Source organism: Physcomitrium patens, chromosome 6 (genome assembly GCF_059467195.1).
Source record: "Physcomitrium patens ecotype Gransden chromosome 6, ASM5946719v1, whole genome shotgun sequence".
NCBI classification, from domain to species: domain Eukaryota; kingdom Viridiplantae; phylum Streptophyta; class Bryopsida; order Funariales; family Funariaceae; genus Physcomitrium; species Physcomitrium patens.
The window spans coordinates 4,197,276-4,340,786 of NC_143415.1; the positions used below are offsets into that span (position 1 = coordinate 4,197,276).

The following is a 143,511-nucleotide window of genomic DNA, read 5'->3' on the forward strand; positions in this document are numbered from 1 at the left end:
TTGATTCATGTATAGAGAACATGATGCAATTTATGTTGTAACTAATAAGATCCGTATTTTATGACAAGGCAATTGATCAGTAACGTTGTATGCTTTACAATTTTGACAACTTGCAACTGATATCAAGTGGGATGATATTGCATTTATTAGCCAATTTCTCTACGGATTACAATATGAGATAAAAAAATTAATACTCAACTTACCTCATCCTCAAACATTGAGTCAAGCAATTGACTTTGCTGTGAAGTACGATAATTATCTTTTTGAATTCTGATCTGAGAACCGTACAAGTGGACCTCAACATAACTATAATTCAATAGCAACACCAACATCTCTTCAACACATACATTCAGAAGTAGAGGATATGCAAATTGATGCAGTATGTTTCAAATCTCTCACTGAGCAAGAAAAGACTCGTTGTCATCAAGAAGGATTGTGCTTATATTGTAGAGAACCTAAGTACATTACTCAATATTGTCCAAAGAAGTGATGCAACCATAAATTGAGGAGGATAGTGATCAAAGAAGATAGCATGTCAGAAAACGAATTTGTCCAGTTATAATAAGGACTATGCGGTTGGAATCTTGTACAACGCTTAGTGAAGGTCCTATCCTCTCCTCAGAATCCTCTCCATATTTTATGATAAATATTATTCTAGGACCTAAACATCTCAAAGCCTCTGCCTTGTTAGATTCAGGAGCCTCAGCATATTTTTTAGATAAAAAAATTTACTAAAAGACATAGCATATTTTTAGTAAAGAAAACTAAACCTGTTCATGTAGAAGTCATAGATGGTCGTCTGTTGTCTTCAAGAGATATTACTCATGAAACCCTTCCTATAGAAATATCAACTAATGGTCATAGTAGCTTTATAATATTTAATATCATTAGATCTCCTTCTAATACAGTCATTTTAGGTTTATCATGGCTAGGAAAATATAACCCTAAAATAGATTGGACTTCTCGTAGTCTTGACTTTTCTAAAAGTATAACTAAGAGTGTAGTTAATCAAGTAGAAAGTCATAAGTCTAGTATAATTAAACCTATATTTGTAGGTGCAAGTGCTTTCTTGCATGCTGCAAAAGAAAGATCATCTTGTGTCATTTATGCCACACCTGTTTCTACTGGTGGAAAGACTTTAAGTGGCATTTCAAACCAATATGAAGATTTTTAAGATATATTTGAGAAAAAGAATGCGAATATTCTTTCGAAACATCGTTCCTATGACTGCTCAATTCACCTTAAAGAAAGAGCACAACTGCCATTTGGACCAATCTACAATTTATCTCAAAATGAATTAGCTAAACTCAAGGAGTATATTGAAGAGAATTTGGCCAAAAACTTCATACACCATTTCAAATCTCCAATAGGAGCTCCTATTTTATTTGTGAAGAAAAAAGATTGATTATTGTAGATGTGTGTTTATCATCGAGGACTCAACAAAATCACTATAAAAATAGGTACCCGCTACCTTTGATATCTAGACTTCTTGATCAATTGAATCAAGCTAAGATCTATACAAAAATAGATCTACATGGAGCATACAATTTGGTACGCATCAAAAAAAGAGATGAATGGAAGATTGCGTTTCGAACAAGGTATGGACATTTCGAATACAACGTCATACCTTTTCGACTTACAAATGCATCAGTAGCATTCCAATATCTAATGAATGATGTCTTTTGAGAGTTTTTAGATGATTTTTTTATTTGTTATCTAGACGACATCTTAATCTATTCTAAGAACTCAAAAGAACATAAACTTCATGTTCGCCAAGTATTACAAAAACTAAGAGATGCACGACTCTATGCCAAGAAAAAAAAGTGTGTATTTCATACTCTCAAGTCGACTTCTTAAGATACATCATTTCAAATGATAGACTTATGATGGATCCAAAGAAAGTTCAAACTATTATGGATTGAAAGATCTCAAAAACGATAAGAGATGTCCAATGCTTTTTGGAATTTTTCAACTACTATCTGATCTTCATCAAAGACTTCTCTTAAGTTATAGCTCTACTTACATATTTGACTTGCAAAGACAAACTACAATGGAATCAAGAAGCAGAAGTAGCATTTGAAGCTTTAAAGGCATCCTTTGTTTCTGTACCAATCTTATATCGTGTCAATTTTTCTAAGCTATTTTTTATAGAAACAGACGCATTAGACTTTGCTTTGGATGTTGTATTATCACAGATGAAAACAGATGATAAACTTCATCCAATAGCTTTTCATTCCAGAAAATTTTCAATAGCCAAGATCAACTATGAGATCCACGACAAAGAACTTCTTGCAATCGTGGATTCATTTCAAGAATAGCACCATTATCTAGAAGGTGCTTTTAGCCCAGTCACAGTGTATACGGATCACAAGAACCTTGAATATTTTATGTCAACACATGTTTTGAATCATCGTCAAGCCCATTGGAGTATATCTTTGTTAAGATTTGAATTTAAGATCACTTATCGACCACGAAAACAACAAGGTTTGTCAGATGCACTCTCTAGATGATCTTATCTTACACCAAAGGAAGGAGACACTACTTTTGATCAACAACAAATAATTCTCTTCAAACCACAGCATCTTCATCTTCGAGCTAGGAAATCAACACTAACTGTTGATTCAACTTCCATTAAGAAAATTCAGTCAAATATGTCTTTTGATCCTCTTATTCATGATATGAAGAGAAATCCTTCAAAGTCTTATGATACTTACAAGTTTGAATTCAAGAAGAATCTACTACATTTTGAAGGATGCCTATATGTTCCAAAAAGTGAAGCTCGATTATGTGTTCTTCAAGCTCGTCATGACTTTCCAGCAGCATGACGTTTTGGGTACAATAAAACTTTGGAAGAAATATGTGGGGACTTTTGGTGGCGACAAATGTGAAAAGCAGTCAAAGATTTTGTACAATCTTGTGATGTTTGTTCGAGATCAAAAACTCCTTGTCATCGACCTTACGGACTTCTTTAGCCATTATCCATTCCAAAACAACCATGGTCTTCTATTTCTATGGATTTCATCACGGATCTTCCAATCTCAGGTTCTTATGACTCTGTATTCGTGATAGTAGATCATTTTACGAAGATGGCACGTTTTGTACTATGTACAAAATCTATCATAGGTGAAGAAATAGCTAAGCTCTTTCTTATCAATATCTATCGCCATCATGGATTACCTAAAGATATTATATCAGATAAGAGAACTCAATTTGTATCAAGATTTTGGCGAGTTCTTTTCAAGATTCTAAAAGTGAATATAAAACTATCTTCGGCATTCCATCCTCAAACTGATGGACAAACAGAGCGTGTTAATCAAGTTTTGGAGCAATATTTAAGATGTACCATTAACTACTAACAAGATGATTGGACAATTCTTTTGACATAGGCAGAGTTTACTTACAAGAACACATTACATTCTTCTACAAAATAAACACCTTTCTTTGCTAATTATGGTTATCATCCACAACTTGATACTTTTGACTTTTTAAAAGTTGATAATCCTGCTACAAAAGGTTTGGCAATTCATTTGTCAGAGCTACATGCAACAATGAAGGCATAGTTAAAAGAAGCTCAAGAATACCAAAAGATCAATGTGGATGTCTATCGAAAAGAACAACCACCATTCCACATGGGTGATAAGGTATGGTTACTTTGTTGCAATATCAAGACCACTCGTCCTTGTGACAAGTTGGACTATCGAAGGCTTGGACCATTTTCTATTTCTGCACAAATCAATCCAATTGCATATCATTTATATCTACCAGAGTTAATAAAAATCTATCTAGTATTTCACATGTCTCTTCTTGAACCATACAAGACAATGGACATACCAAGAAGAAGACAAGCTCCACCTCCTCCTATAGAAGTGGATAATAATGAAGAGTTTGAAGTGAAAGAAGTCTTAGATTCAAGGCGACATCAAAATAAATTGGAATATCTTGTCCATTGGTGCGGATATGATATAAGTGAATGTACATGGGAGCCAATAAAGAATCTTATAAATGTAGCAAAGATAGTAGAGGCTTTTCATTGACGACATCTATCAAAATCAAGATAAAAATCTTCTTTATAAAAGAAACAAGATCTAGGCAAGATAACATTCTACTTTCAATCCTTCTTTGTAGCTTCTTTGTAGTTGTGACGCTCAAGAGATGGAGAACCAACAACCAATGAATTCGACTCAAGAGCCTTCATTTGCTGACCTGTCAAATGAGACATTACGATTGTCACAACCTTCAAGATGACACAATCGATATGAAGATCTTCAAGAATGACATATTTTTCTTCGAATAGATGGCAAAATACAACGCATTTGGTATCATGACCTTAGAAAGGACTCCCAATGTTTGGTGATTTTACTAGAGGTAGGAACAACTCCTGATGGTGTTCCAAATGTTTTATTCGAAGGAAGTTATGAAGGCCTCAACAATGATGAAATAACTGGATGGTCTTCCCGCCCTGGTATGAGATACTACCGATGGTTGAGAGGCTCTATCAATCATCTTCGAAGAGAACAAAGATCAGAGTATGTGGCAAATATAATTTGTCACATCATAGATTTTTTCAACATATGATTATCGCTCGTCGTGGAATTCGTCCCTAGAAGGAGAGATAATGTCATGGACATACATATGTAAGCCAATAATTACATGTATAAATAGGTAGAAGTAAATAAAAGTAGATAAAAATAAGTTAATTCTATAGTATTTGATATAGAAGCTTCTTATAAGCTTTATAGACTTGCTTTGACTTTATTGGTGTCTTTAATTGACTTTTTGGATTAAAAACGTGGTCAATAAGTTGGCCATGTGCCACATATGTTGTTAGCTTGAAGACCAAGCTAACTATGTGGCCCACACGTAGAAAAACTTATCTTATAAGTCAAGGCATGTGTCTTACAAAGTCAACACATATTGGAGGTCCTATAGAATGTTGCCACATAGCCCCTAGTTAGATAGTATATATAGAGACAAGAGTGAAGCCTTCTTTACTCTTGTCAACTCCTTTCTTGCTTCGACTCTAGTTTCAAGGGTCTCTAGTTTTCTTGGCTTTTGGCAATAGCCATTCTAGTTTCTTTTTTAATATATATATCAAATTATTTCTATTTTGTCATCTTTCTTTGAGAGAAGTTTCACTTATTTATTTGTCTTTATCATGTTCTAATCCTTGACATAAGATTGTACAAAATCTTTGATAGCCTTCCACATTTGGGGCCACAAAAAATCCTTGGATATTGTTCTAAAGTTTTATTGTATCCAAAATGTATTGTTGTTAGAAAATCACGATGAGCTTAAAGAACACATAATTGAGCTTCACCTTTTGGAACATATAGGAGTCCCTCAAAATATAATAGATTGTTTTTGAATTCAAACTTAAAAGTATCATGAGACTTTGAAGGATTTTCCTTAATATCACGAATAAGAGGATCAAAAGACATACTTGAGTGAATTTGCTTAATGAAAGTTGAATCAACAATTAGTGTTGATTTCATTGCTCAAAATGAAGATGCTTTGGCTTCAAGAGAATTGTCCATTGCTGATGAAAAATAACATCTTTTTCCTTTGGTATAAGGTAAGATTGTCTAGAGAGTGCATCTCACAAACCTTGGTTTTTTTTTAGCCGATAAAACATCTTGAATTCGAATCTTGACAAAGACATACTTTAATGGGCTTGGCGACGATTCAAAATACATAGTAACATAAAATATTTAAAGTTCTTGTCATCTGTATATAAGGTCATTGGAATAGAAATACCTTCTAGATAATGGGGCTATTCTTGAAACAAATCTATAATTACAAGAAGTGCTTTGTCATGGATCTTGTAGCTGATCTTGGCTGTTGAAAATTTTTTGGAATGAAAAGCTACTTGGTGAAGTTTATCATTTATTTCCATTTGTGACAATACAGCACCCAAAGAAAAGTCTCATGCATTTGTTTCAATAAAAAATAGCTTAGAAAAATCAATGCAATACAAAATTGGTACAAAAATAAAGGCTCTCTTCAAAACTTCAAATGCTATTTCCGCTTCTTGATTCCATTGAAGTTTGTCTTTACAAGTCAAACATGTAAGTAGAACTGCAACTTAAGAGAAGTCTTTGATGAAGATCTGATAATAGTTGAAAAATCCCAAAAAACATTGGACATCTCTTATCATTTTTGAGATCTTCTAATCTACAATAGCTTAAAATTTTTTAGGATCCATCATAAGTCCATCATTTAAAATGAAGTATCCTAAGAAATTGACTTGAGTAGTGTAAAATACATACTTTTCTATCTTTATAAAGAGTCTAGCATCTCTTAGTTTTTATAATACACAACGAACAGGAAGTTCATGTTCTTCTGTGTTCTTAGAATAGATTAAGATGTCGTCTAGATAACAGACAATAAAATCATCTAAAAACTCCCAAAAGACATCATTCATTAGATATTGGAATGCTGCTGGTGCATTTATAAGTTGAAAAGGCATGATGTTGTATTCAAAATGTCCATACCTTGTTCGAAACGTAGTCTTCCATTCATCTCCTTCTTTGATACGTACCAAATTGTATGATCCCCGTAGATCTATTTTTGTATAGATCTTAGCTTGATTCAACTGATCAAGAAGTCCAGATATCAAAGGTAGCGGATACCTGTTCTTCATGGTGATTTTATTGAGTCCTCAATAATCGACATACATCTCCAATGATCCATCTTTTTTCTTCACAAATAAAATTGGAGCTCTTGTTGAAGATTTGAAATGGCATATGAAGTTCTTAGCCAAATTTTCTTCAATATACTACTTGAATTCAACCAACTCATTTTGAAATAAATTGTAGATTGATCCAAATGGCGGTTGTGCTCCTTCTTAAAGGTCAATTGAACAGACATAGGAAAGATATTTTGGAAGAGTATCTGCATTCTTTTTTTTAAATAAATCTTTAAAATCTTGATATTGGCTTAAAATGCTACTTGAAGTCTTTCTACCAGTAGAAATAGGTATGACATAAATGACACAAGGTAAACCTTTTTTTGCAGTATGCAAGAAAGCTCTTGCATCTACAAATATAGGTTTAATTCTACTAGACTTATGATTTTTTACTTGATTAACTATGCTCTTAGTTATACTTTTAGAAAAGTCAAGACTATGAGAAGTGCAATCTATTTTAGGATTATATTATTTTAGCCATGATAAATCTAAAATAACTAGATTAAAGAAAGATCTAATTATATTAAATAATACAAAGCTACTATGACCATTAGTTGCTACTTCTATAAGAAGGATTTCTTAAGTAACATCTCTTCAAGCCAATAGATGACTATCTATGACTTCTACATCAACAAGTTTAGTTTTCTTCACTAATAGTATGCTATGTCTTTTAGAAAATTCTTCATCTAAAAAATAAACTGAGGCTCATGAATCTAACAAGGCACAGGCTTGATGATGTTTAGGTCCTAAAATAATATTTATTGTAAAATAAAGAGAGGATTCTAAGGAAAGAATAGGACCTTCACTACGTGTTGTACAAGATTTTGGCTGCACAATTCCTATCGTAACAGGAAATACTCGTTGTCTAACATACTATCTTCTTTGATAGCCATTCTCCTCATTTTATAGTTGCGTCGCCTCTTTGAGCAATGTTGAGGAATGTGCTTAGGTTCTCCATGATATAAGCATAATCCTTCCTAACAACGACGAGTCTTTTCTTATTCAATAAGAGGTTTCAAACATACCGCATCAATTTGCATATCCTCTACTTCCGAATGTATGTGTTGAAGAGATGTTGGAGTTGCCATTGAATTATAGTAACGTTGAGGTCCACTTGTACGATTCTCAAATCAAAATTCAAAAAGATGATTGTCGCATTTCACAACAAAGTCAATTGCTTGACTTAATGTTTGAGGATCAAGTAAGTTGAGTATTAATTTTTTTACATCATATTGTAATCTGTAGAGAAATTGGCTAACAAGTGCAGCATTATCTCACTTGATATCAGTTGCAAGTTGCAAGTTGTGAAGCATACAACGTTACTGATCAATTGTCTTATTGCAAAATATGGATTTTGTTGGTTGCAACAAAAATTGCATCATGTTTTCCATACATGGATCAAAACTCTGCCAAAAAAGCCTCTAGATTATTTAATATTAGATCTTGTCATTCAAGAAAAGATGAAAACCATGCTAATGATGAACTTGAAAGAAGCGTATCAATGAATCTAACTTACGATCCTAGAGTTGGATAACTTTGGGGTTGAAGTTCAATCACAAGTTGTACTTGATTGATAAATCCTCTAAACTTTGATCTAGTGCCATCAAACTTCTCGGATAGGGCAATTCTTAGTTCTCTAACACTGGAAGGGTATTCCACCATAAGAAAAGGGACATGATTTGGTGCAAATGTTGAAGCAGCTCCAATCATTTTTATATCTTCACTTCCTGATAATCTTGTTGCTCCTTGTGGTTGTAAAGTGAGTTGATGCATCGCAAGCATTAATTTCCTCAATTGCTCTTGCATTTGTGCCATTGTACTCTTCATTTCAACAAGTTTTGCCATGATAATACTTAGAAAAGAGAAGATGTTTAATATTGCTTAAGACAAATAGAAGAGAGGACTTGAGAACAAAGAAAATACTAAAAACAATATCAATTTAGAAGAGGGTAATCCGCAACTTCTAATAAGCTTATGTCTTATCAAGAAAAAGGGGTAATCCACTCTTAATCAAGATTAGACAAAGCTTTGATATTGTAAGTGCACTCTTGTCAATCTATCAAGGACAAGAACATAATAAAAATTAATAAACAAGTGAGACTTTTTTCAAAGAAAAATGACAAAATAGAAATAACTAAATATGTATATTAAGAAAGAAAATGGAATGGCTATTGCTAAAAGATAAGAAAACTAGAGACCCTTGAAATTACACTAGAAGCAAAAAAAGAATTGATAAGAGTGAAGAAGGCTTCACTCTTGCCTCTATATATACTATCTACCTAAGAGCTATGTGGCGACGTTCTATAGGACCTCCAAAAATGTGTTGACTTTATACAATACGTATCTAAACTTGCAAGGCAAGTTTTCTATGTGGGCGCCACATAGTTAGCTTGTTCCGCAACCTATCAACATGTATGGCTCGTGGTTAACTTATTAACCAAGTTTCTAACCTACCAATTAAGTATAAATACATATAAAGTCAAAGCAACATCTATGAAGCTTCTAAGAAGCTTCTTTAGAAGATATTATGAAATTACTCTACTTTTATCTATTCATATTACCTAAGTAACAATTACAGTAAATATATGTCTGTGACACATATGCAAATAAACTAAAGAAGATATTTTTATCATATGTAATGAAGTATTAATGCATCATTGCTATTGTTCAAAGGCAATTGATAGAACTTTTTAAGGCATAAGTGACACTAATAAAACATTTGGCAAAAATTACTATAGTCTTTAGTGAAGATTTTTGATAGATTCTTCATGTTGTCATAAAAAGTTTAAGAAAAGAGATTGTTGGTGCTTCTTTGTAAAAATCAAAGATTTTGTCTCATATTAAAGTATATAAGTTGATCAAAAATATACATTTGGAAGTTAAAGTTGATAGAAATCAATTATTTGTTATAATACTTTTAAAGGTGTGTACTGTATATGCTTATTACTTTTGAGAGTTTTTTATGATACAATGTTTATGATTGATATATCTAAGTATGGTTTCTATTTAAAGATTAAAAATAAATCAGTAATTACAAATCTACTAAAAAATATGGTGCTTCTTTTAAAATATACAAAATTAGGTCTAACATCAAATAATTTGATTCAAATTGTTTATTTGGAATTAGATGAAGATGGGACATTTGAAGATAAATATTTTACCAACATGTTAATTTTATCTATACAAAATTATAATATTGATGACCTAAAAAAGCATACCATAGATAGATTTTTAAAATTTTTATGTGATTATTTTAGCACAAATATGGTAGTGATAGAAGATGGTGCCAATAATAATAATTGTTATCCAACTAAGTCTCTGAATAGCTTAAGTATACTTAGATTGCCACTATTTAACTTAGAGCTAAAGATCAAATGTTCAATTATGTTATTGCAAAACATTGCTCAGTATTAAGGATTTTTTTATGCATCATGCTTAGATATTACATAGCTGATTGATTGAGCTATAGGAACAAGATTGTTTTTTGAAGACTACAAGGAACAATTGACTTTTCTTTTGAAGATTATATTATGTCCATCATTTATAGAGATTATGTTCAAGTTGTAACAAAGATAATTTTTAATAGAAATGTCATTTATCATGACCATTAACAAATTCCAATGACAATTAATGAAGAAAGTAGGAATAGATCTTAAAACTCTTATATTTAGACATGGATAATTGTATGTTGCCTTTTCACAATGCACTTTTCCAAATGTGATTAAGATCCTTTATTGCAAAGATAATCAAAGTAAAAATACTATTGTAAACTATTGCCATTGCCACTATAATTTGCTATCTACTTGATACATTATTTTTAGTTATTTTTTATTCTATTAAAAATTATTATTAATATTTCTATTAATATTTTTTATAGATTATATTAAAAAAATAATCATTTTAATAAAAAATAGTTTAAAATTACTAAAAAAAGTTATTATAGTAGTAAAAACTATGGTGGCATATGGTGGATTGTAGATCATAGTGGCATTAGCAAAAAAATATGGTACTATTGGCAATATTCCATCAAAAAGAAATTATTTACTTTAAAATAATCATTCAAAAAATGGATTGCCATTATTACTATAAAAATATTATAAAAAATTAAAACTAAAAATTTATACTATACAAAAAAATGTTACACGAATTTGTATTGATATCTATCTATTTGCTTTTGGTAATTCTATAATTTAAAATAAATATTGAATATTACTAAGAATTTTTTATTTAAAAGACAAATTAAATATTAAATAATTTTTATATTATGATTACTTTAAAATTATAAAAAAAATACAAAAGACAATAATAAATCATTTTAAAGTTTTTATAAAGTATAAAACCACAAACAATCCCATAATATTAGATAGAGTAACTTAATTAAAAAATCAAAATAAAACCATAGAAGAAAATGGTAACAAGAAAATACACCAAAATTTTATGACTATCTATTAAGTTATTATAAATAATCTTTTTTATTTTTGAAAAAAATTAAATTCATTGTTTAAATTCTAATAAATAGAACATTGTAAAAGTTTACAATCTTTGTAATTGTTTCATTCTGAAGTTATATCATTCATGAGTTTGTACAATTTTTTATAAAGGTTAATTGTTTAAATTGGATACTAATAATAGTAATAAAGCTGATATTGCATAAATATTAAAAAAAAGATAGCATATCTACTATCTATGAAAGCAAGAACTCTGATAATTTTTTTTGTTTTGTTTACATTAAAATAAAATATTTCTTTGTAAATATCATTTTTAAATAATAAATTTGTAGTAAAAATAAAAAAAATAAAAATATCAGAGTTTCAACTTTAAATTTTCTTATGGCCTGAAAGTTATTAGTTAAAACATAAACCAGAACAATATAGAAAAAATTATCAATGTAAAATATTTAAAACCGACACAAGAATAATATAGTATTTAATGCATTAGATGGGAAAAAAGACTTCAGAGAAGTAAAATAATAAAACATTTGTTCTTGGTGTACCAATTGTAGAAGAGTTGTTAAGAAATATTTAAATTATTTTACAAAAAGACACTTTAATGCCCTTTATGTTGTGTTTATTATATTAAGAAAATATTATAAGTTTGAAATAAAACATATAAAAATGTTAAAACATTAAAATGAAAATGAAAATTATTAGTGAATTTTTTATTAAAATATTTTTTGTATAAGTCATAAGGTTTTTTAGTTATTCTTTTGGAAACTTATAGTCAAGAGAATAAAACAAACAAATATATATATATATATATATATATATATATATGTATGTATGCATGCATGCATGAATAGTTAAACATACTTAACTAGACCTTCTAAATAAATACATGAATTTCTAAAAAGTTCAGATACCCACCTAATTAAGTAAAAATGGATGGATATTCTAATTAGAGAAACAAATCTTTGAAAACTTTAGTATTGTGAGACAAATACACTTAATTGGACGTCTCAAATATTGTTTAAAAATATTTTTAAAATCTTAATATTTGCTTAGAATTTTACTTAAAGTCTTTCCATTATTAGAGATATGTATAGCATAAATAACACAAGATGATCTTTTTTTTGCATCATGTAAGAAATCTCTTAGACCTACAATTATGAGTTTGATTGTACTAGATTTATGACTTTCTACTTAGTTAACAATACTCTTAATTATATTCTCCAAAAAATCAAGATTACAAGAAATCTAATATATTTTAAAGTTATACATTTTTAATCATCATAAATCTGAAATAATTGGTTTAGAAGGATATTTAATAATATTAAATATTACAAAGCTACTATAACCATTAATTGTTATTACTATAGGATAGATTTCATGAGTAACATCTCTAAAAGACAATAGACAACCTTCTATAATTTCTACATGAAAAATTTTAATTTTTTTTTAATAAAGATATGCTATGTTTTTTTACTAAATTCTTAATCTAAGAAACAAGCTAAGGCTTATGAATCTAACAAGGCAAAGGCTTTGTAATATTTAGATTCTAAATTAAAATTTATTATAAAACAAGGAAAGAATTCTAAGTAAAAAATAAGACCTTCACTAGGTGTTGTATAAGTTTTTAGCCGCAAAATTCCTATTGTAGTTAGACAAACTCATTTTTTGACATATTGTCTTCTTTAATAGCCAAACTCTTTATTTTATTGTTGCGTTGTTTCTTCGGACAATGTTGAGTAGTGTGCCTAGGTTCTCTATAATATAAGTACAATCTTTCTTAATAACGAAAAGTCTTTTTTTACTTAGCAAGAAATTTTAAATATATTTCTTTAATTTGCATATCCTGTACTTTTAAATATACATATTGAGAAGATATTGGTATTTCCATTGAATTATAATATTATTGAGATCTACTTCTATGACTCTTGAATTGAAATTTAAGAAATTTGTTGTTACATTTTATAAAAAATGTCAATTCTTTGACTTAATGTTTCAGAATTAGGCAAATTAAGCATCAATATTTTTATCCTATATTGTAATCTATAAAAAATTGGCTAATGAATGCAATATCATTCTACTTAAAATAAGTTCTAAGTTTTTTTTATATTTGGATCAAAATTCTACCAAAAAAGCCTCCAAATTATCCAATATTAGATCTTGTTGTTTAAAAAAAAGATAAAAATTATGATAATGCACAATCTGAAAAAATGTATTAATAAACTTAATTTGCGATCTTGAAATTGGATAGTTTTAAGATTGAAGTTCAATTGTCAATTATACTTTATTGATGAATCTTTAAAATTTTAATCTTAGACAAGGTAATTTTTGGTTCTCTAATGCTTTAATGATGTTCTATAATAGAAAGAGTAGTATGATTTGGTGTAGATGTTGCAGTAGCATCAATCGTCTCTATATCTTCACTACCTATTAATCTTGCTGCTCCTTATAGTATTAAATTGTGTTGATGCATAGCAAGCATTAACTCTCTCAATTGCTCTTACATTTATACTATTATATTCTTCATTTCACCAAAATGCACGATGATTACACAATAGAAAAGTAGATGTCTAATATCTCTCAAGATAAATATAAAAGATTATTAGAGAATAATAGAAATTCTAAAAAAAATATTAATTTAGAAGTAGATAATCTACAACTTCTAATATACTTATGTCTTATCAAAAAAAAGAAATAATCCACTCTTAATCAAGAAGAAACAAAGCTTTGATATTATAAGTGTATTCTTGTCAATTTATGAAGGACAAGAACTTGATGAAGACAAATAAAGAAGTGAAACTTTTTGCATAAGAAAGATGACAAAATAAAAATAAGAAAGTATGAATTTTCAAAAAGAAATTAAAATGGCTATTGCCAAAAGATAAAAAAAAAACTAGAGATTTTTGAAACTAGACTAGATGCAAAAAAATGAGTTGGCAAGAATGAAGAAGAATTCACTCTTGCCTCTATATATACTATCTACGTAAGAGCTATGTGGCGATGCTCTATAGGATTTCCAACACATGTTCAATTTGCAAGATACATGTTTTAACTTATAAGGCAAGTTTCCTACATGGATACTATATTGTTAGCTTATACCACAAGCTATTAATATGTTCGACATGTGGCTAATTTGTTGGCCAAATTTCTAACCTACCAATCACCTATAGATATGTATAAAGGTGAAACGACATCTATAAAGTTTTTAAGAAGCGATTCTAAAAGTTGTTATAAAATTAATTTATTTTTATTTATTTCTACCTATTCATATTACTTAAGTAATTATTAAAGTAAATATGTATGTCCATAACAATTGATCATTAATATAATCACAAGTATTTTAGAAAAAAAAATATCATTTATATATATATATATATATATATATATGTATATTTCTCAAATATGCTGAAATATCAAGAATATCATTATATTCTTGATAAGAGTAAATATATGCTTTAGATTTGTGGTAATAGCAAATATATCCTCAATAGTAATAAGTTATCACCAATATTTCTTCTTTAGTCATCATCTAAGGCTCAAATTGTGGAGTATAAATATTTCATTGTGTTCTTTTTTGGCTTTTTGAAAATTGCGAAAAATTAACCTCAGTTTTTTTTTTTTTTTTTTTTTTTTTTTTTCATCGTAGACTATGCCTCACATTGCAAATTTATTGACACCAAGAAGACTTGATTAATAAAAAAGTTGATATCGATATAATCAAGCACCAATAATTGATTAACCATATTATGGCAATTGCAACTCTTGTCAATATAATATATTTTGATCAATATTTTTATTGAATATAAGAAAGACATGTCTGCAATTTTCTACAATGATGCAACAAATCATTCCACATGAATGGTAGGATAAGATCCCTTCAAAACTCTAAGTACACCTAATTTACATTCCTACAATGGAAAGAATTATATATTCATTTGAATTTATGGTTCAAGATCATGTGTATGGAAAATGATAACATTATCTTTCAACCACAAAATGATAATTATTTGAAGAACAAATTTTTACAATCAAAATACCTCCCTATTCATAATCACAAATATTTTGAAGAAGAATGTTTATTTGTGAAGAATCCATTTTTATTCTAAGCTCTCAAGTTTTGATTGAATAAAGTAGAAGTATGTTTCTATGCTTGCAATCATTGGTAGGGGAGCATCTCATTATTAATTAACATTGGGATTCCATATTAGAAGCCAAAATATTAAGAGGACTCTTTTGTCTTGTGACTAGGAATTTGGAATTGGCAATCCACTCTTCATGTTATTCTTGTGATTCTCCCTTATAATTCACAATAATTATGCCATATGCACTAGACATGGGCCATCTTAGTAGTAGTAATAACAACTATCAAATCCAAAATCCAATTTTGTATTGCAAAAAGCACCAAATCTTGTATGATTCTTTTACTTGAATTTTCTTTCTCAATAGTGTGGCATTACAAAAATCCAACTTCTATTAATTTGATCTCAAAAAAGGTAGCTCTAATGAAAACTTTAAAATAATAAAGGATGCAATGCATAAATCTCAAGCTGAGAGAAGATATGAATCTTATTTTCTTTATATATCACTTAGACATATAGAAGAAGACTGAGAATGAATAATCATGTACTAATCAACAAATATAAAGCAATTGCAATACAAGGCATGGTTTGAAAATTGGCGAAAAAAAAAAAAAAAAAAAAAAAAAAAAGAGACAAAAAAATTTTGATTCTTGAAAAGCCAGAAAAGAAAAGTAGCAAAATCTGCATAGCCAATTATCTAGACCCCAAATGCCAACTAAACAAAGATTGTTGGTGATAACTTATCACCAACAAAGGTATATAAGCTATTATCACAAATCTAAGGGATATGTTTACTATTATAAAGAATACAAGGATATTCTTAATGCTTCAACATATTTGAAGGATATACATGACATTTTCCCTATTTAAAATCCCAAGTGGACATTAGCAATACACTTAGTGCTGTAATAAAATACTTGTTGCACAAATATGCAAGTAAAAGAAGGCATGTTGGCAAGTTCATGCTCACCAGCAACCTTGTGTTGGATCGGATAGAGATCTTATGTCACGAAATCAATCGACATCTCCATCTGGAGAACATTTCTTTGTATGACCACTTTTCTACTGCACTAGCCTCATGACCATTTACGTATAATTGCAGTCCCTTCATAGCTATGAGGCAAGTTACTTAGATTTCTTAGCAAGGCTATTACACGGTTTTATTTTGATCATAGGTTATACAATGGGTAATTCTAGCTCTGACCAACATCTCCAATCATGAAACCATAAAAGATGTAAAACTGAAAGTATTTTTGTTATCTGTAAGAAAGTAGTGATTCTTCAAGACAACCCATTGCAAGTCACCGTGACATTTACAGATACCATTTATCATTTACGCAAAATAGGATTGCCATACTAGCCTATAATGAAATTAGCTGTCCAAATTCTACAATAGGGTCAGTATTACAATCATCAATGCATAAAAATTTATGAAACTCAATAGAAATCAAAGTTTGTAAGTGGAAAAGACAGAAGAATTGCATCATGAAAATGATATATGGGCAGATAGAAAGAAGAATGAAATCACATCATAATCTAATAAAAGGGAATCAAATTGTAATAAGATTGACAAGAGCAACCAAAAGTTACTATCAGTAAGAACCTCACGCAACAAATTACTAGTTGGAAGACCTCAAACTGACAGGTCGACGAAGGCCAGGAATCTGAAAAGACACAACAAGAAATTTACAAAATCAGCAGTTGGCATCAGTATCTGCCGTGACAATACAAGAAAAATAAAAGTAAAAATGCGAATATGGTAATGCAGTCAGCAGACACAAGCTAGGGAAGCTTGGATGTCACATTCAATGTATCACAGATCAGCTCACCACAAAATCTACAGACTGATAAGTTCTGTTAACTGGTTCTGGACATGAAACATACCTCAATACCATATGTACCAATCCGGTTTCTTGCAATAAAATTAAGCACCACTCCTGCGAACTCATCAGGCTCATCCTCCTGCAGCAAGAGTAACCTTCAATATCAAAACGCACATCATAGACCTAAAACTCATCCTAAATCAGCAAACCGCATTAATAATTGCAACTCGTTACGATTAGAGGAAGTTGTACCTGAATTGCATGTCCAGTGTGACGAACAACTATCATCTGAAACTTTCCTTGCATTTGTCCAATGGTCAATGATCTGTAGAAGTTGCACAGTTTAGGCAGAACGCCAACCTGATATACTAAACTGCAATACCATATGCAAACTGCAAAACTGCAAAACGTTGTGGTAACACTAATGAAATCTCAAAAACAGTGGTTGCTTAAACTGAACCACCTATTAAGCCAGAAGAGAGATAGAATATACATATATGTATACCTGTCTAATCTATCAGTGCCTGCCAGTAGGAGAAGCTTTGGCACTGGGCAAGACAGAAACACCTCTGATAAACCTTCATACCTTGAGAGGACAGAATCAAGAGATGCATAAATCAGATTGCGACGTTACATACCGAATAATATTCTTTACATACTTATGTAATAACCTAGAAGAATATAACCTGACAAGAGTCTATGATAAGAAAATAAATAAAGTAATGTTCATGACACGAGATAAAGCTATAACAGCAGGAAAAAGCCTCCCAAGTTCCGTTTTTCTAAAATTAATAGGGCCTGTAACATTTACCAGCCTCGCCAATGAGCTTCAGATTCCTCGAGAGCTGTGAGCCACACGTAACTGTAACACAAGCAAAGAATATTTGAGTAAGACACTGACCAAATGCAGATTTTTGCACAGGTGATAGAAACTTCAAGTTTGAATGGCAATGAGCTGCTAAGAATGTATGGTACAGTGGTATGCAGAAGGAGATAACCATTTTCTATCAGCATCAAATTTCAAGGTTGATGGGACCGAAATACGTGCAGACTCGGGATTTTGAAGCGAACCACCGCCTCTTACACTCCACTCAATCTGCAATCCACCAACTAAACTGAATGAGATTAATGGTATAACAAGCGGAAAACCAACATTCGTTCAGAAAATGTAAACTACACTGCAAAGGACGAACTGAAAGTGAAGATTAGACGCAAGTTCAAAAACAAACATCCCACTATGTTTTATGTCAACACTAAACGAACTATGGACACGAGCAACCTACAGCTTTTTCAACGGAAGGAAAATGGAGCTGTCTATTCGCAAGAATTCTCTGCATATGGACAAGTGAAGCCATTGCTGTCCCCTGCAAGAACATATAAAGTTAAATAAAGTGGGAAGATTTTGAAAAGCGGATATGTGATAATTGCGGTGACAGCAAGAATGATGATCTGCAGGTGCATTATTATGTGAGAAAGAAAACACAAATGTGAAGCATAAATGCATTTAAATAAGAAAATCCAGGGTGTGTCTAACTTTGGGTATTTTCTACACATGTAGCAAAGGTGACTACAACTTACACAAACCTCTAGCCTTACCTCAACTACGTCAATAACAACAAGGCCTGCTAAAGTTGGCAAAGCACGTTTGGCGGCGACTCTCACAGCTATTGCACCTCCCATGCTGTCCATCAAGTACAACAGTTCAGTGATCCGTCAAGCAACCATTCAAGAATCACGCTTTTCTGATTCACATGATTTTAGTTCCAGCACATGCTATCAAAGTACAGCAAGCGCTAATAAAATCCCGCTCGTTTTCATAAAAATAAGGAGAACTTGGAGGTACATCGAAAAGGCAAAAATGCTGCAAGAGCTATCAACCTGTGTCCGATCAGAATAATCGCTGGAGGTTCCCTTCCGTACATAGCAGACACAACATTTAAAACATCTTGACATTGGGTCTACAAGTTCAAAACACAGGTTCAAAATTAACATCGTCAGTCCTAAATGCAACTGGGTCTGATCTGGTACTCAAGAAAGTAGTGAACAATTGCATATAAGAGCAAGTCCGAGGCTTCTTATAAATAAAACCAAAAGAGGTCATTGCAAGCAGCTGCCTAGCAATGTTTAGTAAGCGTCAAGATGTTGGGGAGTAATTGAAACAAGGCAAATGGCACTGAAGATTTATACCATGAGCAAGCATTAATCGAAGAAGAAACGTACTAAACGGAAACCAGAAATTGTCAGTGCAGTTATAAAAGTGAACAGAGTCAGAGCGCGCGCTCGAGAGAGAGCTAATGAAAGTGATTGAAAGGTGTGTAGGACCATACCTCAGCTGACAAGTCAGTGTCATCACTTGTTTTAGATTGACCATGTCCCCGCATGTCCATTGCCACCACACGCACCTTCTCTTTCATCTTTCCTGCAATTAATGCAAAGGAGAGCCTGCACAAATACCGCAGAAAATACCACGTTTTTTCATACAAGTAGATTTCACGTACTCAGAAACAGTGGAAAGTTTGACTGCAATTTACAAACTCAATCAAAATATAAGAGTTCAACTGCACTTAAATACCTTCACAACACAATTAGCTAAGTGAACTTTGAGAAATATAGTAAAAAGGCAGTTTGTCTTACTCATGTTATATCTCTTTCTCGTAATCAAGATCCTAAAATGAGATTTATTTATTTATTATTTTTGAAACGACTTACCCGGTGTATCCACCACCATGCAGGCAGAAAACAACTGGCCCCTCAGTTCCAGCCAAGTACACGTGGAAAATCTGTCACCACGAGAAATTCAGTTACTCCAGTATAAAAATCAAGGGCTGACGCCTACCAAAGAAGTTCAGCATAAGGATAAAAGTTAGACAAGCATTGACCTCGTTCATTTTAATTGGTACCAAAGTCAGTAAGCGTAAATATTTACACATGTTAATCTAGGGCCAGTAGAGGTTCGATAACGAAGAATCTCAAAACAACATAAACCAGTAAGCGTAAGGTATGAGAGGTTGAATGAAGGCATTTCTTACATCGTCAGAATCTGGTATGGCAACCATCTTATCTTCATCAAAATGGCCCTGCCACGGCAACGGAGAATACCTGCTGCTGGATGACCTGCATCCACAAAAGCACACATGATATACCAGGCTGCAATAAAACTTTAAATTTTTCATACCGTATTCTAAGTGAGACAAATGGAAATTCTACAGAAAATTGCAAAAAACAAATTCACGATATTAGTAACGAAGCCAAATCGATATGAAGCTCCTCGACACTTGACGTAATGAAACCAGTATCATGCGATGACAGTGGATTTGATGTGATTGCAACGTTTCATAAACTACACCTCCTTTCTACAACGAAGGCACATGAATTCCCCTGCAAATGAGCACCATGAAGAGTGTAACGAGATTGGATACAGTTCTTGCACGTTTTAAAGATTATCATGAACTACGTTTAGGAAAGAGAGTGCTCTTCGATGAGAAGAAATTTCCCTCTTTGCAAAGCTCGAATTCAACGCAATAACCCTAATCGAGACCGACATCCCGGACCCTCAAATCTCACAACAGAATTAAATAGGATTTAAGAGAGAAAACGAGCCCTCACTCTCGCGATGGCCGAGGCGGCACTCGATCGAACGCAGAGGCCACAGTCTCCACCTCCTGCACATCAGCGATGTCCTCATCCTCTTCGTCCTCCGTCAAGGGCTGATCTTCTGGCAACGGCTGCAGACTAGGCGCCAGCGGGGGCAACGGCGCTATGGGCTCATCGAACGGAGCCTCCACGACGGGCGTCAGCACAATTGTGGGCGACGAAGATCCCTCGTCTCGCAGGGGCGACAGCTGCTTCCGCAGCGATGGCGAGCGAGGGGCACAAGCAGCAGGAGGAGGAGCTCCTTGGCCTGCGACGTTGCTGCCCCCTGCGGCATTGATCCCCAGCTCCTCCATCTCATCAAAAGCTCCGAGCAAGAGGCACCAAATCTGTCACCGAAACAACTTCACACGTAGCTGCCAATTCCCCCTTCTCTCAGATTTGCGAAGGCCCTTGCGTCGCCAACAACGACGTCGAGCTGTCGAAATTCTTCTGCAGGCTTCAAAAAGATAGCCTCTCGGCATCCCGGTTGGTGCAGTGAGCGGAAAACTGACGGCCCCCTTTGGATGAACGTGGCCAAGTGTGGATGATTCTTCTTGGATGGAATCATCCGTTCGACATCATTGCATTTAAAAAATCCATGTTTAATTTTGAACATGGTTATAATGCATTTTTTTTTTGACATGTATCAAATTATAATTTATTTATAGATTTACCATAACATAAATCTTAGCTTCACTCAAGTGATTAAAAAGTCATATTTGAATTTAAAACTTTATCTCTCACTCTAAATTACAAGATAGTCTCAATTAAAAGATTTTTGTAATTGGCAATATAAAATTAAAGAAAAAATATAGAAATATAAAACAAAGAAAAAATCACAAAAAAAGTGAAATAATTGCAATGAAGCAATTAAACACTATAAAACTAATCATAGTTTGTCCACTAAAGTTTAATCTAATAAAAATTAAAATAAAAAAGATAAAATTATATTTTTAGATATTAGATATTTTATCTTTCTAATGACTTTAGAAAAATATAAATCAAATTTATTATAAGTAAGTTATAAAGGTTTAAAGGTAGGAAGTAAATAATAAAAATAATTAAATAATTGAATTTTATCTTAAAGATGATGTACTTAAAAGATTAAGAGTTTGAGCCTCATTAAGGCTCACAGTTATTATAAAAGGGCGTTTTAGAGAGGCTATGAGGCTTTAGTCTTATCTTCTTGCCTACATCCAAGGTGCTAAAATCCATATGAGACTTATACACCTCCCTTCTTACAAAGATTATACTAGTTGTTGGTCCTCCTATTAATAAAGTTAATATTTTTTGCATTTACAACTTCATCATAATGTTAAAAAAAACCACCCAATTAGTCTTGAAATCTTATAGAAGGCTTTAAATCTTGCATCATTTCTTCATAATGGCCCCCCAAAGTAGTAAAATTTATTTTTATTAAAATTTTAAATATTTCTTTTAAGATTTCTATAAATTTCTAAAATAAAAATTAAAAATATGTATAGTATTTTTATAATGATTTATTCAAAATAAAGTAATTTTTTTTCTATTATTTTGATTTTTTTATAATAATAAAATTATTTTTTATAAATTACAAATCTTATTTTTTATATAAATAATTTTTTATATAGCTTATTTTTCATGCTTCTTTTAATTACCAAATAAAATTTATAGGTTTTTTTTATAAATAAAATATAAGAATAGAAGACCAATATAAAAAATAATTTTTATGACTAAATATTAATATTTAATAATAATCAAAAGTATTAAATTAATTTTAAAAAATTTCTCTAAAACTTACTAAGATTCTATTTTGAAAAAAAAAATCTCTAATAAAATCCTTGTGGCTTATAAACACTTCTAATATCTAATAAATATTGAAATAATCAAATATGATTTTTAATCTTAATATTTTATATCTAAATAATTTAAAATCATATTTTTAACAATCCATCAATTAAAATCTATTGATAGGACTTGCATTTCAATAGTAAAGGTAAAGAATAACAATTCTTGACGACCAATTATTTGAGTTAACAACAATCTATACAAATTTGCATGGATTTGTCTTTTTTTTTTATATAGGAGACTTATGCACTTGTAAGAAATTTTGAATATCAAATAAATCCTTTGCAAGAATTTTGTAAATATATTCTTTTAAAGCAACAAGTTTATTTTGTAATAAATTATAAATTATTTAAAATAGAAGGTTGAGCTTTTTTTATGAAGGTCATTTATGCAATTATAAGGTCAATGCATTGGAAATATGCTATTATTATTTTTTTCAAATATATATATCGATATTTTTTATATTGCTATAAAATTCTATAATAACCTCTACCTAAACAAGTATGTATTTATTTATTTATTTATGAAATAAAAAATACTTTATATATATATATATATATATATATATATATATATATATATATATATATATATATTTATAGCTTGTATTAATGTCCAAGCTCTTATATAAGACATACTATTTCTTTTATATATATAGTAAAGAAAAAATATAAGACTATAATTTTGATAATCTACTTAAAGATTATATATTTTTTTAACTATAATAATTTTAAAAATAATAAGAATGGTTGAAAAAAATTGATATTAAACACTACTAGATTTTATGACCTTTCATTTTTATTGCTACTAGTAAAATTTTATGGATTACATCTTCTAAAGATAAATATTATTTAAATGTGACTACTACATTTACAATATTGACTTTTGTTTTAAAAATATCTTATAATATAACAAAATTATCTTTAAAAAAAGAAAAATAAAGGTCTTAGAGATTATTTATACAAAGATAGAACAAATAAGGTTTTTAAATCTTAAATACAGTTTAGCTTAAAATCAAGTAGAGGATTCAAAAGATAATATAAGACCCTCATCACATGATGTGGTAGAAGAATTCAACAATACAATCTCTAATGTTGTTGGACAATTTTAATTTTGGCATAATATTTTTTAGAATTATATTTTTTTTTTCGTGGTTTTGTTATTTTTTAGGACAAGAGTGAGTAGCATTTTTTAATTTTTTACAATACAAACATTATTTTTCTTATTAATATCAAGTTTTTTCTTGAGTTATAAGATATTTATAACAAAGAGTATCAATTTTCATGTCTTCCATGTCTAATTGTATATCTTCATTGGTAGAAGTACTTGTTGCAAAAGAATAGAAGCATTGAGGTAATAATATGCAAATTCTTCATCAAATCTTAAAAGATTAATATTGTATATGATAAAAAATTCAATAGTTTAATTTAAAGTTTGAGTATTATGCAAGTTGAGCAATAATGTTTTGAATCACATTGAAAATTTAAAAGAAAATAATAAAAAAATTCAAAAATATTCTACTTGATATCAATTATTAATTGTTAAAATTTTGATACATGAGTTAATGAAAATTATTATCTTTACTGTAAAATTTATATTTTATTGGTTATTATACAAGTTACATCATGTATTCTATGCATGGACAAAAAATGAATTCAAGTTTTCATATATAAGATCTTATTATTTAAAAAAATAAGAAAAAAATAATAAATAAATTTTCAATAAATTTGACTTAAGATGCTTAGATTGAATAATTATGATATTAAATTTGAATAATGTTTTTACTTAATTGATAAATTTTCAAAATATAGATCTAATACCACCAAACTTCTCAAAAAGGAAAAATTATGGTTTTTTAGCTAGCATATTTGCATGAATTACTAAAGGTAGTACAATTTTTGAAGGACTTCTTTTTAATGCTATTTATTTATCATTAATCACTTAATATGTTGGTTGAGATGGTAGACAAAATTGATGTATAGTAAGCATCAAATCTCTTATTTTTTTTAATGTTTGTACTATGTCATTATTTATTTCTTCTAAATCTACCAAAATTTATAAGTATTATAAAATTTATATACAAAAAATAGAAAGAAAAAATAGAAAGAAAAAATAATAGTATTTATTTAAGAACATTAATTTAGAAGAGAGCAATCTACAACCTCTAAAATATTGTAATTTTCTCAAAAAAAAGAAGAAATTTATTATTTCTCAAGCTTTAATATTATGAGTGATATATTTTTTAAATTATTAAAGATGTAAATTTAGAAAAAAATCTATAAATATATAATTATATATTATTAAAAAATAAAGAAAGTAAAGAAAAAATATATAGATATAATATTAAAAAGAACTAAAATAATTTTTGTCAAATACAAAAAAGCTAAAGAATCTTAAACCAAGACTAGAATATAAGAAAAATGTTTGCAAGATTGAAGATGGCCTCACTCTTGTCTCTACTTGTAGTATCCACAAAGAAGGTCTTTTAGAAGCTTTTTAAGAACTACCAGATTTTGGTCCAAGCGTCAAGTTATAGATTACTATTAATACGGCTTCTTAAAAATAAAATACTTATGGTTCAAGTTTTACTAGCCATGTGGCATATTTATTAGAATCTATAGATCTAATCTATATTAACAAAAATTCTTTGAAGTTTTGTGAAGAAGATATTATCTATCTCAGATATTTTACTTATATCTATTTGTTTTTATTTTCATATCTATCATAGACATTTATTATGTTAAGATGCATTAATAAAACTCATATAAAGTTATAAAAAACATATAAATAATTTACTAATAAATTTTCTATCATAATCTTTAAAAATATAGCTAAAGATATAAAATTTTAGGTTTATAAATTATGATTAAAAAAAACCTCAAATAATGATTTTACTATAGAAGGAGTAGAATAATATTATATAATATAATATACATCTTAGTTGGTAGAAATTTAATATATCTAATGGATATTCTTTAGGAGGTTTATTATCTTTAGGAGGTTCTTTAGGGGGTTTATTATAGATACAACTAAAATTTTGTATTTTTTTAATTGTGTCTTAATTAAACAATTTTCTTGTGTATGTAATTTTTTATTTGTATTTTTTTATATATAGTCACTTAATAATAATTATTAAAATATTACTGAAGTGACATAATGGCATAAAAAATATACTAATGTAACAAAAAATTTATTTATTGTATAATAAAAAGTCTATTTATAAGATTATTAGAAAATAAAAATAAATAAATTTAAAAGAAATACATATGGTTCAATTAAATCTTGTAGAAGAAATGCTATATTATATTATAAAAAAGATTTTAATATCAAATAGAAAAAATTAAGAATATAAATTAATTATAAATTAATTATATTTAAAGAAAAATTTATATGTATTATGTACAAAAAAGAGTCTTAAGTTGTTGGGTTATTTAAACATCTTCAATAAGATCTTTTATAAGTATTGATGTTAAATTAAAAAATAAAAATAAAACTCAGTTGTTATTGAATTTTTTAATTTCATAATTTTAGAATTTGGTTATCAGTTTCTTGAATAAAAAAGATAAATATAAGTTATAGATATCACTAATTTTTTATGTTATTTTAGAAGATAAGAAAAAAACATTAAGACTTTGTGTATAAAGGCAATATTTGAAAGAAGCAAAATAACAAACAAAAGACACTATGAGACAATAAAAAATAAAAACTTAAATTAAATTCTAAACCTTGATTTCATATATTAAATATCAAATATTAGAAATGTAAAAAGTAAAAAGATTCTATAAAAAAAATTAAATATAAATATATATATATATATATATATATATATGATTATTTTATTTATATACGTTTTTTCCAATTAAATAAAAAGATGGAAATTTATTTATTTTAACTATTAAAAGTAATAAATTATAAAATGTATAGATCTATTTATAATAAAATATATATAATAATAATAATATATGTAAAAATTATAGTAAGAATAATTAGATTATTTTTTATTTTTAAGCTATATTTTATACAAAAAATATTTAAAAATATCTAAATTACCGCAATTGTTAGCAAGCAATAGCAAAATCAGTTGTAACCACTTCTAGTATTGTAAATTAGAAACCATGTCCTATTATTGGAGAATATATGAATATACATCATTGTATGGATGACAATTGTGAAGTTAATTCTACTGATGGTAATCATTGAAGCTTGTTGCTATTGGGACTTGTAGTAGATTTTTATGTGCCAAGTGTGTGTATTTTAAAATTTCTGCATTTTTTTTTTTTTTTTTTTTTTTTTTTGTATTCATCTATCTTATGAAAAAAGTCTTTGATTGAAGCATTAATACTATAACTAAAGAATGTCATAAAAATTGTAAAGATTGGTAAAAATTGCATCAATTATTTAAATGAAGTTGTAAGAAAATTAATCAAATTTTCATTTTCTCTTGAAATACAAAAAAATGAAAATTTAAAAATATATCAAAATTAATTGATATGAAATAGAAAAAAAAAAAAAAAAAAAAAAAAAGTTCTAAAAGTTTCTAATAGAACTTTTATAACAATAAAAAGAAAAAAGAAATAAGAAATAAGACTTATATATGAATTTATAAGAGATATTATTAAAGTATAGAAATTGATGATCTTAAATCTCTATGTATTTTTAAAAATATTCTAAATCTCAAAATACTCAATATCATTAAAATTAATAATCTTAAAAAAAAATCTAATTTATTTGGCCATCAATACCATAATATTTTATAATTATAAAATATGATTAATCTTATAGATTTTAAGAAGACATACAAGAAAAAATAAATACTAATCAAACTTAGCAATAGATGAATATATAGATCTTCTTTACAAAAATAAAAAAATATGATAATGTATACTTATCTAAAATAAATTACAGATTAGTAGTGAACGTACTAAAAAAATGAAAAAGTATCAAAAGCAAGAACAATATGATATATGACTAAATTGGTAGCAAAACTATATGTTCAATTAAAAAGCATTGATTTCAACAAAATCTTTTGTTGTATAGTAAATATTATTTTTATTTGTAAGATATTCACAACTTATATATAATGTACAATAGTATTCCACATGCAATTACAATAGGTATTTGCATGCATCTAATAGAGTACAGTAAAAAAGATGTCTTGTATGTTGTAAGTATAATCAATACATATATAAAAAATACAAAGGAAAAATCTTCAAAAAAGAAAAAGTAATAATTTAGATAATCAAAAGATACTTCAAATGAGATTTATTTATGTTAGTTTTGATATAAATTTAGAGAAGATAAGATCTACTATATAATATGTCTTTGTAGTCTATAGTAGAATTTTAAGCTATAAGTCTATTTAAGAATATATATATATATATATATATATATATATATATATATATTATAAAAGGAACTAAAAAAGATATATTACTTTATAACATATTTTTATATATCTTTTTTTTAAAAATTATGTAGTAATTCTTATATATATATATATGTATTTATATATAAAGATGTTATAAATAGTCTTGTGTAAGTACTATAATATTTATTGAATTCTTTGATTTTTTCAAGTACTTATTATTACTATAATGTAAAAATATATTTTTAGTAAATAAATAATATATATATATATATATATACATATATTAAATAGATTATTCTTTATATATGTATAGATATATACATTCTTTGATTTTCTTACATATACATTGTTCATATTGCAGAAGTATTAAAAAAATTTAAAATCTCAATTTTTATATAATTAGTTAGTATTAAAAATTAAAAAATAAAAATAAATAAAATATTGTATATTGCAAAAATTCATAATTTTTATTTAATGCATTAAGTCTATAAATGACTCTATTGATTGAAATTAAAGACGTATAACATCAAATTTTTCTAAGTCAAATTTAATAATTCTTATATTTAATTCTGAATTATCCTATAGTTAATTTATATAAATATAAAATTTATAGTAAATGATACACACACATATATATATATATATATATCAAAGTACATCAATTACTATTAAATATATGATCCAATTATTGTAAATAGACTAATCTTCTTATATTTATGACATAAATGTTTTATATAAAAATTATGTTAAAATTGTGTAAAAATGAGCTATATAGGTCTATTAATAAATCTCCAAAATAATTATTGTAATCTTTGTCTAATACCAATCATTAATTTGTATATATATATACATATATATATTTATGGTGTTTTTGAATAAAAATTATTGTAAGCACTTTGAAATAAATTTTTAAAAAATATTAAGTTTTTTTAATAGATACTAAAATATTGGAGATGGTGTAAGTTCTAAAAATCCATCTTAATTAGTGGAATTATTAAAAAAATATGGTTTTAAATTATTTAGATATAAAATTATTTAGATTAGAGAGTCAATTTGATTATTTAAACAATTATGATGATTTAAATGAGTTTACAAGTTATAAAAGTCTAATTAGAGAAAATTTTATAAAAATAGAGTTTAGAATGTAAAAGTTAAAAAATTAAAAATAAATAATTTATACTAGTGAAACAATATAATGACTAGAAGCTAATATAGAAGTTGTAAGAAGAGATGTTCATATGCATGACATAGATCGTAGTACCTTTGATGTAGGTGGGAGGATAAAACTAAGGCTTTGTGGCATCTCTTGGACACCCATATATATTTTCTGTGAGCCTTAATAAAGCTCAAATCCTTAATCACTTAAATAAGTTATCTTTGAAGTAGAACATACTCATTTTATTTATTTTTATTTTTTTATCTTCTATCTTTAAAATTATCATCGCTTATTTATATTGAATTTAATTTTTAAAACTTAATTATTATTATTAAATTTATCAAAAATATATATTTTTTGATTTTGATTTTTTTTATTTTACTTGGTAAAAATTAAGAAAATAGATTATAATTCATTTAGAAGTATAATTATTTAAGTTCATTTTTTTATTTATTTTAAACATGTTCCTTTTTTCCCTTTATAATTGTATATTTTACTTTCCACCTTAAGATTAAAAAAACTCTTGATTCAAGCTATTTTATTCATTTGTTTAAAAGGTATATTTTACCTTCATGTATGATTTAATTTTTTATAAATATAATAAAAAAAAAGTAGCTAATGTTTTATTATATCACATCTTTTTTGAAGATTATAAAAGCATCCAAAAATTATAGAAGTTTTTCCAAAATATACTTATATATATATATATATATATATATATATATATATATATATATATATAGGAGATCAAGAATTATTTTTATAAAATTTAAAAATATTAATTAAAAAATTTTAGACATCTTTGAATATTACAATAAATTAAAAATTTATTTGAGTACATTATAATAAAATATCTTTATTTATTAGTCATATAAGTATATTAATTAATAATCAAAAATGGCATCAACAAATAAATTATATTTCTTTTAGTAACCAAATATTTTAATATTTTAATATATTTTTTATAAAATCAAACTTGATTGAAATATAATTTAATAATAAATCAAAATAAGAATCAATATTTTTTAATAAAAAAAGTATATTATAATTTTTTAAATTCTTAAATTTAAAAGTCTTTGTTAATATTGATATCAATAAATAATATATTTTATGATATATACTAAAAAAATATGAATTATGTAAAATATTAAAAATGATAATTTTAAAAAAATCGTTATAATCAAGAAAATAAAATTTGATAATTTTTACATTAAAATTTAAAAAATCATCATTTTTTTATAAGCATTAGGTTAATATGATTATTATAATATTAAAAAATAATTATATATCTTATCTATGTAAAAAAAATTAATCGTAAAATATTTCAAAATATAATAAATAATTATTTTTAAAAAAATTTACAAGAATCTAATTTATTTTTTAAAAATAAAAATAAAAACCCTATATATAATATTAAAAAAATAATAATAATAAGAAACAAGTAAGTAGAACTCAGAATAATTGCACATAAGAGAAGTTTGGAATGAGATGTCTCTCTCTTCCAACACCTTTTACTTATAAGAGGATTTTATATCTATTATAGTTGAACTTCATCTATAACCATCTTCATCCATTCAACTTGACCTTAGATTCTTCTTAAACTAGCCACCACATCAAATCATAGCAGCCACATTAATAAGTTACCTTCATTCTTTTACTACCTTTTGACTATTAGTAATTTATTAAAAATAATTGTATCTTATTTTTATTTTAACATTTCTACTTTGCTATTTATCAAAGGCTTTTAAATCTAGTGCCTTTTTCAACTTTTGATGCCTATCCTTTACTAATGATTTTATTAGCAAATCAACAAGTATGTCTTCATTTACACAATACTTCATGTCAATCACTTCTATTTCAATCTTCTTTCTTATAAAGTCATGTTGAATGTCAATATCCTTGATTCTTGAGAGATGCTTTAGATTCTTTACAAAAGCAAGTCATCTCTGATTATCATACGTCATTGGAGTTGCTTCCAATTGCACAAGTCCAATGTCTTCTAAAATACATCTTTGTCAAATAGCTTCTATTGCACCTTGACTTGCTACCATATATTTTGCCTCCATTGTCGACCTTGTAATTTTTGGTTGTTTCTTACAATTCTATGAAATTGCTCCTACTCCAATAAAGAATATATATATTTTATTGTTGATCTTCTATCATTTACATCTCTAGTCCAATCCAAATCACAATAACCATATAATGCAATATTATTTCTTCTAAGATACAATTTGAAGTTTAAAGTGGCTTTCAAGTACCTCATAATCTTTTTGATGGTTGTCCAATAGATTGATCTAGTCTCTGATATGTGTTGACTTACAACACTCATCATATATGCAAGATCTATTTTTATGCCAACCATTATATATATATAAGTGAACTTATTGTTGTTTTGTATGAAACATCTTTTATTTCATCTTCAACTTCAGCAAACTCTTCATCCATGAGCTTCATTAACTTCAAATTGGTCTCTATATGTGTTTCAATGGACTTACACTCCTCTATGTTGAATTTTTTTAATATCTCTTCAATATACTTGCTTTAGCTCATTATAATGGTCTTCTTACTACAATCTCTTAGAAACTCTATTCCTAAATAATAATGGAGCTCTTCCAAATCATTCATCTTATACTCCTTTTCTAACTTTGCCTTCAACTAATCCATCTTCTTCATGGTGGTACTCAATATAATTAAATCATCAATATAGAAGATAAAAATCAATATAAATTCATTTGATTGTATTACATGTAAGAAATGATCAGCCTCATTTCTTATTAATCTTTCATTCACAAAGAACATATTAATGTGTTAGTACCATATCCTTAGTGATTGTTTTAATCTATACAATGATTTCTTCTACTTACAAACAAGGTTTTATTTCTCTTTTTCAACAAATCCTTGAGGTTGATCCATATAGATGTCTTCTTCCAACTTTCTATTCAAAAAAACTATCTTTACATCTATTTGATGTATTTCAAAGTCGATTATTGCTCCAATTGCCATAATAATTGTAATGGTAGTGAATTTAGCAATAGGAGCAAATGTTTCATTGAAATTAATACCAACTTGTGAGTAGCTTTTGGCAACTAATTTTGTTTTATATCTTACAACTTTATCTATTGCATGGTTTTTAGTTTTAAACACCTACTTGCAACCAATTGAAGATCAATTTGGTGGAAGTTGAGTTAATTTTTATATTCCATTATCCATGAGTGATTTGTATTCTTTTTTCCTGGCCTTTTTCTACTTCATAGCATCTATGGATTTCATTGCATCACACAAATTCAATGGATCAGCAAAAAGTACTATATTGGCATGTTTTTTGCTTACTTGATGAAAAATGTGGTTCTTCTATTATTCATCACATGGTCTTCTTTCTCTCAAAAGATATCTCTTTCTATTTAAAAATGATTCATCTTATTAAATTCTATGCACTCTTCTAAGTTTTTTCTAATTTAAAGTTTGTCTTTTCTCATTGAAAGGTTGGCATTCTTCATCATCATTATAATCTTTAATATCTTCATTGCTGATTCTAGAAATTGTAGAGGATTTTTCGTTCATCTTCATTGCATTTTCACCTTCATTTATACCTCCATCATCTTCATTGTCATCATCTTTTTCTTCTTTTTTTATTGAATTTAAAGATGTATCTACAAATATACTATTACTTACACTTAGACATATCTCCAAGTGCTCACAAATATGCTTATATTCTAAAAACTCTACAACATGACTTTTAATGATCTTCTTGGTATCCAAACACATTAATCTATATGCCTTGATGCCTTTACAATATCCAAAAAATAAATATTTTGTACCTTTTGTATCAAATTCGAATTTCATACAATATGGTATCTTGGCATAAGCAATGCATTAAAAAATCATCATGTATGAAATACAAGGTTTCTTCCTATTCCATACTTCTTCTAGAATTATTGATGTGAGTATACTTATAGAGCATCTATTCCTTGTATATACTACATTCACCACAATTTTTATTCAAAACTTCTATCTAAGATATTAAGCATGTAGCATATTCCTTGTTATCTCCACAATAGTTTGATTTGCTCTTTTAACAACTCAATTTGTTGTAGAGTGTAAAAAATAGAGATTTATCTTGCAATATGTTAAATCTTCAAGAATTCATCAAAAGACTTTGATAAGTATTTACTTCTATTGTCTGTGTATAACACCTTAATCTTGCACTCACATTATTTTTTTATAAGTGCCTTAAAGTCCTGAAACCTAAAAAAACACTCACTTTTGGATTTGAGGATGAAAAGCCACATTTTCCTTGAAAAATCATCAAGGAGTGTGACTAAGTACCTTGTTCCTCTAATTGATAGTATCTTCATTAATCTACAAACATCCGAATGCACAATCTCTAACAATTTGCTTGTACATGTTGTAACTCCACTTGGAAATGAGGCCCTTTGTTGTTTGCATTGGATACTACCTTCACAAGCAAGTACTATGGCATTATAGTTGAACTGACTAAGATCCAAGCTACTTACCATGGATTGGAGTTCCTTCATGCCCTTGACATTCAAATGACTAAGGCATCAATACCAAATGTCAAATTTATCTTGATTATATGAATACTTAGCAAATGCAGCCACTTCAATTCCATTCACTTTCTTACACTTGATGAAGTAAAGGTTGCCATGTTTAAAGCCTTTGGCAACATCATCTCAATCCAATTTCTTTACAAAGCACCCAATCTTATCAAATTGTACCTTACAACCATATGAAATTAGTTTAATCATTGAAAGGAGATTTTTCTTGATCTTGGATACATGCAAGACGTCCTTCAATTTGATCTTCTTAATTTTTCCTCTCACAACAATCTCTACTAAAATAGAGCTCATTCCAATGACTTATACCATGCTATTATTTCCTATAAAAATATCTATTGCTGAAATTTCTTTATAAGTGTCAAATAAATATTTGTATAGAGTCATGTATTTGGTGGCATCCGAATCATTCACCTGTTTGACGATCTAAACAATGGACTTATACTTTGATTTAATAAATAAATCTTCAATTTAAGATAAGTTTAGATTATTTAACTTCTGAGTTTTATTTTTTTATTTTTTGCTTTATATTTAATAAAAAAATCAGTAAAATAAAATAAAAATTTATGTATTAAAGGAATTTTTTTCTATTACATACATTAATTCTTTCATGTTTTCAAATATTTATTTATGTCATGAGTTTAATAATAAAATATCATTATTTATTACTATTATTTATTGGAAGCACCTTAAAAGGATTGTTATAAGATTCATACGATGATTTGAATAATGTTAAACATTTGAATAACTTCTCATTTCTTTTAATGTCTTTAATAGCTACTTCTTTCTTCACATTGTTATTCAATTAGAGATTGTTGATTTTCCTATTGTTTCAAGTCATCAGAAATTAATCTTTAAAACTGGTGTGCAAATTAAAAAGTTTGTATTTTGGTAATATTCATCATAGATGTCCAAAATCTGTATATTGTTGGATAACAAACTTCACAGATCACAATTTGTTACTTGGGGGCATTCCTCTCTTACTTTTAAGACACCAATTGTTGGTTAGAGGAAAATCAAACAAAGCTACAAAATTCTTAACTACAAAGTTCAAAAACTACAAATACAAGTATAAGTCCATTGTTTAGATCGTCAAACAGGTGAATGTTGGTGTCGGTGTCAGTGTGAAGGTAACCAGAGTTTCGAATGGACTCCGAAAGAGCATATTCTAGTTCTGGCAAATGAGATGTTTCTGAAGAGGCCAGAGTTTCGTCTTATCTTCTTCTCACCGTTACCACATACACTGAAGTATTTGACGAGGTTGTAGGTAGCATTAGAAATGACATGATCATGGCCAGATATCCTGACTGTGCTTTTGATCGATGCTGTAGGAAAGAATCAGCACCTGTGTGATCCAAAACGGCTTCAGAACTCTCACCTTTTGCCATGTTTCAGAACTATGAACAACTCTTGGCAACTGTAGGTGTGCTATCAAACTACCTCGTGATGTAAACAAATGGACTCGAAGTTGTCAAGCATACTTTCGTGGAGCAGAGAAAGGTAAAGAGTACTAGAGGTGCTTTAAATCGACAATAAAGATTGTACGAATAACAGCCATTCAGACTGGTGAGAAGCATTTCGCCTGTGTAGCCAGCCTTACAATGAAATGGATCTCATTAGCGATGAACTTGACAGGAACTGATGCGCGGAGCATTCACAAATACTTGACAGTGAGTTATGCACGTGGTCGTTGCATGGCGTGTTGGATAATGTATTAAAGACAGCAGAATCGATGCTGTTGCGAACCAACAAGTCGTTATGGCCGTCAATCTGCAAATTGACCTCCCATTGACAAATGTGAGACGTTCTGAAGGTCATAACAATAAGAAAAAGATAAAAAGCAGAGAGGTCAAATGAGCGAAGATGTTACAGTACAGCGAAATTAACACGCTGCTTATAAGAAAAATTCTTTACAAATTACTCACTGATACTTTGATGGGGTATTCAATACCCGTCTTTTCTCGGCGTTTTGACCAGTCTTTGTTTAACCACCACAGCACAACCTCTGCGTATCACTGTTTACCCTTTCGTTGCATTCCTGTGAAGGGCTCAGAGGTCTACTGTTGGTATCAGTTGCCTAATGATCATCGTCATATGATTGATGTGGGGTTGAATAGACCAGCATAGCATTTTCAACTTCAATCACAGCTATCCCTCTAACTTAAACTATTCTATGCAGCGCACATACATGCTGCTAGAGGTCATTCAAAAGATGTTGTAATATGCGGAAGGCATAGCAAATCATACCCTGCATGGAATCTTCTGTCAACTAAGATATGTATCACTTGAATTGGGTACAAAACCTTGTTTTACAAGACTTTGTGAGGTTCGATCAGAAACCGGAAGCAATCTAGAAAATATAAGCTTTGGACTGGAATGACTCAAAGCTGAAGGGACAGCGAATGCCCAGCATTAAATCAGGCTTGAGAATGTTGCCAATATTCTGCCAGTTAAATTGCAGTTACTGATCGATTTTGCAGAAGTTGAGCTTACGATACATGTACAACTTGGCGTTTACAATTGAGCAGTCAAATTCGATGTTTGTTAGGAAAAAATACAGTCTGCCTAGACAAGTGAGACCAGGCAATCAACGCTGCGGTGGTAATAAAGCATCTGGGTTCAAATTCTTCTGCAAATGGAATGTGAGGTTTTAACTTGGTTCTATCAAAAGGAAGAGGTGATTCATTTACAATGTCGCTCTCCCCATGAAGTATCTATTTTTGGAAGAAGAAATAGACTCATTTTTATGAGCGGCTAGATCAACAACCAGCTTCAACTTAGTCAAACATCCATTGGTAGTCTAAGATCTTCAGACAAAGAAGCACTTGTATGTGTAGATAGATATAGGTGTACTAGTATTAGGTGCCTTTGGTTTGGAAGTGAAATATTAAATTTTAAAGTAATTGATGTATAATAATGTATAAAATGATAGTAAATCACAATCCAAAAAATGTTGCCAAGAATCACACAAACACATTCCATCAACAATAATAATATGTAAGGAAAAGAGAAATAATAGGTATATATATATATATATATATATATATATATGTAAAATCAAAAAAATAAAAATCATAGACTACAACAATACGAATATTCTGTCTTTATTTTCTTGTATATTCTAAAAATTTATATATAATTTTTTTCTTTTACCAAGAATACTTAAAATTTAGATATATTTCTTTTTTCTCTCCAGTTTTAGCATCACAATTTTTTTTGAGATGTAACAAAATTATTAATTATTAATTAGTAAATAAAATAAAAATATAATATAAAATAAAATAAAAATTAAATAAAACAAAAAATTATAATATATATATATATATATATATAATATTATACACACATACATTTATTATGGAAATACATTGTTGGTGATGTATTTTGGGAATTGATTTTAAAGATATACCACATATTTCATTTATTTAAAAATCAATAAACTGAAAAAATTTAATAAATTTTAAGTTATGGAAAATTAAGTATGATTAAAAATTCCAGTTTTACATTTTGAATAATTTTATTAATGTTGAAAAATAACAGACTTTATAAAAGAAAATGATGTCTTAAAAACGAATTTGTATATGACTATTTAACTTCAAAACATGAACTTAATTTCTTAATAAATATTACAGGCATAAGAAATTAATTAATTAATCTTCGAAATGGATTTCAACTTTAGTTATATGTTTAAAATATTCAAATAGATGAAAAAATATATGTTTGTAGATTTTTATAAATTTTTATAAAAACAAAGATATAAAGTGTATTTTAATGATAAAAAATTATAATAAATAATTTAAAATTAAATAATTAATTTAATAATTAATTCAAAAATCTGATTTTAATTGAGCTCATGCATCCATCAAAAATCAAGTTACACTTTAGAAAACTATCTATATGAAAGCCAATAATACAATTTTTTTCAATTACATGGTTGTTATAAATAATTTATTGAATTTCAATTAATTTTTTTTATAAAATCAAAATTTATACTATTTTAACAAAATAATTAATTATAATCAGTTTATATATATACATATATTTGAAGTGCAATTTTTTAAAACTTTTAGAAAAAAATTAAGAAAATTCTATCTTTCTTATTAGAACCTTAAAAAATTAAATAATATACATCATATATTTAAATATTTATTTATTTATTTATTTGATGATCTTATATACCATTTTTATAAAGGACTTGTTATTAACACAGTTGTCTATAATTGAAAGATATTATTTAAGAAAAATAAAGGTTGGTGTAAAACAAAAACAAAAGAAATAAGAAAATAAAAGGCTTATTTAGATAAAAGTTTAATTCTTTAAATTTAAGAATTTTAAGTGAGAATTTATAATTATAATTATAATTCAAATTTATAATTTATTTTAATTAAAATCTTCTAAATTATATAAAATTATAAAATCTTCTATTATTATATTTGTTTGCATGCATCTTTATTGTCTGCATTGCATAGTGAGTTTTATATATTAACTTTTAAATTTTGGTAAGTTTTTGGATCAAGAGATATTAATTTAATTATCTAAGAGGATATTGTAACTTTAATTCTTTAATATATACATATATATATATATATATATATATAATAGAAGAATGCATTCCAATAGAAATTAACCAAGCAATGAAGAAGGATGATAATGAGGGTGGTGAAATTTTGTATTGATGCAAGTATGTATATTTCTCAATTTTTCAATCATAGAACAACAAGTTGTCTTATATCCCTTTTGAATTAGCAAACTCTTTGCATTGTGCTTCAACTTTTCTAAGAAAAATGCCACTAACATTATTAAGTAAAGATGAAAAATTTACAGTTTTGAAACAACACCATTGAAATATGCAGTAGATACTCCTAAATAAGATTTAACTAACAAATCTGTTTAGATAAAGTAGCATTTATTGGTTAAAAATTACTCAAAGTTGTGAAAGATTGCATGCATGAAAATGACACCTGAAACCCAATAAAATTATTTTGCAAGCTGTATGAATTTTATCTTTTTCAGAAAAAAAAAAACAAATAACAAAACAAAACAAACAAAAACAAAAACAATACATTACATTACATCGATACATAAGTTACAAAGCTCCAGCACGGCAAACATGTTACAATCCGAGAACACAGAGAGCTTCCTTCAAAGGGCCGCTCATGATAAAACAACTGTAACTTATTGAAACATTCTTTGAAAGTAGCTCAAGTAGCGTTGTGCATTCGTATCCGCTTCGTGTCTGAACACCGAGTGATCCGACTTGACGTTGTTCGTAAGCAGATTGTGATTGTTGGGTTCCAACACATGAACGTGTTGGTGCATGTCAAACTCCAACTTTCCACATCTAGACTGCATTCAACGTGAGAGAGAGAGGGCGTAATTCTTCGTACAATACTAGGAGATGTTAATTTAGGGCTGGAATTACATCAAATGATAGAACAGGTGGAAAAGGTGCAACCAGCTTTTATATATATATATATATATATAAATACATACATATATACTGATTTCTGATCTATCCGAAAGATCAATAACAACCGCTGTTTATTTTTACTAATCCGAACTTAAGTACCGTTGTGTTTAAGGAACCACTCCGACTTCAAAGATCATGGTGGGTTCCAACTTGCTAGCTGCACCACCTCGATTCAGGAGGTCGTTACTTGTCACCAAAAAAGTAATACTAGAAAGTAAGAAAAGCTCAAAATTTGGATACTAACCAAAAGTATAGTACTCAACAGCATTTCAGTAAAGAGAAAAAAAAAAAAAACGGAAAGCTTCCTTCACAGTCTCCGTTCACGAGGTTATTAAATCGGTCTCTGTAGTTTTAAACGGATGAATCTCCAGCGACATCCTCTCTAGCTGTTCAACACTCCTTTCCAGCTGCACCTCAAGGTCTTCTTCAAGCCATCTGACGACTGCACCTTCAGCTCAAAACTCCAGGCTGTGAAGAGTGACAACGTAGGAAAACTGTGAAGAACCAGCATCAGTGTTGTTTTGCCAATTCGGTTTGATTGTGGAGTGACAACCACTCTTGCAATTCGGTCCACTTGTGAAGAGTGCACAACGATGACTGCAGAGGTAGCATTTGTGTAGCTCTTTATGGAGATCAAAACCTGCTGCGTTACAAGATAACAAATGAGAACGGTATATTTTTTGGAGAAAAGGTTTTTGGCTGTTGTTGTTGTTGTTGCTAGCTTTCCTTCTTCTTCTGCTGCTTCTGCTTCTTCTTCTACTTCAGCAGCAGAGTACTCCATTTCAAACGCTGCCATCTCAAATGTGTCTCACGAGATTCAAGCCCACTTCCTTACAAGGGAGGAATGTGAAGGGTTGCCCAACAAACCTGATGACTCGTGGGAGGAGTCAACTTGTACCCCGCACCTCTCACAATCCCCAATCCCTCCCATTAAGATATTATCTTACCCCTCTTTCCTTGCCCTTCAAATTTACTTTTGTGTTTGTTTGTTGCTCATTTAGCAAAGCCCATGATGGTGTTGACAACTCCTCCAAGTCCTCTCTGTATGCATATATATATATATATATATATATAAATGTAATTTATGTTTGTATCGATTAGCATTAATTGATTATATAGTAATTTTGGCTTCCAATGTGTACTGTAGAAATCAGCATGTGTTGTAGGCTGCAATCACTGCTGCCCTTGCCAATCTTGCCATCTTTGTTAATGAGAAGCCTTGTGTCCTTTGAGTTGTGTAGAGCATGTACTTTGTGAAATATACCAATAGGGACTTCTTCCTCTGTTTTATTTATATCTTTATTTGCCTACTTTGTATTTTTTGTAAGGTGAAAAAAATGACATGTGGAAAACCACTTGCAAGCTGGTCATTTTTGTAAGGATGATTTTGATTTGTGCCTGCAACTCCTGTTCAATGAAAACCCATCATGCGAAAGAAATATGTAAATTTAGCAAAGTGTTTTTATTTTGATTCACCTCATTTAGAGTTTGAATAAACAGATTGGGGAAAAAGTAAAAGTAAAAGTAAAAGTTTTTTTTTTTTTTTTTTTTAAGTGCATGAAATCAGAAGTACAAGCACGAGAGATCAGACAAAACCTGTTCATCTTCACAAACCGTTGTGGCCATTTGACAATATCTGTGCTGACATGCTGCCCATGTGCTGTAAAGTGTGGTTTTTTCAAATTAGTTATTCCTGTGTTTTTGATATTCTTTAAACAATAGTATTTGTTTAAGAGGATTTTGAAACAAGGTGGATTGATGAGGATCTGGATAAATATTTCTTTGCTGTCTGGTGTTGTTTCAATCCAGATTAAATAAATTAGAACTAATTCAGTTAATGTGTAGGATAGGTTGTATGAGTGGTAGTAGCTGATGTATAGGAATGTAGACCTTACTTTGACCTATTCTTGGAAACAATTGATAGTTAGTTTATTAAGTTTATTCACTTCAGGATACAAATTTTGGGGAATCAAGAACCTTGATTTGACGAATAGAGTGTTTTTTTTTACTTCTTTTTACAACAATTTTTGTATTGTTTTTTGGTGTCTCAACAATATATATCTTCACATACCAGGAAAAGAGTGTGTGTGTTTTTGTGTGCAACTCCATTAACAAATTATCTATCTATCTATCTATCTATATCTCAATAAGTATGTACCTTCAACAAAAACAGAACCCTAAAAAACCCATTTGTCTCCTTGGCTTTCTCCCTCCAATACTAGAAAAATAAGCACAAAAACCATGCATCTCCATCACTTTTCTGCACCCCATTGCCTGCACGAAACCCTAAATATCTATTCTTCTCCATGACTTTCCCATCATTTCATGGAATGGAACCCTAAAAACCATGCAAATCCTGCCACTTTCCCTTTCTTTGATGGTGTGCAGAATGCTAAAAACCTGTGTTTGTATCCATGCATTTAAGGAGGGTGATGGTGCTTCCCCAAAGTTGGATAACAACAAAACTAACTATAGGAAACTTTGACTGCCACTGCAAGCCACAACTCCTACAAATGAAACAAGAGAGAGAGGCTGGTGGGTGGTATTATTTATTTATCTACTTACTTACTTATTAATACCACCATCTTATTATACTTTGTTTTGTTTTTTGTTCATTGCTTTATGTTGGCACGAGACATGAGAGATTTGAGGAGATTGGGTTTTCTGGCTGCTGATCTGACACTGCAACAAAATTCAAGGATTTGATCAGATACTATATTCCATTGCCTTCTCCACATGCCGAGAAGAAAAAAAGGAACCCCAAAAAGAGAAAGCCAAAAGGTGGGTTCCACTTTCCTTTTGACTTTGTTGTGTTTTGTTCCCTTGTTCCCCTTCCCCTATTTCAAAGAGCCCAGAGCATTAGACCACAATCCAAATTACAGATGGGGGAGGGAAATTAAAATAAAAAAAGGGAAAAAATAGAGGCAAATTTGGTTGACTGAAAATATGATGGTATATACTTTTGATAGAAATGGAAGCAATATTTATTTTTAATTAATCTTTCTTAATAATATTTTTAAAAAAATCATGTACAAATCTTCAAAGGGTGGTGGGGAAATTGACATCATATGGATTTGATTTTTGGTGCCCTTGTGATACACAGCCTTTCAAGGAAGGAGCAGCCATTTGAAGAACCAAGCTTCACACCCCATATTCAGAATGAGCCACAGTTCATCCATAGTAAAATTAAATAAAACATCAGCAATGTAAAAACCTACTGATAGCAGTGGTACATTTCAATAGAGTTGCACACATACATGAATGAAAGCAGAGACAGGATGAATGCCATTGTGCGAGGGTTTTCCATCAGGCAGATCACATGTATCTCTGTTTGTGTGTGTATGAGTGTGTGTTTATATTTGTATATGAATATATATATATATATATATATATGAATGTGTATACATATATGAATGAGTGAGCAATCAGATTCAACAAGTAATCCGTGTGTGTGCAAGCAGGTTTTGCTTTCTTCTCATTGGGCACAGAGCACCGGGCATGGAATTATAAGACATAGTTCCAGGGGGTTTGCCAATAATAATGGGTCCACTGCACCATTGCTTTATGGATGAATGAATGAAAAAGGAGCATTTGCCTCATCCACAAACACCAAAAAGCTCACTTTGACACCTCTTCTGTGCATGGAAACCCTAATAATGTGAGGACTGGGGTGAAGTTTTGGGGCAGGACAGCTGCGTTTTTTTATACTTTGGGCCTTGTCTTTGTGTACAGAGTGAAAAGAGGACAATGGGTTTAGTTTGAGTATATTTATCTGCAGTTATTCTTTTTGGACATATAGAAAAAGAATAGTTTGTAGTGCATACTTGAAAAATATCCCATTAAAAATGGAAATGTAACAATGCCAACATTTAATGTGATTTCATTCTTTGGAAGTGTTGGTTTTTGTAATGTTGGCCTCTGCAAAGCATCAAATTTCATTGTGAGCTACCTTCTAATGTATAGCTAAGAAGATTTTTTAAAATCATACTCAAGCAGAGGAGGACAATTTGTTACTGTTTGCTAAATGATCAAAATGGTACCCTATTCGTAATTTGGCTTATTTTATTTTATTTTAATAAACTTAGTCCACTTTCCATTCAGAAGCAAAGTCAAGGAAATTTGAATCCAATATATGTACCATTATTAATTTGTACACTTGAACAATTACTTTTGTACATTGGATTTTATAAAAGGGAACTTTTCTAACCAATAGATGAATGTTTTTTAGAATGCATGGTGTGTTTTTTGAGAGTTCCCATCCCTGAATGTTCCCAGTTGGTATGTCTGTTTCTGAACTGAAGATGGGTCTTCCTTAAGATTAAGTGGAGAATATCACATGGAATTTTATTTATTTTTGTGTGAAAGCAATACCTCATTTCCATTCATAATGGTAAAAAGTAAATGATAAATAAACAGAGATGAACTGATTTTCTAGTTTTGTTCGCTGCATTTATCCACTAGATTTTATTCATTTATTTTTAGTATGAAATTTGCTTGGTCCAAATGTAATATCTATAATGTTTATATTTTGATCATTTGCACTTTTTTCCATAAAACAGATCATGACATATAATATGCAAGAAAACTGGATATATAAAGAGGATGGGAATTTCTAGAGTTGAATCCTTGATACAGTTTTTCATCTATGTTACGTTAAAAGGATTTTCAAAGGAATAAATGAGATGAATTTTCAATAATATCACCAGACAATAAAATTTCAAAATAATAATAATAATAATAATTTTGTTGAACACAAAAAAAGGAATGGAGAAATGAACAAGGGTTCTCATTTTTAATTTCAGTATTAAAGAATACATTTAAAACATTGGATTTTCTGTTGGTACTTCCAATCAATACACAGCTTGTATACTATGCTCAAAACAATGAAAAAATCATTGAAGTTTGATTTATTTATTTGTTTGTGTGTCTGTTTTTGTTTGTTGAAGAATGGGTTTCATACTTTTGGCACTGAACCCTAATACCACCTCCCATCCACAGCAATAACTAGGACAACAGTGAAAAGACCAAGTCTCACCTGTGTTTTTCTTTGGTTCTATATGGTAGCCCAAGTTGCCAGATGCCCAATCTTTGTATCTCATGAAATCCAGCCCATTGTTTTTTTCCAAACCAACAAAATCCCAAAAGGCTAGGAAGCATGTCCCCCCCCCCCCACAATATCCTTTATTTCCTGTAACAGTTTGCATCATCCTCCATGAAAGCTCACAAACCCAGTCAATTTGCCACATTTTTCCTGTAGGGTGTGCACACCATTTCCAAGGCAAAGCCCAGCCCTCAATAAATAAACACTTAGACCCTCTTTGTTGAGCCTTGAACTCAAACCCCTCTCTAAAAAGTTTCCAAATGATTTGAATGGGGGCCACCCTTTTCTGCATAGGGCAATGCACAACTCAGTTTGACTCATTCATGTGTTGTAACCCAATGTAGGATTGTCTTTTCATAAACAAAATGTCAAACTCACACTCTCTTTTTCATTTATTTTTTTTTAACAATACTTATTCTCAGCAAAGAGAATGAAGAGATTGGCTGGGTCATGGTTGTGAAGGCCACAAGTGGGTCTATATGACACGACCCAATTTTTCCTTTACTGAACAGCATTTGTATGCTTCAGTTTCTGAACTGGATTGTGGGTACAGAAGGAGTGAGCAACTAAAGCATTTATAATTCTGCGAGGGTACTAAGTTTCCATTAATTCAATATGGAATGAAAGTCAATCTACACTGCAGAAGGTGGACTTGGTAGTGTAGAAGGCGTTGAGAATCTCATCCCTTCAGCAACTGCAGTTGACAGTCATCCAGCCACTTCAAATTGAATTAGTGTGTGTGTGTGTGCGCCTGTGAGTGTATACATGTTTTACTTATTCTTTTATACTTTTAGTTTATTTTTATGTATTTTTCACCAGCCTCTACATGCCTGAACTCATGGAACTCATAGAGGCGCTGCCGAGATTACCTGAAATCGTCACCAAGCAATAGTGAAAAACATAACGCAGAAGAATCTCGAAGACTACCACGTTTCGGCGACGTCATCAGTCATCGGGGCGGCTGATCCATACAAATAGTTCTCAGTCCCATCCCCATTTCACCATCTTACATTTGGCTGAGTCCGTTATTACATTCAACGTGAGTCTGTTGCTCTCAAATTTGCTTCACCCACCAGGGAGTGAGTGACTGAGTGAGAGAGGGAGAGAGAGAGAGAGAGAGAGAGAGAGAATTAGTGCTGAAGCCAGAGCGGCGCTGTTGCTGTTTTAAGGGCGTCTCTGTGAGATCAAGGACATTCTTAGGTCCATATACTTTGTGTCACAGTTGTGCACATTGTCATGAAATGGCTTTAGACTGTACATTCTCTGGTCCATGTGCCTGTGAATGCAGGCATCAGTTGCCGTTCTAAATTCACCATTGTTGTTGTGTGTTTGTTTGTGTTATTGTTTGTTTTTACACCGCTGTTCTCACCGTGTGAGGCACTAGAAATGTTCACGCCAACGCTGATCTTGTACTCTCTAGCAATCCCCCCCCCCTCTCGAGAAAAATGAGACTTGTGGTCATCCCAGTTGCGGCGGCAAAACCGAGCTCAATTTGAGATCAGCAGTGATCGCCTTGATCAGGCGAAGCGCTTTAAGTCGCTTTCCTTGAGTGCGAGTTTGTGGCTTGGCTTGTACACACAGTGGAGACCGAGTGGAATTGTTTTTAGTGTATTGATCAGCGTGGAGCTTCAGCATGGGTGTTTGACCTTACAACTCGGCATTGATCAATCGTGGTTGTAGAGTCATGCACCTCTGCCGACTCTCCGGCTCTGTGTACTGCTCCTTTGAAGAGTTTCGGAAGCCCCTTTGATCACAACAGGTGTGCACGTGGTTGAAGTCATACACCACTAATGTGCCTCCCGTTCAGTGAATCTTATTCCATCATTCAGGTCATGGGAAACACTGCCTCTTGTCCTCATTCTATTACCTGCACCAAGTAGGGGGTTCGGAATCAGCAAGTTCCTCAGGTAAGTCCATCCTGTGGCTCACAATCGAACCGTCGGTGTGGCATGGATTTCAGTGGGTCTATTGTCGGTGATGTCTTTTGTATCGCTCAGAATTATTTCTTGAACCGTGCTTACTGGCTTCTGCATTTTGCAGTTTGGATTCAACTTTCCGCGAAAGGAAGTACATGAATGCATGTGAACTTCTGGATGAAATGTCAGAAAAGCGCACGTGAATAGCCTATCCAATAGCTGGAAAAATTATCAGTTGGCCGTGCACACTCATTCTGGGTGCATTTTTCTCGTTTAAGAAACCCCCCCCCCCTCCCTCCTTTGAAATCTAGTTTCCATGTCAGCTTTCATCCTTATCTTCCTCATTCCACAAGGTGCGCCGGCGTTCCACACAAGACTAGAGGGTCAGCAAGGGTGTGTGACTCTATAATCCAAGCTGTGCTAGTAGATCGCTTAAGATCGAAGTGCACACCAAGCATTCGATTGTAGAGTCATACACCTCCACTGACACTTCTAGTCTATCTATCTATCTATGTATCTCGTCAAATCCGCTCCTGCCACTACTGCTGTTCATAATGCCTGCAACCTTCATCATCGAACTCACTCAGTTCCCACAGCATGGGCTATGAACATAACCCCTCTGTTAAACCCTTTGGAGAGGAGGAGTAGAGAATCCTATTGTGCTGTTTTACTCTAGTTGTATACAGGGACAAGCCTAGTCGCCGTCATGTGTAGGTTCACTCTATTCAAGGTTGGATTGTCAGCAAAGGTGTGCGACTCTATAATCCAAAGCTTGTGGGAGGAATTCACCTCGCCTGTGACCGATTGTAGAGTCATACACCTCTACTGACCTTCCAGTCTCTTTGCTCACAGCTTCCACCAGCTACCGCACACACTATTTCTCTCTTTCTCTGAGGCATCGACCCATTCAAAAGACTCATGCGAACTCTGCAACTAGAAAGGTCAGTGTCTCCCGTCCCTCATTGCATGTCGTTCTAAAAACTAGATTTGTCAGGTTTTCCTTGTTTAATTTATTGCTTTTATTGGACGAAAGGCATATTTCTGTTTAGTTAATCTGGCTCTAGCAATGACAGGTTCAACAATGGCTGCGATTGAGGTTAATTAGATACGGTCACCTGCAGGAGTACCCACAAACGCCTCGATTCTGTTGTCATCGTGGAGAAACTGCCTGAAAATTTGTGGCGGGCAATGCTACGCGAGTGCAAGATCTGTTGGACCACTCTTCAAGCGAGTCTGTTCGAAACCCCATTAAATCAGGTTGTAATTGTTTTGTGACCATGTCACCGACACACAAGTAGTGGTTTAGCATTGTTCTTAGTTCCATATTATGAAACTAGGCTTTGTGCTGGATGACTACTCTACATTCAGATTTTCGTGCTGCACCAGATCTAAGAAAGTAGCATTGAAACCTCGCGGTATAGCGGGGAGGTGAACAGATCCTACCATGAAAAAATGACGCTTTGATTTAGAAAATGAACTCAGCTGAGATGTTTTCTTGTGAGAAATGGACCATTCCTAAAAAAAACAACTGGTTGCTGATGTGCCCGGATTTTGCTAACCTCAAAGTCTCTCAGTTCGCACCTCTTCACGTGCATCGCCTCTTCTAGGCATTCTACTGAATATACTACAATACTAACTATTCAATTCAGAAGACACAAATGATACTCTATTAATGTATGCTGTCGAATTCGCGCACAGACATGAAGTCCCTTAAGCAACTGGGAACCAATTGTTTTTTTACTTACAAGGTATATAGTGCAAAATGAGGCTATTCTCCCAATATTCTTTTCCAGTACTGTTTTCTTCCATTTTGATTGTAGACCATTTTCAATACAATCTTCAAAAATTTGTTCGCATTGTTACAAATTCTTCAACCAACCGCACGTACCCCATTTGTAAGCATTCTGTGATCATCATTCAGATTATCTAAATGTCTTGCTGATCAGGCATACTTGAATTCTCGACCAGCTAAGACTTTTCCTCTAATGCGTCTTCTGGGCCCAATTACGTCTATAATCTGTTGTATGGCTACGAATTCATACGCATTCCTGAGTAATAACGAAGTTGGATAGACATCTGCACCAGTTCTGCCGTTGTCCTTGAGCTCCATTACCAGCTGTTAAACCTGATGGCATTAACAAACCAGAGTTGGGATGCACAAATGACAGACCGGAATGTGGTAAAATAATTTGAGTGATATCCCTGGTTTCACTCTAGCAACCGTTACACAGGAAATTCTCAGACCAATACACTGCAGAAAATAATCTCGCTGCACTACAACGTGATGAACAACTCACAGTGTCAGATATTGAACCCCTCGGAAGGAAACAACTTACATGTATGTACATGACTTGGATCTTATCAGACAACCAGGTAGAATACTGTCTGAGAGAGAAAAGGTTTGAGAAATGCAATTGTTTGTTGTCAGGTCCTTGGCAAAGGAACGAACATGGTTCCTTGGACAAAGCTAACAGATGTTGCAGCACAAAGCTCAGTGACTGACTGACAAAGCTTCAACACCGTCCACTTATCTGGATTGGATTGTTAGTATTATTGCTAACTAGCAAGACCATGTTCTGTTGCTTCAAAGTGCCGCTGACACAATAATCCATCAAACACATAAACCGCCAGATTTTATTAATCGAATGTTTGCTTCACACTGAAACCTAGGATCAACTGGTTTTAGTTCTGAATGCATCAAACCAGCTTACCTCTTCCTGCACAACAACCCAACGAAACGGGGCTCTCTATCAACCAATATGGACGAATTCACCGTCAATATATCAACACTCACAGGCTAAAGAAATTACTCATACCACAATTACACAACTTGCTGAGACTAATGATGGACAACCACGACGCTTCAATACTTGTTGCTTGTGTTCCAAGTCGAGCATGATTTGCAAGTATTTGTGACACGCGGAGGTGAAGGTTTCTTCCTCATACTTGTCTTTGGCATTGAGATCCATGACGATTCAACTGGTAGTTTCACCCTGCAGCGATGACAACATGCTGGCTGCAGATTCAGCATGGGGTGATGCCAACCTTGTCTTGCTCGGGAGAGAGAAGAAGCCCTTACAAGCCTGGCATCTCCCCCTACAAAACTTGACGATCGTTGTCACTGATTGAGCAGATGCTACAATAACGTCTGCGTCTTCACACATTGCTGGATTTTCTCACACCACGACAGGCTAGAAATTCATGCGTTTCGGTGACGATCCGTGCCCACACTCTTTTTGCTTCAACAGGGTCTGTATCAACAGGTGGTGTGATGCAAGATTCAAGGAGCTGAGGCTGATCTTGCATCTGTTGCAACATCAAGTTGGTGGGCACATTTTCTCCAGTTGAAGATCGCCCAAAGCACACAACACAGAAAACGTTAAGGTTACTGTTTTTTTTTTTTTTTTTTTTTTTTTTGTTGGAAAGAGCTTGTTTTTGTGAGGTGGGGGGATTTTTAGTTGAGATGAATTCTGCCATTTCTTTTGCAGTGTTACAATCGCAATCCATGTGGGTGCGCCACTTCATGCCATCATACAAAGTTATAATGCTAGTTCTAGGTCACTTCAGATTGTAAACATTCATGTTTTTGTGTTGATTTCATGTATTTTGTAAATCTTGAAGAAGGGTGTTGAGGTCATGAAAACCCTAAAGTAAGGTTTATGTCAAAGAGTTTTCTCTATTGAACAGAGGTGGTGGTGTTTTGTGAATGTAGTGAAAATTTGAAGCATGAGGGTCAGTGTTCAGTTCTATAATAGTATTTATATACAGTGAATGATTGCAGATAAAAGTTCTGAAATAGTTCTTGTTGTAAATATAACTATTTGAGTAAATTGTCTTTGAAACTGTAATGTTGAATGTTTCCTACGATTTTCATGAAACAGTACTAACATTTGGGGACTAATATTTGAAGTGGATGTTCTCCTTTAATACACTTTAGTCACTCATGACCTCTAAACGTTTTGCTGTAAAGGGAATTATTCTCTAAATTACTAAAACATCAAGCAACATTGACTTGTCACTCTAAACCTTAAAAATTCACATCTTTGAAAGAATAATTTCCAAATAACTACACAAAGAACTCCAAATTGTTGATGCATTTTTATTTTATTTAATTATGTTGTTTTTGTATGAAAAGATTTGTTTGAATTTCAAAGTTTCAAGATCTACATTGTTTCAACTAATATAGATACAATTATTCAGTGAAGTCAATTTTGGTTCCCCTAAAATCACTTTATGATTATTATTATTTTATATTCTTTACATATAATTATTTAACATTATTTTAACCAAAAAAATAGAATGTCACTAAAAGATTCAATTTATTGTATGTACTCTAAAATTTGGATAACTTTGGCAATGATATTTAAAATAAACAGCTAAAACACAAACGATTGTTTATAAATATATATATATATATATATAAAATATATAAAATAAAAAAACTTCATAGCAATAAATATTATAATAAACTTCAAAATTAATAATTGTTAAGAAAATTCAGAAAAAATACAGGTGGTTTATTTCTCATAAATATATATATATATATATATATATATATATTCTAGTACACACTTCTGGATGTACATGTGGCTTTACTTTATAAAGTAAAAACAAATAAAAAAATAAAAATTAGTGTGTATGAACATTTTTCTCAAAAGCATTATGCAACAAGAGTAAAAAGTAAACAATCCACTTCAAAATCTGATAATACAGTGCGCACATGAATTATTAAAAAAACGAAAAAACAAAAAACAAAAAACAAAACAAACAAACTTCAAGTTGATAAATAAGAAAATAAATAAGTAAATAACATTTACGGTCCACCTAAATATTAAAAGACAAAGTTCATGCTTATCAAATAAAAATTAAACCTCCAGTGTAATCCTTAAACACCAAAGTGATTAAGCTCTTATTTCCAATTGTGACGTCTACTCCCAAATTCATTTCTATTGCATGTTCTCCTAGTCAAGCATATTTATGAGTTCTATGCCCCTTGAAGAGCGTTTCCCTTGAAAATAAAATGAGACTAATCCAACGCAAACACAACTTATGGGTTACATCTAAAATTAGAATTTTGATGCAATTTTAAATCTTAATTTAGTTTTACTAGATACTTAACGCGCAAACAATAGGTCTACGCCAAATAATGAGGTCCACAGAACATGGTCAACACAATGGCCAGCTTGGTCATATTGTTGGGTCCCTCTGCCAGCTAGGATCATGTTGTGGGGTGCCACGTCGGTTCTTCATCTTAAATAGCATCCTCGTGAACTAGAATCTAGGCTTAGCCCATGAGGCTACTCCCATTTATACATGGAAACTATACAAATATAAATTCATTGCCTTGTTTCATGAAAAGCCTGGAATCAATATGTGTGTGTATGACTGTTTTGGTGTTTGTATGTGTATCTTCTATATATATATCTATCTAGGTTCTTAATTTTTAATTGCATTGTGTAAAGATAAAAACTGAATGGGTAGTTTCTAGGGCTACCTTTGGTCTGTTTTTTTAACACTAACTTCCCTAAGATATCACATACTTGGTATGGATTTAATGGTGTGTGTGTTGAAGAGGGCCAAGAGAAGGAAGGAAAATTTGTTAATTGATAGGAAGTATGAGATGTGGGACATAGAGGATATTAATGTGTAAAAGATTTGGGAAGTGATTAAGGAGGATTTGTTTGATAGACAAGTTGTTTGAATTGTCATTCGTAGGTTATCTCCTAACAAAATGACCATTCAAAACCATTGGTGCAAAAAGTTGTCTCCATGTGTGAAATCTCATTATTATTATTATTATCTTTTAAAATAAATTTTTGCCAACATTCTGGACCCAAGAGTTTTTTATTTTAATTTTTAAATATGCGTATTTTTTACATGCCAGCGAAAAAAACAAACAAACTAACAAACGAACTAACTAACAAAAAAAAGAATAAAAAAAAACAAAACAAAACAAAATCAAAAACAAAAACAAAATGAAAAAAATAAAATAAAACAACAAACAACAATAATGATGGAGTATCTTTGGGGCCATAGTAACTCTTTGACACATGGCTATCCTCATATCAAGGGCAATGAGGACTAAAGTTTGTGTGTATGAATACATGTGGATGGAATTATGATTTGAAGTTTAAATACAAAAAAGAATTCAGCTTAGAAGGTTGAATATACTTTTTTATTAAAAAAATAAAAATAAAAATAATTAGATTCCTCACTCTTTTACCCAGCTTGTATAATGCTTCTCCTGAAGTATTGTCACTACCACATTTTCTCAATGTAACTGTAACTTATTATTTTCTTGTGCTACAAGTACACACAAAAAAACTGCCCTAGAAACAGTAATATACAGGGTACAAAGGCAAACACAAAATTTTGAATATAGAATCTTAGAAACAAATCAATTCATTTGAACACCTTGTGACAATACTCTTCTCCTTCCCTTCCCCAAACATCACATCCCTCAGATCCCCAGATCCTAATCCTAATTTCCAAACCCTAATTCAACCGTGGGGTCAGAGTGGGGATGCTAACCAACCCAGATCCCTTGTGGAGTTTTTTGAAGAGGAGGACACTTCAACAACAGGATTGAGAAAAAGGCAGGAAGAAGAAGACGAAGAAGACATGTGACCACCTTAGAGAAAACTGCCACGTGGGACAGCGGAGTCCTAGTCAGCATGCCAGGTGAAGTCCAGGTCACCACGTGGTGCCATGTGGTGAGCCCAGATCCGTGATGCTCATCTACAGCAGCGGCTTGGTCGGCAGGAATAATCCACTTTGCGGCCCCACTCTCTGTGCGTCGTTCGCTGTCTCCCCACCCACTTTGAACCAAGTCTTGAGACTAGTGGAAGATTGGTGATATATATATATATATATATATATATGTTTTTTTTGAGAAGATTTCATCTGTTTGAGATTTTAATGAGGCATGGGAGAAGAAATCGTTGAATGGATTGCATTTGTTGCGGTGTAGAATTAGTTCCATATGGTTCCCTTACGTTGTTGTGTGTAGGTTTACCTGATCTTGGTGCCCACAAAGATGCCAACTCATTACTTTACCAACATTGCCATAGTGGATTTCTACTAGCAAACAATATGAGTCCATATTATTTAAAAAGAAAAAAAGACAAAAAGAAAAACCATGCTACTCATGCTCTCGACTTTTTCTTTTTCTTTTCCTTCCTTTCATATAAAATGTATTAAGAAAAAAAGAAAAGAAAACCTTGACATCTTCACAGAGCAGAGAGAGAGAGTCCAGTGACAGTGGGGCGAAGGCAAACAGTGTGCAGAACAGAAAGAATACGCTCCAGCCGAGAAAGGAAGGCAAGTGATGGAGTAGGGCCCGTGTGGAAGGAAGGGGCTCTAAGTTAATGCTATAAACTCACAGCCAGGAAGAGGTTTTCCGTTCTTAGTAAGCACATCACCCAGAAACTGGAACGACATCTTCCTCATATTCCAGAGATGGAGGGGAGGTGCCAACTGTGGTGGTGGCTCTTGCCTCTCCCTCTCATTCCGGGCAATGGAGGAGGAGGAGGAGGGCTACAGTGCCAGCAGCAGCAGGAGCATCTACTGTCAAACCACAAAGCAATCAAGCAAGGTGAAAGAAAGGTTCATGATCATAAGCCCATGCCTTGTTGCTCACACTACTCCGAATCATCCGATTTCTGGTTGTGGAGGCCAGCAGCCCCATCATTTTTCTTACACTGCCCCCCGCCCCTCTCCCACCGTTTGTTGATTCTCTCCCCCTGCTCATGTTGTGGCTTTTTCCCACCCCCATCAGCTCATCATCTCCACCATTCCGTTGCTGCTGCCTGGAGGTGTAGGAGCCATCAGTAGCAGCAACAGTGTCAATACCCAGTCTCTCTCACCCTGTTTTGTTTTGTTTTTGTTTTCTCATGCAGAGTGGAAGTTGACTCCATCTCGTGGTTTTCTTTCCAGTTCGTGGCAGTTTTTTTGAGTTTGTTGTCAGTTGGTTGCAAAGAATTGGCTGATGTGGGTGGTGTTTGAGGCTCAGAGGATTTAGGAACAGTGTGTGTGTGTGTGCGTTGTTTCGTTTGAGGATGGTGAGAATGAAGCGTGGGAATGGATGATTGAGAATTGGGTAGTAGATTGGTGGCAGGTGTGAAGGTGAAGTTGATGGTCTTGTTGTCTCGTTTCAGTTTTTTCTGGTGATTTTTCTAGAGTTGGGTTGGTAGTGGTTGGAGGGAGGAGGTTCAGGGAGTGGGAGTATGAGAGCAGATGACTGGAATGGGAGGGGTTTCGGTTTTTAGGAGGGGTTTGAGTGGGAATTCCGAGTGCAAGCTGTGATGCGGCTGCTCTTGTGTGGCTGAGGGAACTCTTTGGAAGGAGTTGAAGGGTCAGAACGGCGGTGGTGGTGCCGTGTTTGAGACTTGCATTGCGTGGAAAGTGGGAGTAGGAGAGCAGGGGGGTAGGATCTTCAGAGTAAAAGAGGGAGAGAAAGAAAGAGAAGCTGAGGTTGTGATACGCAGAGAGAAGAAGCGAGTTGGAAATGTGATTGGAGGAAACCATTCGTCCAGGTATGTTGAAGTTGGCATTCCTTCAAGAAAATGTAGAATCTTGTTAAAAATGAGTTACCGAGCTCCTGACTGATCTCATGTGATCATCGAGCAGCGCTGGGTAGTCAGCGCAACTGCGCATTATGGGAACGAAGAGTCACTTGTACCAGTCTTGAGAGGAAATTTTCTTTGAGAATAGCACTGGTTTATATCGTGATCAGCACTCCTTCCCTGCTATCACGGATCTCGTACTTCGAGCTCATGCCTCTGCTCTAGCTTTGTTAGCGTTGTGTACTTTTCAGCGGTACCCTCTCTTTACGCCTTCTCGTGAGCTTTGCGTAGTTTTGAATGTCAACTTCTCCTCACAGTCCCTCCTGAGAGACTACGTCTCAATTCAGTGATCCATTGTCATCACTGTCATTATGAATGCGTCTCATTCGTAGAACTGGTTTGTGTCTTCATACGAGGTCCCACATACATGTCTAGTTGTGGTTAGAGCAAGAAAGATGGCACATGTTACACAGCATGAAAGCATGCCTTGGGATATGCGCCGCACGGGGGCCAGCAGGTGGTTGTCAGAAAAACAAAAAAAAAAAAAAAAAAAAAAAAAACACGAGCTGAAATTTTCATAGTTTGTGACCTCAACCTACCTCTCGTGAACGCGCCGGATCCTCTCTAAACGGAAGTTAACAAGTCAGAGGTGTGACGTTGCAGGAAAGTAAGCTTCCGCAAATTTTCTCGCGTTCTTGAAAGGTTCAAGCATTTGCGCGGGCTGTTTCCAAATATATGTACGAGCAGTTAGTAGAGAGAACATGGTGAGTTTTCCCAAATCAGTAACGGTGTTTTTTCTTACAAAAAAACTCAATGATTGAAATGACTTATACCATGAATTTTAGGTGGCTGGGTTGGATTATCTTTGTTCATGTAACACTGATGATAACGAGGATAGTTTCAATATACCAAGTATCACGAAGCGTTTCTGAGTGAAGAAAAGTGTTTCAGTGCCTCTCAAAGTCATCGAATTATTTTCTCTTCAATTTTAACATTACCATTATTTAGAAGTTCTTGATCTGTTCACAAAAACCTGTTACCTTAATGTTTAATTTTCAAATACTGCTGTTACTTCTTCAATCATGACAGAGGTTTATATACATTTAAATTTTAGTTGACTAAAAGAACCTACTCCTTCCTAAACATCTTTGAGAGTCGCTTGAAGTGGCTTACACATGAAGGCTGTATAAACGTTGCTACTTGTTTCTGCATGACGATTTACTTCTCTAATTTTTGGACATAATTTCTCTTGAGATCTTTATGAGTGTGCTTAGCGAGGTAGAAAGCTACGAAGCACCTGTGACCGAGTTGCAGCCACCATCTTCGAGACCTCAGCTTTCTGAGTTTTAGGGCTTGATAAGGATTGGGATCGTGAGCACTAATTATTCTGCTTATAACGTAATATGCAGCTGCAGTCAAACATTAATGAGGCTCAGAGGCTCCTCCTGTAGTGCAGATCCGCAGAAGCTAATGTTTCAGAAGTCTACCACATCTGAGTGCCAAATTAAGCTGCCTCGTAGGCTCTCTCAACATGGGTGTGTGTTGTCCAAAGATGGCACCGGCGAAACACAAGGATGAACAACTTAATTCAAATCCATCTGCGGTTGTGCCAGCGTCATCCTCCCCAACTTATTGTGAATCAAGCCCTAGTGAAACTGCACCGAGCGAGATGACGTATGCAGACGCTGAGAGTAATCTTCCTAGAGTACAGCTTATTGGAGACGTCCTTTGTCTCTTTACACTGCGTGTGCTGATTGCGTTGCAATTCAAGGTGAACCACCTCTAGTATTGTGTCAGTCGCTTGGGTGTCACTTGGGAATGTTGCATTGGTTCTCTGCTGCGGGAACATACGTTCAAGATTCGTAGTACTTTCACTTCTGTTCAGTTTCTCAATGTTTCCATTGAAAATTAGTTTTGTCTTGACATATGTGACTGAGGTTTGAGCTTATTGATGAGTCAGACAAGCACTTCCTCACGACAACATGCACTCCTTGCAGGGTGTTGTTGTGGATGCAACTTGGCTCACACCTGCAGACTTGACCAATCCCAAGGTAGTCAACACAAGTCCTGATGGAAAATATCCTGTGTTGAAATATGGTCATCACAAAATCGTCCATTCCACAGACGTTATGCTGGAATATATCGAGGAGACTTTCCAAGATCCCACGTTGATCCCAAGCCCTATAAGAAGCGAAGTCATGAATTGGGTAGCTTTTATTCGGGATGAATTCACGCCTATTGTGGGGCAGTTGGTTTATGATGGAAGTCCCTTGGTTCAACAAGAATTGAGACCGAACTTAGAATCCGCCTTTGCCAAATTGGACAGTGGTAAATTGGTACATGGAAAGCAGGGTCGATTCTTTTTTGGGAACCATTTTACTCTTGTAGATGTCTATCTCATTCCAGCTCTACTTCTCGTTGATGTGGCTAAGTTCTTTCGGGGTATTGAAATTGGAGCTGCTCACCCTCATCTACTCTCTTATAGTTTAGGTTTACATTCTTTTCCCAACTATGCTCCAGTGCGGGTGGATCTGGAGTTACTGAAAGGAGCCATAGCCAAAGTTCTGGACGAGAGGGCTCCATCTCCTTTGATCGTGATGACTGTGCTACAACATCGGAGCATTTCATGGCACTTGGAGAAGTTACTTGCACTCGCTGATGAGCTACTAGTAAATAAACTTGAGATAGAAGTGGGGGAGTTTGGAAGACGAGGAGCAGGGAAACGAATGCAACTGCTTTGGAAGATGTATGGACGCCTGGTGGACTTGATGCAAGAACATGCACAGATAGAGGAGAGAGTCATTTTTCCTGCAATAGACTGTACAGAGGAAGGTATGTTTACGATGAGTTGTCCTTTACTCTGCGTAATAGTATTGTAGAACTTGTGTTCTGATCTCCAGCTGATCCATCCATCTGAATAGCTTAAGCCTAATCATCACGTAAAATGTACGTGGTGTAAGTGAGTAAATGTGGGTTTGCATTGGCTTCTAAATGCTTCAGGAATGAGTGAGTCAGCGCTCATGGATCATGCCCGAGACCTTCCAGTGATGAATGGAATACGCGAAGACATAAAGGGGGTGATGGCGCTGGAGCAAGGCGGTTCTGACCATCTGGAAGGTTTGCAGGCTCTTGCTGCTCGATTGCGTGTTTACCAAGTGAGCTACTGTTAACATGCTTTTTTATTCTTTTGTGTGAATGACGCTTTTGGTGTCTCAATGAAGAAAGAGATATAACCATATTTGCCAACTATTCATGTGTTGCGTGGCCCACAGATTATTCTTTTGCAAGCAATCTTTAAGCGAATGATCCTAATTCGATTGTACACGTTATCTAGCGGAACGCTGTGTATCAATCAATGGTGGTGCTTAGTTTTGAATTTTGCAGCAATGCTCATGTTTTTGTCCGCAAGGCTTGCGTAAACCATTTTTGGAGCCGGGTTAAGTCATACTTACTCGTGGACGTCGCCTGTCACAGAAAAACGTCGTGGAACATTACCATGAAGAAGAGAGGGATCTGTTACCACAGCTCAACATAGCTGATATTGGGAGAGACAAGCAAGAGGAATTAGTGATTCAGTGTTTTGGGGTTATGGAGGAGTCCCATGGGAGGCTACTACCGTTCCTTCTTCAAGGGTTAGAGCGCCATGAAGTAAACCAATATCTTGGGCTCTTCCAGAAGTCATTTGAAGGAGGGAACAGCCGACTTTTCATGAGAATGTCTTCCTGCCTAGAAAATGCAGACGAAGAGTTTAATGAAGTTTGTAAAGTGGCGCAAGAAAGGATGGGTGAAGTTATGGCTCCTGCAAAAGACAATGCCTGATGGATCGTGACAAACACTATTTTCTGGTGCTTGTGGTGTGACACGCTTCACTCCAATTCTGCCTGGTGTAGGGTTTAGGGTTGAGATTAGTGTCGTAATTGATGGTTACCAAGTTACTGATGCGTATAGAATGCAATTCCTGCACTAGGTTTTGTTCTCGTGCAGTTGCCACTGGGGTAATGGTGGGTGAGTTACCTGAGGTCTTTGTAGAACCTGTTGTCTGGTTTTGAGTGTGCGTATGCCCCGATACGCAGAACTTTCGTGGTCCACCCCTGAGTAAATGTACATTAGAGTGTAGAATAGGTCCTCTGGCGCTTTATTATCAGAGATTGTAAGGTTACAATCTTGAGCTGCAGACTTTCTTTTTTTTTGATTGGTCCTAGGATAGTACATACTAGAGGTTATTGCAAGTTACTCTGTTTGAAAGCAGGACCAGGACCATGAAAACACCACAGGTCCATTGTAGATTACTGGTAGTTCCTCTTCATCCGAGGCTGAAAATCGGGGATAACTATGTAGATTTTGGTCGCCAGTGTCTCTAACCGCTATTGTTGCATGGCACGTGGGGAGTCCTCACTGAACCCCACTTCTTCACCAATATTCAATCCTCTTCCTGAGTGTTTGAACTGCTTCGATGTATGTGTATTAAGAAAGTTGCTTTTCCTATCCTTGAAGACATCCATTTGGTGGGTTGCAATTATTGTAAAGCTCATCTTTCTACACTTCGCCCTTACTCTATTGCCTCCTCTAGATTCTTGTAACATCTTGTAGTTCCTCTTCCTGTGAATTGGCTGGCTTTGGACAGCTGTGGACATGCTCCAAGGAAGACCTTATTTCCACGGTCTAATCTCCCGAGCTACGACGCTGGGCAACCTCGTTCCAGTCCCAGCACTGTACTCTCTAATTAACTTTCCAGTTACTGCAGCTGCAGCTGATCCAGCTATTCCTCAACAGCAAGTGGCACAACAGGAAGTTGTAATGGCAGGGTCGAAGGTGGTGCGCATGATCCGCCTACTGAGGTTCTCAAGCTTCCCAGGAGATGGTCTGATATGTCAGAACTTAAGCAAGCGGCACGAGCAAGTCATAGCTCAATCACCCAGTCACAATGGGTCCTTCCTCATCGTCTTTAATGAGAGGGATAAGAGGTGGCAAACATAGCTTGCATCCAAATGCATGGAAGGATGACAAAAGTTGAAATTTTTTCAACAATCCAACCCAAGTTGTGACTTCACCATATTCAGGTCATCAGTAAGCTTCTACCACCAGTTACGCTGATCTTGTTTAAAACAACCCAACTTAGTCGGTACATCATCGATCCTAAATCATGAAAGTCTTTGCTATAGGATTGATCTTGTTGTGGCATTATTACCAACTAGTTTAAACAGCCAGCAGGGAAGAGGCGGGAATGTGAGGAAGACTCTTCTCTGTGTGTTTTGCATGGAAATCTATTCTTTTCCATCAGCCAGTCAAAGGAAATTTGGCTCCATGCCACAGCTTTTATGATCAAACTTTTGTAGAACATTGAACAGCCGTGTTTATGTACTTCTTTCTGATTATATGCAATTTATAATGCTTTCAAAAGTCTGCTGAAATTAATGTAAAGTGTCTATACTATCCCAAAAAGTAGCTATACATTGTTAAAATGATGTGTACATATACTCACATATACTTTTACATAAGAGTAAATCATTTAGCCATGTACACAAGAGAAAGATAGATCATATCACCATGGTTGATCTATTAGTAATAAAAAATCATTTTATTAGAATATATGTATGTATACCAAAATAAAATATATGTTTTTACAACATGTTTTAATAGATTTTTGTGTTTATATATATATATATATATATATATATATATATATATGTATGTATTTAATATCTAAATATTTTTGAATTTAAAACTAAAACTTACATATGTTCTATAATATAAAAATTTAATTATATAAAACATATTTGATTATGGATGTGCTTTTCTTAAAACATTATTAAAAATATAGAAAAAATTAAAGAAAAGATGTTTATATAAAGTGAAATATTTGTGTATTTGTGGAATAAATTTGAATTTATTTAGATTCAAAAATCAATTTTTTTTTTAAAAAAAAACATTTTTATTTAAAATATTATTTAAGAATAAAATAATAAAATATAATAAATAGATTTTTATTTGCATATTAAATAAAATTGAAATAGATTTTAAATTTGTATTATAAAATAACAAATGCCAAAATTAAGGAGTAATAATTTTTTTAAATCAAATTTTGATAATACTATGAAAATAAAACTTATACAAATATTATTATCAAAATTTTGATATATATATATATATAAACAAAAGTTAAAAATTTAAGTTTGATTTGACAATGCAAATTAATAAAATTGAGTTTTATATATGAATTTAAATATTTATATTTATCATGATCCTATCATGTATAGAAGAATTAATCCTAATTCTTCTATATTTAAATTTAATAGAAGAAAAATCAACATTTTTAATTGAAAAAAACAACTTCTCAAAAAATAAGACTTGGATTTTTATTGAAACGTAAACTGCTTTCTTTTGGCTTTAAATCAACATCACTATCTACTTAAAGTTGCTCATATATTAAATTTATATCTATCTATATATCTATCTTTATTATTATTATTATTATTATTCAATTGTGGTTAAAATGTAACAATAGTTTTCTTAGATGTCTAGGTTAATGGAATAATGAACAATTATATATGTATATATATATATATATATATATATATATACATAATTTAAATTATAATAAAAACATATTATATTTTTCTATGAGAAGAATGTTTTATACTAACACTTATATAAAAATGCATAATTTTAGATTTTAAACTACTAAGTAGAAGAAACCACCTTTAAATAAATTCTAATCCCAATGCCTTTAATTAAAAATAATAATATTAAAAATCACATAGTTATTCATATTTGCAAGATATTTGAATCATAAAAAATTCTTTTAATATTATATGGAACTGAACAAGACTTGATGATTTTAAAATAACTAATAGGCAATTAAATAATTATAATATTTAAATTAAAAGTACCAATCTTTACAATAATGTTTTTAGATTGTCACAATTTTTAGGTTCCAAAATTTATTTAATTATACTACAAATAAAGCATCAATTAAAAAATCTATTTATTTAAATTTTATATTAAGAAATTTATATATTTTGTTCTTATGAATTATAGATACATTTTTTTGTATACCAAATTTTTTAAAAATGTTGGATATATATATATATATATATATATATATACAAATACTGTTTTGTATCTAAGATGAGTATAAATTTTTGAATCTAAAATAATTTATATTTTCTAAAAATATTAAGATACAATCAAAAAACAATATGAAGCTATTAATTAAGTATTTGTATCATAATGCTAAAATGATGAGATTTGCATTAATAAAACAACTACACAACACTAGAGTGACCTCTCTTTATATTTTTACTTTAGAATCTTTTTCAACTTTTCAAAATACCTAACCATTCTACTATTCAAAGTGCTTCAAACACATTTCTACAGAGGTTTGTAAATAAACAAGTCTTCTGTACCAACTACTTTAAATACACTTATACTTAGGTAAACATCATTTTCTCTTTTAGATTTCAGTAATTTTTTCTTAAATATCTATATATTTTTGTATTAAACCTTTATCTTTTTCAAAATTCAAACTCTACATGACCTTGTCTCTTTTCCTTAATTACAGTAATAATAATAATAATAAATTAACAAAGAAGAATATTAATAACAATCTATAACAATCCATAAAGCAGCTCAACAAAAAAAGGAGAAAAAGATAATGCCCTACGGATGTTTTATAGAATAAATACAATCTATAAAGCATCTCAAAACAATCAATAACAATCTATAAAACATTACAAAAAACATCCCAAAACAATCAATAACAATCTATAAAACATTACAAAAAACATCCCAAAACAAACAATCTATTACAACAATCATAATAACTTTGCACACAAAACAACAACCCATATCATTTGCTCACCTATCATCAATCCCATGCCTCTTTTTCTTTCTCTCATTCTTTCCTTCCCTCCATCTATGGCTCTTCCCCATCCCCATGACCCACAACACGACAAAGCCCTAAACACAAACAAAAAACGAAAAGTAAAAAGAGGTGAAGGGGAAGAAGAAAGGAGGCAAAAACAAAGGCAACGTCCAACCACCAATTTTGCATCCCCGACAAGCCTTGCTCGCATTCCTCGGTGTCGGAGAGTGTCCGAAAATGCCGTTTTTCCTCTTTCATTTCTGCTTTTGCGAGCGTGTGTGATGTTGTTGCGTTTGTCTTCTTCTTCTACTTCATCACTTGCTTGTGCTCGTAAGTAGAAATGGATTCATGGGTTTCATGCTTTGAAACTGCGGACAAGGAGCGCGAGATTGCCTGAGAGTGGACCCGAAATCGGGTGGCGGCGACAGCGTGGAGGCCACGATTGGAGAAGAACGAAGAAGAAGACGAAGAGTAATGGGGATGCGGTGGTGAGCAATGCGCCCAGAATCGGTGTCTGCGCGTGTGCGTGTGGGTGAGGGCGTGGGATCGCAGTTGCAGCAGCAGCAGCAGGAGGGCATCCACCCTGTTTCGGCTTTGCTGTCCTCGTCTCTGCTTTGCCCCCTTTCTTCTCCTCTTCTTTGTCGTTTTGCCAATCGATTCCAGGATTGCTGCTGACCAGAAGAGCGCCATCGATTGGTGGGAGATCCCAGGTCGGAAGTCCTTCATGCTCAAGCGCCTCTCCCAATACGTTGCTTCTTCGTCTGCTTCTTCTGCTTCTTCTTCCGACCGGGAGAGCATGTAGGTGAGCATGGTCTCGCTGCTGGAGAGTTTTGCGTTGGTGGGTCCAGTGAGATGTGGTTTCTGCCCATGGCGTGGTGTGATTCTGCCGGCGCGTAGTTTCTGTGAGACTGCCCTCTTTCGTGAGCGTTTTTACGGCTCTACAGAGCAGTTTCACAGTCATTTCAAAGAGGATCCCAGTCTTGGATTTCGGATCTTGTGTGCTATGCGCACCTCCAGATTTTATAGCTTTGGAATTATTTTTGAAGATGGAATAGGTTTATTGGTTTGCTCTCTTTTATTTTGAATTCGGATGCAAGAAAGTTGAAAGAATAATCAGTGGGTACGGTCGTAGGATTTTTGAAGATGGCGGTTTGGGTCAGGTTTATGAATTTATCGTTCTTGGTATTAAAGTAGCTAGTGGAATATCGCACCAGACGTTCGTTAGTTTGTTGTTGTGTCTCTTATGTTGCCAGGCTGCCTGAGCTCAGTAGCCAAGCTAATAAGTCTGGATGACTGGCTGAGTGTAGAATCTTGACTGATTGCCTGTTACACAAGAGTGATGCAGTGTATGCTGGTCCGTGAAGTTATTGATCTTTAGCAGCATCTATTGCCACTTGAAAGTGCTCGGGATTTGTTTAGTGATGCAGGTGATCAGAGACATCAGCACTATTGTGCTAGCTTATTTTGTGTGCAATAGCATTGGCTGGATTTGAAAGGCTTAGGAGGTAGAATTCCGAGGGCGTTTTTCAGTCATGAAAAGGTACGCAGAGCTTTCAGTAATTGCTTTCAGTTCATAGAGCTTCATGGGTAGTGTTGGGTTACTTTCATTTTAAAACCTCGACAACCATTGTTTTATCAAAGATAGCTATAACTAAGTCACGAGGCATGGCACACAGAGGGCCATCTCCGCTTGCATCTGCAAATTGCTCAATTATCAATTTTTTCCTCAATATAAAACTTCTCATTGCTTTGCTGTTTTTCAGTGCAGTGGGGGCTGCGGCTTCCTCTAAACCCAGAACAATGTTGAGGTTGATAGTAGCTGCAATTGTAGGTGGACTGATTGGTGCCTTTATCAGCACGCTCATGCAGGTATGTTATGAGCAGCCTGGTTTCCTCCTCTAGTCGGAAAACTGAGACATGTGGCAATACATATAATCTATGACAGAAAGTTTTCGCTTGCCTCGTCCTTTCATGTAAGATGTTCTCTGAAGCTGCACATGCAAGTGGTCCCCGGTGCTTCTTTCATAAGTAGAGGTATTCTGGTATAGTTGACTTTGTTTGACATGTGCCGAATAAACGAATCTACTTGATTAAAATTTAAGGATAGTTGTGTTAACGCTGAGAAGCTGTGTTACAGCATGGCGTCGCACCTAATCTTGGGTATATTGCTGCGCACATCCAGCAGCCGCAGTATGCCGATTATCCACCAATTCCTCCTACGGTACAATTCATCATTCTTAATACGGCTGTCTAATTGCTTTGACATCTGTTCCAGCGTGGATTGGGTGGTGCTTGCTTGGTAGAGCACATAGTGCATAGGTATGGTGATGATCATTTCTCACGGTTGAGCTGGTCTTGTATGTTTTTTACTTCTACAATACATCGAAACAAGTTTTTAAAGCTCTAGGCTCTGCTGTGGTTAGTATGGATAATGACCTAGGTTTGTCTTAAATCACTTGGCAATGTTAAGTTGGACATAAATTCAGTGGTAAGCCTTTTAAGCTGCAGTTCATACCCATTGAGCTCGTATACTCGCTTTCTCATTTTGTTTAGTACGGGATACTTGGAAAACAGGATATGGAAGGGCCCACGTGCACTAGGGATAAACCGCTAGGAACCGAGTCTCTTCCACCTGGCATCATCCACGCTGAAACTGATCTTTTTCCTCGTAGGTTATGGGGGAAACCTGAAGAGGTATGCTGTGAAGGGATGAGGTTACTTCCAGGCAGTAGAAGCCTTACATGAAGCAAAATGATGCCGTGGGATATTTCTCCATGTACAGCTTTGGAAGTTTTTGTTGAGGCCTTATCTTCAGGTTCATGGGTAGCCGAAATATTCTTACTTGGTGGCATATGAGTTATTGTTGAGCTTCACTGCCACACCTTATCCATGTGATGCTTGTTTATGTCACTGTTATTTATGAATCACTGTCTGATACCAAAATTATTGCAGGATCTATTGGAAACGCCAAAATATCTTTTGACGTTCACTGTCGGTGTTAGTCAGAAGGCAGCTGTCAATGCCGCAGTCCAGAAAGTATGTCTCTCGTAGCCTCACACAGGATTCACAAGATGTGTTTTGCGTTGATATAGCTTGGCTGCCATTTTATCAGACGAACGTGTTTGTGGATATTCAACAAGCTTACTATACCACTGCTGCAACAATGCATCCTACAAAATATACTGTCTATAATTCACGTCCTTGATTTGGCTCTTCAGTTCTCGAAGGAGTTTCAAATATTGCTCTTCCATTATGACGGAAAAGTGACTGAATGGGACGAGTATGAATGGTCTCAAAACGCCATTCATATAAGTATTCGTAAGCAAGCCAAGTGGTATGTTCCCTTCTAATACTTAAAACCAATGGGGCTATTTAGGCTTAGAGGATGTGTTGTCAGTGTGATACTCTTCACTTTTGTGCGTTTTTGTTGAGCTTTTGGTAATGCCTGTTTGTTACTTGTGGTGGATTCTCAATCTGACTACATTTCTGGCTCTGCTCTGTTGTCGAAGTTGTAGTTAACTGATTTTAGGGGCAATTGCAGGTGGTATGTCAAGCGATTTTTGCATCCTGATGTGGTGGCACAGTATGAATATATCTTCATTTGGGATGAGGATCTTGATTTGACTCATTTCAATGCGCGGAGGTGAGTTACTTCTGTCATAATTTGTTCCGGAAGTCTCAGCCAACTTGTGAGTCCAGAATTGTGAACCGCATTTACGACTTTAGGATGTGCTTTTGCAACAATAATGTGATACGGCTTTAATATAACGAAGGCTTTCTAACGAAAATAAAATAAAAAAAACTGCAGGTACCTGGAGCTCGTCGAAAAGCATGGTCTCGAAGTTTCACAGCCGTCGCTGGATTCCTCTCGTGGTACAACTTGGGCAATGACAAGGCATCGGGGCGATATTGAGGTTCACAAGTATGTTTCTGATATGATTTGGGTGATATATTCTACATGCTGTTCTAATAATAGTACTCTAACATTATTAAATGTATAGTGGGGAGTCTTTTAATTCTGTAATCAGCGTCCTCAAATAAGAGTACAGTGTTGAACTGTACCTCTTCTGTGTTGAGAGCACCGTTTTGAACACATACTGGACCCGATTTATTCATTTCTTTTTCACTGTAACATTTCTGTTGTTTTCTGCCATTTGGTTCCCATTTTTAGTTTTGTCACTTATGATCAGACACAACTTAGAAACTTCTTCATGAGGGTATCCATATGGGAAATCTTGTAATGCTATCTTAAATGATACTATCATCCGTTTTACTGAAAAGCACTGACCTTCAAAACAAACCTATGCGCATCTTCAGGGTAACGGTGGAACATCCTGGTTGGTGCAAAGATCCGCTCAAGCCCCCCTGTGCAGGGTAACTAGCCACCAAACAAAGCATCATGTGATGGGTTCATAAGATGGCTTCCTTTTTTGAGATTCGTACTCGTTTGTTGGTCACTGACGGATTGTTCGATATCGCAGGTTTGTTGAGATCATGGCACCCGTGTTTTCACGAAAAGCATGGCGTTGCGTCTGGTACATAATACAGGTACATGATCACAACTTTGAAGAATCCATTTGATTTACCTCAGTCGAGACCATGAGGAGATGCAGTATATGTTTCCATCTAATTATTTTATATCTGTACTTGGTTATAGAATGACTTGGTACACGGTTGGGGTCTGGATTTCGCCATACGTCGCTGTGTTGAGGTAACTCTGCTTCCGAACTCAAGTTTGTTATGAGTTAATATTGTATAAACAGTCAGCTATTGCGGAATTCTGATTAGTGAATATTCTCCGCTCTTCTTAAGCGCATCATTTTGTCCATACAGCCTGCTCACGAGAAAATTGGAGTAGTTGATGAAACATGGATTATACACGTCGGTGTACCATCACTTGGAAATCAGGTGGGTCATTCTACATATTCTGTGTAACATTCCCTTGGAGTATGGATATATCTTCTAATTCCCAGCATTCTCTAGTAGTCGTTTAGCAGCATCACCATAAATGCAGGAGGAACTTTGCATCAAGAAACTCTATTCCAACTTTATTGGCTAACGCCATTCTGTCAAGTGATATAGTTGTAATGCTTTTTACAATCCCCCTTCATCAAGAGTATGAGTCCTCTTTCGAAGCTTGAAATGGGATAAATCTCTCCGCAATACATGATGCGCATAAGTACCTTCCGACTCTCTTCTGTCTAATTTTTTCAAGATTGCAAACCAACCTATGGACTCGTTCATGAACGAAAGTATTCGGAACTTGAGTATGTCAAGAATTTCCCTCAATCATCTAAAGCATTGTCTATTGTTTGCAGGGTGTAACCATCGCTGGGAGGGCACCATGGGAAGGGGTAAGCACATCTTTTTGTAATCATCTTCGTTTTCTTCCGCACCTGCTTGTATCAACTTCATTTTTCAAGCTCAACCCTGAAACTAGTATTTTGACGATCTTTTTCTGCTCCTTGCAGGTACGGTTGAGATGCAATTATGAATGGCAAATTTATTCTAAGCGATGGAAGGAAGCCGATGCAAGACAAGCTGAATTAGATGCAGCAGCTCAAGGGAAGTAGAAGAGTTTATTGCAATACCCTGGGTGCCCTTGGAATGTGCCCGAAGTGTGTGGCTTGCTCGTTTCTTACCGAGCATATCTCCTCTGCCTACTCGAGGTTACTTAGTGCAAGTTAGGCTCTTCTGTGGTGGGAAACTTACCACCTGGATCCTAAAAGCAGATTGATTCATCCCTGAAAGACACTTGGAAACCTGGTTAAAACTTCGTCACAATTTTAGACTGTCCTTGCAGGACCTTTTACTTGCACGTCGGTGCTGGAAACACGGGAGAATTTTTGAACGGCTGGTGTGACATCCATCTGGAAGTTTCCGGACTTGTAGTTTTCTGCAGTAATAGACGTCGTAACAGACTCTGGAAGCTCCTGAATTTGAATGAAGAATCAAAATACTGTGAGAATAAACACATCTTTTTTCCCGTTGAGACTGCGTCCCGACTTTGTTACAAACGTTACGTATCATCACAAACTACACGTGCTGAGGCGTTAGAACACCCTTACTGATTGCATTCCAGTACATTTGATACTCCAATGATCGGCTTGCAAGTCCATCACAATATCAAAGCCACGATTATCTCGGAAACTCTGCACTTTGTAAGGAAAACGGGCATCACTTCCTTCTACCTTTGTATGTGAAATGTCTTGACCCAGCTCAAAGGCTTCGGAGTACCGGCGATGCATATAGCTTCGAGCTTCTGTTGCCTGCTCTTCGGTAAAGAATTGAGCCCCATGGCCGGTTTTGCTGTGCGACGGGTGCGCGCGGTGCATCGGCGGCGGCGGCGGATTAGCAAGTCGTACGCATCCATTGTGGTCCAGACGGTTAGGATACTCGGCTAGGGCTCGGCTCGGGATCCGTGAAAACCGGAGCCGCACTTGGTCTCTAGATCCGGTTTTTCAGGAGTCGACGTTTTGATCGATTGTGTACTCCAAGCTGGGGTTTGTAGCTTTGTATTTGTTGAGAACGTTTAGAAAGACACAAGAGTAATAGTAAGTCATACACAGATACAAGAGTAGTAGTAAGTCATACACACAAGTGGGTTTCTAAGGAGAGAGAACTTCACACTTAAAAATCTATTGATCTGGTTGTGTCTAGTATACAAGAAGAGAAAAGGGGAGAGGATAAAGAGTACTTCTCCACTAGACTCTAAATATTGTAGCTATGGTATTTACTGTAGTCTACAGTAAATATTATGCAGAGCGTCGACTACATTTAATGATCTCAACACTCCTCCTCACTCATCATAATATTTACATAATATAAAATTTGTATGGAATTATGATCTATACTTTTCTCTGATCTTGCAAGATCAATAATTGTTGCCTCATTAAAACCTTATGTAGGAAAACCTTATTGTATGTAAGAAAAAAACCATAGATGAAAGAAAAAGAGTACAACATCATTTTTTTTAATTATTTAAAGAGCTCATTAACTTTTTTATTCAAGAAAAGTAAGTCGCCGTATACCAATGCCATAAGTAAGTCGACGATGGTTGCACAATAGGAGAGCTTTGGTGAAGAGATTAGCAAGGTTATTTGTAGATTCAATTTTCTTAATTATAAGTTCTTGATCAGTAATCAAGTCATAGGTATAATTAGAATACTTTGGATCAATATGCTTTGTCCTGTCGCCTTTAATGAAACCAACTTACATCTGTGCAATACAAGCACTGTTATCTTCATGCAAGACAGTTGGAGAATCATCATATAAAAATCCACATGTTGTTTGAATGAATTTATCAATTAATCGCAACCAAATACATTCTCGGGATGCTTCATGTAAGGTAATAATTTTTGCATGGTTGAATGAAGTTGCAATTATTATTTGTTTCATTGATTTCCATAATATTGCAACTCCATGTCTTAAAAATACATATCTTGTTTGAGATTTAGCTGTTGCAATATCAAATTTATATCATGCATCACAATATCCAACCAATTTTGGATCCGCGGATTGTGTGTAATATAATCCCAAGTCTTCAGTACATTTTAAGTAACGTAATAAATGTTTGATGCCATTCCAATGTCTCAGTGTTGGATGTGCACTATGTCTTGCAAGAACACTAATTGCAAATGCAATATCTGGTCTTGTAGATGTAGCTAAATACAAAAGTGCTCCAACTGCTGCAAGGTATGGATATTGATCTCCCAATATTTCCTCCTTCTCCTCGCATAGACGGTATGGATCATGACCATCACCACCACGTCCAACCATTGGTGTGGACAATAGATAAGCATCAATCATATTAAATCTTTGCAAGATTCGTCTAATATATGTTAGTTGGTAGAAAAAAATACTACCATCTGTTAGATGCATAATCTGAAGACTAATGCAGAAAGTAGTTTTTCCTAGCATTTTCATCTCAAATTCACGTATAAGTAGGTTAGTAACTGTAACACATGCAGATGTAGTACCCACTAGAATAAAATCATCAACATATACAGCGATGATCACAAAACCAATTTTATCTCGTTTGATAAACAAACAAGGAATTAGTGGATCACTTATAAAATTATTTGTAATTAAATAATCTCGAAGACATTGATACCACATTCGTCCAGATTGTTTTAAACCATATAAGCCCTTACATAATTTAATACCACGATATTATCCTAGAGCAGGTCGATTTAGAGTTCTTATTTCTAAGCCAGGTGGAACTTTCATATAAATATTTGCATCAAGAGAACCATATAGATATGCAGTTATTACATCCATCAGATGCATCTCAAGGGTGGCATGAATTGTCATTCCAATAATATATTGAAATGTAATTGAATCAATGACTGGAAAATATGTGGATTCATGATCAATGCCAAATTGTTGAATAAATCCTTGAGCAACAAGATGACCTTTATAGCGGATTATTTGGCCTTGAGCATCTCACTTGCATATTAATACTATTTTATATCCCACAAGGCGAGATGTAAGAGTGTCTACAATTGGACCAAAGACTTTCTTCTTACACAAAGAGGCATATTCTTCTTCAATAGCAGTTTTCTATTTTAACCAATCAGAGCGATGCATCGCCTCCTCGATAGTTTGAGGTTCAGGATCGTCTTCCTTGCAAGAAAGGGCTTCTATAATCATATATGCAAATGATTCATCTACCATAATAAATGGTCTATCCCAAATATCATCTGTGGCACAATACAAAATAGATAATTCTTTACTCAACCTGTTCTTATTCCTTCCAATTCCAAGATTGTTTTTCATAGGAATTGAAGGTATATTATGCATAGATATATCATCATGAATTGGTAGTCCCGCAAGATAAGTGGCAATTTCTTGAGAAATAATACCAAGATTAGTCAATTTTATAGCTTTCTTCTTACGTGGTTGCTTATCTGGTCCACGAGTTCTTTTAGTTGTTGTTGTTATAACTTGAGGTATTGTAGTCAATGGCACTGCAATCTAAGCAGGTGCATTCTGAGCCTCATTACTAGGAACTCTTATAATTCTAGATGCATCATTGAAGCCATCAAGTGTTTCATCTGTAATCCGTTTTAGATGCAAAATCTTAGGAATTTCAATTTCTACTAAAGATGTCTTAGGATCAGGATTCATTGTAAACATTTTTGGTGCTTCAAATATGAGTACTTTATTTCTTTGTTGATTGGATATTCTTCCTTAAAAAAATGAGAATACATTTTCTTCAAAACGGCAATTTTGCAAACGTGCATGTAATAATGTGCCAGTTGATGCATTAACAATACGAATAATGCTTGGTGAATCAAAACCAACATATATGCCTTCTTGTTGATGAACTCCAATGGTACGTTGTTGAGGTTCTGGTAGTGGAATCCAAGCATGGCAACCAAATACTCGTAAGTGAGATACATTTGGAACACGACCCAAAATGAGCTCATGTGGTGAAACAATTTCAAGAGAAGAAGGGCGGAGGCATACTAATGCTGCAACATGTAAAACTACATGACCCCACATAGATGCAGGTAAATTTGCGTGAAGGAGGAGTGGCCGAGTAATTAGTTGTATATGCTTTATAAATGAATCTGCAAGTCCATTTTGAGCATGTTCATATGGAACATAATATGTCAACTCAATTTTTATTGCAATACAATAGTATTCAAAAGACTTTGATGTGAATTCTTTTGTATTATCCATATGTAATGTTTTTATAGGATAATCAGGAAAATGTGTCCGAAAACAAATAAGCATAGATATAAGATTGGCAAATACCATGTTTCAAGTTGATAATAATGAAACATGTGATTGTTTATCTGATGCATCAATAAGGACCAAAAAATAATGAAATGGTCCTGATATTGGATTAATAGGACTACAAATATCACCATGCAATCTTTCAAGCATTGGTGGTAATTCTTGTCAAAGTGTCCAAATTGAAGGCCGAGTAATCATTTTACCTTACATGTATGCACGACATAATTCCATAGAGTCTATATTTGCAGGCTTTAAATTGTGTCCAATTATACATAGAATGATCTTTCTAAATAATGTGGATCCTGGATGTCCCAATCGTCAATGCCAGAGAAAAATACGACTCTCTGTGATAGATGATGCAAAATTAAATATAATGGGAGGCCGAATCATAATTCGGTATAAACCATTTTCTATAGCAAAAGCTTTTTCAATAACTTTATGGTTCTTTGCAAGAACCAAAACCTCTTTTGTATTTAAAGTGGCGGTCGAGAGGTGATAACCATTAATACGTACATCTTGATAGCTGATCAAACTCCGAGGTGCTGATGGTGCAAACATCACATGTTTATATTTTATAATGGAACCCCCAGGTAATTTTATGATCGTTGTGCCCTCTTAGAAACAAAATACATTTGCTCCAGCCATGGTCATCATATTTTTAGTTTGCCAAGTTGAAGATTTTTCAATAAAAAATTGTCTATCTCACAAGATAGTATGTGTTATTGCAGAATCAATGAGCGCATCATTTGATTCATCATTAGACATTTTGTCATTCATATAAGCCTCTAAGTCATCAACACCAATTGAATCCATCGACGCATCCATGGTATGAACTTCACGGGCCTCAGCTCATAGTTTCTTATTTTCTTGGAACATTTTGATAAAATATTCTGAAGTATGGTACACATGTACTAAATGTCCAATCATTCCACACTTATGGCAAGAATGCATCTCTAATTTTTGTTTTCTATTATAATTAATAGTAGAACGTTTATTCTTTCTATATGGGTAGAAATGGTCATGACTATGACTACCCTAATATTTATGAGCACGTTTTCCATGTTTATATAATTTCTTCTTAGATTTTGAAATATTAAGTGCATGACATTCTGGAACTGTAGTTCCAATAGGACGAGCTTGCACATTGTGTAAAAGTAGCTCATTTTGCTTCTCCACAAGAAGTAGATAGGACATGAGATCAAAATGACTCTGAAATTTCATGTTCATGTATTGTTGTGCAAGCACAATAGATACAAGAGGAAATGTAGAGAGAATTTTCTCAATCATTTCTTCTTCAAAAATGCTTTGTCCACATAATCGTAATTGTGAGACAATATTATACATTTCAATATTGAAAGCATTTAAATTTGGAAAATCTAAGACACGTAAATGTGTCCAATTATGATGCACACGTGGAAGAAAAATGGTCTTTTGATGATCAAACCTAGATTTAAGATTCTTCCAAAGTTCTGCAGGATCTTCCATTTCCAAATATTGATGTTGTAATGCAGGTACAAGATGACGACGAAGAAAAAGAAGTGCTTTCCAACGAATAGCAAGAGGTATAAAAATACTTATTATAGGAGATTCTTCAAACATAATGACATTTGAGAGTTGTTCTGCAAATAAATTTACTTTTGCGATTTTTTCCCATAATAGATAATTGTTTCCATCCACAGTCAATGGTAGAAATAAAAGAGCTTGAAAATGTTGGGATACACTAGTAATAGTTGGAACCATAGTAGAAGTAGTTGATGGGGATATGGAGTACACTCTGGAATAGAGTGGGCTTGTGTCCCATGCAGCCAATGTAGATCTTTCGAACACACAGTATAGAACTGCACCATTCCCAAAAGCATGAACCCACACAGAACAAACAATCCTTCCGAGCAAATAAAGGAAGAGCAATCTCTGCATCCACAAGTGGAGTAGGCAGGAACCCTCCAGCCCAGCCTAGAACAACAACACAGGTCACAACCGATACCAAATTTTTATGGCAACCCAGAATGATGCGCTCATTGATTCTGGTGGCAACAGCTTACCATGGACAACGATCATTACACTTTCATAGCACTAATCGAGTATAAAGAGGAAATATTTACGCCGCGATGGGACTGCAGTGGTATTGCATCCCGCTGATTATGCAGGAACGACTAAACCAGCCTATACAACAGAGGTCGAAAGCATGGAAAACAGACGGCGATGTGCTATGTGAATTCCTTGGCTACACACCACAGGATACACCCGACGATCCTCTACCGCACACTAACGGCAGAAAACCTTCGGCAACTAGTGAAAATCACCATGGGGAGTCCGCGATCCCTCAAACGGACAAATCGAATGATTGAACCCCTAGCTGTAGCGTCGTTCAATGTACGAGGCCTTGGCCGCCATCTAATTGGCGTACGGAAACGACTGAAGTAAGGAACTTCTTCCAGAAGTCTCATCCTCGACCCGATATACTCATGGTCCAGGAACATAAGCTCTCACTAGACAAGGGCACGAAACAACTGGAGTTTCGCAAGGGGCTCTCATTGTGGAATGAGACGCATTATAGTGCGAGTACGGACAGTTTTAAAGGAGGCACTGCAATATTCCTCTCGGACAAAATCGCAAGTATGGTGAAAGAACACGGGGTGATCGCACAAGGGAGAGCAAAATAAATTACGTTTCAGTGGATACCGCACATCAAAGTTGGAGTAATAAATATATATATGCTTACAACTTTAGGGGATCAAGAGCTCGATTATGGAACAAAATTTGCACCTTCCCGCTCCCGCAAGCGAACTGGATACTTGGTGGTGATTTCAACATGATCGAGCAACTGAGTAATAAGATGAGCGGACAAGCTACCACCGGAAGAGGACAACGCGAACTCACGGCATGGAGTGCTTTAGTGATTCAATTGGGCCTTCAAGCCTGCTTCTTAGCAGATGAATTTAGGAAAGTATCACCCAAATAGTACTCATGGGACAACCGGCTCCAGGCATGATCTGTTCACGCCTCAATCGTCTCTACCTGAACCAACGACTAATCCAGATTGGTGCACAAACTGCGATCTGGCCCACGTTAGTTCATGTTTCAGATCACGCGCCAGTATACATGCGAATACAACCCCGTAGGCAGAACATCACCCGCTCACCTGCCGTTTATCATGCTTTACTTACTGATGAGGCAGAAAGACTACTACTGATAGCTGAGTGGCACAAAACTATAGGAGCAAACACTAATCGCTCCTGGAATGCAAGGTTTGCGGGAGCCTAAAAGCTATTAAACTCTACAGTGATCAGAAATTAGCGGCCCGAAAAGCACAAAGAAAGGAAACCTATGAAGCCCAGTTTGCACCCATCTTCGAAGCTGAGCTTGCACTACAATCGGACTGGAATAACCAGTTAGCTAGAGATCAACTCAATGAGGCCCAGATTGCTCTGCATATTATCCGACAGCAGCAACTAGAGGCGAAACATGATCGTAACATGTCCGAATGGACACGGATAGCGGATAGATGCAATAGAGAATTCTTTGAGCATCACAATGGCCTTAAAAAACTCTCACCCATCCGAGAGCTAGTCGACACAGGCAGAGCACTAAAGGAGCCCGAAGAAATGCAAAATATGTATATTCATATTACAAGAGGCTCTATTCACGGGATGACTTGGTTGAAGCCAATGATCGAGCTAAACAGGACTGTTTTTCAAGTATCCCAAGATGTGTAACACCGGCACAGGGTAGAGAACTCCTGAAAACACCCATTCTCCAAGAGGTCATTGACTCTGTCAAGGACCTCCTCCCGGGCAAGGCACCAGATATGGATGGAATACCTATGGACTTCTTTCAGGCCTTCATAGATGAGACTAGCCCGGATCTACTTAGTCTCGTTAAAGAGGTCTTCTCTACTAAGACCATCTGTCGCTCTTTGAATACTAGTAAGATTTCCCTACTGCCTAAAGGAGGTGAACTTGCCTTTCTCACAAACTTCCGCCCCATTTCAATCCTAGGAGCAGTTTAAAAAATTATAGCTAAGATATTGGCTAATATATAGAATTATAAGAAAAAATCAAGCAATTTTAGCAATCATATAGTATCTATGCTCCTGCTCAACCATAATCAATCCTACATTCAAACAGACAAGATCTTTAATCCATAATTACATTTGGAATTCCAAGATGGGAATTACAACAAGGGCCAAGATTAGCTAGTCTATTCTAATATAAATTACAAACTTGGGAAGAACAAAGATATTTGATCTTGGCCTTAAGACTTAAGCACTATTTACCAAATTGATGATATGGAATTCATATGAACCATGGAATTTACTAAAATTGGAATATGAACCTTAGAAGATTTTTGCCTAATATTACCTAGATAGAATTAAACCAATAAGAGTTGAGAGATAGCTATATCATATACACTAAATCATAGTAAGGTACATTCCTCCATAGAGCTCATCCCAACTATAGAGAGATATTTTTCAACCATGGATTTCTATCAAATCAGGATTAAAATAAATCCTATCCAAAAAACCCACTAAAATACTAAAATAATTTTATTTAGTAATAGACTAATTACATAGACAAATGATTCATCTTTTGATATTGAATCCACCTCAATTTTTTCAACTTGGGCTTACAAAAAGATGTTTTAAATTAGAGATATTTTCTTTCAATCCTCTAGAACATGGCATAGAAAGATCTTCATTAAACTAATAATATGATCTTGATTTGTAAACACACAATAGACAATACTATTGAGAACAATACCATGGATATCTCTCTGATTGATTCTATTAGAAATAAAGAACTAGATCACATTAGAAATCTCAAATATAACATTTATATATCACTTTCTACAATATGGATTTGTAAGTTAATATTATTGTAAATCTACCTTTGGGAGATTTAATCCTTGAATTTAAGGAAATCCATATATTACCAAAAGAATACCACACCATGTGCATGTGATCTATACAATGGAAAAGGTGAATAATATATTAGACTTCATCTTTCATGAATCATTGAAAAGAAGTAAAATTTGGTTCTTTGGAAAGGTGCCTATTGCACAGTTAGGATGGGATCCAAAAGAATGGCAATGGATCAAGATGGAGGTACTCAAATTTTGGTAATTTTTTCTAGTATATCACCAAGCAGAGTTATAAAGTAAGCCTATTTAAAACCAACAGCTCCATAAGTAATTTATAAGAATTAGCAAATACAAGATACACCTCAAATCAATACAAAGCCCTCATTTGAAGAGTATGGCTATCTAGGACATGAATCTTAAAGAAAGAAAATCCTCAATATACTCTTGTGTCACTGAAAAGAACTAAAAAGTCACTCAAAAGGTGATGTAATATTAAACTAAAATGGCTATTGCCAAAAATAAGAAGACTAGAAAGTCTTCAAACAAGACTAAGGATTAGAAAGGCATTGATAAGAGTGAAGAAGGCTTTACTCTTGCCTCCATATATACTCTTAATTAAGAGCTACATGGCAATATCTTATAGGACCTCCAAAATATGTTGACTTTGCTAGCCACATGTCAACTTGCAAGGCAAGTTATCTATGTATGCACTACATAGTTAGCTTGTTCCACAAGCTAATACACAAAATTAACTTGTTCTACAAGCTACTATACAAAATTAACTTGTTCCACAAGCTACTAATACATAATTAACTTGTTGGCCAAGTTTTTATCCTATAAATACATCTAAAGTCAAAACCACATCTATAAAGCTTCTAAAAAGCTTTTCTAGAAAACTTTATAAAAATAATTTATATTTATCTACTTCTACCTAATCATATAAGTAACTAGTGGAGTAAATATATATATATATATCTATGACATTATTTTCTCTTATAAGGACGAGTTTTATGAAGAGCGGTCATCATCTTTCATAGATCTTTAGAATTCTTCAACTTGATTTTGATAGATGTTATCGATGAAAGGCCTCAACCATCTTTGTTGCATTTGCAAGATTCTTTATTACCTCCTATGTGCATTTACTAATATCATATCTATGCCAATGAATAAGATATTCTAACCTATTTTGGCACCCCCTTAAATCTAAGACTTCTTCTACCTCAAACTCTTCATTATTATCTACTTTTATAGAAAGAGGTAGCATTTGTCTTCTTCCCAAGATATTCACTATCTTATACAGCTCAAAAGAGGATACATGAAATACAAGGTGGATCTTCATAGACTTTGATAGATATAATCAATATGCAAGAAGATTGATTTCTTCACAAATAGAAAAAGGACTTAGTCTACAATAGTCCAACTTATCACAAGGATGAATAGTCTTGATATTGCGATAAAGTAACCATATCTTATCATCCACATTAAATTGTGGTTACTCGTTGCAATAGGCATCTATATTCATCTTTTATCATTCTTGAGCTTCTTTTAATTGTATCTTCATTGTTGTATATAGCTCTAACAAATGATTTGCTAAATCTTCTACCAAAGAATAATTAACTTTTGAAAAGTCAAAAGTATCAAATCATAGATGATAACCATGATTGGAAAAAAAAAGTGTTTGTTGAATAGAAGAATGTACAAAATTATTATATACAAACTTTGTCAATGGCAAAAGAGTTGTCCAATCATCTTAATGATAGTTGATAGTACACTTCAAATACTGCTCCAAAACTTAATTCATCCATTCCATTTACCCATGAATTTAAGAATGAAAAGCCAAAGAGAGCTTTATATCCACTTTTAGAATCTTAAATAAGATTTTTCAAAATCTTGATATAAATTGAGTCTCTCTATTTGATATAATATCTTTTGGCAATCTATGATAATGATATATATTATCAATAAAAAGCTTAGCTGTTTCTTCACTTCGAATAGATTTTGCACATGGTACAAAATGTGTCATTTTAATGAAGCGATCTACAATTACAAATATAGAGTCATATGAACTTGAACTTAGAAGATTTGTGATAAAATCCATAGAAATAAAAGACCATGATTGTTTGAGTATAGGCAATGGTTGAAAAAGTCCATAGGATTGATGACGAGGAATTTTTGATCTTGAACAAACATCACATGACTAGACAAAGTCTTTTACTACCTTTTATATTTGCGGCCACTAAAAATCTCTAGATATTAGCTCTAAAGTCTTGTTGTATCCAAAATGTCTTGCTGCTGGAAAGTCATGACATACTTGAAGAATACGTAAATGTGCTTCTCCTTTTGGAACATATAGGCATCCTTCAAAATAGAGAAGGTTGTTATTGAACTCGAACTTTGAAACATCATGAGACTTAAAAGAAAGATTCTTAATATCATGAATAAGAGAATCAGAGGACATAATTGATTGGATTTATTTAACAGAGGTCAAATCAACAATCAATGTTGATTTCATTGCTTGAAGATAAAAATGCTCTAGCTTCAAGAAAATTATTCTTTATTGATCAAAAGTTATATTTTCTTTTTTTGGTATAAGATAAGAACGTCTACAAATAGTATCTGATAAACCTTGTTATTTTTTAGGTTGATATGTGATCTTGAAATCAAATCTTGATAATAACATGCTTCAACAGACTTGGCGATGATTCAAAATATTTGTCAACATGAAATACTTGAGTTTCTTGTGTTCTATATATACTATGATTGGATTTAAAGTGCCTTCTAGATAATGACGCCATTCTTCAAATGAATCTATAATTGTAAGAAGTTCTTTCTTATAGGTCTCATAATTAATCTCGGCTATTGAAAATTTCTTGGAATGGAAAGTTTTTGAATGGAGTTTGTCATTTTTTTTCATTTGTAACAATACTACACCCAAGGCAAAGTCTAATGCATTTTTTTCCATAAAAAATACCTTAAAAAAATCAATGCAATATAAAGTTACTATAAAAGTAAATTCTTTCTTTAAAGTAATAAATGATGCTTCAGCTTCTTTATTCCACTCAAGTTTGTCTTTATAAGTCAAACGTATAAGTAGACTTGCAACTTGAAAACATTTCTTAATAAAAATTTGGTAATAATTGACAAAGCTCAAAAAATATTACACAACTTATACTGTTCTTGGAATCTTTCAATCTATGATAGTTTGGATTTCCTTCGAATCCATTATAAGGCCTTTGTTAGAAATAATGTATCCTAAAAAGTCAACTTAAGTAGTGTGGAATATATACTTTTCTAACTTGGCATATAATCTTACATTTTTAAATTTATGTAACATACAACAAATATGAAGTTCATGTTCTTCTATGTTCTTAGAGTAGATTAGAATATTGTCTAAATAGTAAATAACAAAATCATTTAGAAACTCACAAAAAAACATCATTCATAATATGTTGAAAAGTGGCTGATGTATTTGTGAATCTAAAAGGCATGATATTATATTCAAAATGTCCATACCTAGTTCGAAAAGCAGTCTTCTATTCATCTCCTTCTTTGATATGAACTAAGTTGTATGCTCCTCAAAGATTTATTTTGGTATAGATCTTTGTTTGATTGAGTTGGTCAAGAAGTCTTGAAATCAAAGGCAAAGGATACCTATTTTTGATGGTCATCTTATTGAGTCATCAATAATCTATACACATCTGCAAAGATTTGTCTTTCTTCTTTACAAATAAGATAAGAGCTCCAGTTGTAGATTTAGAATGGCGTATGAAGTTTTTTGCCAAGTTTTCATCAATGTATTCCTTTAATACAACCAATTCATTTTGTGATAAGCTATAGATTGATCCAAATGGTAGTTGAGCTCTTTCTTGTTGATTAATTGAACAATCATCAGGTCGATGCTTTAGAAGAATATTTGCATTTTTCTTTTCAAAAATGTCTTAGAATTCTTGATATTGGTTATGAATACCACTTGATATTTTTCCACCATTAGAAATGGGCATAGCATATATAGCAAAAGATGATCCTTCTTTTGCAGCATCCATGAAAGTTGTCGCACTTACTAGTAAAGATTTGAATGTCCTAGTCTTATGTACTTTTACTTCATTAACACAATCTTAGATTATACTACTAGAAAAGTTAAGGTTATAAGAAATCCAATCTATTTGAGGGTTATATTTTTCTAGCCACGATAATCCTAAAATAACTAGATTAGAGGGAGATCTTATTACATTAAATACTACTACACTATTATGATCTTTAATTGCTATATCTAAAGAAACAATCTCATGGATAATAGTTCTAGAAGACAACAAACGACCATCTATGATTTTTACATATACGGATTTAGTTTTCTTGATTAAAGGTAATTTTTTATTTTTGATAAAATCTTTGTCTATAAATCAAGTTGAGGCTCCTGAATCTAATAAGACAAAGTCTTTGTGATTTTTAGGTCCTAAATACATATCTATTATAAAATAAGGTCAGGGGTCTGAGAAGAGAATAAGACATTTATTAGGTATTGTATATGATTTCAATCACATGGTCCCTATTGTAATTAGAAAAACTCGTTTTTTGACACATTATCTTCTTTGATAATTGTACTCTTTATTTTGTAATTATGCTGTTTCTTTAGACAATGTTATTTAGTGTACTTAGTTTTTTCACAATATAAATACAAACCCTTTTGGCGACATCAAGTCTTTTCCTACTCCGTGGAAGGTTTAAAATATATTGTATCCATTTTGCATTGGTTTGAGCCTTGATGAATACATTTCAGAAAACTTGAGAATTCTTGCCATTATCTAATTTTCTCTTCTCTAACTAAGTCTTTGTTCTTGATGCCTTTCAAATAATTAATTGTTGCATGCAATGGCTTAAGTAATAAGTTGTTCTAAAGATTCTACTTTTGATATTATTAATAATAAATCTTTGATGCTATCCTTCAATCCATATCAAAATTGATTGATAAGAGCTTTGTCATTCCAGTCCACATTGCAAGCAAGGTTTTCAAATTCAACAGCATATATAGTAGTTGATCATGAACTTTGTTGTAAAGATAAAAGTTTGGTCTCTGCTATTCATTCTCAATCACTTTCTCTAAATGTGGTCGTAAATAAAGAATGAATATAAATCATAAAAAAGTCGTGAATTCTTTTCTATCAAAGATACAAACCAAGAAAGAATACTTTCAGATAGAAATGTGCCTATGAAGCCAACTTGAATAATTCCATCTACGTATTTGAAAAGATGTAACCTTAAGTAGAACTTAATTTGTTGTAAAAATCCTCAAAATTATGATCTTGTTCCATCAAACTTCTTAGATATATTAATTCTTGCCTCTCTTGAGCTTATAGAAGCAAGACCTCTGAATTTGTTTGTAAGGTTGATCAACTTGTTTCCCTAAATTCTACAACTTCTTGACATAGACTTTGGACTTCTTCCATAGGTATAGAAGTAGTGTTCCTATGATTGATGTTAGTGATGCATGAAATTTCTACCCTAGGAGTGTTGACAAGTTCGTGAAGATCCGCAATAGTTGCAGATCTATTCTCACTTCCACTAGGAGTAGCATCCATAATCTTTCCTTCTATAGATAACTCAAAGAAATCTAAAAAATTAAATTAGAGGAGGATAATCTCCAATCTCTAATAAAAAATTTCACAAAGAGGGATAATCTACTCTCTTTAAGAAAAATATTAATATTAAAAAACAAGATTTTTTGATAAAAGGTGGATAGTTCGCAACCTTCAAAAGATAACAATAGATGTAGGATAATCCACTCACTTCTAAAATAAGATAGAAATAATATGTTAGCACTCTTATGAAACTGTCAAGGACATGAATTTCGAAGAAAAAAAATCCTCAATACACTCTTTTGTCACTGAAGAAAACTAAAAAGTCACTCAAAAGATGATATAATATTAAATTAGAATGGATATTACTAAAAATAAAAAGATTAGAAAGTCTTGAAATAAGACTAAGGACTAAAAAGGCATTGACAAGAGTGAAGAAGAGTTCACTCTTGTCTCTATATATACTCTTAATTAGGAGCTATATGGCAATATCCTGTAGGACCTCCAAAACGTGTTGACTTTGTTAGCCACATGTTTTAACTTGCAAGACAAGTTATCTATGTATGCGCTACATAGTTAACTTGTACTATAAGTTATTACACAGAATTAACTTGTTCCATAAGCTACCAATGCATGGTTAACTTGTTGCCTAAGTTTCTATCCTACAAATACATCTAAAGTCAAAACTGCATCTATGAAGCTTCTAAGAAGCTTTTCTAAAAGAATTTATAAAATTAATTTATATTTACCTACTTCTACCTAATCATATAAGTAACTATTGGAGTAAATATATATGTTTATGACAATCGCTTCTCTAGCTTCCTTGAAAGCTTGCTACTATACAATAGCTATACGTAAAAGAGACCATTCTATAGGAAAATGGCAATTGGAGGTAATAAAGATTGATACATACAGACTATGCTAAAATAAAGAAATAGAAACCACAAAGTATGTATTATTCTAATACAAATATATTTCACAAGCATGGAAGCAATTTTTTGTTCTTAGAATCCACTTTGGCTTACCCAATATACACATCTCATGGTATAAAGTCAAATTTGAATTAATGACTAACCTAAGAAAAAACATGATCTCACACACCTTATTATAGGACTTAAGAGACAAAATTTAAGTCAACAGCAAAATACCTTAGCAACTCTTTAGGATGAGTATTAAATGGAATATTTGGATCTAAAATTGTAAAGCAAAAATCTTCAAAAATAGCTTCTTCTTTGATAAGATCTTATTGTATATATAAAAAATATTATTCATATAGGTTTGAAAGTGTGGCAAAATATTTTCAAATACAAACAATCAGTAGATACGCAAAACAATATGATAACACTTTTTCAAATGGTATAGACAAACCAAGGTGTATTTACAACATAAGAAAATTCACCTAATTAAAATTGGCTCCTTTTAAAATCCTTGTATTGGCTACTAGCAAAGGCAATACTACACCTCTATCTATTTTTACTTTCCATTGTAAATACTAAAGGCACGACAAAGATTAGAAAAAATCAAGACTTATCTTTGGACATTGATAGACTTTTGAAAGTAGTAGTAAAGGATCTCAAGAAATAGATACAATAACTTGTATCCAACCTTTGAACCTCTAAGAGTTCTTTGCTGCACAACTCCAATCTAATCTTTATATCAATTTTTGAGCTTAATGGATCAAAACTTAAACAAACATACTTCCAAAAAGCCAACTTATAAATCAATAAATTGAACAAGAAATTGACACAATTTTAGTAGTAGTTGAAAGAAAAAAGAAGAACACAACTACTTAATTCATAAAATATCAATTATTGTTGGCAATGGATATAATAAGAACATCAATAATAATTTGATTTTTTTCCTTACAAACTAAAGGATCTATATTGATTCATTAAGAATGTAAGAAACAACCATATTTTAGAGGTAGTCTTATAGCACTAGAGATCTTTGTTGTTATAAGACAACACTTACAAGGATCAAATTTCTACAATTGAGTAATAGATGAAAGAAGGTACTTTAACCTCGACAATTGGTACCTCCAATGACATGCATATGTATTCACAATCATAGATGTAAGTAATAGTCTAATAGCTATAGATTCAATTTGATAGGACTGATCTATCTCATTAGTTTTTAAATTAGAAACAATCATGTTACTTTTTGGCAACAATGTTGCGTATTGACAACCATAGAAGCATTATATCCTAAGTCACATGATACTAATAAATATTTACCTTTGTTAGAACTTTATACATTGGCTTTTATGGAAGGTGAGCTTTATCATGGCTACCTTCTCTTTTACTAGGCGCTTAACTAATAACCACATGCCATGCATATTATTGCATCCTAGTGGGTTTTTTTTTTTTTTTTTTTTTTTTTTTTTCAAATACGGAAGAGATTTAAAGGTTAAAAATGGAAGCTCTTGAGTGAAAAAATGGACTATACACCTTTTTTACTTTATTCTTTGCAATCTTCTTTGTGAGAACTAAAGCAAGAGAGTGAAAAAGTACCATTTAAACTCTCCAATTTCCTAGACCTTTATAACTTCATCTTATTTTTTCTTTCACCAATGCTTAAGTTATAAAGCTAATTCCTTTCTACTACTTATTAATAATAATAAAACATAAAAGAAGAGAGGGTTAAAAGTTCTTACTACTCCTCTAAATCCTAATTACAATACTAATTATTCTTAATTAAATATAAAAAATCTCTAAAGAGATGATCCTTCTAAATTCAAACTAAGTCCTAATCCACCCTCCAAACCAACTATACAATAAGTGGTGCAATAGTACAAAAACTTTCACCATGTATTTTTACAAAAGATATCAATAAAAGAAGAAATAAAATGTGTCAAAAAAATGATGTGCCAAAATTTGCACAGCTTGCAATTTGGGCCCTAGATGCACCTAAAAAATGAAGAATAGTGATATCTTATCACATTTGAAGATAGATTTGCTATTATTGAAAATACATGGATATTTTTAATATTTCAGCATCTTAGAAAGATATATGTGATATTTTTCCTATTTATTGTAATATCATAATATTAAAATCTATCATCTAATTAAAAATAATTATCTTGGATTTATTATATGTATAATAAATATTTAGTAAAATGAATTATCTTCAATATTAAAAATATTTAATATATTTTTAAGAAATTATAATAATACTTGTTTAAACTATAATAATGTATTAACCAATATTTTATCTTTTTTGAAGCAACATAAAATATATATGATAAAATAGAATAAATATATATTTTTGGTTGAAGAAATTTAATTGGACCAATATATTAAAAAAAATTATTAAAATGAACAAGTAAATACAACAATCTCTCTCTCTCTGTCTACATATATATATATATATATATATATAATCTAAGTTCAAATTTTATAAAATCAAACTTTATTTTATTACTTCTATATTTATTATAAAAAAACTAAATATTTATTTTCTAAAAATAGATGATAAAAATTTATTTAAAAATACATAATTCTTACTAATTACATATTAGATACTATTACTAAGAAAATAATTTTAACAAAAAAAAGATTAAAGAATAGTATATTTTAAAAAATATAGTTATAATAATTATAGTATTTTTTTTTAAAATATTAGAATTGATTCTATTAGTTTAAAAGGTTAAGTAAGCCAATTGGATATTATTTATTGTTTTGATAGAATTGATTGTTTGAATCATGTCATCTAATCTATTTTAGCTTGTAAAAAAATAGATTTTTATTACAATGGCTTCTATTCATAATCTAGTTTGAAGCAAATAAGTTACAAGAATTTTGACTAACTAAAATAAATTCAAACAACAAGTAACTTATAAATCAACAAAATGAAACCATCATAATATGTTTAATATGAATAATTTACTCCAATATGATTGTAGACAAGCATTGAGATGGTTTAATTTCTTAAAGATTGATATTTTTCATTCTAAAATATCTATATTAAAATAAAAAAAACTAATTAATACTTACATTATTTAGACTTTGATTGAAGTTTGATTTAAAATTTAATTAACAGAATTTTTTTAAGTATATTAAAAGATAAGATATAGTCACTATTTTCTTATCTTTACATATATTACTTATATTTTATAATACCTATAATAATGGACAAGTATGTTATTTATAAATTTTATTTTAGAATTTTTTAATACATTTGACACACTTGTGCTCTACTTCATTATGCTTCAGGTCTGCAAAGCCAACACATTCATTACTTTAAAATATTCTTATTTTAAAATTAACATTATGAAAATAATTCCATTATTTATATTTTTAAAAAATATCTTATAATATATTCATAAAATCAAATTAGACTTAAGTCGAATATTATACTTAATTTTTTTTAATTTTATTTAAATTCAACATGTATATTCACATTAATATGGTCTATTTTAATTTTTTATTTCATTTTATATTAAGATGTTCTTTTTTCTATAAAAAAAACATAATCTAAAGACTTGTTCTTGAGAAATTTAAAATTGCCATAATTTTATAAAATTATTTAAGATAACCTCAATTTCCAAAATTTATAGTTTTTTATATTTAAATAAAATATATTTAAATAAATCTTCTATTTTGAATATAAATCTACCTCTTACTATTCTTGTAGCTTGTTCTACTTTATTTGGTGGAAAAAATACAATACCTTCTATACACTAATATGCAATCTACTAAAAATCTTGACATAAATAATAGCTTTATAAGTACTTTATTAGCTTGTTTTATTTTATTTCTAAAAGACTTTCTTCTACTAATAATTTCTTATTAGAACCTTTAAACAAATTGTCTTCTACCATCAATGCTTTTTTGAATATTTATATTGTTCTTTTTATATTCACCAATACTATCTTATATGTATTTGCATTAAAAGAAATATTCTCTTGTATAACAAAAGATTTTCTTCTTTTTTTATTTTTTGCAACTTCTAATTAATAAATTATTTGATTAATTAAAATTTTATTTTACAAAGGTTTTAAAACATACCTCTTGTAATTCCTTAACTAAGTCTTTTTAGACTTTTGCTAGCTTAATTGTATTATTTTTATCCTCTATGTTATATTTTATTTTTTTAATCTATATTCTTCATAAACTAACATTAAATTTTTAAAAATCTTAAAAAATTTATTCTTAATACTTGATCTACTTTTTTTATCCCTTTTTGAATTGTTAAAAGATTTAGAAGTTTTTGTAAACTAAAAAGAAAATTCTATTGTATTCTTCTTAGAACTTAGCAATTTTTTTTACACTCTTGAGATATTATTGAATAACTATGTCTAGTACTATTGGTTTAAATTTCTACTCTAAACTAAAAAATCAGGAGCTTTTTTAATAGCATATTTCTCAAAAGTTAAGATTTTTCTTCTTCTTATAATGTTCCCAACCTCACTTACAACACTTTTATCTTATTATTAATTTTTTTATCTACTATTTTTTAAAATATATATATATATATATTAAAAAAATACTTTCATATTCTATTCTTATGTTTTTTTTAAAAGTATCATATATTCATTATTTATTCTTCTTCTTAAGATACATAGGTTCTTTAAATGCTTTTTTGTAGCTATATTCAATTCTATGTTATATATTTTTTCTAATAGTTTTAAGTGTACAACTATGACATTATTGTCCGTACTAAGTTCAAACCTCAACATCCTCTAAATTTTATTCTGAACAAAATCAAGTCTTTCAAGTTAAATCTTAGTGTCACTAATGCTATCTCAATTAAGAATGATACTAAGTTCTTTATGTTCTTGTTATTCATGTCGATCTAACTATCTTTGATAATTATCTACATTATATAATAACTTGATTAACTTGTCTATAGTGCTAAAAAAATAAATTTATTGATATTGCATAAAAATATGTTATATTGGTCTTATATGGAACCTATATTTTTACATTAGTTTAACTATTAATTTTTGGTATTATATTAAAAAAGTTACATATTCAAAAACTTGTATGATTTTAATAATTTTGATATGTATATATATATATATATATATATATATATATTTATCCAACTAAAGTTGCATAAGTTGCATAATACACACTATGAAGTAAAGAGACCAATGTATTAAGTTATATGTATAAAGGTGATTTAAAAAAAAATAAACAAATAAACAAATAAACAAACAAAGCTCTCTACTAAATCAAAATTTAATGATTTTATATTTTATTTTTAATATGTTATTTTTAAATTTTTAATAATATTAAATTTATATAAATAATAAAAAACATATATTATTAGATATTATTTTCAACATTTAAATGTTCTAATATTGATAAGTATTGATAGTTAACTTGTACATTAAAAAAATGTAAAACATTAAAAAAAAATTAATAATTTTAAAAAAGTATAATTTTTGAAATACAAATTTATGAAGAATAAAGTAAGATTTAATACTAAATATTTAATTGTATTATGTTTATACATTCATACATATTACATTACATTACAATATATAATGAAAAAAAAAGAATATATATAAAACATACTAGTATTAAATTGAAAAGAATTAACTTGCTTACCAAATATTATAAACTTTATATTTCTATATTTCTATATATATATATATATATATATATATATATTTAAGAGAGGTATAGCCAGGCGGACACCTTCCTTTTATTGTGTGCACAACACCCTCTCTCTCAGGTGCCACACAACTTTGTGCACACAGTAAAAAAAAAATAGGATGAATTTACAATAAAAGATTTGTGTGCAATGGTTTACTATTATAATTATTATACTGAATTTAACAAAATTCTATTGTACATTTGTTTTCATCCATTCATTCAGTATAAAAGGATTATTAATTTTATTTAGAGAATCTTTTAAGCACAAAAGCTTAAATTATATATATATATATATATATATATATTAGAATTTGAAAATATATAATTTTTTGTTTAAAAATATACTAATAATATTAAGATTATTAAGTTTTGAAGGAATATTTCAATGAAAAAGAATTTAATAATATCCAAAAAGACATTCAAATATAAAGATCTAAAATATCCTTCCTTTTTGGGTTTTTCGGATTCATCAAAAAGTCGTTCCTCAAGACAACGTAATCAATTCAGCATACAAGTCCTCAAACAACCACTGAAAATATCTGTAAAAAGAATCAACAACTATATATATATATATATATATATATATTCTCAACATGGAAAATGTTGAGAAGAAACCGAACAAATCCATCAAGAGAAGACACAAACACACAATCTCGCGACATTATAAAACAAAAGAATCATGCCCTTTTTCCTGCTCAAAACCTGAGCGAAGAGACTGAGTATGCAGCCACGCAGACTGCATGCAAGTTGGTTTAACACCCTCAGTCCGAATCCGTGCTCTGGAACATCGTTGCCCACGTCGACGCATTCGCCGCTGCATGCGACTTCTGTTGCGAGATCAAACGCGTCGACGAGGCGATGCATTTCTACAACCTGCCCACGGCAGATTAAAGTGGAACCAACGGAGTCCATCTGATCTAGTTACTCGAAGGATAGATTTCTGGTTGTAACAGTCTGATCGAAGGATGTGATAGTGCCCCAGTTTCGGTTACAAGCATCTAGCTCACGTCAGACAAGGAAAGATTCACCGAACAGCATAAAAGTGCTTTTATGCAGTACGTGGAACAATAGCGTTACCCACCGACGATCAGAAAAGTTGCTTGAGAGTGACGAACGGCTGACTGAAGGCTCCCGTGTTATGACTGGCGAGATTGCAGAAGATATATTAGTTTAGGTGATGAAAAGAAACAAGTTTCGCATTCATGGGCGTTGGGTAAGAACATAAGCACGGGATGTAACTGCGAGCGTGTGACTTGGCATTGTAGACAGGTTACTGTTACTAAAACGGTGTATGCAGTGCATGAGGCGGTTGCATTGCAAAGAAGATTACATGGGTGGGTGGGATCGCATGTCGTACGACATTGTTTCTGAATGAAGCTGTGGTTCTGTTCTGCTCTAGCCATGCGTGACAATTTTTTTATTGAATTGTGGCATGAATGAATCTCCACAGGGTCGTTGATATCATTCTATCTGAACCATCACTGTCAGCTGCGACTTGAAGTTAATTCTGATCTATCTTAAATGCGAGATATGCCGCTTGGCACGCCAGCTGCAAGGATGTACAGCGATAAGGACGACTGCGACCAGTGTCTCGAAAAAAATGCAAGCAATATTTAGTTCGTTGATTGGGTCCAACAGCTCCGACAACGGTGCCGCTTATACTCCAGTGGCTGGACGGTAAAGAGATGTGAATGATTCAAATTTCAAACTATATGTGAAGTTTGTCAGTAAGAAACCACTATTAATCAAATGTGATAAACAAACTACAACCACTTTCCATCGTTAGGTAGCAATATCACGCTGCCTGAGAGAATACCTGACTTAAACTAGAATTGCGGCACGAGTTATACTTGCGAAGTAAACTCGGGTTGCTTCCGTTCCAAGCATAACAAAGGGAGTTGTACATTGAGTGCTCCAGTTTGAATATTGGCCTCAACTTTGATGGAGGCCCGAAGATCACGTAATCCACCCTCCATTCTGATGAGCATTGTGGAGTTAACCTCGAAGCCTTGAACATCTTCGTGTAATGAACCTCTATTGTGGAGTCCGAAGTCGATTTGAACCATACATGACTGTTGTCTGAATTGCTTCGGTCATTACGCCTCAATTCTTTTACCTGAGTAAAGCGATCGATACCATGTGCCCCGAAGCTTCATCATAAAAGAATGAGCAATTACAAGTGGTGACTTGTTCAAAGTAGATGGATGACTCCAGCCAAAATCTTGGCCGGGAGTCATGCATCTCCTCTCACCAGTTAAGATGTCAGCGTTCAAAGCGGTCTTGCAGGCGCGTCATGTAAAGCCGAAGTAGCAGGTCTTTGAGGTCGCCGACCATATGTAATCACCATGACCACGTCTCCGACATGTGTAACAGATCCATCTGGGGCCTTCCAAGCCTTGCCTTCGGACAATAATTGGGGAGTGCTTGGATCAACAACATGAGTAATTGGGGCTTGCCAAATACCATCCCGTACTTGTTGCAGAGGAATACTCGGTACTAGAGACTGCCCTTTACAAGTGAGCTCCACCTACACATGTCCAACAGTAGAATGTTAAGTCCGCCTTACATCTTCAAATATTTCCTCCAGAGGTTTTGCAAATCCTACCAAACCCAGAGCAACAGAATGGCATGCGGATGATATTAAGAGCAATACTGTTTTGTTCGGAATCTGGCGGTTGTACCTCATCCTCACTATCTAAACCCAGTTTGTTCGCCAGATATTTCTTCACTGCTGCCACTGTCATGTTGCCATCTCTGTCCAGATTCACAAATAGTGGGAAAATTAATTTAGAGTAAGGAATCCACTGGAATAAGCAGGGAGTAATAACGATTGTTCAGAAGACAAACTCGGTAAACTGTAGATGCCATCTAGATGTTACAGTAGACAGCAGCAGCGTGATGTCACCACATGATCGAGATCGCATTAAGAGACTTACACGACTCGTATGTATCCAGTTGGTATCTGCTGCGTCGGGGAAGCTTCTGGCCTGCATTCAAGACAGTGAACACGCCCCATCAACAGACCTGACCAAAACTGCAGACGATAACTTAGTCCACGTAGTCAAAACGTCAGAAAGTATCCGAATCCTGGATTAAGCGAGAACTCTACAAGAGGAAGAAATCCACGTTTCACGGGATTCTGCAAGCTGCGCAACTGCCTGTCGGACGTCAATCTGAACAGGCCAGGGTATCAAGAGCAGCGTCGGCCACGTAGTTTACAACACATTCTCCCAGATGCATGTCAAGCTGGCTCAGGTCTCAGCATGTATGGACAAATGCATCACTTCCAGCACATATGAACAAAAACCTGGGCGCTAGACTAAAATATGCAGCCCTGTTAAAGTCAGTCAACTAAGTGTTTAGACAAGCCGAAGCCTTGGTTAACTTACTGGGAACTTGATGCTTGGAGGGTGAACCACAAGCCAGGTCGGGGAGCGTGGGGACGCAAGATTCTTCTTTGCCTCTCCAAAGAAGCTGCAGGTGCTCGTGCTCGCACCTTGCTTCCACTACTTGAAGGTGTACCGAGGAACCTTGACAAGCTTGCATCTGTGCGTGGGTCGAAAGCACGACCCGGTTGAGATCGTTGTGCTGGTGGGAACATAGTGGCTCTGTGCATGCGTTGGAGCTCGGTGAGAGGCTCTTCCTTGGCTCCCTGGTGTCACCACAATCATTTCAGTCAGCACAAGAGAGTCCTTTCATTATATATTGTGATGATCTTGAATAGAAGATGTCCTTTCGTCCGAATTTGACACGACAGTTCTGGCGGGCACCTGGTCATGAAGTTCATCTACACTACGCAGTAGAAAGCACAATTTGCATTCAAACTGAGATGCAAATCGTAACGCTACGATCCAGCACATGGACAACACCACGAGCTTGCGAGTCTTCCAGAAACTCCCCTTTGCCCTTTCGATTTTTTATATGTCTGAGGTCTTATTAATTCACATGTATTTGCAGTATTAAAAGCGTGTCCAATTGCTTAAGTAGTAAGCATTTAGCCATTCACCAATACACCTGTAGCTCTCGATGCCCTAGTACTGAATTACTAAGGTACATTGGTACCTATACACAGAAAAAACTTTGAAAACGCTACTTGTCTTGTCGACGACTCCGACCACACCACTCTAACCATTTAACCATTTTTATATTTTAAAGAAAAACTTTGGTAAATGAACCATATTCGTCACATCCGAGAGCTAAACGAATAGTGTCCAGTGGCGGTTCCAATGCAAGAAAGAACCCGATGATTCTGATTTGAAATTTTCTTGCCAGTATGCACATTCGAGACACCGATCACTAGCATTCTATGAGCCACGAAAAAGGAATCGATACTATCGATCGCGCTGCCATCACTCAGGTCCGAACGACGAGCTGTTAAAACGAAAAATCGTAACATATTAAATGTGTACATAGCTCAAGGTTTTCCAAGCTTAAGTACAGAGACAAGTTCTAGTGAAGGCCTGCCCAAGAATGGGACATCGAGATCGAGACGGGATGATATCTTGAGATGGCTCGATCACGAGCCATCGCATTCTATTCGATCGATTGGGCGATGTCATGAAGTGTCACCCTGACACCGGGACTTTCATCTACATTATTAAGCGACCTGAACAGCAAATCTAGATAGAAAGTGCACCTCTTTTTCTTGTGGGACTATATCGAGTAGGAATGATTAAGGATGGTCAAAATCATGCAGCAAGAAAATACCTGATCGGAACCCTGGAACCTTTCAACGGCACGTTTGAGAGCTTCCATGTACTCTTCACGATCCACACAAGGCATCATCAACTCCGCTGCTGGCCTCTGGCTTGAAGGAGATGCTCCAAAACCGCTGGGCATATTCAGAGTGTTGCCACCAACTCGGTGCAGCAGGTTACGCCAGGCCAGCTCGGGATCCACGCCCTGCGCATGAGGCGATTGCACGCCCAAAAGCGACGTCGAAGCCCCCCCGCTACCACCAGGTGCAGATCTCATCCTATCTCTGAACGCTAATTGATTTGCCACGTTCAGCAGTTCGGCTACATTCGGGGGTGTTTGTGGGGGATCGTGGGAGCTCGGCATCCAGGGAAGAGGCGCCGCAGGCCCCGTTTGAAATTCGTCGCGACTATGACCAGAACTAGGACCAGCACCAGTGTAACTTGCGGGATGCCCTGATGACCTCCAGGCATTGACGGAGGTAGTGTCTGTTTGCTCGGATCTGAACTGCTGCAGGACTCGAGCGGTATGAAATGGCAAGGTGGATAAGTTTGAGAACGTCGGTGGGGGGTAACCTCTCTGCAAAATTGGAATTGATGGTGACAAGAAAAGTTCAGTGTTACCGCCAGACGCAGGTGCCGGCTGCACCACACGTGGGGCTTGTACGCTAGAATCGACCCAGCTAGAATCTTTGCTGCGTGGCCGTGGTTCCAAAAATAAGGGTCTGGAAAGTCCTGATCGATGACTAGACTCGGGATTCAAGTCCGGATAACGCCTAGAGGTTTCTCCAGAGTGTGTGGATGCAGCCAGTTGAGATCCGTATGGAGAAGAGGTATTCCTCGTGGACGTGCTCCCGTGCACATCTACGGGATGTTGTCTTGACGTCTCTTCATTCTCTGAGCTACCACCAAACTTGAAAAAATCTCTGATACCGAGTTGCAGCAGGTCAGTGGAACTGGTCGGGGAATTTAGTATGGGGCTTTGCTGCTCTTCACTTGGTTCGTCTTCTGCAGACTCATCAGATTGTCGACAATTACCTAGACTCAACTTCAACCATTCGCCAGAGCCACTAGCCATGGTCTTCCTCTTGCGGGAGGGCTGTCGGATGCTCAGCTGCGGTTTAGAACTATTGACTGATTTTTTATCTTGAGATTCCTTCCAAATGCGACGTGTAGAAAGCAAAAATTGCGAAGTAGATTGTGTGTCATCACAACCCGGAGATTCAATACCTTGCGGAGAAACGTTCTGTGTTGAGCTAAAGTGCAATTCCGACTGCCGTCGCTCCGAAACCTGATCTACATTTTCCTGCTCTACCTGCTTATCATCAGAAGTACGTTGTGGCGAGGCTACTTCAGGTGTGCCTCGACTGGCGGACACATGAGCACCACTGTCAATGTCCTCCAGTGTGCTTGATTTAGGACTATCTAAATCTGCCATATGCTGCTCGGCTGTCAGGTCGGAAGCTTCACAGGCTTCCAAACTCGAAATCTCTGCTATAGGTTCAGACTCCAAGAGTGCGGAATGTGTTTCCAAACCATCTGCGAGCTTACACCCGAATCTTCTCCTCTTTAATGGTGACGACCAGATTGACAGTGTCTTCGGTTCCTGATCAGAAGCAGGTGTGCAAACATTGGCAATCGTGATCTGCATGTCATCAACCTGGATCCTTTCCTTCGTCATGCACCCAATAAATCTCCGAGTGGTTTCCACAGGAAGGGGCACCCGAACCGTTGAAACACCACTATCCTCTGGTAAAGACATGTGGGAAAGTGCTTCGTCGGCGATCGAGACTCCTTCAACTTCCGGCAATCTGTTGTGGCATTCAGGAACTTCAGGCAGATCATGGTGTACGATAGTGTTCGGAAGGAAGGTGCAATCTAGGGCAGATGGTCTCGCGTCCTCTAGTTCCCGCTGTTCGGCCTCCGACCTGTCATGACACCATTCCCAAGACCCATTCCTTGAAAATCGAGTCATCTGGTCAACTTCATCCGAATATGAAAAGTTCAATGGTAGAAGCGCTACGACTCTACGGGGCACAATCCTACTCTAAAGCGTTCCTGAAATACTAGGCAAAAATCCAACTCCACAGGAAGGCTTGAACAGACGGTTCTGTTAAGCTCCTTTCAAGAACATGTAGCTTTCTTTGAGCGCTCGACACTATCACTAAGAGGGAGAGGAAAATCCACTAGCCCTGCGATGGTTGCTCCCCCCCCCCTGCAACGGAAGGAAGATCTTGCAAACCGTGCACCCACCCCACTCATTGACGTGAGGGAGTACTGCCAATTGGATAAGGACCTTTCATTTTAAATAGTTTTAATTGAAAAACAAAGGAAATTGTACCACAGACAGACGACGATCTCTTTGTCGCCGTGGAAAGGAGGTGAATGCGGTGGTGATAAGAAGAGTGTTGGACTACATCGACTTACCTGTGCACCATTCATGACCCACGACTGATAATCATGTTCCGTGCACTTCAAGCCAGTGGTCGGCACTGGAAATCCGGTACCAACGAAAATAAGATCATAGGACTTTCGGTGATATATCACACTCTCCCTCGCGAAGGGCGGCAATGTTACGAGACTGTAAGCGGAACGAGATGTTACCAGCTGATTGAATTGCATACCTGGGACTAGCTTCGCCTGCTTCCTCTCGATTCAACGTGAAGCTGCGAGCAATAAAAGTGTCGCTTGTATCGAACGGAGCTCGAGTCCACATGCTGAAGAATCACCTGTGAGCACCCCGCGGCCATGAAATGCCCTACTTTCTCTCTACAATCAGGCTCATATCTCCCATTCGGATACAAATGTAAATCTTCAAGGCCAACTAACACAGAAACTGCACAAATGCGCAACGCTTTCCCAGCTCGAGTACAAAGCTCCAGCTTCATCATCCTCCTCCGCGACGTCTCACATAAGCGAATGTGCCAAAAGAGTATTTCCCGGAACCATTGCAGCCTCAGTTTCTTCGAGGATCAGACAGCAAGGCATTCATTCATGGTCCACCAGACTCGGCGGTCATGTGCACAGCGCACGTCCGCTGCAGTATGGACGATCTACAGCTAGCTAGTGAAGACAGCTACTCTTTGCAGCAAAGATATTGACATTTTGACTTGTGTCGGAACGTGGACATCCCACGGGTATGTGCGTAAAGCACAGTAGGTGAATTTGGAAACACCTATTTGGAGAAGAAGGGGAAGAAGAAAAACAATAAGAGGACAAAAAAAAATAACAAAAACGAAATCGAGACCGAAAATATTTTTAAAAATAAACACAGAAAAGTTCTCACTGAGACTAGAAATGAGAGTGTACAGGAAAAACGATTAGAGCCGGTAAGGGGGGTGAGAATAGGACACTGATCATTCAGACCCTTCGTTCCTGGCAGGAGTAAAATTTTCTACAAACTCATTCATGAATTCAAAATGTGCTTGTCTCGCTCCAAGCGATGAAGACCGCCACCAAAAGATCGCTACAGATAGAAAGACGCAGAAAACCTACGGGCCTATAACGTGTGGCTGCAAAGTGGCAAGAACGTTGTCGACAGAGTCAAAGTGGCTAAGCACAAGAGCCTCGTTCTAGACTAGATAATCAATGGCCAGCTTCTTCTTCTGCTGCTTCTTCTGCTTCTTCAGCAGGTCAAAGAAGCTCCATGCGAGAAAAAGGGCAGAAATCCAACCACATGGACAGTGATTCGAGTACTGAACTCAGGCCCATCTCCTTCACTCATCAAACCCTTGACCCACGATGGCGTCCATCGCAACTAAATCAGACCCAAGCCTGTCATTCAAGTTGTTGCAGCAGCAGAAGTGGGCACATGTATGGGTCCCGTAGGCGTCCAAGGCTAACGTAAGCCGGCCACTACAGCCCGCCAGCCAGCCGGAGGACGAAAAAACCAAGATCAACGCTTACTTTATATCATGAATTTCTACACTAACCCTGACACTCTCTCTCTCTCTCGCCCTCTTTCGCACTCCTCACTCCATCTACCTACTCTCTCTTCCTTCTCTCTCTCTCTCCCCTTATCGTGCATGACTATGAATCTTCGTGATGACTCAGGCAGGCCGGCTTGCAAAACCATCTCACTCTCTCTACACCCCCCAATATTTTCTGTTAAGAACGGATTAAAGAAAACCTGGACGCGCTCTCCGCTATGTGTCACCGTTTCGAATGCGTTGTATTATACATTCAGTCCAGCGGAAGGGAAAGGGGGTGGGACGGGGGGAGGGGGGGAGGGAGGACCCGGACGAAGGTAGAGGGACGCAAGATGAGGTGGGGTAGTACTAATAATCGGCAGCATAAGACTGAAGGAGGTGCGTGAAAAGCATGGTTAGTTGTCGGTGGCAGTTGTCTGTGATGGCGTATTCACCTGGTCGTTTGTAATTACGTCTCTTCCTCGAGATTAGGCGGGACGCAGATCCACTAGATCATTCCCACCAGCACTCACTCGCTCGCTCCCTGCCGCTTTTTAATCCCCATCATCGGCTCCGCCCATGACTGAATTTTACTCCAGCTCCGACTTTCTTACCCTTCCCGCATCCCCTGCATTGACGACGTTCGTCCTCACCTTCAGACAGTCATGCTCGATGATGTCACAGGGGCTAAGTTTGGCACCACTGGACCTTTATTCGTCAACTGTGCATGACGATGCCCCGAACTGGAAGCTGATCTAGTTTTACTAGCCCAGCTGCGGTGAATGATTTCTCACCCTACCCCCCGCTGCCCTCTTTCTGTTTCTGTTCCTCTCCTCCCCACAGATCCTCTTGGGCTCCATGAAGAAGCTGGAGCCTCGAATTACCTCGAGCAATCAATCCACCCCCGCCAGCAGCTCCAGCAACAGCAGTCTCCGACGTCTGCAACAACTGCGCAGCTCCTTCGCTCCACTCCACTCCATCCCACTGCACTGCACTTCACTCAACAGTCTCTCCTTTTCCCGTATTCCTCTCCTTTCTCTTTTCTGGTAATCAAGCTTTTCTATCTTTCTGCTACTGTTCCTGTTTCTTTACCCTTTCCCTCTACCTGTGTTGTTGTTACTGTTGCTAACTTTGTCGATAATGTTGGTATTGTTCGTTCGTTCGTTCGTTCATTTGTTTGTTTGTTTGTTTTTTGTGGTTCCTATAATGGAAACATCCACCCCCCACTCAGATCCTCCCCACGATCATGTCATGTGTATTTCCACGTCTGCCGATAAAAGAAAAAGAATCAAAAAACAAAAAAACAAAAACAAATTCCTTCCTCGCTCACCCCTCCTCCCCACGGGCATGGGGCATGGGGCATGGGGGTCTTATAATCAGTTGTGGGTATTCTATGTGTTGTGGAGCACTTTCTTTCCTATTAGGAAATAACACAAAGTTGGAATACTTGGTTGCCTTTGTGTTCTAACTTGCACGTGCTCCATAAACTTGCCCTTGTGTTCTTAACTTAACATGCTTGATCTGTGATGTTCCTTACCAAGATATATTATATTATATCAACTTAGTTACCAAAAAAAACCTGGATGATTAGTTTCAGTTGTGGTCCTTTATTTATACTTATGGTTGATTTCTTACTTATTTCTGGTTGAATTTTTCTGGTTGAAAAATGAAATATTGATTGAATAAAATATTCAATATAGGAGTTACAATTAATATTTCATTTTTTCACTTTATTCACTTTATACGTGGATCCATAAGTTTGAAATACCATTTGGAAACTCCAATTCTGTCAAACTCATTTTTGCAATGTGATTAGCACTTGACTTTTTCACACACTAAGGAACCAAGAATATATATGTAGATACATCAGTATGTCATTTATTTATATTTTCACAAGTTCTCACCTCATTGGTAGTTTCTTACCTACTGTATTTTCTCACATTGAAGCTAACCTTTCAAAAAATAAATATATAAATAAATAAAGGGTATAAATTTCAATCAATAAACATGAAAAATCTGACCTTCAAATGAATAGATCAAATGTGAGATACACTGGAAGCACTAGCATATTTGTAGATTTAAAAATTCCTAAGCATTGAGCATGGATATGCCTAATGTCAAATACCAATGGTGGGAAAGGACATCCAATTTGTTGCTAAATTAAATTTATTTTAGGTATTATAAAAATAAAAATAACTCACAACCATTTTAAGATCATTTTTATACTAAGACTACATTGACCCCTTCAACACACAGCTCCAATGTATGAACCACTCCTTAAACATGCACTAAAGTCATTGTATATTGTGTATGTATATATGTGTGTGTGTGTGTATATATATATATATATATATATATCAATGTGTGAATGTATGAACCACTCCTTAAACATGCACTAAAGTCATTGTATATTGTGTATGTATATATGTGTGTGTGTGTGTATATATATATATATATATATCAATGTGTGAATGTATGAACCACTCCTTAAACATGCACTAAAGTCATTGTATATTGTGTATGTATATATGTGTGTGTGTGTATATATATATATATATATATATATCAATGTGTGAATGTATGAACCACTCCTTAAACATGCACTAAAGTCATTGTATATTGTGTATGTATATATGTGTGTGTGTGTATATATATATATATATATATATATCAATGTGTGAATGTATGAACCACTCCTTAAACATGCACTAAAGTCATTGTATATTGTGTATGTATATATGTGTGTGTGTGTATATATATATATATATATATATATCAATGTGTGAATGTATGAACCACTCCTTAAACATGCACTAAAGTCATTGTATATTGTGTATGTATATATGTGTGTGTGTGTGTGTATATATATATATATATATATCAATGTGTGAATGTATGAACCACTCCTTAAACATGCACTAAAGTCATTGTATATTGTGTATGTATATATGTGTGTGTGTGTGTATATATATATATATATATATCAATGTGTGAATGTATGAACCACTCCTTAAACATGCACTAAAGTCATTGTATATTGTGTATGTATATATGTGTGTGTGTGTATATATATATATATATATATATATATCAATGTGTGAATGTATGAACCACTCCTTAAACATGCACTAAAGTCATTGTATATTGTGTATGTATATATGTGTGTGTGTGTGTGTATATATATATATATATATATCAATGTGTGAATGTATGAACCACTCCTTAAACATGCACTAAAGTCATTGTATATTGTGTATGTATATATGTGTGTGTGTGTGTGTATATATATATATATATATATCAATGTGTGAATGTATGAACCACTCCTTAAACATGCACTAAAGTCATTGTATATCGTGTATGTATGTATGTGTGTGTGTATATATATATATATATATATATCAATGTGTGAGCAAGAAGAAGTTTTGCACTTTGTCTGCATTGAGGTTGACAACATAATTGTACCATTGTACTTTGGTTTTGCTAGAGGAATCACACCCCAATTTTCAAGCAGGAAATGGCACAAGCCTAGGTCAACCTGGGGAAGGCAGTGCAAATAAAAAACAAAAAAACAAATACAAATACATGGCAGAAACCATAAGAATAAATAAATAAAGATGAAGAAGAAAGGAAAAAGAAGGCTGACTGGGCCGAACAGAGCAGGCAGCATAAATGTCGAATATTCGTTCAGTTACTATGGCCTTCATCCACAAATGCATTTAATGTCTCCATTCTCGACGCTTAGTGGAAATAAGTAAAGTAAAGCATGTGTGTGGATATAAGTAAAGTAAAGCAAATAGTGTGACAATGAAAATAGTGTGGCAAAGCACTGGGAACTGTGTCATCCTTTTGGGCAGACTTTGAAAAGGTTGTTGTGCTGCCCAAGTCCAGATGCTCTCTCCCTCATCCTCTCGTGCTGCTTTGGACCATCTTCATGAGCTTCACTTTGCCTTAATATACTGCCCCCCTTTATTGTGTGCCCTGCAAAGAAGACGATGGAAAAAATATAATATAATATAAAGGATCATTCCTTGCTTTCTAATTTCTGTTTACTTTTATTTTCTATTGTATTTCCATGCATCATTTCTCACATGCATTTTGTGACTTTCATAGGGTTGTTAGTGACATTCAACTCCATCTAGCATGCAAATTAAAAGGTAATTACTTTCTGATTGCTTATTGTAAGTTGATCTCTACACATACACCTGGTTGTATCAGTACATGCTTCAACGCCATTTGCCAAATAAAATAAAATTATGCAACAATAGAATCACATCACAAATTTGTCCATAATGAAATTAACAACAATGATGTTTAGCATTGTTATTATTATTAGCAATATTGGGTTTGGTTTTACTTTGCACTTTCTGTCTCAGCTATCTCACTCTTCAAGGAAAGACAAATGCATGTCAAACATTTAAAATTTATGCTACTGTAATGAAAGAACAGGAGTGGATTGAGTTATTAATTGAATAAACTAGAGACACTTAAATTGCATATGACTCATCCAAAAAAAAAAGCACTTGACACCTTCATTTTGTGTGCTAAATGTAACTCGAGTACTTTGTAGAAACTAAGTTTTTTGACCTGTACAAAAACATTTTTTTATTTATTTATCTTGGTTTCAGATGACTTTGATTATTGGAACCTAGAAAAATCTCAGTCATTTTTTAATTTTTTTATGAGAGGAATTCTATCTATCTATATATATATATATAATACTTTTATTTTTCTATTTCATTCTGAAACATTTAGTTCGTGTAATTCATTTCCAATCAAAGCATAAGTTTTATGAATTTATTGTGGGCAGCTTTTGATGAGTATTAAAAAAAAAAAAATCCAATCACTCATTGGATTAATTTTATGTTCATAAAATCAATAGGTCGTTTAACCCAAAAAAAAAAAAGCAATTTTTTTTGTTATATAGTGATAAAAATTTATTCATTGTAGACACTTTTATTGAGAACTTCCATTTGTCACCACCTCCACTCCTATACTTTTGACAAAAATCCAACTTCAAAGATGTAATGAACATACCCAATAAGAGCAAGCGACAATTCACAAAAGAAATTTCTAGATATCTAAGCAACACACACACATACCCATATATATATATATATATATATATATATATAGATACTTAAAGGGCTCTTTCTGTCCAATATGTACGTTCCCCCTGTTCACGTTCTCATGTTCCCCATCTTTAAACTCTAATACACTAAAAGGAGAGTCCATCTCATGAACTACCCAGCTAGCAAAATTCATGGCATTCATTCTTTCCTCCTCCTTAATTTCTATTTTAGGGCCTTTTAGTGAATGTCTTCCTTTATTCCGTTTGACCGAAACCCACTCTGCCATGCAGGAAATCAAGGGGAATTCGGCCGATTTAGACCAGGGAACCCACTATTTATTCATTCAGCAGTTCATTTTTTTCTGTTTTTATTGTTGTTGTTGTTGTTGTTGTTTGTTTTTGGGGTGGGGCAAGGGCAGTACGTGAAGAAATACTACCCCTCCCCATGCACACGCACACAGCAGCAATGGCACATGAAAAACAAAACCCTTTGCAACGCTGGACCTGCCGCTGCTACACCTCGTTTTATTATTCTATTTAATTGCAAGCTTTTTTAAAAAAGGAGATGCCAAGCCAATGCACTTAATATGCTGCTGTCGTCCAGACTGATCACTAAACTTGGAGGCCTATTGATTCACCTATGGCCTCCAAATTAGGTGGCTCTGGATTCACTCTCCCCAGGTGTGCTTTCCTTGCCCTTCACACCCTCTTCTAAATTAAGGATGCAATCTTCGTGTCGAATTGACACCCAATTGAATATATAAATATATATCAAAAAATATATAAAATATAACACCTCTGGCCGTCGTATTGGAGATCAGTGGTAATGTGAAATAGGATGAATGAAACTTTGGATGGATGGATGATGCCACGGTGGCAGTGAGCTGGCAAAAGGAATCATCCGAAGCGGGTGGGAAGGGTACCTGACTGACTGACTGACTGACTGACTGACTGACAGACTTACAATCCCGCTGACGATAGATGATTTCTGTTGACCCTGTGTTAAGTGGAGAGTTAAAATTGAAGCATGTAGAAAAACAAAAAATCTGAGGCCAATTCAGTGATTTTCATGATTCAGTCTTCGAAATTGTCACCTGTATTTATATTTTGTAAGTGTGGAAATGTTCACACACATTGTGTATTTGTTCATTGGGATAGTGGTTTGCTTTTGTCAACTTCAGCTACATTCACTTATTTATTGACATTACAAACCAACCATTAGTATGTAAATCCCAAAAATTGAGTTCCAGATGTTTCAAAGACCACTACAGTTTTTTTTTATGTGCACACTCATGCAAAAATATTTTTTTATAATACACATCAAGAGGTTGTTTTTGTTGTACACAAATCAATCCACCATATTAAAAATAAAAATAAAGTGAAATAAAAAACCCTTGTTTGATTGAACCCATGGAATATCACTTTTTGATGCTCCCTACCACAATGACAAAGCAAAGACAAAAAAAAAAGGCCATGATTATCATCAATTAAGATAACTCACGAAACAAAGTCGCAAGACCCATGACAGTAAATGAATGTTTTTGATTCAACCAACACACACACACACACACACACAAAAAAAAAAAAAAAAAAAAAAAAAATTGTATATGTGCACGTAAAGATGTAGTGATAGACTTGCTTGTGAAGCAATACAATAGGACATCAGTTGCAAGATCCCAATTTGCACCCACATGATGAGCATTTTGCCACAACATCACCAAACCTGCAGGAAAGGCGGCATCTACTCACTCACTCACACACACAAACTCCTAAATTATAAAAGTGCATGGGGGTGGCAGCAAGTCTCATGCACTCACACAAATTTAGGGTTTTGGAATTGCACCAACATGTGCATTCACAATGCAAAGATAGACAGAGACCAAAAAGGAGCGGTGATTTGCATGGTGACAGTGGGGCATTCTCTTTCATGGGCAAATGTGGCAAGAAAGGAGGGACATTGGGGATGAATGAATCATATGTTTCTCTTTTCTGGTTCAATTTTTGTATTTAATTGCATGAGGAGGAAGCTATCCATGCATTGGGTTGGAATTGATGAGGATGCTTCCTGCTCTCATGCCTTCTTTTCCATAATTAGGGTTTCCCCCTTGCATTCCATTGGGTTGGGCTTGTCAAATGGGTACATATGGATTACACAAACAGCAAAGGTGGGTCCTCCCTCCATAATAACATGCTCTCACCTACTTTTCATCTGCTTGATCCTCCATTTTGAGCGCCTCATGCATGAGGTTCCAAAGGAAAATGTTTATTTTGGGAAGCTGAAACTGAGTTGTGAATCAACTCCACTATGGTCAAACATGAGGCCCTTGCCCACACTCACAAACTCACTCACACACATTACTGTAAATGTGTAAAATATATATAGTGTGAGAGAGAGATAATAAGAGGCTGTTTTGCCTGATATGTAAATATGTCCCTGAGATATTTAGAATGGATATAAGTTAGGCTTGTAGTGGTTCATTTTCAATTTTTATTTTTGTATGATTTTTTTTCCCAATTACAAGGGGGGTTTGAGTCCTTTGGAAATATATATATATATATATATATATATATTGGGTCTCTGCCACTATTGTTACTACTGACACACAACTGCATGAATGAAGCTCCTCATCCATACTTCTGAACCTGTACTATGTATGTGCACATATACACACATCCTTTTATAAATTTATATTTCAGCGGTACTTATATTAAAATGGGATTTAAAAGTATATCACAGTGTTTCATGTGGGGTGGTCTGGCTTATCATATGGATGAATGTATTTAAATGCCACACAAACGGAGAAAGATTCCACACATGACCTGTCACTTACAAGTGGATGAATAAAATTAAATAAAAATAAAAATAAAAAAATGGGAGTGAGGGAAAGTTTGATTTGTGACGAAAGGTCATTTGGCTTATGCAAGTTTCAGTTGCATAGTTATTGTCCTTTGGACCTGCAAATGAGAGCTATTCAGTTTTTATGTTATATGTTATACTCCAATTAATTAATGTCATCCCTCCACTAATTAATTAATTGGTATTATTATTATTTTAATGAATGAAATCATATGAGTATTGTTACTCAACATCAAGTATTATAAACTATATTTTTGATACATGGGTTTTCTGTATATGTTCGTAAAACTTGAGAAAAGCTATGTATTTGGAACACGAAAAAATAATAAAATAATCATAGTAATAAAATTTATGTATTTTGCATTACTGCTTTAAAAATGCATACAGTAAAGTTACTATGTTTTGTATAACTTTTGATTATAGTAAATTGAAACCAAGGATGACGAATGTCAATGAACTGAAAAAAAATGAAATTTTAAACGTATTGCAAAAGCAAATGCATACATTCACACAAATGATTGAGAACTTGGATTATGAAGCATCTTTTGTCTCAAGTACATAATAAATATAAAATATGTATTCTCACCTCCTGCTGAAATCATTTCAAGCTTTTTCTGTTTTACTACCTTCCAATTTTAATTATAACAGTGATATTAGTATTTCAAATGTCCAGGCATGCTCTCTGTAAAAAAACACATAAAAACAAAAAAAATATCAAACAAACAGCAACACCAACAACAAAACAGCAAAAAGGCATTCCAAAATATTTGCAAAAAATTCTACCTTTTAAAATGTGATTTGATCAATAAATGGGAGTATGTATATATCTATATCTATATGTATATATATGAAACTCAGTTTTACATGTACTTTTTTCAAAGAAATCATAACATATTCTTTGGACTCAAGTTTGGAAACTGACTTTTAATGTTCTTCATATCTACAAAATTATGTTAACAAAAAAAATTGAAAATGGCTGTAAAGCACACGTAACTCTGATTTTTTTTTTTAAATAATTTAAATTTGTGCAATTCTATAGTCAAACGACTATGATATTTTTAATATTTTCAATTTTAATAAAATTATATAAGAAAAGAATTCCAAACTATTTTCAATTAGTCTAAAGTTGAAAGACAAAAGTTCTACATAAATTGAAAAAAAATATAATTAGAATTTCACCTTGATAAGTATGAATTGGTAGTTTCTTACTTATCAAATAGCATTTTTTAATACAAAAATTGAAAGTTAAATACAGTAATACCCATCTTCACATTAAACATTAAATATTACCACATCATTGAACCTTGATGTTTTCTTCTGATTTAATATTATATGGATGTAAATAGAAAACTAATAAGTAGTTTCAAAATATAAATATCAATACTATGAAAAAAACATTTAGAGTGTATGTATAAATTTTTATTGTTTATTTATTTAGTTATTTAGTTAATGAGTAACTCATAATAGTTCAAATCCATAAACATAAAAATGAAGGATTTTTTTAAAAAAAATTAATCATAGTATTAACATGGATGAGATTTCTGTTTTTTATTTTTATTTCTTTCTTTGTTTCCAGCAAGATGTTTGGTTGAGTGTTTATAATTAAACCTTCATAACTCATGTTAGGAAATAATACAATTTTCTTTTGTCACCTACACACAATACAATTTAAAAAATAAAGAAGGAATCTTTTTTTTTAGAGTTGATAATGCACCATTTATTTAATATTTGGTATAGCAATTTGATCTAAATGAGGATTATTTTAATGCATACTTTTATGTGTGTATGTATGTATGTATGTATGTATACACTGTCCTAATTGTAATTGCAATAGTTTATAGATTTGTTTGGTCATATAAATATGTAAATATATTTGTTTGTATATCATCATGAGAAAGAGATAGTAATCAATTTTACTAAGAGAAAGGATTATTACTTTAGTGTATGATGCAATGAGTTTGTGATTAAAATATATATTCTTACATTAACGCCAAAAAAGAAAATGTATTATGGTATTGTTGTTAATGTAATCTCATAAACACTGTTTAATGAATATTGCTGTTTGTTTTAAAACTTAGTTAACTTAATCCTACACTTTATTTAAATATTAAGTAGGGGATTTTTGAAGATTTCTTTTCGTGTTACATTGGAAGCTTTTACGAAAAAAAATAAAGAAGGAAGTATGGGCCTATTTCTGTAGTCTATTTTCTCACTATTGAATTTTCGGTTAACATTTAGGTAAATATTTATCATGTGACATACTATTAGAAATAAAATCACAACATCATATATATATATATATATTATTGTAGGTTGCTCTGTTTTGTAAGCTGTTCAAATAAAATTTCAGATAGGCTTTTAAAGCAGAAGTGTTTTGTATGAATGTTATATCTATGTTAGTGTAAAACACAACTATTCTCAAAATTTGTCAAATCATCTACATCATCAATAGTGAATAATGCCAAAAATGAAGCTACATAACTTATCAGTTTCAACATTCTATACTTGTCACATACTAGTATCAAGAAAAATATTGTATAGTACTTGCATGGTATTTATTTTCGATTCACAATACTCTCAAATGTACACAAGCTGCATTTGTTTTTGCAAAACATGTTCAATTTCACTTATCACAATGGCTTCAAATAGATAAAATAAAATCCAAGCAATATTTGTATAAAAAATTTCATCGAATTTTAAAAAAATATATTGATCATGAATTTTGATGTTGTTGTGTAACCTTTTTTTTTTCCATTACTTCAAAATTTTATTGGTATTTAAATATATATATATATATATATATATATATCTCAATAATATATGAATAGTTCTTTTTTTAATATTGACAATAAAAACGCTTTTTTTAAAAGAATATTCATTTGTACATGTGAAAATGTTTAACTGTAATCATTTATTATATTTAATTTTTGAAACCTTTTTTTTGAAACAAAATGTTGTTGAGTCTTCAACTTGTAGAAAAGGGTTTCAATGCATGTGTGAAGACTTTGGCCCTACCAAGTTCTACATCTACAATTGTTACATACATCTATTCACATGCACATTAACTGATGTTATTTCTTAGATACTGAATTTTAAAGGTTTAAACTGGAATTATTCAAAAACACAACAACTGCTCTAAGAAATTTTATCTTATCATTGCTGATGTTTGTATACTATATATATATATATATATGTATGGATATAGAAACAAATAAAGAAAAAATTTAATACCTAAAGTATCATCAGAAAGCTATTATCGAATTTGATTTTAAATTTAAATTTTTTTATAAAGAGTTTCAATTTATAAACAGTTTAAAAAAATTCAAACACAATTTTTTATATACTTATTTATTGAAATTATATATATATATATATATATATATATATATATACACATGAATCAATGTTGCAAGTTTTATTTTATTTTATTTATAAATTTTTTGTAAACAATCCAATTTAAAGAAATTTGAAAATTGTCAAAAACTTATAGCAAAGAAATCAAATAAATGTTGCAAGTTATATTGATCAGTGCCGAATTTGATTTACTTCAATGGCTTATATTTTATTTTATTTCACTTTTATGCAAATTTACATTTTAAGGAAAAAAAATTCACAAGAAACAATAATTATTGTGATCATGAAACAATCACAATAAGCCTGTTTCTGATCACACTTACAGTTTTTTTTTACATTAAAAATATCTATACAAAACATGATATTTTACAACAATATCATGACATGTAATTGAGCATCACCCAAACATATTGACTGTAGAGATTGCTCATAGTCCACAATAGCCCACAATTTGGTAGTAGGATGTGGAGAGTTAGCTTAGTCTTCCTTCCCCTCTCCTAATATCTCTATTTGAAAACATTGGTTTTATCACAAAATCAATGTATCATTGACTTGTGCAAACATTACGGTTGTTTGGTGACCCACCCATAAAATCTAGAGGTGATTAGTCAAAACCCTAATTCAACATGATCGCTGTTTAGAATCTTTAGACCCACATTCATTCTTCTTGGGAATGCCACTTTGATCACCACTAGGAGCACCACTAACACTATTTTTGCCATGGGTTTCATTGAACTGAGAATGTATGTGAATTTTAAGCATTGGATTACAAACTGATCATTTCTATATTTACTCTTGGTCTTAGGTGCAAAAATCTGTCTATTGTCTTATTCCTAGGTCATTTGTTAGAATGTAATAATGTTCGCAAAGTTGTTCCTTGAGGATTGGTTTATAGTCCATACAGTAGACTATACACATACACACACACACAAAAGAAGGAATAAGTTAAGTTCATAACCAAGCCATTTTGCAAGCATGCGAATTCAAAGCTCATGAAGCATTGTTTGAACAGTGTGATATTTGCACTGTAATACATGTTTCTGTTTATTCAAGCTTTTTTTGAAAAAAGTTATGGTAAATCTGAATACATATATAAATATATATATATATATATATATACATATTTGTGTGTGTGTGTGTGTGTGTGTGTGTTTTTTTTCTAACACTAACTGGAATCTCCTACTATATTTATAATTATAATCATAAATAAAAGTCTCTTGGTTGGAAACACACAAGCTTTAGTTTATAATGGTATCTGGTCTATGCTTCAAAGACTTGCTTACAAAGAAATTCTAATTAGAGGATGCACTCCTCTTTGTTTCCAACTATTTGCTTACAAGTTTGTCAACTTTAAATTGCATTTTTTTGTAGAAAGATCCAATTCAATTTCCAAATTTTGATTTGGCCACTGTAGTGGTTCTCAACTACCTTGTTTTCAAGCATCACTATTTTTTTTTTAAAAAAAAATCTTTTTTTTCTGTTACATTTTCTTGTGAAGAATCAAACATTGATTTCTCATGGACATTCTGGTAAAATGTGACAGTTGTTCATGAACTGGAAATAGTGATTTACCACCCCCATTTGCCTTTTCATTCTAGGTCTAATTTCATTGCTACCTAGTGCTATGATCTTTAAAAATGTTTTTTTTTTGGTTTCTTCATGTCCCAATTGCAAGCATTTAAACCTCACAGATTTTTTGAAATAAATAATATAAGAAAATCACAAGCTACTGGATTGTTGCACAACATTTACAGAGTAGACATGTTCATCTTCAATGATGTTGACTTTGAAATGCAATTTAAGATTTAAAATTACTTAATATGAAAATACATGCATCAAATATGCACATCCACACACACATACATACTTACATACCTACATATTTATTTATTTATCAAAGCCATTGAACAACTTTTTTTTTTTTTTTTTTTTTTTTTTTTGAAAGTTCAAGTTTTGCACTAATTCCACTAATTTGTACTTTCCTTTGCATGTATGAAGTTGTCTATGACTTCTTTTTCTTCTTCTTCTTCTTCTTCTTTATTCCTTCTTTTCTTGTAATTACCTTCTTAAAAATTTGAAATTCTTTCTAATCTTGAAACAGCATTTGCAATGGCGATTTCCTAATAGTAGCTTGAATGCATTAATATTGGATTCTTACAGTAACATGAATTTTTTTTTGTTTATTTATTTTTCAGTCCAAACTTTTTTACGTCTTCTATTTTGCATCCCTATCCCCATTCTGCTCAACTTTGTGACATTTGGGTTGTTGATGACCTAAACATTGGGATTTAATGCACACCTCTTCTAGAGATGATGAATTTTTAAAGAAAATTGTAGTTCAATATGATATTACACTTTTTCAATCAACATATTCTTATATTCAAAATCTTAATATGCACATGATACCCCAGCCTGTTATTCACTTCAACTATCTTATGTTTGCAGTGGGTTTTCAACAGCTTGTTTACAAAGACTTCTGGAGAAAGAAAGAAAGAAAAACAAACAAATAAACAAGCAACCATGAAATGTAGAATAAAGATTAGAGTGGTGGTTCAACTTGATTTTTGTTGTGGATGTTCAAAATTTGGACATAGTAGTAGTAGAAGACAATATCAGAGATAAGTAGTAACAAATAGAGAGGTGGCAATAGTCTGTAAATCACTGAGTAATTTTAGACTGTTACAAGCGTCGTAACAATGATAGTAAGTTCTCAATCTTTACTAAAGTTGATGGTCAAATGAAACCTGTAGTCTACATTGTTGGAAAAGGTGGCACATTTACCTGAAAGATTCTCAGCAGTAATCAAAATAGAAAATAATCCCACAAAACTCATGAAGAATAATTTTGAATAATCACGAAGAATTTTCATAAAAATAAACATTGGAGCTTTTACACTTGCAGCGTATAAATTTGTGAAAGTCAAAGTTTGAGTTGAAGCCAATGATTCAGGCCAGGAAAAATGCGGATTTTGTAGCTGTTTGGTAGAATGTTACCAAAAGCACCTGTTTGGCAAGGATTCTAGACTATTTTTTTTAATTATTTGAAAATATTGTTATTATTTTCTTTATCAAAAAGAGTCTTCTTACCTTTTATAGTAATCAGTTGAATATTGACTAAATTGAAGGATTCTTGCATTCAATGACAGCATTAGACACCAGTAAATTATATATTTACACTGGTGATAATATAGGTGGGATAATAGTAAGTTTCAATGCGAATAACAAATATAGAAACCTTTAAATATATATATATATATATATATATATATATTTATTTATTTATATAAATGAGCTCACAAAAGTGTTGCCTTTACGCTGGGTCAGTTGGGCTTTATTATTGAAGGGTTTGGATTTTGTGAAAGCCATAATACGGGGGTTGTGTGTGTAGCAAGCAATGGTATAACTGTAGAATGCATGATGACTCGATGCACCCCGTTGGACTGATAAAAAGAGTGGAAATCAATCTTGGACTATCAATAAATTAAAGTGAAATGTAAGTGGATAGGGCAGAGCTTAGCAGGGACTAAAGGATGATACCAAAAAAACAACACCTCGTTAGGATGCAGCTGCAGACATGGTAGATTGTGGGAACTTCATTATGATTAAATTTATCGGTGTCCCTAATAGAGAGCCTATATTAGATATTAGGGACACCGATATCACAAAAAGTAAGAATAAATAAATGAACAAATAAATAGAAATTTGAGATGTCATTTGAAGCCTGAAATTTGCCAGTATTTTCCATTTGTGGGTAACTATGATTGCATGGGAAAAAAGGGAGAGAGAGTGAGTTAAAAGTTTCAATGAAGCCCCAATAAAGAAGAAGTAAGATAAGGCCAGGTCGGCCACCCTGGCAATGCAAACTTCAATCTGGTTTCACACCTGGAAAGTGAGAGAAAAAACAATAGTGGTCAAGGGGGTTGTATGTGTTGCTGACATGGCATCAAATGCCCATTGCATTACAAAAAGATCCCCCCCTTCCCCTATGGTTATGGCAAATATTTTGATCAAGCTCAACAAACTTCTATAACACACAGAACTGGAAGAGAGGGCACAATGAAGCTTGTGTGAGCTGTGAGTTTCTGAGGTGGATTACAGATCCATTGCATTTGAGTTCAATTCTTCACTGCATGATCTTATCATAAGACCTCCATTTTGTGGGGGTCTGTTATCCAAAGTTGAGTGAGACAGAATTTCAATTGAGTTCCAATTTTAGGATTAGGGTTTCAAGGGTAGTTCAGCTCCTTTGCAATGGCAGGAATATCAACATATGTGGACTCTGTGAAGGACAAGATTGTGCATGCTCTTGTGGAGCCAATAAAGTTGGAGGACATTTGAGACTTTTCCAAAACAATGTGCAATGTGGATACAATTGAGCCGAAATTGGTGGTGGTTGTAATAAGTATGGATAAACATGTGAAGATTCATCCAACAATCTCAACTGTAGGAGAAACATTACACACAAGCTACACTTGGAGCAACATAGGATTCCTAGTCAACATTGTAGTGCTAGGGGTCCAAGTTGATTAAGAGATAGTGAAAAAGGAAACCATAAAATTGTAAAAGCACAATTGTAGCCTACTTTGTTGATGGTGATGAAATTATTTATGTATTAATTAAATATATTGATTTAATAAAAGAACAAGTTGAAGACATAGTGTTGTCAAGGAAGGATATAAAGAAAGGTTTTTTTTTTTAAAAAAAAAAAATCTTAACCTATTGATTGCCACTATTCAAAAGCTACTCATGCTTATATCTCTCCAATCAAGGTGAAGGACAAGCATTTTATGGATTTAGATACTTGACTCTCACTCGAATCTCCTAAGAAAACTTTAGGTTCGAACATAAATTACATTAAGAAAAATTATCAACAAAGTCATGAAAGTTATATCATAAATTACAAAAAATTTAGGAATTCTACTTGAGAGCACCACATGTACTATGTTTAATATGGATCAATAATTTTATGTGGCTATGGAGGCTAAAATTGATTAATAAATACTCTTTTTTATTACAAATGAATTTATGAAAAATAACTCAATTATCTTAGTATATTATTATAATTATCAAAGACATGAATCTCAAAGAATCAAAAATTGAATATATTCTTGTGTAACTCAAAAAGAATAGATATTCCTTCAAAATTAATATAATATTGAAATTGGAATGGCTATTGTCAAAGACAAAAAGATTAGAAAGTTTTGAAACAAGACTAAGAATTAAAAAGGCATTGACAGCAATAAAGAAGGCTTTATTTTTGCCTCTATATATACTATCTAATAAGAAACTATATGACAACGTTCTATAGAACCTCCAACACCTGCCCAATTTTCAAGACACATGTCTTAACTTACAATGCAAGTTTCTTATATGTATGCCACATCATTAGCTTGTACTACAAGCTACCAACATATGTAATACTTGGCTAATTTTTTGGCAAATTTTCTAACTTATCAAGCACCTATAGACACATATAAAGATGAAATTGTATCTATAAAGCTCCTAAGAAGCTTTCCTACAAGATATTATCAAATTAACTTACTTTTATCTATTCATAATATCTATGTAACTATTGAAATAAATATGTATATCCATGATAATAACCTTTCAAATAGTTGTGAATTTTGTCTAAATACAAAGAACTTAATTAAATACTATAAAAGTAGTATAAAGATTTTTAAAGATTATAAAGATTATAAAGGCACTAGATCAATTGACTCCTAGCTGTGAAGCATCAATACCAAAAATATTTTTTGAAGTAGCTAAAAAAATTCTATAGAACTTCTATGACTAATTCTATAGTACTTCTATGCCTAATTCTATCATTGACTCAATAATATAGATATTCTCAAAACAAACAAGGTTTTTTTATTCTTCAAGTAAGATGTCTCTCCAATTATCAATTCCTTTATAAGTAAGACATCTTAGCCTTATTGTAATAAAAGAGATATACTATTGTAAAGGTACATAATACTATGATGAGGCACTACTACAAGTCCTAAGAATACACAACTTTCCTTCATCCTTTCCCTCTATCTTTTGTAATATATATAATAACTATTACACCAAACTTGAAGGATCGTAATGACTCTAAGAATTTTGACCTTATTAGAAATTACTATCCTATTTTGCTTCTAAGTACTATTGTAGAAGATAAATAAGAAATTCATCATTTTAATTAAGAAGGTTAGAAGCAATTAATTTTGGTTTAATACTAATTTCTATATCAAAGTTCTTCCATTCGCAATGAACACTTAAAACAACCTCTCATTTTTTTTCAAGTTAGATTTCTTTGAGGCTTATGATATAATGGATTGTTCTTATCTCTTCTAAGCAATGAAAAAAATTAGATTTTTTTGTAAATTCATAGCCATGATAAAGATATTATTTACTAATGTATTTGTAAGCATCAAAGTTAGCGGTTCTTAATCACATTCTTTTCATATTGCATAAGGAGTGCATCAAAGGTGTCCTCTAGTACTATATCTCTTTTTCATTATTATAAAGGTACTAAATAACATGATGAAGAAAAGAATGGAAGTAGAAATGGTACAAATAATAGGACTTCCAGTCAAAGACAAACAACAAGTTATTATCTAATTTGCTAACTATATTTTATTCATATTAAAAAAAAATGAAAGATTGTTGCAAAAATTGCTTTAAGTATTGATTTTTTTTGCTTAAACTTTGGCCTAATATTTAATTGACTTAAATCATGTGGATATTAGAAAAAAGAGGTCTCATGACCAGCATAAATAAGCAAACTCGAAATAACATGGATTGACAATGGATGCATTAGTAAATTATTGAGTGCGCCATTTGAAATGAACATATCTTCTCTAGTTGTAGATGATTTCTTGAAATCTCGAATAGATTAAAAAAAAACTAAAATATTAGAGCATATCAAAGAAAAAATCTACTAGCAAAAAAGTAATTATGAATAGGATTTTATTTTCTTCTATATTTTTTTTGCTACAATTCATAAATGCATAAAGGCAAAAATATTAAAAGCACAATTGTAAGTACATAGCTATATGCGGTCTTGGAATCTCCAATGAATTTACACATATGTATCGTGGTTATAATATTATCAATTTTTAAAAAAAAAAAAAATAGAGGCATGGACATGATTAATTCCATACATGCTCTAGTTTTACTTATGAAAAACTTGATTATTAAAGCTTGTAAACCTAAAATGTGCAATCTTCATATAATATTGAAGTTTAGACTTAAAAAATTTCAACCTTATTTACAAAGAAGATAGACTCTTAATATGGATTATTTTACTCTTTCATAATTTCAAGCCAAAAAAGGCTCCAAAGCTTGGTTACAAACTACCTCCTTATAGAGAGCTATGATGAAGGACTTTCAACCTATGCTACCACTTATAGCAATAGAAGTAGCATGTTAATTACTTTAATAGTCTTTGGCTTTTCTTCTTATTGATGTTGGTTTTTCAAAGCTCTAAGCCTCTTAACTTCATATGGTAGGCCTAAGGTATATTAGAGATGCAAAGATGGACTATTGACTTTTTATGGCTTAAAACATAATGCCCCAATTTGGCCCCTAAAATGAAAAATCAATGCATAGAATGTTAACTTTTGCAACATAACAAGCCATTGAGGTTCTCTACTTTTAAACACCTTCTTTTCAACTGTAAGTAGCAATTATATTGGCTATTTTAAAGAGGATAGGAATACATTCTTCATGGTTGTATGGCAAGTTTAAGAAAGCATTTGATACAAATCTATTATAATTCCATACAAGACTTATTTACTTCTCACTACTCCACAATTCAATGTGCTTCAAATATCTTGTTGCTTACAAAAAGAAATTCTTGAGACCAACATTATTATTAAAGATCTCTATTGCCAAATTAGAGCAATTCAAAAATTTAGGAGACTAAATCAAAGGCCTATGCAACTATTTTATGGCCAAGTTCATAATCTTAAATAGAACTTGAAAAAGATTTAGTGACCAATCTTCCTAATAACTTACTTCATAAAGCTTGGTTAAAAATTATTACCAAAGAAGCATATAATTTTTAACTCAATGGTAAAGAAATTGCTAGTAGTGCTTCCTAGCAAATATAAGCTTTGGTAAAAAATTGTTTGGATGAAAAACCAAACTAGCAAAGAATTTGATTTGTTGTAGCTACTCTAGCATTTTGCATTAGCGGTCAATGCATTACAAGGTAAAATTAATTACACATTTGATCTTAATTGCCCCACTTATCCAAGGAGATTTAACAAATCAGTACTATATCAATTTTAGGAGTGCATTTTTGCCCAACGTGTATAGCAGTGGGCTATTCACATATTTAATTTGTTGTTTTATGGCTTTGGTGGTTGTGGACCTTCACAACATCCCACTTGATTCCGAGGACTCTTCTTTAAGAGTATTTCCTCAAAATTCAATCAATTTAGCTTATTGTGGATACAAATCAAGATGGCAGTGTTATAAATATCATTGATGGAGCAATATGACATTGTTAAATATGATGTCAAATGGCACTCAAGTAAACTAGTGCAAAGTTTGTGGCTTAGGATCTTAGATTATGATAGAGTAGAGTGGTCAATTACTTGTAATGCAAGGAAATCTAGGACTATACTTGGTGCCAAGCTTGTGCAACACTTCAAGAAACGTCGGTGCTGCCAAAGTCTTTTTGCTACAATGGTGAATGGAAATCCATAATGGGTGCTCTCAAGTCTTGTTGTGGGTTTGTTTCCAACCTCTGTAGAAAATTGTTGGCACTTGGTGCCTGACCTCTTGGGCAACACTAGCAACTCAAAGTCAGCCTCCGGCCTCCTTGAGTCCCACTGGTCTGAAGTTGTATTTGTTATTTTAAGTTGTGTCACTTGTTTTCTGCCCAGGTTCAATGCTGCTGGGCTGGTTGTATTTTTTGGGTTCCTTACGGAACTGGAGTTTTTCTTTGTCTGTTTAAAAAAAAGAGAGTAAAAAGGAATACATGAAACTTTACATGCATGGAAGAGCTTCAAGTCTTGCTCTATTTTTAGATCAAAGCAAACAAGACAAGTTGTTCCCATTCCTTGCAAGTAATGTTCCCATGCTAAACTTGCTGATTTAGGCAGCTTATCGAGTAGGTAGATACATGAGGGATTTGGGTTTGTTTTTGGTAGTCTAATTGGGTCAAACTAAGGTGGGTCCAGTCCAAGTCCTGAAACCGAGCTTGGGTCCCATCCCCTCCTTCCTTTTCATACTATCTGAGATTCAGCCTAAGTTTATCAGCTTGAGGCCAGAGGCCATGCATCCAGCCTTCTTCTGCATGATGTATATCCTTTCACACTTATAGAATACTTCATATTCCATCCTAATTTCCAAAAATAGGCTACATGGATTTCATGGTGAATGCCAATATATTCTACCAGTCACTCAAAGCCAAGCCATTTTTATGGGTTCCCCAATACTACTAGTATGTGGAAACTGTCCCAACTTGGCACGAAGTGGGGGATTGTGTATAAGTTAGTTGTTTTATCCAGTCCAATTCATGAGCAGGCTGTCAATAGCAGCATGGCTCTCTCCTCACCCTGCTTCTTTTTAATACTTTAAGCCATTGTGCTTGGTCAGGCTGGAAAGACCCCTTGACTGTGGAACATGTGAGATTTCCTTTTCTTGCCTTCCTCCTCCACTTGTGCATTTACTTTTTTGGCACATTCTTGAAGCCTTGTTGTGTCTCTGGAGGAGATGATGACATGATGCACCACAAGAAAACATGTCATTAGTACAACCATCATCTCTACTTGTGGTTCAAAGAGCTCATCAAAAAGAAGTGTAACCCAATATATATATATATATGTATGTATGTGTGTGTGTGTGAATGAGAGATCAAATTTTCAGTGTTGTGTAGCACTGAGGTTTTGATGACAGGTCATGAACCAGAAACTTGTTTGTATAGGTATACAATGCTCATGACTTAAAGTCAAGTTTTTCTTTTTCAAAACAACTTTGCATTGGGAAAACTTTTAAACTGACAAGGTAATGATCTGCCACTGCATTCATTGAATAATATTTGTCCAGTGGGACAAAAAGACTACATCAATTACTCACTCATTGAGGATCACCCTCGTACTCACAACACAATTTTCACGAGCTGAAGTTCACTAGGGACCATGATTAGTTGCATCATTACACAACCATGCCACAGAGGGGGTTTCAACAAAAGGGTATTAAAAAAAAGCTCTTTCATCTTCAAACACTGGAGTCAGGGTTCCTGTTTGTGGGACCAAACTTCCTGAACAAACTATACACACACAATGAGACAACAATGGACAGTGAGGGAGAAGAAGGAGAAGAAGAAGATGGGGTTTGATTTAGACTTAATCCTCTCCTGTGTTGTTTTTTTTTCCCACTTGGAGAGAGTCTACATCAGCACACATGTTTGGTGATGAAAGAAAGGACCAATCCATTCCCATTCCCCTGAGAGAGCATTATCATCAGCTGTCTACCAAGCTGACAGTAAAGCATCTACCAACCCCCAAAATGCAAACTGTGCTTGTCCTCTTAGCTTTTCTTATTGAAGGGGTTTTCAGAGACGTGAATAATCTCTGACGTCACACACCGGGGCGGAGCTTGTGGGGGGGGGGGGGGTTCGATTTAGCCCTGCTTTGCAGGGGGTGACAGTATAGCACGTGGAGTAGTAGTAATAGAGCCCAGCCCAGCTTAGCCCAGCCCAGCTTAGCCCAGCCCAGCTTAGCCCAGCACAGCACAAGCCTTGCAGTTGTAGACTGCAGCACAAGATGTGTACACTACGAGAGAGCAAATCCCAGACCCATTTCGTCGTCTTCTACGACTCCTCTCCTATTCTAGCGACGCACCCAAGATGTATCCTTTTTTTAACATACCGGGAGTTAAATACCGAGGTGGCAAATATAGCAGGAAATTCAACTGCGACTGGCAAGGGCTGTAATGCCCGTGGGGGAAGGTAATCTGGTGACAGAGTCGCGCTAACTTTAGCGAGGTCCGGCCACGATTAGGCGAAAGTTGGAAGGGTGCGCACAAGGTAATCAGGAGCATGCCCTTTTCCCCGTGGCTTTAGACATCGGTGCCAAATCCATGACGTGGCGAGCAACTGAGGGTCCCCCCCCCCCGATTCATGACATGCAGACGGAGACGACAAGCGGAGAACCAACCCGGGGGGCGATTAAATCAGTCAATCTTCTTCTTCCCCGTTACTGCTGTTGACATCGACGTGATATTAGCCTCAACCTTTCATTAGAGGGTTTGACGACAGTGGGCCACGCTGTCGCAACGACTCCGACACCCTATCTATGGAGTTTTCCAACTGTGCTGCCTGCTGCCCCCACCCTGGCCGTGACGACGCGTCCTCTTCCTCCTCCTCCTCCTCCTCCTCCTCCGTCTCCTCCTCATCCTGCCTGGACCGTGGAACCCAGCTTCTAATTTTCCCTGCGCCTTTATCGCAGGCCAGTGCGCGTCGCATTGACTGGCGTATAGCTTACTCAGGCGATTCTAGCTCAACGCCTGGCCTCGTGCTCTCCATTTCTAGGGCACAGCCAGATCCTCACTGGACAAAAAGCACCCGAATGTGCAACTCTCATGATTCATGCACTCTCCACCCTATCCTCTCCACCCTTCCCCCCTCTCTCTTTCTCTCCAGGCCTTGACGGCCCTCCTGGCGTTGCCAAACCCAGGCCATGAACTCGCATCGCGCCTGCTCCGGAGTTTGACCTAATTTCGCGTAGCCAGGATTAGAAATACGACTGTCGCAATTAGCCTCTGGAGAATCGTTTGTCTTTTCGGTTGCTTCCAAATGGGTTTTATTTATTTATTTGTTTATTTTTCCCTTTCAAGTTGGTTGTGCATGCCCAACTGATGAGCGGATTTCCACAACCCAACGTCTGCCACTCCTGATTGTGGTATAATGATAATAATGTTGGTTTTTTCTCATTCCTTTTAAGGGTCTCTCTGTGTTTGGTTTTGTTGATGGTTGTTGAATAACCTAAATGGTCTCACCACACAAAGCACCCACTAAACCTACTACTCTTTTTTTCCTTCCCTTCAACTCACAAATACTCCATGCTTGGCAACCACCTCTCCCTAGTACCAATACCTACACTGGGAGTATTACCACTTTGTGATGGATGCCTCACTCCTTCCCCTTGTGGGAACACCCCAACCACTGGAGAAGATGGAGATATGGCATCTACTGTTCTGTGGCGGAAAATGGACAGGATCTCCAGCAGAAATGACATTCTCCCATGGTGGAAAAAAATGTCATGGGCTCCATCCAGCCTACACTTCCATAGAAGAAGTTGCACCCTATGCTCCATTCTGACATGTATATAAACATATATGACAAATAACAACACTCTGTTTTATTACCTTTGCCAAGGTACCCCACAATGTGTGTGTAGGGTGAGCTGGAGTCTCTGCTTGCAACATACAGCTGTAAATTTGTTATTAATAAGGAGCATACATGGAGATTATGGAAGTTTATCATTTATTGAATAAATAATGAAAGTAAATGCAATCCACATGATTGACTCATTCATGAACACCAGATAAACTTTCAGAGAAAAACCACATATATTGAATATGTTTTTCCTTCTTTCATGCCCTGATCAAGACTCAAACAGAAGAAAAAAAAGAAATAAAAATTAGAAAAAAAGTAAGTGACAACAGACATGAGGAAATTCACTGTGTAGTCTCATTTTTTGTTGTTTGTGTTCTTAGTGCTCCTTGTTGTAATAACACATTTTAGTAATATATAATAAAATTTTAAAGTACTGGTATGTATAATTTCAATCAAAATTGAGAATCTGAATTTTTTACCTGATTCATCATAGATAATGCAAATTAGCCAATAGACAGTGATTTGAAGAAGATGAAGGATAGTAGACCTTAAAATGAGTCAACTCCATCTATAAAACTTGGAAAAGGTTGTAATTAAATAATTATAAAATATTGCTATAATGTAAAATTTTCCCAATGAAAAGCACATCTGAATTCAAAAGCTCTTATCATGTGTTGAATTTTTTGCTTTGAACCTCAATGTTACAAAACTATGATCCAATGACACCAATGTTTTAATGCAACAACTATAGTAATTATTTCATAGAACAAGGTCTAACTGCCATAAAATCATTAGCCTATATAATGTCTTGATAATTTGTAGCAAGAGCTGGTTGATTACTTAAACACACATTCATAAAAAACATATTGATCAATAATGCAAGACAATAACATATATATTTTCAAAATCATAAAGTATGTGATTTTTTAGAGTTATATACCAATTAGAAAATTTTCTCATATTTGAAATGATTTAAGTGGTTTCTGAAATCATTTACTCTAAATTCACTTTACCAAAAGAATAAATAAGTGTTGTAACCTTAAAGTTGATATTTTTGCAACAAAAGGGTTTTAAAATGGGTTACAAAGTTTTGACTGAAAAAAGTTCATGATTGTTCTATTATGTTGAACAGAGTATTGTGAACATTCAACTTTGTGTACTCATTTATATTCAATTCAACAGCCATGTTTATTGATGACATCTTTTGATTTCATAAATTATTATTGGTTTGAACTTTTCAACACTTAGTTTTCTTGACTTTTAAAAAAAATTAATGAACATAAAATATCAAACCTGGAAAATTGCAATTTTCATATGCCGTTGAATCAATATATCTGTTTCTAGCTCCACTGCAATATGTAATGTTCCTACTCAAGGATTTAATAGATTCCCTTACAATTCAGTTGAGTTTCTATATATGTATTAATAGTGCTCATTTCTGTTGTGTATATGATATAATACTTTGATTATAGAATGTGTTTTTAATTCTTTATCAACAACATTTGGTCACCTACGGTGAATTTTTGACTTGTGACAAATCATATATATATATATATATATATATATAATTTTTTGGTTTTTTTCCAAAAAATAAATTTGAATTGTTTATTATTTTTGAGAAGTCACAGAAGTAAAAGTGGCTTAAATATATAATTCAAATATTACAGTATGTTTTTGCCACTTTTAATGAATTATTAACTTCTTTGTGTAAATAAAAATAATTTCTTTATGTTGATAATAGCGTTTGTTTTATTTATTTAACTACATGTAGTTATTTTTCATAAAATATGTGTAAAAAAAAAAAAAAAAAAAAAAAAAAAAAAAACTGAATCAATTTTTTTATTTGAAGTGGGTAGAAACTTTATTTTGGTTGATCTTGTGAAATTATTGGACTAATGAAGTTGCATTTTGCAAATTTTCACCAACTATTAAATACATACTGAGGTTGATTGTGTGGGAATGCTCCATGTAGGTTTATAATAGGAGTTTAAATTTAATCTTTTGTTATTTTAGCAACACACTCACATAGTCTTACTAACTTTCAGAATGTTTGATATTGTAATTGCTAATAGCAAATGCCCCTGGATGATGCTCATCAGTATAATAAGTAGATAAAATTTTAAAAAAATCATGAAACTTTACTAGGCTTTCATATATTGTAAAATATCTGAGTATTATTTGATATTCTTCAATTTAATGAAGTATCATTTGATCAATACCACATATTTTAAATGAATAATTTAAGAAATAAAAAAAACTCACTATATTAATGTTTCAAAAAAGCTCATATGGTTATTGTGTGGTAAATATTACATTATATATCTTTTCAATTCTTAGAAAAAATAAAAAATAAACAAAGCTCTGTGTCATGGTCCTTTGCAACAATTAGGCATGTAATTTTTTGGGATGAAATTTATTGATAAAAAATGTTATTTCTTCTTTATTAAGAGTGGTGGTAATTATTAGTATTACTACTGTTATAAAAATAAAAATTATTTAATTTTTATATAAAAAAATTATTTAATATATGTATATTACGAATGATTTCATGTTTCTTTTAAATTTCATACAAACTTGTTAGTGTTTCATTAAATAAGTTATGATTGGCTTGTGAACTTGACCCATCAATCCATGAAAAGAATGTGTTTCGAATTCCTATATAAAAAATATGTGTCTATATAAATATTTGTGTGTGTGTATACATATATTAAAGTAAATTTAATTTGAACTTTTATGAAGAATTTTATTATTTTAAAATTATATATGAAATCAAATATGTAAAAGTACCAGTACAAATATTCAATAAGAAAATTATTTATCAAATTAGTATTGGTAATTACGACTTTGTCTTATCTGGTACTGTGTCCAGTGAATCACTTACCTCCTAAATTTGTTAAGTGCAAATTCACAAACAAAAAGAAACAAATGAGGAAAAATTAATTAAATCAATTAATATGTAAATAACAGTGTATTTTGATTTAAGAACTATAGCTTAGGATGTCTAAGGACATGCCTACAATTATAGAACTTCAAAAAAGTACTTGAAACTATGTAAATCCAAATTACTTTCATGAAAAATTACATATTCTTTTTAAAGTGGACACTAATTTGCTGAAAGTGAACACAAGAGTACCTCTACAATTTGCTAAATAAATCACAATGACTTGAAACAAATCTCAACAAGGTAACCAAAAGCTTTTAAAGCTTTCATTCTATGAAAAATGACAATTTTAATTGTTGGGCCGAAGATAAATACAAAATTCAAAAAACAACAAAGTACTTTTTTCAAGGTCTTACAATTTACATAAATAGTTAAGAACACCAAGTTTAATTTTTTTATATACATACACACACACATACTTACATTCACATTTAAAATTCTCATTTTATACTATAAGCCTTCAATATAATCAATTTCAAAATCCACATATTTGCTATTTTAACCATCGCGGGATGTGCAAATGGAAGGACGTGCGAATCGGATAGATAGACGAGGGATGGAGATTTCTTACATGGATGAAAAATCGGATGAACGAATGGATATATAGATGGATGAATGGATGAATGAAGTTTGGGGAATGGGGTCACGTCAACGTCCGTTTGGCAAATAGAGGCATCACCATCCCAGTCGTTAGACACATTTTCCCTGTCGAAGAAAACAAAACAAAACAAAAAAATTTGAAAATTAGAAAATTACAACTAATAATTATATATATATATATATATATACACAACTAAAAATTATATATGTAAAGGGACGGGCCGGGCCGGGCCGGGCCAGGAAGAGGGGGAGGGATCCCAGCCCACGGATGTTTGGTGGGGCGTCTCTTTCTCCCTCCTCCGCATTTCATACAGACGCTGTTCATCCATACTAATTTCATTCGTTCTTATGTCATCCACAGACAGTTCATTCATTCACATTTGATTCATTCTCGGTTCATTCATTCACATTTCCAGCTTCTGTCGAAACCACCCTCACCCCGAGCCTTGTCCTGTTAGGTTTGGAAATAGCCCCGGCCACGAACCAGCCTTAATAAACACATGAGTGGGGTCCACATTATGGATGAATGAAACTCGGCACATTTGGAATCAGTCGTTCATCCACATCCCTAGTGATGTGACATTTGTATTCTTGGATCCTACATAGAAGCCAATCCATGATTTGTAAAGTATGGTGGAGAAATTACAAAAAAGTATAGAAATAAATAAATTATAGTTCTTTAATTGGAGTATTCATACTTACATTAAAATATATATATATATATATATATATATATATTGTAAACTGAACACAACATTTACAAATATTATTCTGCAAGCAATAAAAGCATATGTGATTAACTTCCATTACTTATTTTAGAATGATTAAAATTTTAAATTACTTTCACAAAGTTGTGTGTTTTGTGAAAGAGCCACATTCTATAAGATTATTATTATTATTATTATTATTATTATTTGTGGTTTTTTGTATTTATTTTATTTCAAAATTTGGATAAGTTTTCTAAGGAATGCTTCAAGGCTTTTTATGTATTAATGTATTGCAAAAGTATGTATAGAAAGCTTAAAAGTTAGAGTAAACGACATCTTATTTTCACCTACATAATATTTTATTCTTATTTAGATTGGATAACAAAAATAAATTATAAAAATAAAATTTTAGTAATTTTTTTTAGAATAACATTAAAGCATTTATTTATTCTTAAGTGGTAGAAAAAATATGTTATAGGCCAATTACAAAATGTAGTTTAGAATTAGAGGATCTAAAATAAGCCATCCATGCTTTATTCTTTAATTGTGTGATTAAAGTCCTATACCTATGTAAATCTAATTTGTAAAATTTATTTAGATACATGCTCATATCAATAATTCCAAGCACTGTCATGATGAAACAAGACTAATAGATGAAAAGGGTGAAGAAATTATTATATTATAGAAGATAGCAAATTATCTTAGAAAATAGACAATAGTCCAAAGAAAAGTAAAATTAAAGGTTTAAATGCTACTTTTTTGCAAAATAAAATTCTACTTACTTTGTAAGGCCATAAATAAGGCAAAAGAAGGTAGATTAGAAAAAGAAATAATGTGAGTATATGTAGGAAGAACTTAGGAGTTGATTTTAGCAAAAATTAACTCAAAAGAACAAAATTTGATACCCAAAGAAGATTGATTATCAACTTGGATTGAAATCAAATCCCAAGGCACAAAATTAGGTACATACGGCAACTCTAGGGTTTTTTTGCAGATCAAAGAATGGGATTCGAGAGAAAACTTGATAGAATTTCTTTGAGCATTGAATTTGAGTGATTTGAGTGTGTAATGACTTTGTAAGAACTATGTAAAGTCATAGTTGTTTTGGGTGATTCTAGAATTTGTGAATTAAAAAGGATCATATGTTTTGAAAAATTTCGTGAGTTTGGTAGTAGATCTATAGTTCAAATTTTGAGGACTTATGAAAATAGTTGTCTAAAGAATATGCTATAAGTTTGATCTTGATTGAATAATTGAATTGAAGATTATTGAATTTCAAGTAGGTTGGGGTCTTAAAAATTGGACTTTGAGGGGTCGTTAGGATTTTTAAGATCTTCAACAATTTACTAATTGGATTGGAGGGAAATTTGTGTATGAGAATAATAGACTTAATTTTCTACATATATGTAAAATTTAAAAACAATCAAACAATTTAAAAAAGAGATTTTGGAACTAGAAGTTCAATATTTAGATTGGAGTAAGAGGCTGGCTAATATCCAAGCGGATTTTCGGATTTTCTTCCATTTGGTAAGTGCAATTATCTTCAATTTTTTTTTTACTATTTTTTAACTATGAGGTTGAAAAATATGTAAATTTTCAACAAGATCAATGATTTAATCAATAGATGTTAGGATTCTATTCTACCTTAAGGTTTGATTTAGGATTTGTTTAGAGTTTGATTTAAGATTTGTTTAGAGTTTGATTTAAGATTTAAGATTTGTCTAAGATTTGGTTCAGGATTTAGGATTTGTTTAGGATTTGATTTAGGATTTATTTAGGATTTGATTTAAGGTTTATAGCTTGTCTAGGATTTGATTTAGGGCTTAATATTTGTTTAGGATTTGATTTAGGATTGAGAATTTGCTTAGGATTTAGAATTTTGCCTAGGATTTGATTGAAGTCCATTAGAATTTCAATTAGGATTAAATAAAGACTTGATTGAGATTTATTTAAGATGTATTTTTTTTTGTTATTCTAGTATTCTTTAAGATTTCTTAAGGATTCTTTTAAGATTTATTGTAGATTTCTTATTGTTTCTTTTGTAATTTCTTTCAAGTTTTTTTTGGATTCATTTAAAGCATGGTTAATATTGTTAATATTTTAATTAGATTTATTTAATATTCTATTAGAATTAGAATTTTGTTGTTACAATTTTTATTCTACCTTCCACAATCAGGTGCCTAGTGCATTCTCAAGCAAGAATTCATGTAATATAACAACACATGTAAAAAATGGAGTATTTACTTTGCATAGGTATTAATACCTAATTATATATAGAATGGAAGATCTAAAGCATGCTTTTGAATCAATGGAGCATGGCCAAAAATAATGAAGAACCTCTACAAGAGTACTTTTAGCTCTTTCAAAATATGAACAATTTTGTAAGATAGAATAATGAATTTTTAATGTTTTCTACTAACTTGAGCCTCTAAGGAAAAAAAACTACATTAAAAGGGATTGCAACAAATAAAATATTGTTGTAACTAAGAAACAAAAAAATTCATTTAATAAAGATGTATTCTAAAACTTTCTGTTACACAATGAAGAAGGATTTTTTTTTTATTTTATTTTTAGAAATACTTATCAATATCATATCCAAGATTGTGATGGAATTTAAGAAAAAAAAAAAAAAATCTTAATTTAAGAATTGAATTGGCCTTTGTAATATGAAAGAAGCCTTCTTTTCCACTTACATATTCAAATTAGAAAATAGAATTCCAAGTATCAAGTCTTAGAAAGAAAAGAAAAGAAAAGAAAAGAAAAAAGAAAAAGAAAAACTAATGGAGTCTTTTGTAATTATACAACCAAATTTTAGAATTTCAAAATACCAATCTAATAGATTTGCAGTAATAATATAATTTAGATAGAATAAGAATTTTTGTAAAAGAGCTAAAGATGGTAATATAAACAAAGGCCTTTAAAAAATACAAAGCTAGTAGTATGTTATTTTTTGAAACCATTGCCAGAAAAATCTTTTGTTTTTAAGTTTATTATTTGCAAGAAGAAACCAGCAATATTGCCTTAACCACAAAAATTTGTTAGAAGTTCTACAAACTTTGTAATACTCCTAGATAAAGTGGCAAATTTAATAGAAAATTTAATTTCGAATGAAATAATGTATGGTATAAATTAAAATTACATAAACAAGAAATTTTGATTTGGTCTATATGTCATTGAAGTTTAGATGTTAAAACATGGATGGTCCAATTAAACAAAGATATCTCTCTATTCTATTATGGTAGTTTTGTATTTTGGATTTTCTTAAAAACAATTTTTCTTAGGTTTTGGAAATATCCATAAGCAAGAAGAGTTTGGGATTGGGCAACATTGATACTATTCAAATTAAAAAGTAGTCCTATAAGATTATATAAACCATATAATCTTATAGACCATATAAAGTCTTTTTGTAGAAATAAGCAAAATTTGCCAAATGAATTCTACTTAAATTTAAGGCATTTAGAATAATTTTCTCTCTTGTAGGGTTTGTGTCTATGGATAATTTGGGAGTAATAAAAATAACTTACTCTTTAATTGTAAAGTATAGAATGGCATGTAATCATGAAGCTATTTATATAATTAGAAAAAATTATAAAAGGGATGTAAAATGCTTCAAGTATAACTTGATAAGTCAATAATATGGAATTCATGATGTCCTCATAGTGGAATAATAGTTTATAATTCCATGGTGAATAATTGACCTTAATAGATTAAAGCTCAAAAATGTTGAGTGCTTCTTTATATGCCCAATGATGTTAAGACTTTAAGTGTCATTCTTTCAATTAACTACTAATTAATGCATTGGATGTGCCTTAATTGTATTTTACAAAAGAAAAGAAAAGAGAAGAAAAAAACTAATTTTTTGTTATTAGTATAATATAAATGAGTTTTATGTGAAATTTTGAGGTAAGAAATAAAATTCAAAAATATGACTTCTAAATAATATATAGATATATATATATATATATATATATATATATACATGATATTTTTTAAAAAAAGTATAAGAGAATAGTTTGTTTTAAAATTTTAATTTCTTTTCTTAATTCACAATTCATATGAACTGTAACATTATGTTGATTCTAAAAATATAAACTGTGTTTTAAAATATAATAACATATTATAGATAGTAGTAAGAAAAAAAAAATAAAAACCATACTATTATCAAAATACATGTTTGATTAAATTTTCTTTCATATCTATATAACTAGTATTAAGGAATAAAAAATAATGTATGCATTTAAATTACTTTTAGAAGTACTAGAGTTATTACATTGCTTAGTAATTAACATAATTCGAAACATTGATTTTTTTCCATAGAAGCCAAGTATACTTTTTGTGTGGTAACAGGAAAAAAAAAAAAAAAAAAAAGAAAAAGAAAAAAAAAAAAAAAAAAAAAAGAAAAAGAAAAAGAAAAAGAAAGGTTTTTTTGTAAAGCAAAAAATATGAATCTAGTTTTTCAATTTAGGTGTTGTAATACCAAAATTCAGCACTAATTATAACTTCATAAAACACCGTTATTTTTACATAATTTTTATTAAAAATTACAGAAAATAAAAAAAATCTTAGAACTTGTTTAGAAATATAAAAATATACTTATCCTTATTATATACTAAAATATAATAGTAAATATAAAATTGAAAATTGGCTTCATTTTTTTTATGTGTTTTTCTTTCAAGAAATAAAAATCAGTATAAATTTTTAAGATTCTACTGAAAATGTTGTAAATAACATAAAATATTCTCATTTTTTAAATATTTTAAAATAAGGCAATTAAATCTAGTTTGTAAAACTGCTAGATAACTAAAAATATGAAAATATCATCAAAATCAATTGTCAAATATTCAAAAGACAAGTTTGACACATTATGTTTAATTATCTATTAAGCAATTTATGTAACATTTTTTGGTAAAATAAATACCACAAATCAAATGTTTTAAAAAAATCACTAATTTTAATCCTAACAAGATGTATATAAAATGCTTCTAATTCTAGAATATATATATATTTTTTTATTTTGAATGGACAATGCAAGTGCAAAAAAAATTGTATCTATCACAGACTTCCCTATTTTGTTTATTTTTTTAAAATATCTAGTTAGCATGTTTGAATCATAGACCTATATTATCCAAACATCAATTACACTACTTCCATCAAGTTCTACTATGGCTTCTCAAAACACCCTACTTCTTTTTATTTTTATTTTTTCTTTTTAATTTTTTTACAACAACACAATTAAAATAATACTCTATACATGTTTTACATTAAAAAAGAGAAGGTTCATATATATATATATATATATATATATATATATATTTGGAATTCTCTTTATTCTCTTTTTTGATCTTTAACATCTTACACTCACATTGTTTATTTATTTATTTATTATTATTATTATTATTATCAGAAATAAATTAAATCCCATTGGAAAAGACCAATTAATCTATAAATTTGATAGCAAAAAAAGAATCTATTAACAAAAAAAGGCACTAGGATTTTCTAAACTTTCTAGATTGGGCTTGGCCATCCAGCACACATTAGTCCCTTAATCTACATCCCACAAAGACGGAATGCTTCACACTACTATTTGTACACAACACATTCAACAAATACTAAAATGGTAAGTCCCCATTGAGCGGTTTTACATGTCTATATATGTATATATAGACATAAATAAGTGGATTAAAAATAAACAAAAATGGACCCAATTACCCTGCAACATGAGACCCCAAACTTTGTCATCATCTTAGTTGCAATGATCTCTGAGAGAGAGGGAGAATGGCCAGACACACACAATTCCAAAATATGGCAGAAGAGAGTTACATTTCTAATCAACACAAACAACAACAACTCAGGCATGGCAGGCACAAAAGCAGGGAAGGGCAGCAGTAGAAGGGGCTGAATTCAAACAAGTGAGCAAGGAAGTGGGTACTCTTTTTGTGTGTCAGGCTATTCATTATGGCTCTCGACTAAGGGCTTGGGGATGAACTGACAGACGACAAAAAATCGACAACACTGCCTCCAGCTGCCCGTGCTGCCCAGCTTGACAACTGTTCCAATTTGTCACACTATATGTACATACACACACACACACACACATATATGTATATGTATATATACATATATACATAAATACATACATACAAACATACATACATATAAAAAAGCCAGCCCCTCCCCCCTCTTGCATATGCTTGCTTGCTTTATAGGATGGCTGGGTCACTCTGTAGAATGGTACAAGTGTATATTTGTACACTTACTTGCTCATATCCTTACATGGTACCCAACCCCTTTTGCCCTCTTCCACTAAGTTGACATTTCAGAAGCCTGGTTTCCTGACCCTGAAACCAAGTACATTACTTCATGTTTTGTACCCTCAAAATCGTAGGCTACAATACTGTTAGCATAATGGGTGGGGATATGGCAAGACAAAAGGAATAATGATGTGAGATAAGGAAAACAAGAGGAAAAGAAAAAGAGTGATGGAAGGTTACCATTTATTGGAAGTCCCTAAAATATCGGTAAGAAGAGTGTAAGATTAGAGGTGTGGGGTTTCATGTCTTGGCATATTTGTCTAGATTAATTTTCTAATTTGTATTGCTCTATAAGTCCTCATTAAAGGTTTTTGTGTTGATTTAGATTGATGTATTTCAAACATATAGATTACATAGCAAAAACCAAGTGATCTTCAAGTATTTAAAACAAACAATTGAGTATGCATAAAAAAATTCTTATAACTACTTTCCATGGCCCTAAGATGCAAATCCGTAAATTAATTTTATGCCAAAACAACCAAAAGAAAATATAAAATATAAAATATAAAAAAATCATGGTTTCCTTCTCTGCTCAAACCTTGATCCATATGTTAAATCAATTAAATTGAAACATTTGGTCCAATATTCTATTGTGTTTTGTCTTTGCAAAATATTGCTCTTCTTGTTTGAAGTCAATCAATTTCCTACCTAGTTTCATTGTGTAAGTTGTAAATTCTTATGTTAAAAGAAATAGTTGTTGATACTTGTTTTTTGTTTGAGTGGTTGATTGGCATAATATCTAAGTTAGACACTTGAACCAATGATTTAGATTGGAGCCATTCTACTCCGTAATGTATATAGATACCAAGTTTGACGGAAACCTTTCAATGTGGAATATTGTCAAAGCCATAGGGATAAGAAGACCAATGTGTGTAGAGTGTATGACATTCATTTAATACATATGAAACATATATTGTATGGATGAAAGTATATACAAATGGATGGATATAGATTCACTTGGAGAGACAAAGAGAGATTTCATTTCATGGTAGAAGTTGAGAGAGACCTAAGACAACCCCTATTTGAGTCTTTTTGATTCTATGAACTTGTGATTTTTTTTACAATATTTTTGTTTTGTTGTAAGTTAAATTAGAGACCTTGTTTAATAACCTTTGAGATGAAAGCCTGAATCTTGAAGTCAACCCAGCTGTTATTGTACAAAGTTATAGAGGCAGAATGGGTCTGGAACTTCTATGTTCACATTGCTGCCCATTTCTATTTTTAATTTTGTTTTATTTTTGGGTCTAGTTTTAAGGGAGTTTAAGTCCAAGTTACATTCCATGCAGAATCTCCCAAACTACGCTGCTTAGATTGCTCAAAATCCTAGATAGATTAGAGCCAAATAAATGAGGTTTGCAACTCTGGTCATAACAATGTAGAGTCAAGTGAGGGTTCTTGTTGCCTAGGAAACCCTCACGTGAAGGAATTCTAAGACTAATAAAATAAAAAATGAATGTGTATATATATATATATGAGAGATTGAATGAAGAATGAATGAATGGAGATTGAAACTGTAAGGAACATGGAGCATGAGATTTTGTTAGTAATCATATGTTAAAATATTTTTAAACAAAATTCATTTAAAATTTTTTTTCTTTAAATTTTTTTGAGTGCTACAATATTGTTGTTGTTGTTGTTTTTATTATTATTATTATTATTATTATTATTATTATTATTTTGTTTGTTTGTTTTTCTTTGCTTTTTCTAACAAAAAAGAATTAGAATAATTCATAGATAAGAATTTTCGACATTTTTATTTTTAGTCAAAAGAATAAAAAAGTATTGAGAAGTTTGTTTTACGGATTTATAAATTTATTAATTTTGCATCCTCAAGTGTTTCTTTTATCTAAACATGTTTTATTTATAAAATTTACAAATGAAAAATTTAAGTAACTGCTAGGTGAACATTTTTAATCTTGTATTTCTAATTTTGTGTATATGTATGTATGTATGGATGTAAAATACAATTATATATATATATATATATATATATATATATAGAAAAAATAATAGAAGTAAATAAAATATTTTTTTAAAATTAAATAATTAATAATTTATTAATATTTAAATTACAATTTAAACAAATTATGTCTAAATCAATTAAAACATGAAGATCTAAAGAAATAATTTTAAATTATATTATATATATCAACTCATGGAAATTAAACCTCTACACAAAATTACTTATTATAGTTATGTCTTATAATATATATCTAGTTGATATAGATGTAGCATTGCACACTTCCTTGGTATATAGAATGGCTTGTTTAATGGTTCTAATAAATGGCAGGGGCAACATCTTTGTAACAATGCATACATTCTATAAAATAAATAATTAGGCTATGCTAAAGATAAACTTTTAGAGATTTACTAACTTTAATATGTAATTTGAGAAAATTATAATTACATGTATATTTGATTAAATTATATTAAAATAGAATCTTATTGAATGCATGGTTTGTATTTACAAATTATTTTCTTGTTTTAATTATTATTATCAATATATACAATAGAAATAAAAATAAGTCTAAATTTTAATTCTAATTATTAAAATAGATATAGAAAATTTTAAAAGATAATATAAAGTTATTAATTCTATTCATTAATTTTTATAATAATTATAGAGTTCAAAATACGATCAATAGTTTTAAAAGATAGATTTTATTAATATTTCATAAAATTAACACCATAAATATTAAAAAATTCTAGAAAGTATTTGTTAATCTATGGAGTTCAAAAAATCATAGTGTAATTGGAAGGATAATTATAAACACATACATATAATATACGTACTTGTAGATATTAACATAAAAATTTGAATATTTTTACATCCAAATTGTGCACTTGGTATAAAATCTGTCCTTTTAAGCTAATCAATTAAAATAAAAAGAACTATCAAAATATAGCTATGCATGTGAATAAAACTATTAGTGATTGACATAAAGCTTTTAGAGCCAGTTGGTAATAGAGTAAGAAATACCTAAATAGAGATTTGATAATTTTGACAATATTTATGATGTGAAGGATTTATCAAAAAAATAAAACTTTATTTATATTTTTGATGTGTTCATATATTTACAAACTACATCCATAAAAATAATATTAAAAGCATGTATTGTAATCGCGTGTTATAGACATCTATTGATTTTATTTTGAATATTTTGATAGTTTTATTTCTTAATAAAAAATAATAAGTCATTTTTTTATTTTATTATTGAGCATTTTCTAAAAAACATTTATGATTGTGAATTTTTATCAATAATCAGAAAACTTAAATTGAAGATCAAAAAGCTAATTTCAACAGAGTTTTTTATAAGCTCTACAATGTTTTGTACAAGAACTACAATATTTATAGTTATTCAATTTTATAAAATTTCGATTTTCTAATAAAACGAATAAAATTTATTCAATTCTAAAATGTTAAGAATTGTTGAAAACTATTCCAAGTTAAATATAAATTTTTATTTTTATTCATGACTCTACAATCTGTAATTCAAATAATCTTGGATTTAAACATAAATTATTCAAAAAAGTCTATTACATACAAAATTAGATATTCTTGTAGATTTTTTACCAAAGAATATTGAATTATAAAATTTAATTTAAATATATAAATATTTTATATTCAAAAATAAAAATTATAAGTTTTAATTGTTTTATTATGAAGTGGTTCAAAATCACATAATATTACCAATAGAAATTATTTAAAAAAAAAACATTAAGTTACCCATAGCTTGATTAAGCTTAAATATGAAAAGAAGGAAAAAAAGAAAAAGAAAAAAGGATTTTTTAATGGTTTAAAATACTAAAATATTATTATTCACAAGTAAACAGAACCATATCAAATCATTGTATCTATTAAAATTATCGGAGAAAAACATAAAAATATCTTTGATTTATTCATCTTTTTGAAATATAGAAAATCTATAAAATAAAGCTTTACAAAAGAAAATATTAAAACTGTATTTTAAACAACTGTGTCTTAAATTAATTTAGTTAATAAATATACTGTGTATACAAAACAATAAACTTTGGTTTAAATAGAATTTTCAACAAGATCAGTATTTTACATCAATAAATTTAATACTTGTAATTCTATAATAAAGAATCACAGAAGAAAAAGAATTAAAAATTAAAATATATTTTAAAATAAAATTACATTGTTAATATGTTCAAAGTATTTACTTCTTATTCTATGCATCTTTAGGATTTTAGAATTTAGAGTGATTAACCTGAATTACCATAATTCTTTTAACATGAAAACCAACACAAACCCAATAGAAGACTTGAAAATTAAGAAAAAAAAATGTCATAAAAGTTTAAAAAATTGAACATGCTCAAAAAAAAATGCTGATTAAGTTTTTGGAAATAACCCTAAAAACTTATAATTCTTATCAGAAAATCTAAACTAATGCTTTTTATTGACCAATTTTAAAACTATTCCATAGCATTTGTTTCTGTTTTCCTTTTTTTATTATTTTATAATAAAATTTCACTTATTTTATTATAATAGGTTACACTATTCTATTAAGCACAATTGTATTATGTTGTTTTACTTTTATTTTTATTCTTTTATCAAGTCATATCTAAAATATCAAAAAAGAAAAAAGACCAAAAAGTACCATGTTCATGCCTTTTGAAAAACATTGTACTAATATTTAAATAAATTGTTCCTTACAAAAAATAAATAAGCTGCTTCAATAAAATAAAATTTTTTATAGATAATAAAGCAATTCAATTTTTTTAAAATAAAATTATAAAAAACACTAAAAAAAATAGCAAATAAATATAATATTTATCTTTCTAATATAATTTTCAATAATGAATACAATAGAAAATATATATACTAAATAAATATGCTAAGCTTCGATGTTTTAAAAAACAAGTCTATAAAATACATTGCATCCATCTTCTAACCAAATTTTATTAGAGAAATATACACATAATGCATTAATGATTAAAATTATTGATATAAAAACAAATATAATCCAAAATAATATATTTTCTCATTTTATATTATTTAGCACTTAAGATTGCTAGAAAAAAAAACATTTTAAATAATTTAATTTATATAAAAATATAAATTCTAAAAAGTATTAAAAAGCTGAACTTACTTTAATATTATTATTTTTCTTGCTTAATATAATTTATGAATAATACTACATGTCAATAAAATTAATATTTTTAATATTTAAAAAAGAACATAAAAATCCAGTTAGCAATTACAACAAAGAAAACATGTTTCATTTTTGGCAAAAAACACATTATAAGGATGTGAGTGAATTATAAAATAAAAATTGAAAACTATTAATCCTGCAAACTCAAAAATTAATTAATTTAGAAGAGTATATGTGTGTGTGTATATATATATATATATATATATATATATATTGTTTATAAAACATCTTTTAATCATAAAACCGTTTTTTATTATATTCAAAAATTATATAAAATATATTATATAATTTTTGAATATAATATATTTATATTTTATATGAATACCCGAAAATAAATCATTATAATTTTTTATAATATCTTAAAATATTTTTTATAATATCTTAATTTTTTTATAATATCTTAAATTTTATTTTGTTGTATATCAACTTTAAGATGTTATAAATATATATATATATATATATATATATATATATATATATGTATATAATTTACATAAGTATTTTATATTCATCTTCTAAAACATCCTGAAGATTTATACAAGATAAAACTTTTTATTATAATAAATTAAAACACAATTTGTTATAACACATGCGTTAAACACCAAATTATTAAAACGTACAAAATAAACTTAGGATTGAATTTTTATTCTATTTAATTTTAATTTATATATTTTTACATCTACAACCTAAATAATTTTACAATGCAATAATATTTAATCAAGTTTTTTTTTTTTTTTTTTTTTTTTTTTTTTTTTTTCCATTTTTTCTTTTTTACTTTGTTACTTTTTAACCTTTTTTCCATTTCTTTTTTTTATGACTCAAATTATCATAGCTATTTAGATTTCTAATATATAACTAATACTGCATAATTTTTTTTAGTTTGTATATCTATTCATAAAAAATCTAATTTACTATTAATAATTTTTTATGATTATTATAAACTTATATAACATGCATTTTTTAAATTATGAATAAAAAAATTATTATAATGAAAAAGTTTAAAAAATTATTTTTGGAAAAATTAAATTAAAAATTTCTTTAAAAAATTCCTATTCACCTTTTATATAAAAGTATCCCTTTGCAATATATCACCTACATTATTGTACCATAGTCAAATTTTCTTCTGAGAAGTTCACTACAGAGTAAAATAACAAAAACAAAAACAATTTCAAAGTCCACACATTCAAACTTGTGCACTAATTTTGTGGTTTTTACTTGTGAGATATATATATATATATATATATATATATATAATGCATTTAAGTTAAAATTCCCACTCAAGGTAGAATAAAACTCGAATTTTTCTGTATCCTAATTAAAGGTTACCTCATAAGCATGATATATAATGAATCCACAATCAATTAATTTGTATATTATTAGAATTTTAAAATTGATATGCTAAAATTAAAATAAATAAATAATATATATATATATATATATATATATACAACTACAAAAATATTCTATTTTACTATTAGTAAAATTATTAAACAATGACAATGATATTAAATAATTTTTAATATAAATAAATAAATTAAAAATCAGTAAAAAAAGTAGTAATAAGAAATTTAGAAGATATATATATTTATATATATTTATTTAATTAAAGATGAAGTTACATGTTATTAATAATTCTAAAGCTATAATGTCCTTACTTTGTTTAAGCAAGAATGACCAATTCTTGTAATTACAAAAGGTGAACAATTGAAATCTTGTTATAATATTGTACTTGAGGTAAATCAATAGAAGAGGTAAGATAAGAATAAGAACCTAGGTTAGAAAAAGCAAAGAATAATTTCAAACATAATTTAAAGAAATGTAAAATCAAATCACAAAATGTGTCAAATATTAATCTATTAAGGCCAAAGAAAAGTAATAACATGGACTTATAAAAAATACAACTTATTATCTAAATCAAGTCATTTGTGAAGAGTTGAAGATTTCTTTATTTAAAATAAAAAAAGGTATATTTCTTGTCTTCTTGACATGATTCATTTGTAATTAAATCCCTTGAATTTAAAAAATAACAATAACAATTTTAATTTTAAAATGCGGCTCATCCTTTATTGCAATGGTGATCTATGGTTGATAGGCATATAATTCTTTTGCAAAGGAGAATACAATAAAGCTCCAATTTTCCTCAAACAATGCTAAGGTCTTTATACTTTAGTAGAATTCAATCTTTTTTTTCTTTACAACTTATATGTGGTACTTTGGAGAGTTAAGTATAAGATAAATTTTGTCTATGATTTTTTGTAGAGTAGAAGATTCGAATTGTATAGAAAATATTCATCCAAACCCTCTTCAAGCAACTTGTACATGGCTCCTATGTCCATAGGCTTTGCCTTCAATGCAAGAGGTTGTGTCACGGACATACACATGTAAGCCAATAATTACATGTATCAATATGTAGAAGTAAGTAAAAGTAGGTAAAAGTAAGTGAATTCTATAGTATTTGATATGGAAGCTTCCTAAAAGCTTCATAGAGGCTACTTTGACTTTATAGGTATCTTTAATTGACTTTTTGGATTAGAAACGTGGTCAACAAATTGGCCATGTGCCACACATGTTATAAGCTTGAAGACCAAGCTAACTATGTGGCCCACATATAGAAAAACTTGCCTTGTAAGTCAAAGCATGTGTCCTATAAAGTCAACACATATTGGAAGTCCTATAGAACGTCGCCACGTAGCCCATAGTTAGATAATATATATAGAGACAAGACTGAAGCCTTCTTCACTCTTGTCAACTCCTTTCTTGCTTCCAGTCTAGTTTCAAGGATCTCTAGTTCTCTTGGCTTTTGGCAATAGCCATTCCAGTTTCTTTTTCAATATATATCAAGTTATTTTTATTTTGTCATCTTTCTTTGAGAGAAGTCTTACTTGTTATTTGTCTTTATCATGTTCTTATCCTTGACAGATTGACAAGAGTACACCTACAATATCAAAGCTTTGTCTAATCTTGATTAAGAGTGGATTACCTCTTTTTTCTTGATAAGACATAAGCATATTAGAAGTTGCGGATTACCCTCTTTTAAACTGATATTGTCCTTAGTATTTTTTTTGTTCTCAAGTCCTCTCTTCTATTTGTCTTGAGTGATATTAGACATCTTTTCTTTTCCAAAGTGTTATCATGGCAGAACTTCCTGAAATGAAGAGTGCAATGGCACAAATACAAGAGCAATTGAGGGAGTTAATACTTGCGATGCATCAACTCAATTTACTACCACAAGGAGCAACAAGATTGGTAGGAAGTGAAGATATAGAAATGATTGGAGTTACTTCAACATCTGCACCAAATCATGTTCCTTCTCCTATGGTGGAATGCCCTTTCAGTGTTAGAAAACCAAGAATTATCCTACCCGAGAAGTTTGATGGCACCAAATCGAAGTTTAGAAAGTTTATCAATCAAGTGCAACTTATGATTGAACTTCAATCCCAAAGCTATCCAATTCCAAGATCGCAAGTTAGATTCATTGGTACACTTCTTATAGGTTCAGCATTATCATGGTTTTTTTGAACGATGAGATCCAATATTGGATAATCTAGAGGCTTTTTTGGTGGAGTTTCGATCCATGTATAGAGAACATGATGCAATTCATGTTACAACCAATAAGATCTGTATTTTATAACAAGGCAATCGATCAGTAACGTTGTATGCTTCACAATTTCAACAACTTACAACTGATATCAAATGGAATGATGTTGCATTTATTAGCCAATTTTTCTACGGATTACAATATGATGTAAAAAAATTAATGCTCAACTTACTTGATCCTCAAACATTGAGTCAAGCAATTGACTTTGTTTTGAAGTATGACAATCGCCTTTTTGAATTCCAATCTGAGAACAGTACAAGTAGACCTCAACGTTACTATAATTCAATGGCAATACCAACACCTCTTCAACACATACATTTGGAAGTAGAGGATATGCAAATTGATGCAGTATGTTTCAAACCTCTTACTGAGCAAGAAAAGACTCATCATTGTCAAGAAGGATTGTGCTTATATTGTGGAGAACCTAAGCACAATACTCAACATTGTCCAAAGAAGTGATGCAACCATAAAATGAAAAGTATAGCGATCAAAGAAGATAGCATGTCGGTAAACAAATTTGTCCAGCTACAATAGGGATTGTGCGGCTGGAACCTTATACAACACCTAGTGAAGGTCCTATCCTCTCTTCAGAATCTTCTCCATATTTTACGATAAATGTCATTTTAGGACCTAAACATTTCAAAGCCTCTCTCTTGCTAGATTCAAGAGCGTCAATATGTTTCTTAGATGAAAAATTTGCTAAAAGACATAGGATATATTTAGTAAAGAAAACTAAATATGTTCATGTAGAAGTATTAGATGGTCATCCGTTGTATTAAGGAGATGTTACTCATGAAACCCTTCCTATAGAAATAGCAACTAATGGTCATAGTAGCTTTATAATATTTAATATCATTAGATCTCCTTCTAATTCAATCATTTTAGATTTATCGTGGCTAAAAAAATATAATCCTAAAATAGATTGGACTTCTCGTAGTCTTGACTTTTCTCAAAGTATAACTAAGAGTGTAGTTAATCAAGTAGAAAGTCATAAGTCTAGTATAATTAAACATATATTTGTAGGTATAAGTGCTTTCTTACATGCTGCAAAAAAAGGATCACCTTGTGTCATTTATGCCACACCTATTTCTATTAGTGGAATGACTTCAAGTAGCATTCCAAGCCAATATCAAGATTTTGAAGATATATTTGAGAAAAAAAAATGCAGACACTCTTCCAAAACATCGTTCCTATGACTATTCAATTGCTTCTCAAGAAGGAGCACAACTGCCATTTGGACCAATCTATAATTTATCTCAAAATGAGTTGGCTGAACTCAAGGAGTATATTGAAGAAAATTTGGCCAAGAACTTCATACGCCATTCCAAATCTCCAACACGAGCTCCAATTTTATTTGTCAAGAAAAAATATGGATCATTGCAGATGTGTGTTGATTATCGAAGACTCAACAAAATCACTATCAAAAACAAGTATCCACTACCTTTGATATCTGAACTTCTTGATCACTTGAATCAAGCTAAGATCTATACAAAAATAGATCTACGGAGAGTATACAATTTGGTATGCATCAAAAAAGAAGATGAATGGAAGACTGCATTTCAAATAAAGTATGGATATTTTGAATACAACGTCATGCCTTTTGGACTTATAAATGCACCAATAGTATTCCAACATCTAATGAATGATGTTTTTTGGGAGTTTTTAGATGATTTTGTTGTCTGTTACCTACACGATATCTTAATCTATTCTAAGAACCCAGAAGAACATGAACTTCATGTTCGCCAAGTATTACAAAAACTAAGAGATGTAGGATTCTTTGCTAAGTTAGAAAAGTGTATATTTCACACTACTCAAGTCGACTTCTTAAGATACATCATTTCAAATGATGGACTTATGATAGATCCTAAGAAAGTTCAAACTATTATGGATTGGAAGATCCCAAAAACGGTAAGAGATGTCCAATGCTTTTTGAGATTTGCCAACTACTATTGGATCTTCATCAAAGTCTTCTCTCAAGTTGCAGCTCCACTTACACGTTTGACTTGTAAAGACAAACTTCAATGGAATCAAGAAGTAGAAGTACCATTTGAAGCTTTGAAGACAACCTTTGTTTCTCTACCAATCTTGTATCGCGTCCATTTTTCTAAGCCATTTTTTATGGAAACAGATGCATCAAATTTTGCTTTGGGCGCCGTATTGTCACAAATAGGAACAGATGATTAACTTCACCTAATAGCTTTTTATTTCAGAAAATTTTCAGTAGCCGAGATCAACTACGAGATCTACGATAAAGAACTTCTTACAATCGTGGATTCATTTCAAGAATGGTACTATTATCTAGAAGGTACTTCTAGCACAGTCACAATGTATACGGATCACAAGAACCTTGAATATTTTATGTCAGCACATGTTTTGAATTATTGCCAAGCTAGTTGGAGTATATCTTTGTCAAGATTTGAATTCCAGATCACTTATCAACCAAAAATATAACAAGGTTTATCAGATGCACTCTCTAGACGATCTTATCTTGCATTAAAGGAAAGAGATGCTACTTTTGATCAACAACGAAAAATTCTCTTGAAGCCAAAGCATCTTCATCTTCGAGCAATAAAATCAACACTAACTGTTGATTCAACTTTCATTAAACAAGTTTAGTCAAGTATGTCTTCTGATCCTCTTATTCGTGATATTAAAGAAAATCCTTCAAAGTCTTATAAT

General features: G+C 32.3%; 6 protein-coding genes and 1 long non-coding RNA gene across 30 annotated transcripts; 4 read left to right on the top strand and 3 right to left on the bottom strand.

Annotated features, from left to right (window-relative positions):
• Positions 1 to 16,687: 16,687 nt before the first annotated feature.
• LOC112283126 (uncharacterized) lies at positions 16,688 to 21,121 on the bottom strand. The gene is made up of 13 exons (XM_024521473.3): positions 20,639 to 21,121; positions 20,062 to 20,146; positions 19,742 to 19,812; positions 19,360 to 19,474; positions 18,911 to 18,990; positions 18,629 to 18,713; positions 18,316 to 18,396; positions 18,031 to 18,128; positions 17,844 to 17,894; positions 17,538 to 17,618; positions 17,285 to 17,357; positions 17,094 to 17,171; positions 16,688 to 16,873 (listed from the first exon to the last, which is right to left on the bottom strand). Exons 1-13 carry the CDS (start codon positions 20,977 to 20,979, stop codon positions 16,829 to 16,831), a joined length of 1,284 nt encoding a protein of 427 aa, XP_024377241.1. The 5' UTR covers positions 20,980 to 21,121; the 3' UTR covers positions 16,688 to 16,828.
• Positions 21,122 to 38,636: 17,515 nt separating this feature from the next.
• Positions 38,637 to 39,930, bottom strand: LOC112283432 (uncharacterized). Of its 2 annotated transcripts, XM_073534603.1 has the most exons (3): positions 39,474 to 39,930; positions 39,160 to 39,217; positions 38,637 to 38,936 (listed from the first exon to the last, which is right to left on the bottom strand). In XM_073534603.1, the coding sequence occupies exons 1-2, from the start codon at positions 39,854 to 39,856 to the stop codon at positions 39,214 to 39,216; spliced, it is 387 nt and encodes a 128-aa protein (XP_073390704.1). In that variant the 5' UTR covers positions 39,857 to 39,930; the 3' UTR covers positions 38,637 to 38,936; positions 39,160 to 39,213. The 2 variants fall into 2 exon arrangements, with proteins under 2 accessions (XP_073390704.1, XP_073390703.1); XM_073534602.2 differs by having other exon boundaries at positions 39,160 to 39,929.
• A 491-nt stretch (positions 39,931 to 40,421) lies between these two features.
• Positions 40,422 to 42,949, top strand: LOC141045498 (uncharacterized). 6 transcript variants are annotated; one of them, XM_090250985.1, is made up of 5 exons: positions 40,422 to 40,727; positions 41,486 to 41,599; positions 41,771 to 41,841; positions 42,164 to 42,240; positions 42,522 to 42,949. In XM_090250985.1, the coding sequence occupies exons 1-5, from the start codon at positions 40,618 to 40,620 to the stop codon at positions 42,630 to 42,632; spliced, it is 483 nt and encodes a 160-aa protein (XP_090107111.1). In that variant the 5' UTR covers positions 40,422 to 40,617; the 3' UTR covers positions 42,633 to 42,949. The 6 variants fall into 6 exon arrangements, 4 of the variants coding, with proteins under 4 accessions (XP_090107111.1, XP_090107113.1, XP_073390705.1 ...); XM_090250987.1 differs by having other exon boundaries at positions 41,486 to 41,595; positions 41,760 to 41,841; positions 42,164 to 42,289; XM_073534604.2 differs by having other exon boundaries at positions 41,486 to 41,595; positions 41,760 to 41,841; positions 42,164 to 42,266.
• A 2,218-nt stretch (positions 42,950 to 45,167) lies between these two features.
• Positions 45,168 to 47,635, top strand: LOC149989107 (uncharacterized). Of its 3 annotated transcripts, XR_016503213.1 has the most exons (3): positions 45,187 to 46,068; positions 46,202 to 47,018; positions 47,199 to 47,635. It is a non-coding gene; the product is annotated as an uncharacterized LOC149989107 (long non-coding RNA). The 3 variants fall into 3 exon arrangements; XR_016503214.1 differs by having other exon boundaries at positions 45,168 to 47,018; positions 47,151 to 47,635; XR_016503212.1 differs by having other exon boundaries at positions 45,187 to 47,018.
• A 5,869-nt stretch (positions 47,636 to 53,504) lies between these two features.
• On the top strand, positions 53,505 to 59,058 carry LOC112283848 (uncharacterized). Of its 6 annotated transcripts, none has more exons than XM_024523102.3 (6): positions 53,505 to 53,682; positions 55,305 to 55,405; positions 56,051 to 56,412; positions 56,639 to 57,473; positions 57,642 to 57,796; positions 58,116 to 59,058. In XM_024523102.3, exons 3-6 carry the CDS (start codon positions 56,173 to 56,175, stop codon positions 58,458 to 58,460), a joined length of 1,575 nt encoding a protein of 524 aa, XP_024378870.1. In that variant the 5' UTR covers positions 53,505 to 53,682; positions 55,305 to 55,405; positions 56,051 to 56,172; the 3' UTR covers positions 58,461 to 59,058. The 6 variants fall into 6 exon arrangements, with proteins under 6 accessions (XP_024378870.1, XP_090107115.1, XP_090107116.1 ...); XM_090250989.1 differs by having other exon boundaries at positions 53,530 to 53,671; XM_090250990.1 differs by having other exon boundaries at positions 53,540 to 53,671; positions 56,098 to 56,412.
• A 4,104-nt stretch (positions 59,059 to 63,162) lies between these two features.
• LOC112284024 (uncharacterized) lies at positions 63,163 to 68,497 on the top strand. Of its 10 annotated transcripts, none has more exons than XM_024523492.3 (15): positions 63,163 to 63,303; positions 63,925 to 64,045; positions 64,269 to 64,374; positions 64,643 to 64,726; positions 65,080 to 65,199; positions 65,458 to 65,541; positions 65,724 to 65,839; positions 66,047 to 66,148; positions 66,314 to 66,427; positions 66,823 to 66,879; positions 66,987 to 67,053; positions 67,163 to 67,216; positions 67,339 to 67,413; positions 67,824 to 67,859; positions 67,977 to 68,497. In XM_024523492.3, the coding sequence occupies exons 2-15, from the start codon at positions 64,038 to 64,040 to the stop codon at positions 68,076 to 68,078; spliced, it is 1,125 nt and encodes a 374-aa protein (XP_024379260.1). In that variant the 5' UTR covers positions 63,163 to 63,303; positions 63,925 to 64,037; the 3' UTR covers positions 68,079 to 68,497. The 10 variants fall into 10 exon arrangements, with proteins under 10 accessions (XP_024379260.1, XP_024379265.1, XP_024379257.1 ...); XM_024523497.3 differs by having other exon boundaries at positions 64,274 to 64,374; XM_024523489.3 differs by having other exon boundaries at positions 63,166 to 63,307.
• Positions 68,498 to 90,686: 22,189 nt separating this feature from the next.
• On the bottom strand, positions 90,687 to 98,222 carry LOC112283744 (uncharacterized). Of its 2 annotated transcripts, none has more exons than XM_024522822.3 (6): positions 96,603 to 98,222; positions 93,992 to 95,906; positions 92,674 to 92,936; positions 92,221 to 92,271; positions 91,966 to 92,038; positions 90,687 to 91,811 (listed from the first exon to the last, which is right to left on the bottom strand). In XM_024522822.3, exons 1-6 carry the CDS (start codon positions 96,692 to 96,694, stop codon positions 91,554 to 91,556), a joined length of 2,652 nt encoding a protein of 883 aa, XP_024378590.1. In that variant the 5' UTR covers positions 96,695 to 98,222; the 3' UTR covers positions 90,687 to 91,553. The 2 variants fall into 2 exon arrangements, with proteins under 2 accessions (XP_024378590.1, XP_024378591.1); XM_024522823.3 differs by lacking the exon at positions 96,603 to 98,222 and adding an exon at positions 96,406 to 96,549.
• Positions 98,223 to 143,511: the final 45,289 nt, after the last annotated feature.

Excerpts from the sequence above, each read along its gene's own strand:
- LOC112284024 (XM_024523492.3), top strand. Across the intron at positions 66,428-66,822 it reads GGCGATATTGAGGTTCACAA|GGTAACGGTGGAACATCCTG; the intron begins GTATGTTTCTGA and ends GCGCATCTTCAG. Across the intron at positions 67,414-67,823 it reads TACCATCACTTGGAAATCAG|GGTGTAACCATCGCTGGGAG; the intron begins GTGGGTCATTCT and ends TATTGTTTGCAG.
- LOC141045498 (XM_090250985.1), top strand. The coding sequence starts at position 40,618 with ATGAAATCAGAAGTACAAGCACGAGAGATCAGACAAAACCTGTTCATC. Across the intron at positions 41,842-42,163 it reads CAAAAAGAGAAAGCCAAAAG|CCTTTCAAGGAAGGAGCAGC; the intron begins GTGGGTTCCACT and ends TGTGATACACAG. Across the intron at positions 42,241-42,521 it reads TGAGCCACAGTTCATCCATA|GTTTTGCTTTCTTCTCATTG; the intron begins GTAAAATTAAAT and ends GTGTGCAAGCAG.
- LOC112283744 (XM_024522822.3), bottom strand. The coding sequence starts at position 96,694 with ATGTGGACTCGAGCTCCGTTCGATACAAGCGACACTTTTATTGCTCGC. Across the intron at positions 95,907-96,602 it reads GCAGGCGAAGCTAGTCCCAG|GTCGGAGGCCGAACAGCGGG; the intron begins GTATGCAATTCA and ends GTGTCATGACAG. Across the intron at positions 92,039-92,220 it reads ACTGGATACATACGAGTCGT|AGATGGCAACATGACAGTGG; the intron begins GTAAGTCTCTTA and ends GAATCTGGACAG.
- LOC112283848 (XM_024523102.3), top strand. The coding sequence starts at position 56,173 with ATGGGTGTGTGTTGTCCAAAGATGGCACCGGCGAAACACAAGGATGAA. Across the intron at positions 56,413-56,638 it reads TGATTGCGTTGCAATTCAAG|GGTGTTGTTGTGGATGCAAC; the intron begins GTGAACCACCTC and ends CACTCCTTGCAG. Across the intron at positions 57,797-58,115 it reads CTCGATTGCGTGTTTACCAA|AAAAACGTCGTGGAACATTA; the intron begins GTGAGCTACTGT and ends CGCCTGTCACAG.
- LOC112283432 (XM_073534602.2), bottom strand. The coding sequence starts at position 39,856 with ATGGCAGCGTTTGAAATGGAGTACTCTGCTGCTGAAGTAGAAGAAGAA.
- LOC112283126 (XM_024521473.3), bottom strand. The coding sequence starts at position 20,979 with ATGGAGGAGCTGGGGATCAATGCCGCAGGGGGCAGCAACGTCGCAGGC. Across the intron at positions 18,991-19,359 it reads ACACTGACTTGTCAGCTGAG|ACCCAATGTCAAGATGTTTT; the intron begins GTATGGTCCTAC and ends TTGAACTTGTAG. Across the intron at positions 18,714-18,910 it reads ATTATTCTGATCGGACACAG|CATGGGAGGTGCAATAGCTG; the intron begins GTTGATAGCTCT and ends CTTGATGGACAG.